Source organism: Puma concolor, chromosome A1, assembly GCF_028749965.1.
Source record: "Puma concolor isolate L17-30 chromosome A1, mPumCon1.1.hap2, whole genome shotgun sequence".
Classification (NCBI taxonomy): Eukaryota; Metazoa; Chordata; class Mammalia; order Carnivora; family Felidae; genus Puma; species Puma concolor.
This window is the reverse complement of record NC_141667.1, coordinates 42,527,374-42,646,311: the sequence shown is the minus strand read 5'-3', so window position 1 is coordinate 42,646,311 and position 118,938 is coordinate 42,527,374. Positions and strand designations below refer to the sequence as shown.

Below are 118,938 nucleotides of genomic sequence, written 5' to 3'. Positions count from 1 at the left end.
CTCTCTGCTCCTCTCCTGCTCACACTCTGTCTTTCTCTCAAAAAGAAATAAAGATTTTTAAAAAATTAAAAAAAAGACTCTTTTATATTTTGCCTCCCTTTCTATTTTTTCCCCGTCCCTTCCCCCATGGTCTTCTGTTAAGTTTCTCAAATTCCACATATGGGTGAAAAGATACATCTGTCTTTCTCTGGCTGACTTCTGTCACTTAGGATCATACCCTCCAGTTTCATCCACGTTACTGCAAATGGCAGGATTTCATTCATTCTCATTGCCAAGGAGTATTCCATTGTATACATAAGCCACATCTTCTTTATCCATTCATCAGTTGATGGGCATTTAGGCTCTTTCCATAATTTGGCTATTGTTGAAAGCGCTGCTGTAAACATTGGGGTGCAGGTGCCCCTATGCATCAGCACTCCTGTATCCCTTGGGTGAATTCCCAGCAGTGCTATTGTTGGCTCATAGGGTAGATCTATTTTTAATTTTTTGAGGAGGGGCGCCTGGGTGGCGCAGTCGGTTAAGCGTCCGACTTCAGCCAGGTCACGATCTCGCGGTCCGTGAGTTCGAGCCCCGCGTCAGGCTCTGGGCTGATGGCTCAGAGCCTGGAGCCTGTTTCCGATTCTGTGTCTCCCTCTCTCTCTGCCCCTCCCCCGTTCATGCTCTGTCTCTCTCTGTCCCAAAAATAAATAAACGTTGAAAAAAAAAATAATTTTTTGAGGAATCTCCACACTGTTTTCCAGAGCGGCCGCACCAGTTTGCATTCCCACCAGCAGTGCAAGAGGGTAATATGGTACGGGTTTAGATGTTACACACACCAACATATTTGAAGAGTTATGAAAGTATTTGAATCTGTATGAAAAGCCAATAACTGGTCCTTAGGCATCCATACTTTCACTGAGAGTGCTTAAAATAGAAATGTCAGGGATGAGTCCTTGAAAGAAACAGATCACGTAAATAGCAGTAAGTAAATAAAGAATCTGATGGAACTCAAGAAGGTTGTGTTTGAGTGACTGAAATTTGGGAAACACTTTTGGTCATGGGCATAGATGTCACCTTACTTTGTGACCTGATTCATCTGCACACATGGCCCTAATTTGCCCTGAGGACTAACTCTGAGTGTGTGTGTGTGTGTGTGTGTGTGCACGCGTGTGTGTGAGTGTGTGTGTGGCTGCAGGCCTTTGGTTTCTCTTGCCTGTGCTCCTGTGCCAATCACCTTGGACCAGCCCAGGTAAGGAGGCAAGGGGGCTCCTGGGTGGTAATGAGAGGCTGGCCCTCATCTTCACAGCTTCTGGATTTTATTTATTTAGTCTCACTCCAGGGCTTTTGAGTGGCTTGATAGCAGCTCATGGCTGTGTATATCAGCAGGTGTTTATCATTGTGTGGTCAAGACTTTTAGCAACTTGAAGTCTGATGCACAATGAAGCATTTAAAACCTAATTCCACACGGGGTATTACCGGAGCTGGCACAGTTATGGGATGTGAATTACTACGAATTTTAGCAGAGCTTTTCCCTCCTTGAATTTCAAGCCCTTCTCCTCCACGTTTGGCTCTGTTCAGCGGCCGGCTGCAGCCGCTGAACCTTCCACAGCCAGGCCCGTGTTTCTGTTCCAGGTGCCTGTGAAGGTGAGCTGGCTGCTTGTCCTGATCTGCTTAGATGCTCGGTGGGCCCGTTCCTGTGGCTGCAAAATGCGGCCATTGTATTGACTTTAACTCTCACGTTTTGCGATTTCTGTGCCCCCGCCCCCCCCCCCCGCCTTCCTTAAGTTCTGCTTTATTAATGTAAGGTTGCCCCCCAGTGTTCAAAAAGGTCATGTGCATGGGGAAAAGGTTTCCTTCTAGAACTTCAGAAAGTCTGGCACAAATGTGTTGCATTTGTCCATAAAACCCTCACCATGTGTGTGAATCACCTGGCAGTCTTACTCAAATACAGATGTGTATTGAGTAGGTCGAGGGTGCAGCCTGCCATTCTGCACTTCTCACATGCTCCCAAGGTGACTCTGGTGCTGGGGTTGGGGACCACACTCCAAGTAACAAGGCTTAGAGTGATTTTCCCTGCATCTCGTCAGTTAATAACCACAGTGCAAGCCACAGACAATCTCCACAAAGCCTGAATGAATGAGAGGCATCCTTTCTGTCTCCCTGTGTGTTCTCGCCCCTGCCTGCCTTCCCACCTCTTCTAAATTCATTCTCCCCTTCATTCATACCTCTCTGTCTTCACTGGAACACTTACTTCCTCAAATACACCAAACTCTCACCGACCACAGTGCCTTTGCTCATGCTATCCTCGGTGCTCGGGAACACTCCCACCTCTCTTTTTCCCTTGGCTCCTTCGTTTTCATCCTTCAGCGAGTCTGTGAAGTGAGTTCCTCTCTGCCTCTCTCTCCAGTACTCTACTTGTTGTGCAGTAGCTATCTCTGTGTGCCGTCTGTCTCTGTTACTTATGTACAGTCTGTCCCCTCCTCTAGACCGGAGCTATATGACAGTCCACACTGCCTTACACACTGGTGAGTCTTAAGTGCTCTTGCCTCCCAGCAGACGCTCAGTAAGCATTTGCTGGGCGTGTGTGTAGGCGGGGAGCAAAGGGGCATTCTTCAGCGTCCTTTTGCACATTTGAGCCACCTGTCTGAAGGGGCTGTGGTGGGCACGATACTTAGAAGAATCATAGGATGAGAGGTCAGGAAAGGAGATACTTTGAAGCCACAGCTCATCTTGAGAGATGTCAAACATGAAAGAAGTGTTTCCCTTAGGACAGGAATAGGAAATACAGTGGAAATAGCAGTGAGTCTAACATTTCTTAAACAGAGTTATGTCAAATTAGCTCATGACACGCTGGATTAAACAAAGGTAGTGCAGGGCTCTGAGGGACTTTTGGCAATGTGCCTTCTGAGTCCCTAAGGCGAGGGACAGTGGCTGTGGCAGGGACACCGGCTGTGGCAGGGACACCGTGATTCACTCGCCTAGAGGCCCTTCCTTTTCTCCCCCATCTCTCTTCTTTCTCAGCACAGCACCTGCCACCCACTATCGAGTCTCAAAAGGCCCAATACATGACTTCCCAGCCTTCTGTGCAGCAAGGCCATGGACCTGTTCCTTAGTCCTGCCAATGGGACCTGAGAAGTCTCCTGAGGACTCCTGGGATAGCTTTCTGATCAAAAGAGACACATAAAGAGAAATTTCTTTCCTGTTTTTTGATGTGGTCGTATGAAGACACGATGCCTGGAGCCACAGCAGCCTTTTGTAAACATGAGGGGTCACATCTGGGGACAAAAGCCACTGTACCGAGGATGGTGGAAAGGACAGGTGAAAAGAACCTGGGCCCCTGACGGCATCGTCAGACTGCTGAACTGATTTCCTGCCGTGCAGGGCAATATGCACTCTCATTAAGTCACTCTTCAGAAGGCGCTCCTTACTTGTGGCAGAAAACATCCTGACTGCTAAGCGCGGCTAAGCTGGTCTAAGCCCCAAAAGGCTGGACTTGGCTCCTGGCTCCATCACGGTAATCATGTGTCCTCTTGAAAGCTGCTTCCTCATCTGTGAGATGGAAATAATTATTATTTCCTCCCTCCTGGGTTGTTACAGAGGCTGACTGACATGACATGAGGCATATACGAGGCATCGAGACTGGCACACTGCTGGTACTTACTAACGAACTATTGTCATTATCGTTATTTTTTGGATCACGGACCTGTATTTGTTGGAACATCTTGTACCATTTTGCAGGATCCCACGTTCTGCAGGAAACAATCTGGGTGATGTCAAATTTTAATGTACAGAAGGAGAAACTGAGGCCAAGGGAGAGCTGCTCTCTAGACTCTTTTATTTTGGAACATGTGCACGATCGGTCTCTTCCCATATCACACATTTCCACTCACACTGGAAACAACAGAAGGACACAGGTCTGGGTTGAAATTATGTGCTTTTATGGGAAACAGAAAAACCCAACAACAATAACAAAAGCCCTTCAATCTCGCCAAGTTCTCAACCAGTGATAATGAGGCAGTTTCAATGATTGTGTCTGGCTGGGGACATTTCTAAAGGGTCAGGACAGTTGAAATACACTGGCCAAAAAGAGAATTGCAGAGAGGGTTGATGTTTTAAATGAGAGTACGTTAGACCTCTTTTTGGCCCCTCATCCCATCACCCTTTCAAGTCATAGTCTCTTCTCAGTTTACAAAGATCCTTCCTGAACTTTGTTCAAATGCGATCTCTTCCAGAAAGCGTTCCTTGGTCTCCACCAACTGCATCTACCTTTTCAGGAATGCTACAAACATGCTCTCGTGCCATCTCCCATCACTTCCCGCCTTACAACTGTCACGTTTGAGTTCATGCCTGACGACACCCATTGTTAGTAGGCATGCCCCCCACCCCGGCCCAGATCCCGTGTTGCTCATCTTGGTGTTCCCATCTCCTTCCCTTATTCCGTGCTCTGTATACAGCAGGTGCTCAGCATCAGCAGGTGCTCAGTGAGGGTTTGCTGGACTGAAGTCAGTTCTATATTTGCCACGTCACATCACCAGCCTCTTGACAGTGATAATGGTTATTCTCACTTCTTCGTCTTTCCTCCACGACCTCAGAGTGATCTAAATCAAGGCATCTCCAAGAAGGAACAGACCCACCAAACATCACCAACTTGGGGTCAAAGGTTTGGGGAAGGGAGGAGAGGAGTGAAGCTAAAGTTAAGCTTTTACTCTTGTTCAGGAAGGCAAGGGGGCAGGGAAGGCAGCCACTGGGGAAATCCAGGGTGATCGTGAGCAGTGTTGGCCAATGCTTCATTCTGGAATTCTATAAGCAGCCATTCTTCCAAAGGTTTCCCCAATGAGACATGGCCAACCTTGTAGTGGGAGCCGATGACTGGTGGGGGGCTGGTTTGGTTGCCCTTTTAGCCTAGGGACCAGCAGGGGTAGACCAGGAAGCTCTCTCTGGGACATGGCCTGTCCGATGTTTAGAGGGGTATTAGAGGTTGTCTGTCTAGTTGTACTGTTGGAGCTATGATGGGAACATTAGCCCTGTGGTGTGTTGAGTTGTCAGGCACATTGATTGTAGTAAGGCCAAAGAATACAGGCTGCAGTACTGGGCCTCTCTTCCAAAGGGGGGAAGGGTCAGGAGGCGCTGGGAACAGTGGGGGTGAGAGGAGGGTCCCAAGAGGTCCTGCAGCTCCACTTCTAACAGGTGCCCTGCTCTGGCTCCTGCTTCCAGCTCCCACGTCTTCCCTCGTCTCCGCGTCAGGGCCAGGCAAAGGGGCCAGTTGCAAGTGGCGGAGGGAAGGGAAGTGCCTTTTCTTCCCCTACCGTGAGACTTGGACAAGGGAGAGGTTAGGATCAAGGACAGAAGGAGGAGGACTGAGGAGCTGCAGAGAGGCCAAGGCCCTATCCACTTCTGTATGCTGCTGTATCGAGTAGATCCGAGGCCCACACTGCTAAGCGCATCACCCCCAGAGAGCACCGAACTCTTAATTGGAGAGGTGGAGAAAATTCTGCACGGGCTCTCAAAGGCGCTCAGGGACTTAGGGAGATCGCTGTGGCTCCTCCCATGGGAGGGCCCCTCTGGGGCCAATAAGGTGTGAAAACTCCATGGTCAGCATCCACCCTGGAGACTGGGGCAAGAGCCAAGAAGCAGAGAGAAGAGAGACTTCTTCAGGCACCTCCTTAGGAAAGAGAGTTGGACCTTGGGGGACTCAGGTTAGGGACAGATGTTTCAGTATAAAAAGGATCCCCAGCAAAAGGATGGGAGTCCCCTCAAATCCCTTCCCAAACCCCAGAGCACTTAGAAAAGAGAGAGTAAGGAGCATAAAAATATCTCGATGACGTGGGCTTGCCTGACAGTACAGAAAAGCAAGTCTCATGGCAGGCAGTGTGTCCCATTACACAAGAGAGGATTATACCGAGCTTCAGTATAGAGATTTTACATATATCTTTATATAAATGCATATATATTTATAGAGCCTCTGCCTAGAACAGCCGGGCTTGCTTCTTCAGTTCATTCCTCTTCCAGAGGGCCAGCCGGTCAAACTCAGAGATGGTCATGCCGAAGACCTGGTAGAACTCCTCCTGGGACAGGTGGCGCTGAAATAAGGTGGGAGGGGACAGAGAGGGAACGCTTGAGGATGTGAGGTGGAGGCTGGGGGCAGGTGCAGGCAGAAGCGGACCCTGTGTGTATCCTCTGGGCGTGCTGTGCTTGGCGCAGTGTGTGACCCACAGGGGTGTGGGCTGGGTAGATATCAAATGGCAGACCGTGTGCATGAATGCTTCCTCAGAGGGGCTTCTGTAGCTGGTCTGGAGAGGCCCCCCCCTGCCCAAGACTCAGTGGGGATTCTATACTTCACCTAAGTGCCTCCTCTCCACGCTTCGTGGCTGACCCCACCCGCCCGCATCCTGCTGCCTGCATTCTGTGCCCCAGGGGGTGTATGGATGAACGCTATTCCTCCTTCCTTTGGGAGTAAAAGGGGGGCATATCCAAGACTTTAGGGTGCACTTCCTCTTATTAATATTTTTACAGATGGTCCGGAAGGCTGTCCCTCAGGCCGGTCAATGAAAAAAAACTGCTGTTCCTATTTCCCCACCCACCGAATTGTCCTTTCGTATCTGTCTTATATGAAAAGAAATAGGTCACATAATGAAACATGGTTCTGCATTCCTTAGCCGGTTTCCCCCCCTCCTTTCTGCCTCCCCGACCTCTTGCCCTTCCAAGCAGCCTGGAAAGTCGATACGTTGTCAAAAGCTTTCAGAGTTAGAAATATATGGCACCTGAAATGTGGCAACATGTTAACAATTCCTGCATTTAGGTGAAAGGTAGAAGAAGGATGTTCATTTTACTCTTCTTGCAACTTTTCTGGAGGCCTGAACTTTTTCAAAATAAAATTTAACATTATGTTTGAAGAGAGAAATATCTGGCACATATCCTGCCTGAAAACTTACTGGAATCACTGAGATGCCCTGTCGGTCGCCATGATGTTAGCTAACTGAAGACTGAAGGAGATTCACCGAGAATTCTGTATACAGCCACGCAGTAATTAGCCAATTCCCCGCCTGTGTGAACTAATATTTTGGCCACATTTCCAGATCTTGAGGCAAAGGTAATTTTGATATTTTTGGTAGATAATATTGGTTGCTGGTGACTCTGAGCTGATGTTTCAATATGTAACAATATTTAACAACCCCAGCAACCCCTTGCATTGCATTTCTGTTATGCTCAATACGCATCACTGCATGATCGCCCCCATTTTTCTCACTGAATCCTTCCAACAACTCTGAAAAACAGAAATTATTTCTATCCAGTTGAAAGATGAGAAAACCAAAAGCCAAACAGTTAAAATGACTAACTCGGCCGAAAGAGAGGGAGGGCAGGTGGGAGGGAGGCCGGGGTAAGCAGCAGAGCGGAGACCGAAGGCTAGGCTTTCCGATTCCAAACACAGTGCACGATGTTGCCCCCTTGGGCAACCCCATCACAAATTCATAAGTAATCCTTTCTATTATGGAAAAGTTTCAAAAATACTCAAAAGGAGGGAAATCACAAAATGCGTACATCTATGCCCATCAGCCAGATTCAACAGTTATCAAGGGTTTGTTAGGTTTGTTTCATCTTTTTTTTTTTTTTTCTGAAGTATTTAAAGCACATCTTAGACACTGTATCAGTTCATTCCTATGTGCTGCAACACGTATCTCCCCTAGAGATCTCAAAACATCTCAAAGCCTACCGGACATCTTCTTTCCTAAAAACAGTTCACAGTACTTCCTCACAATCACCTAATACCTGTCCATAAGAATATGCCCCTAATTGTCTCAACAATGTCTTCTTGTTATAGTTTGTCTCTTTGAACAAAGGGGCCAACGGCATCCACAAATCACATGTGGTTCTTAGGTCCCTTCAGTCTCTGTGGGGCCAGACAGTGCTTTCTTTTGTCCATGCTGTTGACTTGTCCATAGTTGTCCCACCCACACTCAAGTCAGTGCTGAGAAATGATGTGGATGTGAGGGATTTCTCTTCTCAGTTCCTTCCACAGCAAACACTTAAGGGACCTGTAATTTAACCTCCATCTGTTTTGTTGTTGTTGTTGTTCTTGTGGAGGGTGATGGCTATGGTTGATTCCCTAGCTCATCTTCTCTGCTGTGCCCCCAAATCTTCTTTTATGAGTTTCCATGTAAAGGAATGGCAGACTCAACTTGAGAACATGCTGGAGGAGACTGAGGCTCTCCCGCTCCCCCTCTGTGAAGGACCAGCTGCTGCCCCCTTTCTTTTTTCTCTTCATGTGTCTGTCACATGGTGGGAGGGTCTGGTCCTCATTTCATTTGATTTCATTTCCGCCTCATCCTCTTCCCTGTGCTCATGTGACCCAGCCACACTCACCACCTGCTTTCCTCACCTGTGATAGGGCCTTGGCAGTGGCTGTTCCCTCTGCCAAGGATGCTCTTCCTCCTCATGTAAGTGTGGCTAACTAAATGGTTCACCTATCTCAGGTCTTTGTTCAGATGTCACATTTGCAGCGAGATCACTCTGACCACCCTATTTAACACTGCAACTTACCTCTCCCTCTAAACCCCAATTCTCCGCTGTCCTTTCATTTCTTCCCTCAGCCCGGTTAGTTTCCCATGTTCCAGATCATTTATTTATTATTTGTGTCATTTAGTGTCTGTCTCTTCATGCGAGAACGCCAGCTTCAAAGGGGCAGGGATCCCTGTTTTGTTCACTGGTATACTGAAAGCCCTGAGAACAGGACCTGGCCTATATAATAGACTTTCAGTAAGTATTTTTTGGGGGAATGACAATCTGCACTCTGAGCTCCTTGAGGAGCTCTTCAGTCCGGAGGGGACTCGGGCAGTGTTTGTAGCCCTGTGGTCTCAGCTCGGGCTCCATGTTAAACATCCCTGGAAGCCTCTCTGATGCCTGAGCTCCTTCCCCAGATTGCGATCGAATTGGTCTAGGCTGGGGCGTGGTATCATTGTTTTTAAGAAGCTCCCTGGCTGATTCTGATTCTTAGGGCAGGGTGAGCTTCCTTCATCAGAGCTTCTGGGTGTCCTGGAGGATGTACAAGGGCAATTGGTCCTCTAGGATGAACCAGGTTCCCGAACCTCATTTCTATCCCTGAATGCTGGCTCCACTGAGCTGCTGTGGGAGCTGTCCCCTTCAGCACCATCAGCCACTCACTGTTACAGTAAAGGAGGCCCTCGTAAAAGTGGGGATAATCACATTGCTAGGCTGCTAGCCCAGCACGCTGGAGTTGGAAGGACTCACAAAACTTCCTGGCCTACTCACATTCCCCTCCCTCTGTCCCAACCCTTTATTCTGGGCGAAACCTCGGCCGTCAGTTGAAGGGTGGTTGATATGCTCATCCCAAGGGCTGTTGAACCTCCTTTCTTAGAAGCATTCAATTCCACAAACATTTTCCAGTACTTCCCCTGGTCGGAGCCCCATGGTAGAGGACTGACTGCCTCTGTCAGGCAGAGGAAACAGATAGCTCGTTGCTCTGATACAAGAGAGGGGAAGAGCTGCTTGATCTGCACTCTGGACACAGGGCTGGGGGGGGGCTGGGGGAGGGGTGAGGGACACATCCTGGGAAGGTCTGGGGGGCTCTGGGACATGGGCATCACTACGGGGGACCCTGAGGAGTCAGGAGGCTGGCAAGATGGGAGGACATTCTAGGAGGGCGAGAGGCAGGGAGAGGCACAGTGGAAAAGGGCAGTGTGCTCCTGGATTGGGGCCCAGGGACTGGAACGCCAAGCCAGGTGGAGGAGACTGCTGGAAAGTCCGATGCCACATTCGGGCCTGCCTCTGTGCTTTGTTTATGCTGTTCCGCTGTTCATGATGCTCCCTCCCCCCTCTCCACCCATCCAACCTGCGCCTTCAAAGTCCGTCCGCCCAGGTCACTGCCAGACTCTGTGCCAAGGGCTCTGTGTATAGTGTCTCACTTACTTCCGTTGGCACCTTGCGGGGAGCACCATGATTGCCCCACTCCACAGAGGAGAAAACTAAGGTTTGGAGAGGTTGTCACTTGGCCAAGCTGTCTTGCTGAGGGATGATGGCAGGGTAAGGGCTGCACCCGGAGTCTGACGTGAGACCACCTTATGCTTTTGCCTTCTACACAGCGCTGACTCCCCCATGCTCCCCACCCAGAGCACCGGTTTTCTGTACCATCCTGCAGAAAACCAGTGCTGTGTTTCTTCTTAGCAACCAGTCAGCAGGCCCCTGAGAGCAGGGACCAAATCTAACTCTTGTCTTAAGTCGACAGAAGCATCAGCGGGAGACGTGCTGAAGTTCTGCACCACAGATGCTCATCGGATTGGGAAGGCAGCACAGAGCGTTTCAACCTGGGCTCAAGGAACCAGGCTGGCATCCCTGCGTTTTCAACAAGCTGTGCGACCTTAAAGCTTTTCATTTTCTGCCTGCCCTCTCGAGCTGGGTTAGATCAGGCAACTTCTGGAATCCCTTCAAACCCAAAGGCGCCTGCTCAGTTTTCTATACTTACCTCTAAACGCGTCCGGTCCACATCCTTGGGCAGTCGATTTCTTCCTCTTGTGGTCACCAGCAGAAGTTCATAAGGGTAGATCTAAGGAGAAAGGACAGGGTTGGGGGGGGGCGGTTCCAGGTCAGGTGAAGGTGGTAGGCTTATCCCTTCAGCCGCATGTTGTGTCTGGGCTCCCTCCTCTCCCCAGAAAGGGCCAGTGGTTAAAGTCTGGAGGAAGGGCTGGGTCTGTTCTTGGAGTTGCCTGACGGCCTCAAGGCACCTTCTCCCCAAAGGCAAAACCTGAATCCCCTAATACTGCTAAGAATAAGCTTGGTGGTGTTTGACATAAATGTGGCACAAGGCCTCCTAATTGTAAACGTCTCAGGTCTCGTGATTGGCAAGCCTCCAGAAAGTCTCCGAGGCCCACAAGGAACTGTCTGATTTCAGTGGGCAAAAGACATAGGGTAGGATTTGGGGAAAGCTGGCCAGGGAGGGACCGGATATGCCGGTTTCAAGAGGACCCTTGAGATTATTTATTGGGTGTTTCCTTCCCTGCATAGATAGTGTGGTCATCCTCCTGCTGGCCCCCAATGGAGCGGCTCCCAGGGTCCCAGAGACCCCCAGGGTCAACGTATCTCCTTTACCTTGTACTCTGTAGAGAGAAAAGAGACACACACAAAATGGAAATACATTGGTTTTTGCTTTGCACCACTACACTGGCCTCTGTCTGAGATACCCTGTCCTTGTTGAATTCAGCCCAAATCAAGGCTGGTATAAACGTAAAGGATGGCTAGAGATGGGGGTTGGGCTGATCCAGAGATAGGGTTTTCGACGAGAAGTGACTTTTGAGATAATTAGAACAGAAATAAGAGGAGATTGTGAAACACATGGGCAAGATCACCTATCTTCCAGAGGAATCCTCCCGGGTTTTGGTGCAGCCTCATCCACCTGCCTGAGCCCGCTTGTAGGAACTGCTGGCGGCTGGCGGGAGAGCACCGCTGGCAGAGAGCATGAAGCTCATGGAATGTTCGCTGGGAACAATGTGCATTTGGCTCCGAGAGTTTCCCTCCCCCCCGGGGCTGGCAGGCAAGTCTAGCCGAGCAGTACTGGGACGACGGCATTCTGCAATGGCTCTGGGAACCCAGATGGGACAGATGGCCTGGAGATCACCCAAGGCCAGGGACTTGAGAGGAGGCGGGAAGAGGAGGGGAAGAGGGAGGGAGTGGGAAGGGAAAGGGAGTGTGGGAACTCGGGGTTTGGACAGAGCCCAGCGTAGGGCCAGAATCTGTAGTGATCCTTTGCAGAAGGTGAAGACACAGTTACGAGCAGTGCGTCCAAAGCTGCTGTGGGCCCCAGGACGGAGTGGCACTCACCTCGCATGCCCCAGTTGACGGCATTCATGCTGTCATAGTGGAAGAGGTCTGCGCTGGGTGTCTGCACGGGAGATAGAGCGAGGGCTGGCCTGAGCGAGCTCACTGCTGCCTCCCTAGGGCCATTACCCACCTCCAGAAAATGGCCTGGGGCTGATGGGACATGGCCTCAGAGAAGCCCCAGTCTTAAGTCACGGTGACCCACCTCACTGGCACATCCCTGGTGCCTAGGCGCAGCACGTAGTTAGGCACCCTATAAATATTCATTTATTGGTGAACTACATTCCCTGCCTTCTCTCACTGCTCAAATACCGCTTTTCCTATGAAATCTGTCCTGGCAATTCTATTTAAAATTGCAAATTGCCACCCTCCCTCCCCAAGCTCCCAATCCCCCTCATCCTGCTCACTGTTTCCCTCCCCACCCTCCCCCGCCATAGCACTCACTACCTTCTACAGTCTATATAGTTTGACTTGCATACTATTTACTACTTGCTTTCTGTTTCTCTCTACAAAAATGTTAAGCTCCAACGAGCAGGGGTCACTGATGTATTCCAAGCACCCAGAGGAGTACCCGACGTATGTAAAAAGCTTTCCATAAATATCTGTTCCGTGACCCAATGTCTAGGCTCCGGAATTGTTAACATCTTGGGGGCAATGTCTCAGCACGGCCTCTCTTACCCTGTGTAGCCCATTTCTTCGGTAGGCAGGCAGAGAGGCAGATTTGGAGATGAGGGGGTCTGAAAAGAAACAGCCAAACAATTACCAGGAGTCCCAAGCCAGGGGTCCCTCTCCTTGAGGCTATCTGGCCTCTGCTAATGGCCAATACTGTCCCCCAACCCCGTGGGAAGCGGGAAGGAAAGGGGCCACCGGCTCCTCCCCCTGCTCTGCAGACTGGCAGCTGACTCAGGGATGCCTCCCCCGGCAGAATTCCAGGGTCACCTGAAGCACACATGCACAGTCTTCTGGCCTCACCCTGCACACACCTCCCACGTGTACGAACCTCCCGTGACGAACCCCTGCGTCCTGGCCACCGGTGGCTCTGGACGCAGGCCCTGGATTTGGAGTTGGGCTCAGAGCCCAGACAGGCAGGCTCTCGTGTGGGTAGAAGAGACACGTGCTCTTCCTTTCTCTCTGGGGGCTACTGGGCACGGCAACTTTGGTTCCAGAACCAAAAACTGAGGCCTACGTCTGACAAACACGGTGGGGTGGGCTATTTGAGTTCGGGATCGTGTTGGGACATCACAGCTCCGGGGGACCCGCCTCCAGCTCTGGCTCTCACAAGACACGACAGGCTGAAGGGAGGGCAGGCAGAACATACCGCTGTCAGCCAGGTAGTGGGACCGAAGGGCTGCAAGAAAGAAAAGCCAGAAAGCCGTGTTCGGGAGGGCAGACGGACACGGTGGAAGGTTCATGGGGACAAACAGACATGGCTCCCATTCCTGGGCCACCCTGGCTGGTGGGGAGGAGGGCCCTCCTTCGCCACCTCTCTTCCCACTGGTTAGTTTTCAGTCGCTACACCTGCCCCGCCTGCCCCCTCCCCTGCCCAGCACCCGGTGCAAAGCGGGTGCTCTGTGACATTTGCTGCACAGAGGCCACTGGAAGGAACTGCGTTTTGAGCGACTCTGGTGCACTGCACGGAACCCAGAGCCAGAGGCTGAAAACACTGCCCCTTGGTAGTCAAACAGGGAAACAGGCACATCGATTTATCCTGGCTCTGCCACTGGCCGATACCTAATTGCTGCAAGTTACTTAATCATGCTTTGGTTTTCTCATCTTAAAACGGGGAGAGGTAGTGTCTCCCGTCTGGGGGTTACTGTGAACAATAAATGATACACGATGATTCCATAAGGTTTTAGCCCGGTGCCTGTCACCATACAAAGCACCAAGCAAAACTGACTTTATCACCTTCACCACCACCGCCATCTCAATCTTGCCTAAAGTCGAGGTGCAGCAGGGAAAAGAGGGAACAGCTTATGGCCTTGGAGTCCCTCTGACTCGGGTCCGACCCCACTTGGCTCTGTCACTTACAGGCTTGTGAGTGGCCTGGGGCAAGCAGTAAGCTCAGGTCTCTCATCTATAAAGTGGGTGATAATAATCCCTCGACGTCGCCGGTCTTTGTGAGGACCGAGAGTGATAATGTATTTACGAGTGGTGGGCATAGGGGATTATCCATTAAGTATTGAGTGGAGATAGGATTTCCCAGCAAGACTGACTCCCACAGGGGTAAGGGAGGGAGGGAAGCATGTGTGTCCAGGAACAGGGAGGAATTTACAATGAGAGGATCTCTGGGCAAAGTGCCTGCTCCAAGGTTCTTCTTGTTTTCTTCCTGTGATGGGAGGCTTACTACCTCAAGAGGCAGTCACTTATATCGTTGAGCCATTCGGGCTATTAGGAGACATTTCTCTTTGCGCTGAGTCTGACCGAAAGTCACAGCTTCAGACGCCCCAGAGAAACAAGTGCCCGCTCAGGGCAGAGCATGGTCTTACTTAGTGCCCCAGACAGCACCTCACCAAGTGTGCATTCTAGACCCAGGCAAGGCCATAAGGAGTTTAAGATTCATTCAGGGAGTTGGAAGGAAGTGCCCCCACCCCCACAGACTTCCAGGGCGGTGCTTACAGCCATTGAGGGACATGTCATAGCCAGCTGTGTGCAGGGCCTCCCGGCTGCTGGTGGAGCTCCGGGGTGGGGTCCAGGGATCCGCGTAGGAGCTGGACCGGGCCTTCATCTCCTCCTTCAGAATCAGCCGGCCAATTCCGCTCTGGAGCTGGGTGTGGGGGAGGGGCGAGATGGAGTCAGAAGGAGGCAAAGAACACTGAGCCGGAGCAGGCTTGGGGAGAAGGGTGGGTGACTGGATTCTGGTGAACCTCTGTCATTTTTGCCTTCCCCAAACCCCGCAACCCCTCCTCGCAACCCCGCAGCTTCATTTGGGACTTCGTCCCTCTCCCACAAGCAGTGCCGTGGTCTGGGGATGGGGAGGAGTCTCCGGTGGAGGGCACTGGAAGTGGGCCTGGCCAACGGCACGTGGGCAGATGGCTCTAGCTGGGCCAGCGAGGGCCTTCCTTGGGACTCTTGTCACTGGCACCCGTGTCTTTTTAAAAAAAATTGCTATAGAGGTGACATTCACATAACACACAATTAACCACCTTTATCTAGTTCCGAACATTGTTTATCACCCCCCAAAAAGACCCTGTCCCTGCTTCCCTCTCCTCCTGGGCCCTGGTATTCACGAGTCTGCGTTCTGTCTCTGTGCATCGACCTGTTCTGGACATCTCCTAGAAACGGGATCATCCAACGTGTGGGCTTTTGTGACTGGCTTCTTTCACTAAACATACGGTTTTCGAGGTTCATCCACATGGTGGCCTGTATCATTATGTCATTCCTTTTTGGGTCTGAGTAACATCCCATTGGACGGGTACACCGCGTCTTGCTTATCCATTTGGGCAATGATGGACATGTGGGTGGCGTCCACCTTTTGGCTATCGTGCAAAGTGCGCCTAGGAGGATCCATACACGTGCGCTTGTTCGAGTCCCAGGTTCCCATTCTTCTGGGTAAATTACCCAGGAACGCAATTGCCAGCCTTTCCCTGGTGGCTGCACCCCTTTCCATTCCCACTGGCGGCGCGTGAGAATAACCTGCCTGAGCACCGGGGCAGCACAGACGTGAGCCAGCACAAGAGAAGGGAGAGACAACTTTCCTATGGCAATTAGTCGAGCGGCTGGATCTAGTCATACCGGAAACTCCCCCTACCGTTTGACTTTTTTGGTTACGCAAGGCTGTATGTCTCTTTTCTTTACCATAAGTGGGTTTGAATTCGGTTTCTGTCCCTGTCAAATGAAAAAATCCTCAGTAACATACCGCCTAGGCATCTCACCCAGGGGGTAGCCTGCTCACCTTGTGCATGCTGCGGTCAAAGTCGTCTTCCTCTCCTCCAGATGAGAACCTTCTGGCTCGGGGCACTGACAAAAGACAGCTAGGATCAGCTCCCGCGTGTGTTCCCCACTCAGCCTGCCCCCGGCAGAGGGCCCAGAGGGACACAGAGCCTCGACAGGTGAGGGGTTTCCTTTCAGTCCGCCACTTTCCAGCCGAGTGACCCCGATGGAGTGTGGGTCTCCTGTATGGGAAGGCCCAGCAGCCCTTCCCATTCTTGGCCATGAAGGGCAGGTGAAGCCAACTGCCCAAACACAGCCAATGAGCCTCAACATTGGGATTTTTCTTGCTGCTGGCGGGAGAGAGAAGCCCTCTTTCTGCCAAGGATAGGCCTGGGAGAGCCTAGACCTGCTGGAGTTCATCCTGCCATATGATAAGGGCAGACCCGGCCTGAGAACGGAGCCACCCCGGGGACAGGACCAGCCCCAATGACGGCCATTCACCTCTGGATCCAGCTCTGCCTCAAAAACTTTCACTCTCATGACCCAGAAAATCTGCTTTGGCTTAAGCCATTTGGAGTTTTTTTTCCCTCTTTTTGGGTTTATTCTTTTGTGGTTGCAATGGTCTAAGATCCCTCTGCCCACCCCCCCCCCCCACGCCTCCCCAAAACACGTAGCTCTCGAAGATCGCTGTCTGCTTTAGGATGTAGTTGCTTGTGTCTTATCTCCTTTCCCAAATGGAGAATTTTTTGAGGGCAAGGCAGGGCCCATCTCCGAGCTCCCATGAAGCTTTGCTCAGAATGGACATTCAGTCAGTAAAGGTATGCACTGAATCAAAATGGAGCTTGATGACAATGTGCCCCCATGCTTCATGGGTGGGGACCCATCTCTCCAGCTGGAGATGCCTGACCGGGTGGGATGGCGCTTTCAGGACCCCCTGCCAGGGTAAACTCCCTTTTCTATCTTCCGAACCATTTTCCAACCCACAGCCAAAGTGGTCTCTTAAACACACACATCTGATCCTGTCACTCTCAATGGTTTCTTACTGTTTAGGATAAAGACCCACATCCTTACCTCAATGCACAAGGCCCCATGGGATGTGGTCCCTCAGCCCGCACCTGCTTCCCTCCCTCTCTGGCTCCAGGTTAAGCTGACAGCCTTTCCTTTCCTCCAGTGGAACCCGCCCTCCCACCTGGGGTCTTTGCAGATGTCCTTCTATACCCTGCTGGCTTATGTCCTCCCCACTCTTCCTGTGGCAGCTGAGTATCTGCTTTGAGAAGGTTCCATCACGTTCTAGACTGGACTGCATGGCGCCTCCCACTAGCTCCTCTACCTCCGTGTATCACCTCCCGTACATCACTTCCCTCTCCAGCGGGGACCTATGTCTCCTCCATAAAGGCAAGAACCTGGTCTATTTTGCTCCCCGTTGACTCATTAGGGCCCAGGGCTGACCTTCAATACATACATACATTCATACATTTGCCGAATGAATAAATGAACAATTGTGTGAAGGAGTGGGCAACCGTCCTAGCCCTGCTGTGTCCCTGGCACAGATGACAGGGCTCTGGTCCAGGCTCCTCTGTGGGGCGCGTTACCTTTGGGGGACCCATGGTAGGTCCAGTACTCAGACTCTGCAGCATAGTAGGGGTCTGGTGAGTAGGCTGGACTGTACTTGGAGGCCTGGCTGATGTCTTCACTTGTTTTGCTTTTGGTTGCTGTTGACAAATCGCCTGCAAAGGACCCAAGGAGAGAGCTTCAGGGAGGCAGAGTGTCCTGGAACAGTGTACTACATACTCTCTTCCTGCCTCGGCCAGGCTCCAGCCTGGGGGAGGGAGGTCACTCTGACGCCAGGGTCTAGGACATGGAGCATCAGAGCTGGAAGAGCCCGCAGGCCAAGCCCCCTCATGTTATAGTTGGGAATCTGAACACCAAAGAGGGCAAGGGGCTTACTGAAGACCACACAGCAAGTAGACCAGAACGGGACCAGACGCCTGCCCAGGGCTCCTGCTACCACATTTCACAGACTCCCAGGGCTGCTCCCAAGAGAACACTAAGGCTGTGGCTCCTCCAAGTAAGATTAAGCAGGTCCCAGGTGATCCCATGTCCCTACCTTCCTCAGCCTCTAGAAACCTGCCTTGTTTTGTATTTGAGCCATACGTAGGGTGGGAATCACCAACCAGGGCCACGTGCTGCATATCAAATTTCCCCTCCCACTAAAATGCCACATCTTGCTTGGGGAGACTCTATGGCCCAGAGAAAGAGCACTGCACAGGGTTCAACGATGCTGGGTTCTGGCCCCAGCTCTGCCACTTAACTAAGCTGTAACACTGGGCACCTCTTGCCCCTCTCTGCCTCAGTTTCCTCATCTGTAAGTATCAGAATTGGTCTTGCTGGGTCAGGTGCCATCCGGCTTCAAGCTTCCACAACATGGACCATCAAACCTACTGCAGCCACAAAACCATCCAGGGCAGTGATTTTAGCACAGCCCAAAGCCTGGCAAGAGACCGACTAGGGCGGAGAGAGAACTGGAGACACAAGTGAGCCCCCATGATCATCTCAGGAAGAAGCGATAGGGACTATCCCACGCCCTGTGCAGTCAGAGCAGCAGAGCGTCCTGGGATCAGCCCCTTGCCAGCTCCAGCCTGTGCACCCTCCCCCAGCAGCACTTGCTTCCAAAGCTTGCAGATTCTCTTGAACTTGGGTCCTGGGCAGTCGCTCCCATCTCAACTGATGTCATTCAGCCTTTTCACGTGCCCTCTTATCCCTGCAATCTACCTCCACCCCAAACGCCTCCTGCGTCTGCTCTGGTGCTGAGCCCAGCTGGAACATCCCACAGTCCCGAGGCGTTTGAGACCCTGGGGGTCTGTTCTGGACAAACTGGCTTTGTCAGGGTTGGTACGTTTCTGTGGCCACTCGGGATGCACGGCTTGTCATCCACAGCCACACATAGATATGCACGTGCTCACAGAGTCACCTGGACCCCAGCCCAGCCCCCTCTGAAACTGAGGAAATTGTCAGGTCTCAGCCTAGAGCCGTGATTTATATTTGTATCGCTCCTCCACCAGCTCAGTGAGCTCAGATCCCAGTCCTGGGCCACCTCCACCTGTTTCCATCTTCCTCCAATTCTGTACCCCGCCCCCTCTGTTACCCCGGTAGCCTGTGGGCATGTGAGGGTGATACAGGGTACCAGTTGCCCCTGTGCATCCTCAATGCAAAGGGCGTGCTTCATCGGCTGAGGCTCAGTAAACGCGTTTGCAAGAAGGAACAGGTCTCAGCGATGCCTGACTTCTCCTACGGGAGTGCAGGTAGGAATCATGAATGGAACTCGTTATGGTGTGGATTCCTCGGTCACACTCTCAGTATTTCTAATAAGAAAGTCCAGAGCAAGGGAGGGACCAGGGCATCTGCTCGAGTATCCATGCCTTGGAGTGCATGCTCCCAGCGCATTTGAGAAGGGTTGCTCTGGCCATGGAATTTAGGACACCAGACAGCAGGGTGGTGGGGTTGGAAAGTAGGTGGTAAAACATTTAGGGGACACGAGAGCTTCCTTCCTCTTTTGAAATGACACCAAACTCCCCCCCCCCCCCAGTATCACCTCAAGTGATTGGGGGATAGCCAACAAGAAGGACAGAACTGCAGCCCTTCGTGCGTCCCTCCATGTGGCCCCAGCAGACCATCTGCACAGATGGTGAATGGCCCCGCCCCTTGCCTGGCCACGCCCTCTCCGCCCGACGGACCGTACCATGCTGTTTGTAGATCGGGGGTTTCCGGTAGATGTTACTTTCTCCAGCTGCCAGGCCGACCCAGAAGGGACCAATGGGGAGAGGAGAGACAGAGAAAGAGAGAAAGACGGAGAGCGGAGGAAAGGAGACAGCAGTTGGTCAGCTGATCTGAGAACGAAAGACAGTCAGCGTCTTTCCCAAGGGTGCACCACCTTTCCCCGGTGGACGTCCTCTTTCAAAACTTAGTTTCCAACCTCAACCCGGGAGGTTCTAAGAAAGGTGAGGGAGGGGAGAGGAATGGATGGATTCTAATGGTGCGGAAGAAGGGACGCGGCTCGAGTGGTGGGCATGCAGGCAGGAGGCGGCGCGTGCTCAGCCGGACCCCATGCAGGAAGGTGCCCCCTGCCTCCACCCTGCGGCCACGCCTCATTCCACGCACAAGTGCCCAGAATGCTTCAGCACGATCACCCTCCCACTCGCTCAAAAACAGACAGGATGGGACCTTTCCCGGGCAGTGGAGAAAGGTACAGATGAAACAGCAGGATGAGCTCCTGGGGAAAAGCGAGTGGGGAGTAAACACCTGAGCTCAGAGTTGGGAGACAGGGTTGAGGCCCGGCTCTGCTGAACTCTGGGCAAGACCCTAAGTCAGACCTACAAGGTCACCGAACCCCTGCCTTCCGCTTTATCTCCTATCACTCCCCTCGCCGCTCACCACTTCCAGGCACGCTGGCTTGCTGCCAGTTCAGTGTTTCAGGGCCTTTGCACTTGCCGTGCCCTCTGCGCGGGACTTTTTCCCTGAGATCTTCAATGGCTGGCTCCTTCTCATCTTTCCCCACCCCAGTCACTCTACCGCGGTGCCCTGTTTATTATGTTTACTGCACATATCATCTACCTGAAATTACCCTTTTACTAAATTTCTTTCCACATATAAACACCATGAAGGCAGGACCTGGGCTGGTTTGAGCACATTTGCAACCTCAGGGCCCAGAACAGTGCCTGGCTGTATAGAGAGAACAACAGAGGCTCAGGAAAGCTAAGTAACTGGCCCCAGCTCGCAGGCTTCTAAGTGGCGGAATCAGGATTCAATCCCAAGAGTTTTGATGCCAAAGCCCAGGACTTCCAGCATGGTTACTGCCGGGTTCCGGCACGGCCCTCAGACACTCGAGGCACTTCTCCGGCTGCTTCGTGGTGGTCTTGATCAAGGCTGGCTCTGTCAAGTGGGTGGCCCAAAGCCCATGGGCGAGTCGGGACTGCAGGGTGGGTTAGTGTGGGTAGCTGGTTAGGGAGGGTCCCCAGGAACCGGCTTCTCTTCGCTGCCGGTGCAGGGCGCCCGGCGTCCCCATGGAGCATGCACCCGTGCTGGGAATTCCGGGCTGGCATCCTACCTGGGATGTGAAAGTGCTTGGGAGCCTGGTAAGAGGTCGGAGTGGAGGACCTCACATCTAACTGGCTATGGTATGGAGAGCTCCGGCCACTCTCGGGCCCTGGAGCACGCAGGCAGTGGTCCCCAGAAAGAACAGAGGCACAGAGAAAACAGGCATTAACGCGGTGGCAGTTAAGGCAGCAGTGACGTGATGACAGCAGGGATGGCAGGGAGGGGCTGTGCTCTCATGCACCGTGTCTGCAGAAACAGGCTGGACCCTGTTTTCTTGCCTCACCCCGAAGTCAGATTTTGTAGGTTGTAAGAATCAACTCCACTGAGCATCAGCAAGGTGACTTTGCACCTCTTAGCTCCCCACCACCCCTCTTGATTACTTCTTTCCTTCGTCCAAGCACCTGCTTCACCCCTAACCTCAAGGTGGACGTGGATGGCCTGACCGGAGGGGGTAAGGCTGGGCCTGTTTCTGGTCCTCTGGCTCTACCCTCTGGATGGGGCAGGCCAAGGCCAATGGCAAAGGAGTCTTCTTCCAGCCAAGGCTGCTGGGATGCCTGTCACTTCTCTCCTGGCAGCTTACCACCCGCCTTCCTGTTGCTTCTCAGCCCCTTCTCTCCCCCTGCTAGGGGCATCTCAATATGGCCCAGCTGGTCACCTGGGTGTGGTCACAGACCCCCAGAGGGCCGTGCTGTGATGGAGATCTGGGGCAGGGGCCCTGGGCCGTCTCTGCAGCTGGCGACAGAGCCGGCCACTGCGTTGTCCCCCGGCTCTTCTTGTCCCTTTGGGGCTTCCCCCTTCCTTACCAGAGCGGTAGTAGTGGTGAGGCGAGTGGGAAAAGGTGGGAGACATGCCCTGCCGGCTGTAGGTGGGGGAGTCGATGTATCCTGGGCTGGAGGCCCTTCTCTGTCGGAGGTCCAGGCTCTCGTAGATGTCCTGGGGGAGGAAGTGGGCTGTGAGCAAGGCCGGCAATGCGGCAGGCCTGTGGCTCAAGGGTCTAGCAGGCAGATGGGGGAGGGACATGGAATCTAGGATTGTAGGGGATCCAAAATTCATGGTGCTGCCCTTCTGAATACAGAGGCCCCCTCCCTGGGTTACACACATGGCCTGAGACAAGTTTTTGGGGCCTTCACCCATCACTCTGTCCCTTGAACAGAACCCGTAGGTCACGTGCCTGGAATCCTGGCCAAGGATCAGAGGAGCATCAGGAAGGCCCTCTCTGGGTAGAAGGGGTGCACCCTCTACTGTTTATGCCGCAGCCACTTCCTCCAGATCATGCTTCTAAGTCTCCTGTCTGTGCTGTGGTTGGGGAGCCCCCCCAGGGGGCTGGGGAGGGGTGAAACCAGGGGTCGGCTTGGTCAGCATAAAGGGACACAATCATATAAAAGGTCTTCCTGAACCAGCTCGATTACCTGGGAGTAGGGAGATAGTGTTCCCAGCGACTTAGAAGCGAAGAGTTTGAAGGCCATGGTGGAAGGAGCAAAGGAAAAGAGAGGAGGGAGAGAGGAAGAGGGTTAAGTAGCACAGCAGAGGCCGGCCTGCAGCTGCTCCTGGGCCCCCTCCCCAGACAGCAGGTGCATTTAGCATAACGGGATACCAGCAGTGCCCACAGACAGCAGGAAACCCAGAGATGGTGCTCTCCTTTTACCAACGGGAAACCAAGGCCCAGAGAGGGCATGGGGTGGTTCCGGGCCTCTCGGGTACGACGTGGCAGGGTCTTCGCTTGGACCCAGGCTTCTCCACCACAAGCTCAGAGCCATTTCCTGACCCCTCCTTGTCCTTCTACCAGTTCACAACCCTCTGTGGTTCATGACAATAGTGCGCAGGGCGGGGGACCCAAATGTAAGGCCAACTGAAGGCCAGGCCGCTGCCATCAACGTGGGAGCTGGGTTGGAGGGTGGTATAGCAGCCTGGAGATGAGACATCCCATCCTGCAGAGGGCGCTGGTCGCTCAGCCCCTGGGACACCTGCTCAATGTGAACACAGCTCCTTAAGTTTCCAGGACAAGTCAGAAATGCAGGTTGTTATGTGAAATCTCTCCGTGTGTAAATATTGGCAACTGATTTGCATTTTCAAAAGATACTTTGTGAGTGAAATAAAACAGATCTGGAGTTGGCTTTGGCTCGTGGGGCCCAGGGAGCCGTTTCTGGCTTCAGGAGCATCAGCTTCTACCTGACACTTGGTCCCCTGTTCCCGGTTCGTATTAGAGGCCCAGAGAGTCTCGGCATTGGGCTGTCCAACCAAAGAACCCTAATCCCTTTAGAGAGGAAGGGGGCAGTGCTGGGGTGGGGACAAGAACATGGGTCCCTGCTCCCCAGGCCAGGCCTTCTTCTGCTTTAAACAATCTCAGTTCAGGGGCCATGGATGGGGCTAGAAGCTGCCTGAGATAGAGATTGCCAGGACCTTCGGGGTAACAGCCACGCTGCCTTCTCCAGAGAACACTTTCTCTTATCCAGCCACCACTGAATTATTTCGAAAGCCATCTGATGCTGAATTTTTAAAAAGTGGCTCTTGCTCTGAGCATAGGGACTTAAGACCAGGTGCAAAAACCAGAGAACCAACCTACCAGGGATTATAAACCTAAGGCCACTGAGCCTGTCAGGGGGTGACAGCCATGGGCTGCGTATAAGATTACTCCACTAGAAGAAGAACAATAGCTCAAGTGATACGTGGTCACAGGTTCTCTGCTTCCATGTTGGGGTTCTCAGGGGGTGGCGGAGACTTGGGAGAACTGGGGAGCCCATGTCCCGCCTATAGAAGGCGCTGCTCCCCCCCTCTCCAGATGGTGGAAATTCTGGTGTACTGTCACCTGCTCTGATTTTTCAAGAAAAGCCAGATTTCTGGGTGAAAGTTTGATTTTTAAATGTTGACTATAAATTCCAGTTTATAACAGTCCAGGGGCCAGCACTGTGGAAGCCGAAGTGTCTGTCTGTGATGGAGTGGCTGGGGACCCTGTGGGCCTCCTCTCCTTCGACAGCCCCCGAGAGAGGGGCGAGACGCCATACCTCTCCATAGCCACATCTCTCCAGCATCTCGTCGGACGTGTATCTGGAATGAGGCTCGTAGGAAATGAGGTCGGGGCGTTGTACCTCGTAGATGGACTTGACCTTGGGGAGAGCTGCCAGGTCTTTGTAATTAAGGATCTCATTATCCACTTTAGCCTGAGGAAGAGGAAAGGTATAGGAAAGAGGCAGAGAGATAAGAGGGAAAAGGGAGAGGACACAAAAACCAGGCACTGGGGCAACGAGCTTCTCCAGGTTCCGCTAGAGACAAGGTCTTAGGAAGATGAGGAGAGTGTTAGAATCAGGCAGGTCATAGAGGCCATCCATTCCAACAGGGCTAACACTGATCGAGCGCATTTTAGGTGGGAGGTCCTGTGCTTTGCAGGAATTGTCTCCTCTAAGTGTCCGGATGCCTCTGTGAAGTCAGTGTCAATGTTACTACTATTTTTCAGAGAAGGAAACTGAGGCTCAAAACGTTCTGCACTTTGCACCGTAAACTTTGCACCAGTAGGTTTGAATCCAGTCTGAACCACACAGCCTGGGTGGGGACTGCCTTTTGACCCCTCACCCCCACCCCCCGCCACAGGAAGGATATCCTCATTCATGGCTCCTTGAAGATGATGGAGATGATAAAGACAATTAACCATGGAGAGTGAAACACTAGCTAACACTGGGTGAGCACTCATCATGGGCCAGACTCTGTCCTAAGTCCCCGGTAGGAATGAACTCCGTTAACTCCTACAACTCACAACGCTACTAGTAGGCAATCCTATCATCTCGATTTTTTGAATGAGGAAACAGGCACAGAGAAATCAATGAACTTGCCCAAGGTCATACAACCAATAAGTAGCAAAATCAGAATTCAAACCCAGCCAGTTTAGCCTGGGAACTGGCCTTCTCCAGTAGCCTCTGCTAGCTTGGCAGGTGGAGAGGTGGAGAACTCTGCCGTTGGCTGAGTTCAGCCTTCTAGAACTGCATTGATCAAGAAGAGACAGCTTCCCCTTGCATGGGGCAGACCACCTCTCGTGGCTTCTGAAGCCATGTCCTCTCCACGTCTGCATCCTCCACCTGTTCCCCCTGTGACCCGCTTCTGCTGTGGTCATCAAGGATCTGTCGCCCCATAACTACTGTGGCTTGCAAGGTCCTGACATGAGATAAACTGTGAGGCCACTAGACAGAGACTCCAAAGAAACTGAATTATCCTCATGACATTCTTCTAGTGCCTTGGGGCCCAGGTGAGTCTCCAGCCAAAGCTACGGCAGAGAGGGCAACTTTCATAAAGACCTTATGAGCACTCCTGTTTGAAACACTTTCCAGGGTCCTTCCACCATTCTGTCCTGGTCCCAGCCCACCACTGTTTGAGCACTTTGTGTTCATTCTCCATTGCTTCTAGATCCACTGTCCACTCCTCCTTGCCCTGATTTGGGCTCTGAGACCCCATGGGCTACATCAAGACTCCCTGGATTTCAGTTGGGTTGGGTCAATGCGGGGGGGGGTCACCTGCAGACAGGGGTGATGGCGAGAGAGGCTGTGCACCTGTGTACCTGTCCCCTTGGCACCGCCCTTGCCCCACTGGCTGTGGTGGGCATCGATCCTATCCAGGGTTGCCTTTCACGGCGCCAGCTTTCGCCAGGCCATCTCTTCAGGCTTAGGGTAGTGACAGCTCCTGCTGCTGTAGACCCTGCATGCCACACTCTGTCTTGTGGGTCCTCTAACCCTGCCTACACCTCTGTAAATGGTCCCTTCGCAGAACCTTCTCAGCTAAACCCTTAGAGATGCACCGTGTCATCTCTGCCACAGCCTGCCCAGCTCAGGCACCGTATCTGTACCGATCTGGGGGTGGGTGGGTCAAGGGAACCTTGTGAGAAGGGTCCACCTGCCGAAGTAACTGCCGCCTTTTGTTGTGGGATGTTAGGTCTTGACCTTGAGAGCTCCTGGCATCTTGCAGACTTGTCTCGACCCATCAATATTCTTCTCAGTGCTTTAGTCCAAACCTCAGAAATACTAAATTTATATTTCTTCCTGTAGGCTTCTTGTTTATAGGGTTATAAATGAGCCTTAGGTTTGGAGGTGCAGTGATTGAACAGAGGCATCCCAACATAATTAGCCAGGAAGGAAGGCAGAGAACATGTGGGGCTGGTCGAAGACAAACCTCCTGAAGATGATTCTAGCAGTCAAGCGGGGGATGAGCAAAGCTGGAAAGAGCCTGCCCCCTCCAGGTCCAGTGATAACTCTATTTGAATACCAAACCTCAGTATTTATGAAAATTAAGCCAACACTCTTCTCTTTCTGCCTGTTATCGCATGTTCCCAAAGCGGTGGGATGGTTCCTTCCCTGAATTTGGAAGCCATGTTTGGAATGGTCTGATCGAAAACATGGCCCCCATGACGTGCAGTCACTCCCCAGAGCAGCTGAAGGTGAGCGTTCTAAAAAGTGAGAAAGGAGAGTACAGAAAGGGAGACACATGTCTACACTGGCACGTGCGGGGAACTGATCTCCACGGGCAAGCTCCCCTCCCCCCCCACCCCGGTGGACAGCTCAACGGCAGGTGTCCCCAGCTGCTTTTGTTCACTTGTATGGAGCTGTTTCTCAGAGGGGCGACACGACGCTCTTTCTCCAGGACTCCAGGGTGCGCATCACCAGGCCTAGTTTGTTTCACAAAGGTTAGCCAGGCTCCTCAGAAGCAGGGGAGACCAGCCAGGGATGAAAGGCACTAGAGCACTGCTATATGTATGTATTCCCCAAGTTCGTATATCCTGGCAACGCTCTGCGGGAGACGTGCTCACTTCTGTCAATAGCCTTCTCATGGTGTAGGCCCTGAAACTAAGCTCACGAATTCTGCGTGCGTCTGGCCCGGTTCATAGCACCGGGGGGACGACAGTCTCTCTTGTTCTGGACAGGATTCTTCAGTGAGTACGGCCTGTGATCGAAGCGCTGGTCTGCGGGAGCCGCAAGGCAGTATTGACCATACTGAAGTTGCTGTCCATGGTAACTTTTAGGTCTGATTTTCATTGAACAGAGGAAGAAAGGAAAGGAAACAGTCCCACTAAGGGGCGTTATCCAGGGATCAAGGAGGAAGCTGGATGTGGATCTGAGGTAAAATCGTGATGAAGCAATGGTGGTCAGGGCCCACTCAGGGCTGGCTAGTTTGGGGACCGTATCTAGAACTTCTTACCAGGAGTGGTTTTCCTGCTGTAGACCGCTCCCCTGCCCCACCTCTTCTTCTGGCCTTCGTGGCCCCTCAGACTTGGGGAAGGCTGGAACAGTCTGCAGTCAGATGGCTCCTCTTCTTTGCTCATCTCTGTCCTCTCTGGCTCTGCCTCCCCCACCTGCTTTAATTCACTTCTGTTTCTCTCTCAGGTCTGAGCTTAAGTGTTTCTTTCTCAGGATTCTTCCTCCAGTTGGTCCTAGACTGTCCGTCCCTCTGTCCATCTGCACCATCATCAGAGCACCCTGAACTTTTTATTCCTAGTAGCACTTATCAGAACTGTGAGCGATTACGCATGTAGTCAATGTCATGAGGACAGGCATCAAGTCAGGGCACTTCACCACCATTTTCCAGCACAGACCCAGCCCAGAGGAGACACTTAGCACACGTTTGTTGAATGAATGAATGAATGAATGAATGAATTACATATCCAAGGGACTTCTGAGCTCATCTGGCTCAACACTTGTCCCTTCTGCCATGTCCCTGCAAGTGATGAGTTTCTCTGTTTGAATGCTTCGGGGATGGCAGCTCAGGCACACACCTGCGGTCCTCTCCACCTTTGAACTTCTTAGGTCACCAGTAAGCTTTTCTTTACATTTGCAAATCCACATTCATACGTCTTCTTCTTCCTCTCTGCCTCCTTGTCACCCAACCCTATCTCCACACGGACCTCCCCCCCAGTCCCTACTCTGAATGCCACTCTGACCACAGATTTTGGTCTCACTCTTGTCTCAGTTAAACAATGGGGAAGGACGCACACTGCAGGGGTCTCAGAGCTCATCAAGGGCTCTTCTGTCTTTGCACTTTCTTGGGATCCTGCTGCACTTGATTATCCCCGTAACACTGTTTGATGTGGCTGTGTGCTCCGTGAGGGCAGCGTCTATGTCCTCCCTGTGCCCCACTGTGTCCTCAGGACCTGGCACAGAGTCTAGCACATGACAGGCATGCACAAGACATTAGCTGGATGAAAACCTCACAGCTATCTTTGGGGGTCCTTAGGAACTCTTTAGATCCCAGACCTGGGGCTAAGGAAGGCCTCTGGTGGCTGGAAAGTGATACATACGCAGATGACTCGGTTGGGTGACCCGATGCTGGAGCCAGGGGGTGAGATGGAAGTTTCGGACGTCCGCCTATGCTGTGGGAGAGAGGAGACAGAAGAGTGAGAAGGTGCACCTCGCTCTGGAGGGGAGGAGGGGCGGGGAGGAAGAAGGTGGCTGTGCAGGGGACAGCGACAACACTGTGAAATGCACTTGCTGGCCTTCTGTACTTTCTCTTTATTTTCTGCCTTTTAAATCCATGTCTGAGTGTGAATGGAATTGGAAATGCACAGGACTTTGGGCTGTTGGACAGAATTTGGATTTTTGTTCATTTGTTTGTTTTACATATTTGAGGTAAGCATTTATTCATAAAATTTTTCATTGGGGGTTATCCTGCCAATAATGTATTTACTTTAAATGAATAAAATTGGTTAGTACTTATTCCTTAGCAGTTTGTTGATATAAAACATACCAGCAGGTTAAACTTCATGCAATTGCATAATGTATTGATTCTTTACAGGGTATCCATTGCGAATTAACATCAGCATAAGTGATAAACTTAAAAAATCTTTCTCTGAACGGTGGCAATGATGTGTTAATGGCTCCCTCAGCCGAATGGCACTATGTCAACCTCAGTGCAGCCCTGAGAGTGGCAGCATGTAGTTGAAAAGCAAACAGACCGGGGACCAAGCATCACTGGTGAACTATGTGATTTTAGAGATCCCGGATTCCCCATCTGTAAAATGAAGGGGCTGGTCTTTGGGATTGCTAAATTTCTTGCCAGATTTCTCATGGCACAGCTTAGAATTAAAGCATTCTACTTGGGGCTCTGGAGCAGTGTTGCCCAAACTGTGGGTCATGAACTAGTGATCCTAGTTCATGGGAAGATGAATTTAGGGGGAGCATTTGATGATACCGAGTTGCAGAATGGGCGTGTAAAATGTAAAATTGTATTTCATTCCTCTTGGTTAGATCAAGGAGGAAGTCTTAATTTAGTGCTAATATATTTTAGCAACTTTCTTGACAGTTCCTTTTTTTTTTTAAACAATGCCATCTAGCTGGAATTTCTCAGATTTATTTATAAGAAACATTTCATTTGCATTGAATGTATTTTATGGTTGCCTTCTACTGTTAAAGCAAGTAATGCTGGTTTTCTTATTTTTTTGTAAATTTTTTTTTTCAACGTTTATTTATTTTGGGGACAGAGAGAGACAGAGCATGAACGGGGGAGGGGCAGAGAGAGAGGGAGACACAGAATCGGAAACAGGCTCCAGGCTCTGAGCCATCAGCCCAGAGCCTGACGCGGGGCTCGAACTCACGGACCGTGAGATCGTGACCTGGCTGAAGTCGGACGCTCAACCGACTGCGCCACCCAGGCGCCCCAGCTGGTTTTCTTATTTAAAATAAGTTCTGTTAAGTAAAGAACAGTGGGTTGACGTAAAGTAAAAATATTGATACAGGTGATTCACAGCCATGGCAAAAGCATCAGGGTTGTAGAAGGATAACTGGATTTGAGAAATGCCACCCAAAAGGTGGAAATTGGGGAAGAAAGGGCAATTAGGTCTTTTTACATCTTAAATGGGAGAGGACCTGGAAGAAACAGGGGGAAAAAGAACCTCACGGCTCAAACAAAATTATATGTCAACAGACCAGTTCTTTCACAAAGAGGCATTTTGGATATTATCCAGTGCCCGTCCCCAACACACACCCAGGTTTCTCCTCCACAGTATCGAGGACTCAGGAGCTGGGCTCCTCCCTGCAGTCCTTGGAACAGGAACCCAGATTCACAGGACTTCTTGGTACTAGTCAGAGCGGGTAATTGAAAGGGACGCGGGACCGCAGCTGGCCTAGCGTGTGCCTGGGGACACGGGCTGTGCTTCTGCTGGCAGCATTACTGTGGGCAAATCACCATCCTCTTTCGACTTTGAATTTCTCACAAGCCAAGGGAGGATAAAATTCCCTGTCCCATCTGATCCATGGGGTTAAAGAGATAAAATCAGAGAGTGGCTGATGCTTTGCAAACTGCCAATTCGTGTGTTAATAATCACTAATAAATGACCCCAGGCTCGGGAAAACCCCCCCGTGTGTGTGCTTCAGAGAGGCCGCATCTTTCGCTAAGGCGAAAGCCTTGCCCCAGGAATGCTAAAAACTCACATCAATACAGTGTTTCACGGTTCTCAAAGTGCTCTCGCATGCAATGTCTTTATCCCCGCAAAAGTCCCATGAGGCAGGTGTTACCATTAAGGAAACCTAAGGATACAGGTACACAGTTGGGAGCATGCGTACTAAGGAACAACTCCCTACTAAAACACAGAGCCCCCACCCGGTGGCAAAAAGTCTGGTCCGGCATCGCTACCGGCTTGCTTACCTTTAACTTCTTCTCTGCCCGGGCTGCCTGTTTGCAGATGGGGTGCCAAACCTCAGAACCTAAGGACACAGCAAAATAACAAAGGCTCGGACCTTTCATACCTACTAGTTTTCTTGCCATCCTCACCTCAGTGTAGTCCCTCAGCAGCACAAGTGCCCTACACAGGGGCCAGGAGCACCCCCAGGTGTCCCAGGCTCTTTGCTGTGACATCAGTTCAACCCCCCCCCACCTTCTACCTGTCCACATCCTACCCATTCCTCAAGGTCCAGGTTCCACACGGCATCTTCCTGCAAACTTTCTTACCTGGCAGCTGGGAGAGACTTCTCTCTTCTCTGTGATCCATCTTTCTTTGTATCTTTCTTAACACGACCTCACATCACAGTAGCTTGTGGATTCATTGCCCTAACCAAATTAGAAGCTCTTCTGGGCAGGGGCTGAGCTTTATTCATTGCTGGATCTCCCGAGGCATCCAGAATGGGATTTTGCTCTCAGCAGAGGCCCCGTTTTGCAGGGTGAACAGATGAGCGGATGATTGGCAGTGAGTGACAAGTAGCAGGTGGTCAATAAATATTTGTTGAATGAATGAATGACAGTGGAGGTGAAATAAAGTGACAGGCCATGGTGAACGCCAACCTCCTTTCTCTTCAGAGACTTATGACAGTCTACTAGATCTATCAACCGAAGGGGAGGTGGGGTCATGGTGTATATTCTGCTTGAGCGCACTGTCTTGACCTGCTAATTCCTAAGAGGCTCCAGACTCTTCAAATATAGTATATCGCAAATGCCCGCATTTTATTGTGGGCACCGAAGTCTAGAGGCCATCTTGGGAAGGCATGAACAACAGGTGGTTGGTCACATGTTGGGAAGAAGCCCCAAATATTACACATTCCCCAAAGAAGAGACAGGTGTCCTGGATTAGAAGGAAAAATAGGAACATATTATCCCTCTGGTGCCACTCCTCTTATTACCAGCCCTAAAAGGAAAGGAGCCAGCAAATGGCTGGATTCCTGAGCACCCAGATGGCATTTGTTTGTCTGACTTTGTTTTTAGGATATACTTTCCATTATGGTTTGTTGCCTGGAACCCCCAGGCCTGGGATGCGGGCCAAGCGACAAGGGGGTGGCGTAAAGTTGAAAAATTAGCCCCAAAAACGTGATACAGAGAGGATAGGCCTGAAGGTAAGGAGCCTGGAGTCTGGTTTCTGGAACCTGGATTCTTGCCTCCTCTCGGCCCCAGGCACACCCTCTCCCTGGGTTCCGGTTTCTGCGTCTAAATAACAACGAGGTGGAGTTTGGATGGTCTCAGAGGTTATTTTCATCTCCAAAATTTTAATTCTAGGCCCGGTTGGTCATTTATGAGCTAGGGACCTTTCAGTTTTGTTTGCTGAGTTTCTTGTGAGTTCCTAATAATTCAACACGAGTTTAATTCCTGCTCACGTAAAGTGCAATGGCTCTCGGAGCCCAGTAGAGGGACTCTGGGTCTGCGGGCTGGAGCCTGCCAGTCGCAGGGTGTGTCTGCGACCAAGTGATGGGTGGGGATCCTTGCTTTGGGGAGTTAGTCGAGAGAGCATTTCCGGGTCTGAGAAGCTGCTGAATCCACCAGGAGTTGTTTACCCCTGTGGCTCTGGCAGGAAGCACATGTTACAGGTCACGGTAGGAAATGGATGAGGGGGATACAGATGTCTAAGAAGGTCGTGAGATGAAGCGAAAGAGGCATCTGAGGGGAAAGAGGCAGGCAGAAGTTCTCATGGGGGGAAATGATGTGTAAAGAGTGGAGGTCAGACTAGATGGTCAGGTCCCGCCACGGACACAGTCTGTTCTGAAATAAAGCTGGGCTGCCAATGGCTTCAGCCCTCAGCATACGGGAAAGCAGGTTTATAGAAGTGGTGGGGGTGGGGGGCTGGGGGTGGGGGGAGAATCAAAGGCGAGAAAGAAAATATAATTAGAAAGGAAAAGAAATCAGAAGTTTGGGAGCTGGCAGGATAGCCTCTAAATTAAACAGGGAAGGAACTTGCTGGCTGTGAGTGATAGACGAGGTGAGTTAAAGTAAGAAGAGGTAATCTGTTCACGAAGACCCTTACGAGATGATGGCCGGCTGAGCTTCTGCCACCAGCCACTAGCTCAACCGCGACACTGACAGAAAGACAGCATCCGGAAGGCCATTATTCTCTTCTACGGGCTTCTCCTCAGAGTTTAAAACAGTTTCTGGCTCATGTGTGTTTAATAAAGACATAAATGAATGGCTGGTTGGATTCCCACCTCTGTATTTTTATTTATTTATTTTTTTTATAATTAATTAATTATTTTTAAAATGTTTATTCATTTTTTGAGAGAGAGAGAGAGAGACACGGAGCGAGCACGAGTGGGGGAGGGGCACAGAGAGAGGGAGACACAGACTCTGAAGCAGCTCCAGGCTCTGAGGTGTCAGCACAGAGCCCGGTGAGGGGCTCCAACTCATGAACCGTGAGATCATGACCTGAGCTGAAGTTGGAAGCTTAACCAACTGAGGCACCTAGGCACTCCCCCCACCTCTGTATTTTAAAATGAGACACAGGATGAAAGGTACCCAGAGGATGATGGTAACCAGGGCGGAGAGGGGACCCAAAATTAAGCCATAAAGTAGGGTTTTCACTGTGGAGAAGAGAATACTTAGCAGAATGGTGAAAAAGGTTTTTGATATCTTAATGACTCTCTGTGGGAAGAGCAATGAACTTGTTCTGCGTGTCTTGTAATAAGGACCGGGGCAGAAGTTTCAGGGAATGAAAATTCAATGTCTGAGGACTGAACGGTCCCCTTTGAGAGTGAGCTCCCTGTCCCTGGAAGCATGTAAGTACACACTGGGTAGAAACATGCTCAGCAGGGATATTGTAGAGGAGACATACAATGAAGTAGTTACACTGATGCACGTAACTCCCTACCCTTGGAGATCCTGTGCTTTATCTTCACAGATTTCTCTGTATAGAAAGAATGAATTATTTGCCCCTATCCAATGATCCCGCTCCTTCTGTAAGTTTTATAAGGAGTGGGACTCATATCTGTCTTATCTGCAGATACAGCTGCAGGGACTGTAGATTCTCAATAAATACTCATTGAGTGAATGAATAAAACGAAAGACACGCGATATTCTGTTGTAGGCCAGTTGAATCCCTTAAGCTGGGCTCAGAGATTTGGACAAGTGGTACAATCTAGACTCTGATTCAACAGCTACAATTCCAGAGAGAGTGTCTATCAGAGAGTCACTAGACTGGGGTTTGTTTAAGTGGGGTTTGGGGACCAGCTGTCCAGAATCCCGGTAAGATGCCCCCACAAAGTCCCTGAAGTCAACTCCTGGAGGCGGGGCCTGAGAATGTGTGATGTTAACAAGCTCCCCGGATAACTTATGACTCCAAATTGAAAAACCACAGGGCTGGATACCAGTTAATACTCCAAATTTGTTCCTTTGGAATGTGATGGGATAAAGAAAACCAATTTTATAAGACGTAAGAACGCTTTAACTTCTTGAAAGAAGTCAACACTTTTTGCTTGTTAGACTCCTGGTTTCATGAGTCATACCCTCGTCCTCTGAGACCATCACTGACAGTTCCAGGTCCTGCAGTTAAAACCTCCTGTAAACGTTATGGAAGTGAAGGGTTAGCTATTCTGTGTAAGCTGATTCAGAGGCTGAGATCTGAATCTCCAAAGCTGTCCCTCAGCTGGGTGGTAAGCCTCTTCTTTTTTTTTTTTTTTTTTTTGGATCATTGGAAATTTTAATGCCAGATCAGTCCTGGTGCCACAGTCTTGCAGACCGCCCGGCCAGCGTTACAAACATAGCAGTGACCGAAACCGGCCCACCCAAAGGTTCTATCTGGTCAGCACGGTGTTTTTACATGAATGCTTTTAGACCCTGCAGGTGGCCAGTGACCCCTCCCTGCTGTCTGCCTCTCAGCCCTTCTTGTTCATTTAAGCAGGCATTTAGGTTTTTAAACCCGGCTCCCGGCCAGGGTGTTCTCTTACAGCAGGCTTCTTCTCCGGATTTCTCTCGACCACAGCAGGGTGAGGCTTCTCTGCTTTGTGGCAGCACTAGCCTTGGTAACCTAGGCTTGCTAGGATCTTGGATTGGCCCTTTGGCTCCTTGAAAATCCCTGCCTGGGCAAACAAATGTGCTGTGTCCACACACTGGGATATCATTCAGCCATAAAAAGGAATGGAGCACTGATACATGTTATAACATGGATGAATCTAGAAAACATTATGCTAATGCTAAGTGAAAGAAACCAGACACAAAAGCCCACATTTTGCAGGATTCCGTCTCTATGAAATTTCCCCAATAGGTAAATCTATACAGGCAAATGGCAGATTAGTAGTTGCTAGGGTCTAGGGGAAGGCAGTGGGAAGTGTCTAATGGGACACGCCAGCATATTCATGGAAGCAAACATCGTCTTCAGACAATCCTGCGCACTGGTAAATTTTCGCCGCATATCAGGCAATCCATACATTACTGAGTATACTATTCCTAAGGGGTCTGAATGCCACTTACACCTCGCTTCCTAGCTGCATCCTCCAGAGCAAGTCAGTTAGCTCTCTGTGCCTCAGTCTCCCCGCTGATAAAATGGGGGATGGGAACAGTACCTGCCTCGGAGCTTGTTGTGAGTGAGCATCAGTGAGTTACCATTCACAGAGCCCGCAGAACAAGGTCCGCCTAGAGTGGGTACCGTGACAGTGTTAGTGGTTGGGATTATTATTATCTTCCCTGCCCTACCTAAACAAAAATCTGTTTGCCCAGGACGGCGGCGGAGCCCAGGTGCGCGGGAGTTCACAGGCAATAGCAACGGCTGATAGCAACAGCCAGGACGGTAATTAAAATGCGTGAGTGCTTTCTGTGTGTCGTGCATTCTTGTTATTCTTATTGTCATCATTATAACTAATATTTAGAGAGTGCCTAAGCCAGGCCTTATGCCATCTACTTTATAATTGTAGTACTTAGGTAGAAACTAACCGTGATGACTAGCATTTATTGCCCACGTAGGCTAAGCCCTATGCTAAGCGCTATTAATAGCAATGGTAACATTGACAACAGCCAGCATTTTTTAGTGCATGGCATCATAGGGAATGGCCACTCCACCTTACTGGATGTTTATATCAGCTCAGACTGGCAGAGCCGGGGGTCCCCGGCTGGGTGCTACAAGCCTTCATCATGCATTCGCTCATTTAACACAATAGCCTGGCGAAGTGGGCCTAAGGCTACCCCCTGTTTGCAGATGGGGAAATTGGGGTTTAGGAAGCTTAGATGTCTTGCCCGCCCGTCCAACACTGTCTCCTCGCCCTGGCCTGGGTGTGCGTATATGACCAAGTTGGGCTCCTCCCAGTCTCTTTGGGCTTTCCGTGCTTAAACTGGCGGGGAACGCTGCCTCTCTGTGCCCTCGGAGCCCTCCTTCCCCAACACAGATGCAGCCAGGGCAGGGCGGGAGAGCAGGAGGCCACACAGAGAAAGAAGCTTAGAGCACAACCACCTGCTGAGCCCTGTGCGCCCTTCAACCCAGCCCTGCTGTTTCTAGGTGCTTCTCAGTTCTGTGAGATGATCAATGCCCTTTTACCTAAAGTCGTTTCTGCCGCCTAAAAAGTCCAGACTAATAAAACATCTCATTGAGCTAAAACCCGAGTATCTGACAAGTTCTTGACTTGCCCAGCGGGCAATTTTGTTTCCCAGAAAATAGAGGAAGCAGCCAGGGAAATTGCTACTCTGGACCTAATTCTGACCAACGTGGACAAATTGGCTGGTGAAGTAGATGTGACATGTAACCAGCGAGAAAATGGCCACATCGTCTTGAGTTTGAGGTGACCCGAGAGAAGAAGCAAGTTGGAAACAGACTTTAAATCACCAACTTTAAACTACTATGCTATAATATTTTCTATAGGATTCAAGATGTTTGGTAACCCTAAAAGTCTAAAAAAAATATTGCAGTTCATCCAAAATGAAAATGTATTCTATTTAAAGTGAAATATGCTTAGTAGTTTCAGACTTGAGGAGATATCAATTTAGTACGGTAACGGGATATGTTTGAAGAGTCTAAAATTATGTAGCAGGATTGGGGAAACATGAGATTTAAAGTTTTTAAGCATTACTCCTACAAACTAAGCTGTCAGTGGAGAGATCCAATTTAAAATAACAATGCTAAACTACCAGATTATAGCAACCAATAATAGGACGTTAGTGCCTTTTAAAGTGTGGTTTGATGAGACGCGTCGATTATGACTGAGGGCTGGTGTTCTGCAATCCGAAGGGCGGAAGGCACCTGTCTTGAACATCTGCTTCCTCCATGCACCTCTTTTCAGGTGCTTGTCAGAGGAAAGAGAAACCTCCGCCATATATCAATGGCATCCCTGGCCGTGCCAGAAATACATACCTCCTGGTGCCAGGACCTTATATCGCCCCAACTAAAAAAACAAAAACAAAACCCAAAAAGCAAAACAAAACAAAAACAACGTGATCTGAAATAGAAGAGAAGGTTTTGGTGTAGTTATCAAAGCAAGCTTTCAGGGCTCCGGTCTGGATTTGCATTAACACAGAACCAAGGCTCCTTACTTTATTTTGGGCCGTGGACACCTCTGAAAATTTGATAAAAGCTACAGACCCTCTCCTTAGAGAAATATACCTACGTGTGAACTTTGGTAAGCAACTTCGGGGGATTCATTGGATTCAGAAGGGCAACTACAAACCGCAGGTTAAGAATTCTGAAACTAAATGGAAGAAAGTGCCCTAAACAAAGCCTAGGAAGATAGGCCAGCCTAACCTTGGCCCAGGGACATAAACTTTCTAAACTTTGTTGTTCTCTAAAACGGGGAGGTTAATGGCGCTTTTAGCTCATAGGGCTGTTGTGGGGAAAAAATGAGATTCTGCATTTAAAGCTCTCAGAACCGTGCCTGGCACATAGTAAGTGCTTCATGAATTATCAGCTGATGGAGTAGGACCTACAATTTGTTACAATACTTTCCTTAGCAGAGTAAGGTTTGTCAGGCTTTCATAACAGATTTCCTGCCTGTTGGTTTTAGTTAAATACATGAGTGATGACAGAGACCTGCTTAGAACTGTGCAGCTGAGCTCCTGGGCTCCCAGTGATCCCCCCCCCCCCAGGTCCTTGGAATCGGGGTGTATTTAGTGTAAGAAAGAAGGACAGGAGCAAAGTCTGTCTTTCCTTTTTCCTGGGCATAGGCATTTTTAGAATGAGACCAAAATCTATCTCATGAATCACATTTGGGGCTTAGAAAACTCCCACCGATCCAGCAGCTGTAACCTTGTGATTTCAGTATGTTTTGCCCGAACCTGCGGCATTTTGGCGCTTATTTTGCTGCACAGATTCAATGACCTAATTTCCTGGTGAAGCTCAAATGACGGGTTTGGACAACAAACAGATTAGAAATCTGGCATCTTTACAGAAACAGTTAAAAGGCTGAATGAACAGCAGAACTTAAAACAAACAAAAGAAAACTTGCTTGTCTCCCGGGGTCCAGGAAGTTCTCATCCAGACAGACGTCAGCCTTCTCCCAATTAGAGCTCATCAGAAAGCCATCATGCAGTGATTAAAACACAAACAAACTGACCAAAAGAAGCTCCCGAGGCTGGCTGCCAGTGCCTTGCCGTGTCCCGCTAGAGAACTGACCAGACTGGGATTTTAGGGGGCGCCTGGGTGGCTCAGTCGGTTAAGCGACCGACTCTTGATTTCGGCTCAGGTCGTGATCTCACGGTCCATGAGTTCGAGCCCCGCATCGGACTCTGTGCTGACAGTGTGGAGCTTGCTTGGGATTCTCTGTCTCCTCTCTCTGCCCCTCCTGTGCTCATGCTCTCTCTCTCTCTCTCTCTCAAAATAAATAAATAAACATTAAAAAAAAAAAAAAAAGGCCGGGTTTTTAAACTTTGCAGCCTTCCTAATGCTCTCTCTCATTTATGTTGCTTCATGGGGCACCTAGCACCTTCACATTCATTCCCTCCCATATTCATGAGGACCTTGTGGAGCACACCTGCTCTCTGTGGGTGAGGTGTGTGGGCCTGCCTCAGTTTCTCCACCGTGTAATGCTTCCGCCCACCGCAGGCCTTTGCACCTGCTGTTCCCAACGCCTCCACCATCTTTCCTCCCCTCTTCACCCTCCCGCCTCCTACTCATTTCCAAACTCTTGGCTTGAAATCCCCCTCCTTCAGCAGAGCCTCCCCTGACCCCCCAGACAAGATCAGGAGGCCAAAACATTCCCAAACCTTCCCTTCTCTGCACTTAATCACAGCTTGTCATTGTGTTTACACTTCTATTTAAGTCGGTCTCCCGTCCTGACCAGTACACTTCACCCACGAAGCAAGCTCTCGTGCCTCATTCACGTCCAAGCACCCAGCACGTCACAGAGAGCCTGGCACATAGAAGGGCCCCAGTTTGAATGCATGAATGAGAGACAGAGTAATTTTCCCCGTCTTATAGGTGAAGGAAGAGACCCAGAGAAGAAAGGTACTTCTCAAGGTCACTGCCCATCAGCAGAAGTACTGGTGCCTGAACCCAGGAGTCCAGGCTCTCAGCGGGCTCTCCCTACTTCTGTGCTGCCTACGAGGAGAGTTTTCTACCCCCACCCAGGGAGGGTGTCCAAGGCAATCTCAGTGGGAGCAGAAGCGCCTGGTGGCTGCCTCCCCCACGACACCCACAGCCGGAGTCAGCATGACTCCAGCACGGGATGGCCTGGTCCCCCTCATTGTAGAATCACTCAGCATCCCTTGAGGCAGGTCCTTGAGCGCCCTGCAATTACTCCCACTCTCCCAGGAGCCAGGAGGGTCGGAAGGAGATAATTAAGGAGGAGGGTGACAGGCCCTTCCTTCATCACCAAAAATATCTCCCACCTCCCGCAGGCATCTCTGTCGTAGGTTTGATTGTGCATTCTCTCGAATGATCACAAAGCTGTTCACCTCATCACTTAACTCTTTCAGCATTCTATGAAGTTCTGGCCAGAAGCAGGGCTTAGAAGATTCTGGTACATAAGGATGTGAGCTCTGTGAGGGCAGTCAACTTGTTGGACCTCGCTGCTATATCTCCAGTAGTTAAGGCAGCACTGGGAACACAGGTGAAGGCTCAATAGGTATTTGTTGGATGAATGAATGAACTAAAAGCTTTCCATGTGTCAGGAATTTGCTATGCCGTGTGGGGACCGTTACTAGCCTATTTTACAGGCTAGGTAACTGAGGTTCAGGGTTAAGAGGCTGGCCCAGGGTCAAGAACTCAGGAAGCAGTGGAGCCAGGGTTCAAGGCATCCAATAGGGCAAGGTTAGGATTGAGAATTCAGGCAGGGAGATAAAGATGTTGATTGTTCTAGTGATGTGAACGAGAGAACGGTTTCAACACTAGGATATGTGTTCGCCAGGAAAGGGGGAGAGGAATACCATGCAAAAAATTTCCAGACTAAGTGCAAAGTCCGGATTGCCATGGACGCAGGGCTCATGAAGACATCATGCAGTTTGCTGAGACTCAGGGGGAATGTCCTAGCACATAACCCAGGGTCCTGCTGCAGCACGCACTCAGGGACCCAGGCACCTACAGATCAGTACTGATGGAAGGAGGAGGTCCAGTCCTCACAGGGACCTAAGTAACAGGCAGAGCCTGGGTCCCGGAGGTGAGATTGAAAGAGCCCTGGGGTGGGAGTCATAAGACCAGTCTGGCCCTACGTTCTCTACCTGTCTCTGGGCCTCACATTTCCCATCTATACCATGAGGTTGTTACGTTACAGTCTAGGGTGACCTGTGGGATCCTTCCATCTCCAGTACTTGTATGACTGTACATGCAAGCAAGTATTCGTAAATTCACAGCATCTTAGGAATGGTCACCTAGTTCAATCCAACATAGGAATTCCTGCTCCGGCAGTCCCAGTAGATAGTACGAGATTCTGTTGACTCTCTCTAGGCCAGTGGTTCTCAACAGAGAACTATTCTGCCCCCCAGGGAACATCTGGCAATGTCTGGCATCTTTTTGGTTGTCCCAATGGGAAGGAGTACGTTACTCGCACCCAGTGGGTAGAGGCCAGGGATGCTACTAAACACCGTGCGATGCATAGGACAGTCCCCACACCAAAGACTTCTCTGGCCCCAAATGTCAGTAGTGCTAAGGTTGCGAAGTCCTACTCTGGGCAAAGGCACTCACTGCAAGTGGAGGGAACTTGTGGCCGTGGGCATTCGTGGTAGAACAAGCCTGATAGGAAGACACGCTCTCTGTAACTGTGTCCCCGGCCTTAGTTCTGCCTTGTGGGGAAATCTGGAGGAAGAGCCCTCCTGGGGCTATTCAAACATCTGGGGATGACTAATCGGCCAGCTATCCAACTAATCAGCCAACAGTGACCACCTGTACAGTGAGTACTTGTGGGATCAATGTCAGGATCAAAAGGTCTCAGGGAGAAGGCCAAGGACTCTGCTGCAAGCTGGAGAAGCCTGGGAAGAAGCCTGTGGGCGGGGTGGGGGCACCTGAGGGGGTTACAGAGTCGGCAGTGACTAACCTGGGCCAGGAATGGCAGGATTTCCAAACGGGGGCATGGAAGACTAGAATGTTCCAGGAGGCAGGCAGCAGGGCATGTGTTCACTGTCCACCCCTGCCCACCTCCCAGCCTCGTTTCTCCCCTCCGTCTCCTCCTGGTCTCCCACGCCTGTCATTTCTTTACCCGCCTCTATCCCCTCAGAGGGCATATCCCAGCCCTCCCCTGTTTGTCCAGTTAACGCCCACCCATCCTTTGGATCCCCGCTCCTGGCCCTTCCTCAGGGGGCCTTCCCTGACGTGCACCCCACCCATCGAGTGCTTTCAGCGTCCCAAGCCTCCCCCCTTCATAAAGCTTATCACTATTGACAGTTATCTGTGGGATTACTGACTGCACCCCCCCACCCCCCCGTCGGGCCGTAGGGCAGTGGGGCTCGGGCTGGAGCTGGAGCTCACTGACGACCCCAGGGCAGAGCTCACCCATGGTAGGGTCTCAAAAAATAGTTGTGGAATGGACGGAGAAGCAACTGGAAACTGGCTTTGGCAGCTGAGATGTAGGGCTTGTCCAGGGCCAGAAAGAGAAAGGCAGCTTGAGACCTCAGTGAGAGGGTCCTAACGCAAGGCTGAAGTGTTGGTACCTGAGACGGTGGGTGGGGAGGGGCCCTGAAGACCTCCGGACAGGGCTCAGGGCTCTGCCAAGGACACGACGATGCCCCGGGAGGCTGGACGATGGAGCAGACGATGGAGGACAGAGCAGAGCCTGAGGACTAATGAGAAGGCTTGCAAGGATCCTGGGGCCTGACGGCTGGGCCCTCTGAAGTGGCGGAGGGAAACCCGTCCCTCTTTGCTTCCAATCCTCTCGGTGGATCCTGAGCGTCCCTGGGAGGACCCAGCCTGCCGTGGCGCTCGGAGATGTGGGGGGAGGGGGGGGAGGCGGGGGCAGAGGCTGTGGTGCTGCCTGCCACACAGGCATCTCTCTGAGGTCCTCTGTCCCCTTGGCCTGCTTCAGCTCAACCTCCCGCCCCCAGGCAGAGCCAGGGGAGTCTGCTCAGAGCGCTGCCAGGGAAGCAGGCCAGCTAAGCAGCGGGCGGAGGCGCACAGGGACGGAAGGCAGATTACATGTCACTTCATATTAGCCACACCGGCAACTTTGCCAAACCACCCGGAGAGGGGCGAGTTAATTGCAATTTTGAGAAGAAGCCAAAGCAAAGATAACACTGAAATGAAGGAGACCGTGTCTCCTTTATAGACATGGGTGGACAGGACTGCCTTCCACGAGGCCGCATCTGCCTACCTGTGAGGTACATCTCCTCTCCTTCGGTGAACATCTGGTGGCAACGTACGCATCTGGCACAGGTTGGGTGGTAGTGCTTCCCTCCCGCCTGTGGAAGGAAAAGAAGAAATAAAGAGGTCAGAGCTGGGGCTGCCGTCCAGGGGGCAGGTTGGGCCTGAACATCTCCTGGGCGCATCAAGGGTGTTGGTACTTTCGTGAACCACTGAAAAGCCCACCCAGGAAGCTTGGTGATTCCACACCACGGGTCCCTGAAGGCAGGTCAGGGGGCTTCTCTGGACACCTGCACTTCTATTCCGGCAGTGCAAGGGCCCCTTAACAGCCTTGACAGCCACTGGTCCATCATTTCCAGAAGAGGAAATAATCTTGCTTTGAAGATATCCCAACAGTTCCCCAGGAATGGGGCCCTTGTCACTAGTGGCACCCAAGTGACTTTGAATGTACCTGGACCTGCGATTTAATAACGTTGGATCAAGGCGGGGGGGCGGGGGGGAGGCCTCCTTTCCAATCCTCTGTCAATTTTTCGTTTTCTTTTTTTTTTTTTTCAACGTTTATTTATTTTTGGGACAGAGAGAGACAGAGCATGAACGGGGGAGGGGCAGAGAGAGAGGGAGACACAGAATCCGAAGCAGGCTCCAGGCTCCGAGCCGTCAGCACACAGCCCGATGCGGGGCTCGAACCCACAGACCGTGAGATCATGACCTGAGCCGAAGTTGGACACTCAGCCTACTGAGCCCCCCGGGTGCCCCACTAACCTACCTTTTTAAGAATGAGAACAGATTTGAGGCTTGGAGCCTCCAACAAACAGTAGAATTTAGCAAGAGCTGTGGGTTATGTTGTTGTTGTTGTTGTTGTTGTGTGTGTGTGTGTTTTTTTTTTTTTGGTTACTGGCAGTATAGCAAGTGATCCTGGTTTTTCCTGTTACATGTTTTTTGTCTTTTTTTTTTTTTTTTAATTATTTGTAAGTGAGCCAGCTTTTGGTGGATCCCCAGTGCCCCTGGGAGGACCCAGCCTGCTGTGGCACTCGGAGTTGGGGTGGGGGGGCGGGGAGGTGGGGTAGAGGCTGTGATGCTGTCTGCCACACAGGCATATACAAGGTCCGTAGACGTGGCAAAACTTGGCTTTTGGGGCTCCGTGGACAAACAATGGGCCCCACAAAGGCAGGACCTGTTGGGGACCTTCCGACCCCGATGCTCCGGGCCTGTGATTGCTGCACCTGAGTGCCTCCGTCCCAACCCCAGCTCAGCCCAGTCTGGTTTCGGTAAGCCGCCTTGACGATTCCTACTTTCCTTCCTTACAACTATTTCAAGTAAAAATGTAAATGATTTGCAAGTGCAAATTCTTCTGTGGGGCAAGACACAGCCTCAGAGAAGGCGACGCCTCTAGGTTTCGCCAGAAGCAGTAGAAGCTGGAATCGTGAGGGCTTGTCACCCGTGCGGCACTCCCTCCCGCGCTGACGGCTGTGACACTACAATCCCAGCCAAGAGGGTGTGATACATAAGATGCCCTTCAGGGGCATCTCCAGACTCTCTATATGGAGGAGGTTGGCTCAACACTGGGGTTGGAAGCGGGGGGACTTGTTTTGAAGGTGCACTTGACCTTGAACAACACTGCTTTGAACTGTGGTTTGAACTTACCACGTACAGGTGGGTCGTTTTTCTGACAAATGCGATACGGCACCGTAAATGTATTTTCTTTTCCTTATGATTTTCTTAACAACATTTTCTTCTCCTTAGCTTACTTGATTGTAAGAATACTGTATATAGATAGGGCGCCTGGGTGGCTCAGTCGGTTAAGCGTCCGACTTCGGCTCAGGTCATGATCTCACGGTCCGTGGGCTCGAGCCACGCATCAGGCTCTGTGCTGCCAGCACAGAGCCCGCTACAGATCCTCTGGCCCTCTCTCTCTTTGCTTCTCCCCCATTCATGTTTCTCTCTCTCTCTCAAACATAAATAAATAAACTTAAAAAAAAGAATACCATATATAATACACATATCTCACAAAATACGCGTTAATCTATGTTTATGTTATTGGTAAGGCTTCCAGTCAACAGTAGGCTGTTAGGTAAGGTCTAGGGGAGCCAAAACGATACACGGATTTTCAACTCTGTGGGGGTCGGTGCCCTTAACCCTCGTGTTGTTCAAGAGTCAAGAGTCAACTGCAAAATATGCATGCGAGGGCAGGATTAGTTTGGGGGGATGGGTCTGAGTGAAATTGATGGGTACTGGGGGATTATTAAAGGCCCCCCCCCCCCCAAGCCATCATTTGGGTGGATGGTAATGGTTCCTTACAATTCAAAAATTATAATTGAATAATTCTAAAAAATATATAATTGAGTAATTCTCAAGGCTTATGTCTGAATCTTTTTGGGGGGTGGTGGGGTGGGGCATGGGCCTGCCTATTCTGGAGATACTTGATTTATTCTAAAAACTTAGCAAGAATGAAGAACGGGGCAGATTTTTCAAAATGAAGACTTTCAAAAAAAGTCTCCAATGTTCCTGTTTCACTCTCGTTTGTGGGGCTTCCCACCGGTGATAAAACGCCCTTCTCATCATCGAAGCAAACTGTGTTCAGACTTTGGAAGGAGCCTGCTATTTTCCCAAGCTGAGATGTGGGACTGATTTTCTCCTACCATGACAAGGATAATCGGTTTAATTAGTAACTTCTTCCTACTTTGTGTCTCTTTATCATTTCAATTATAGACCTGTTTTCCAGGGAGGCAACAGCGCCTTGGTGCAACTGAAGCCTGGCGTCTTCCTAAATGTCACGCCCCGTCACCCTGCCCCGGCTGGGAGAGGGTGCACAACATCTCAGCAACAGCTTGGAAGCGAGGTGGGGAGGGAGGCTGCCAGAGCAGCCAGCACCAGCATAAGGGAATCCAAGTCAGCGAGGGAATACGGGACATTCTGTCTGTCAACACACCGGAATCGAGAAAATGGTGGACAAAAATGGGGCAAATTGGTCAGGACCGAGAACCACAAGGTTAGGAAAGGCAGTACCGGGATACCACGTTTGTCGTTCTCTTTGGAGAGGACAGAGACTAGGAAGGAAAGGGGCTGCGGAGTGGCCTAGGGAGGGCATGGGAAAGGGGGGGATGGGATTTAATTCAGTGCCTATCGTGTACCAGCAAATGCACTGGGCCCTGTGGTGGGCAACTGTTATTTTTGCCTGGCCATTGTCCTTCCCCCTTCTTCCAGAAACAGCTTGGGGGTCATGCGACTAGGCCTTTCCTGAGTGGGACTACTCATTGTCCACATCAGTCCATGTGGTTAAGTAGGGCAGACCCCACCAACAAGTGTATTCCCACTCTGTGGTCCTAGTGATTGGTTTGGAGATGGGCCTGAGATTGTCCAGTGAGAGCCAGTCCCGGGCTGAGCTATGAAAGAGAGAATCTCTCCTCCTCCTGGGCAGGCTGTCTGATAGGATATAAGCCTGGGGCCAATGGTGTCCAACTTCCCCATCATGAAGGAGAGCCTTCCTGAGAATAAGGCCCACACAAGGTACAGCGGAGCCAAGATGGTAAGATGCTCCAAATGCATTTGTTTAAGCCCTGGATCCAGCTGTGCCTGAAGCAAGACCTACTCCTGGGCTTTTTATTATGGGAGCTGATAAATTTCCTTTTTGGTCTGAGCTATTTGACTATGGTTTCTGCGCTTGCAACCAAAAAAGTCCTCGCTAACTGTAAAGACACTTCTGTGCGTGTCCTTTACTCTCACACGACTACCACACTCGTAAGACGTCTGACATTAGATGTGTGTGTGTGTGTGGTGGGGGCGGGGGGGGGGGTTCCACTGCAAGCAATTCTCTGAGACGCCAGCTGGATGTCCTATAGCTTAACCGGTTCTGACACTATTTACCTAGAAAGACTATCAGACCCCACAGGTTAAGGGCTCAGTCCTACATGGCTGCCCCTCCCCCACTTCAGATGCCAATCTCAAGTCCCAGGTTGTCACTTGTGCTTCTGACCGACTGGCTATAAATTGGGGTTCCCATGACCCCCCAACTTGGGCTCAATAATTCACTAGCGTAGCTTACAGAACTCAGGGGAACACTTATGTTTACTGGTTTATTATACAAGGGGATGACAAAGGGGAGAGATGAACATCCAGGTGGAAGGGGTTCGTAGGACAAGGGGTGCGGGAGGAGGCGTGGAGCTTCCACGGCCCCTCCCAGTGCACCAGTCTCCCAGAACCTCCACGTGTTCAGCAACCCGGAGGCTCTCCAAACCCCACCCTTTGGGGGTTTTTATGGAGGCTCCATCACAGAGGCACGATCCGTCATCACCTCAGTTTCCAGACCCTCTCTCTCCCCCTTCTGGGGGATGCGAGGTGGCCCTGAAAGTTCCAAGCTTCTATTCATGGCTAGATCTTTCTGGTGTCCAGCCCCCACCCTGAAGCTCTCCAGGAGCCCACCGGCAGTCACCTCATTAGAACAAAAGCCACTCCTATCACCCAGATTTAGGAAGAGATTTAGGAACTCTGTGTCAGGAACCAGGGTCAAGGGCAAATACTAATATTTATGCTATTAATGTATATAAAATCAATACAAAAGATGCTCCTGGTGTTCTTAACACTTACGGAGGTTGCAAGTTTTAGGAGCCCTGTGCTGGGAACCAGGGACAGAGAGAAGTTCATTATATTTTCTATTATTTCACGCTAACATATCCATCAGGAGTTAAATAACAGTAGTATTTGCCATGATAGATAAAGACTCTAAGTCTCAGAGAAAGTGACTTGGTGTCAGGTTTCATGGCCGGAAGCGGTAACATTGGAATCCAAGTCTGTTTCGCTCCAACCATGTATCTCATGACATCACATGACCTCAAAGACCACTGAGTGGCAGAGAGCTGTGGCCACGTGTGTGGGATATAGGAGTCTGGAGTCCTAGATTTTAGCTCCGGCTCTACCAGAAACACTGCGTATGACCTTGGGATTGCACCACACGTCTTGGGGCTCCCTTTTCTCATCTGTAAAACGAGGAGGGCTAACTAGTTGATAGCTAAAAGTCTCTTCGAGCTTTAAGAAAAAAAATCAATACGTCCACGATGCTAATGGAGCCTCATACAAATGGAATCAATCGAAACCCGGTTACACCAGCAGCCCGAGAGGAGGCTCCCGGGATGCTCAAGTGCTCAACGCAGCAGCACAAGGGAGAAGACAGCCGCCGCAGACAGTGTCAGAGTGGCTTGGAAATGCTGGGATGAGTTCCCGTCTGCAGCCCTGTGGGTGATCCAAGTGTCTTCCTTCTCGAACGAAAAAGTCTGCTTTTATGACCGCCCATCCCACTGACCCTTTACCCCACTACAATGCAGACGCTTCTCTCCTATAATCCAGCTGACCTCAGACTGTTCTGAAGGTCACCTTTCCCCACACTCCACAGCTTCTTCTCAGCGCGCATAGTCCTCAACTGCTCCGCAGAATCTGACCAACACTGGCCGACCTCGCCATCCCTTCTGAAGCTCCTTATTCTTGTGGTCCAGGTCCCTTTCTCCCCCCACGTCCCTGACTGCTCTTCCTCTTTCTCTGACACCTCACTCCCCTTGTGCACCTGTAAGCGGCCACTCCCCCAGGCTGCCTTCAGCCCCTTCCTCCTTCTTCCTCCTTTCTTCCCTCCCTCCCTCTCTCCCCCTCGCTCTCTTCCTCTCTCTTGCTCTCCCTCCCTCCTTCTCTCCATCCCAATGACTCCCCTGGCGCTGACTATTATTCAAATCCTAGCCTTCTTGAGATTATTCCCTCCACGCTGCGAAGCCTGATGGAGCTTTGTTCCTGAGTTCTGCTCCACATTTCTGACCGCTTTCTTGAAACCTTCTCGGAATTTCAATCACAACCTGTCCCAAATGGAACTCGCTGTGTTTCTGCCTTGACCAGCTGCTTTCCCTGCCACCCCTCATTCCGCAGATGACAGCAGCAGACGTCCTCTCATCCAGGCTTGACACTTTGGTACAACCTTTGGCCTCTTTTCCCTCAACCCTCCTGTCTACAAGTTGCCCCGCAGCAAAGAGATGGGAATTTCACTTCCGTCATGCTGGAGGTAGGTGGTGCTCCTGTTTGCCGCTGTAGGTCTTGAATCCTTCCCATGACGTCATGGCCTCCCCGCTGGTCTCCCACTTCTATTTCTTTCCTCCCAATGGAGCCCGTGTCCGTTATGCCCTCTCTAAGGAGCAGCTCTAAGTGGGTCACTCAGGCTCAGTCTTTGCATAAGCCCTATTGCCCAGTGAATCCCACACAAACGCCTCACCCTGGTATTGGGCCCTCAGAAATCCAGGCCAACACCCCAGCTGTGCTCCTGTGTCTTGCTTTGTCTTCCACATCGCACTCCTACTGCTCCCTGGAAAGGTTTAATGGTTGGTCAGCTCTGTGCCTTTAGCTTATTCTCTCTGACTCCCTACAATCTTTTAGAAACATAATCTTATCATGTTGCTTCTTGGTTTAAAACCTGGGGTGCCTGGGTGGCTAAGACGCATAAACGTCCGACTTCAGCTCAGGTCATGATCTCGCAGTTTGTGAGTTCGAGCCCCATGTCGGGCTCTGTGCTGACAGCTCAGAGCCTGGAGCCTGCTTCGGATTCTGGGTCTCCCTCTCTCTTTGCTTCTCCCCCGCTCACACTCTGTCTCTCTCTTAAAAATAAATAAAAACATTAAAAAAAAAAAATGAAAAACTCTCCACTACCTTGCCATTGCACTTACTCTAAAATCCAAACTCCTAAATGGCTACAAAGCCCTATACGATATGTCCTGTGTGATAGACTCCATCCTTCCTAGCCCCAATTTATATAATTCAGCCGCACTGGCCTTTTCCTCTGTTCTTTGAATGGGGCAAGCTCTATTCTCCCCTAGCTGGTCACGAGACAGCCTCCTTCTTATCCTTGGGGCTCAGCTTCAATGCATCTCTGTGGATCCTGCTTTCCTGGTTACTACACTCTTTCCTGCACAGACTGGACACGGCTGCAGAATCCTTCTCAACACAAGCGCTGACTTCAGGTAACGCTGACCAAGTGACCGGCGTTCTCAGAATTCGCGATTCTGCCTGGAAGAGCAGTCTGCCATCCCCCAGCCACTGTCAGAAGGGAAAACTGAGGCCTAGAGAGGCAAAGAGACTCACCCCAAATCTGAGCATGAGGGAGCAGTTGAGTCAATATCAGAACCCACTTGTTTCTAGTCTTACGCCATTGTTTTTCCTTCGCACCAAACTCTTTCCTGTTTTGAATTCCTCGAGGTGGGTGGTCCCAAACCATAGGAAGACAGTTTTCTGGGCTCACAGGGTGTGGGAAGGCAGGCCAGGAAGGCCAGCAGATAGGAGCTCGGGCAGGGGTGCAGGTTGCCTGTTACTGGCAGAGCTGAGGCTGTGCATCAGAGGCAGGGGAGAGCTGTTGCCATGGTGATGGACCAGCCAAAGCAGGGCTCAGGGAGCAAGCCAGTAGACAAGCTCGTTCTTAAATCGGCACATTACCAAATGCTTAAAAAATTAAAACTGGCTTCCATCCTTTAGCAGGTTGGGAAGAAACCCGTAATTGTCTCTCCCCAGTAATCTATCTGGGTCTGAGTCCAGAGAAGCCACCGATATTCCCAGCACGGCGTTTTCTGAACCAGGAATAATTTTGTCTGGCTTCTCACTTTGGGAGGGCCCAGAGAGGCAAAGTTACTTGCTCAAGTCGTGCAGCAAGCTCAGCCGGGGTAGAGGCAGTGGGGGCCGGGGGGGGGGGCGGAGGAGGCTAGGGAAGAAGGGGGCCTCAGTGATGACTTTTTGGAGTCACGGGCCATCCTACGCAAACACCTTCACAGTTCCTTGAACCCCACTCACCTCTAAGACCCTGCCGCTGATGTATCGGTCACAGGTCTCGCATTTGATGCCAAACTGGGAGTGGTAGTCAGATTCGCAGTACGGAACACCATCCCTGCAAGAGGAAATCCACACAGGGAGAGGAAGTTGGGGGCGTGGCGATCCGCGGGGGAGCCGCGTGGAGGTTCCAGGACCCGCAGCCAGTGGTGACTGGGCCAAGATTAGAAACACTTGGGGAGCTTGTCAAAAATGCAGACTCCCCAGCCAACCCCCCGAGATCTCTGGAATCAGAGAACCCCTGGAAGGGGGCCTGGGAATCTGCATCTCGGCAGGCTTCCCGAGCGCACCTGGGAACCACTGGTCTGGGCTGCTGGCCGTGGGCGCCCCTCTTCTGTCCTCCTTCCGCCCCTCCTCCCCGCAAGCTCTCCAGACCCACTTTCTTCTCTTTATCCCTAAGGGCTGTGAGAAAAAAGTATTGTCAAAATGCATTAAGTTTTATTGTACTTAGAATAGGTGATAGTTGCACTTGGCACATTATAAAGGTATAAAGGGGAATGCCTTCACCCTCCTCCTAGCCCTTTCCAGGAGGGAATCGATGTGGTCAATTTTTGTGGATAGCCTTAAGGGCTCCTCTTCTAATAAGAGATTTTACCTGCAGTGAAAGAGTCATCTGACTGTCCTCCCGGGTCAGTAGATAACAGGAAACTACCTTAAGCACTTCCTATGTGTTTCGTTTTCACCCGGTGCTTAACACTTATCAGGCATTAATAGGATTTTTGTTAATGATTCTTATACTACCTCCTACTACTAACAGCCACTGACATTTATTTCGTGGGGTGTGCCGGGCCCTCCAAAGGTGTTTCACATAGATTATTTCGTTTAATCCTTCCGGCCGCCCTATGAAGTCAGAACTATCAGTCTCCCTATTGTGTGGATGAGGCAACTCAGCAACTCAACGCAGATGCTCTAAAGCTGGGTCCAAAGCCGGGCGGTCTGGTTTCTCACCCAGGTCGTCATGAGGACTGAAAGACGGCTCCAGCGTGTAGGGCTCAGCTGTGCCGGCCTGTAGGGAGGACTTCGTGTGCGGAGAGGGGACTTCAACAGGACACTGCATCTAAGGACCAGACCTGATGACACAGCTGTGTAGTGCTAATGAACCCAGGACCAGAGAGGGCCATTTCCCCCACCTCTGGGCATAAGAGAACCGGCTCACACAGAGAGGCCTGAAGGACAGGCACGTCACTGTTTTGTCTCCAAGTTGTTGCCATGCTGGGACTGCTGTGACCCCACCCTGGGCGGCAGGGAGGCTGTGTTCCCCTGAAGGAGAGGCAGCAATGAGGACTCAGGCCCAGAAAAGCCCAGAGGTCAGACTGCTGTTCGTGGGCCCAGGAGACAAGCCTCCTCCCACCCCTGCCAACCTTTCCGCACGCCGTGGGTGTGGGAGGTGACCCTGCAGGGGGGATAAAGTCATGTGTCAGCAGAGGGGTAAAATGAGCCAGCAAACTTTGGGCATAAATGCCAACCCCGCCTCATTTGGACCCACGGGTCGGGAGGCCTTAGGGAATTTGAAATATGCGTGATTCTAAAGAGAGGCAGAGGGTAAAATTAATATTTACTAGACACTTATTACGTACGAAGCACTGATACCTGAGCCTTTGCGTGACCCAGTGAGGTAGGTCTTCTTATCTGTTTTGATAAGTGAGGAAACTGGGACTGGGAGAAGTGAAGTCTCTCGCCAAGGTCATGCAGGCTGGGCTTCTAACCAGGGCATCGATGCCACAGCCAGTGCCTCTAAGCACCTGCCACTCTGCCAGCAGACAAATGAAGAGCCCAGGGCAGGCTTCAGAGGCCCAAGGTGCAACGGGCAGTCAGGGCTGGGCCTCCTTGAGAGGAGCTCTGGGCAAACCCTGCGCCTCTAAAGAATTCTCACTCGGGCGCACAGACCCAAGGCCTCCTGACTGGTGACTCACTTAAGGGCACTTCTTACTTGGCAAGCACAGAGCGAGATGCCAAACTCCTACTACCATGGCGCTCAAAGCTCTCGGTGACCTGACCTCCGCTCACCTCTGCAGCCTCGGACCTTGCTTCACGTGTGCACGCGTCTGAGCTCCGGCCAACAAGATGGACGTGTCAGGCACCACCCTGCCCTCGCCCAGGCCGGGCATTCTGCCTCCCAGCTTTCCTTCTTTGCATTTTCCATTCTTACCCCTGTTTCCAAGGTCTGGCTCAAATAGCACTATCCTCCATGAAGCTCTCACGGACTCCAGATTTCACTCCCTGCTCCTTCGAAGTGATCCCTTCTTTCTCTGAATATTCACAGCCCTGTTCTTGGGCCTTCGGCAGACAGGGCTCTCTGGTAGCATCCGTGCTCCCTTTTGCCCAGAACCTCGCCTGGGGTTTCCTTTGGGGGCCACCCCTTGCCCCTCACAGTCACTGTGGGTCACGGAGGGCTGGTCTCTGGCTCTAGGGTTCACATCCTCCTGGCCAGCGATTGCTCAGGAATGGGTATGTGACCTAAGGGTGGCCAAATCAGGGGCAACCATGGGACTTCCGCTGGAATCCTTGGGAAGGAGGCCTCTTTCTCTCTGCCGGCCCGGCTAAGCTGGGAGAAGGAAAGCCTGGAGTGGCTGGTGATTACCTTTGCTACCCTTTGGGGAGCGCCTGTTTGAGAATAAATCCAACACGGAAGAAGCTGGAGTTGGGAGAGGGGTGGGGGAGAGAGAGGTGGGGGAGAGGGGCACTTCTAAAGAGCCAACGACATCTTTAAGTCCCTGGATTCGGCCACGCCGAAGTCAGTATGCCTCTGGCTTTCCCATTTCTGAGTCAATAAACTCTCATTTTTGCTTTAAATGAGTTCGAATTGGGTTTTCTGTCACTTATGATCTGAAGGGTCTTCAACAACAAAACTCTTGAGTTCCCTATCACATAACTGCTGATGTCATAATTCTTTATGTATGTAGTTTATCTCCCTTATTGGATTATCACTCTCTTGACAGCAAAAACCATACGTGCTACAACTTTACGTGCTCACTATGTCCTAGCAGTGGGTCACAATGGCACCTCAGAAGGGTCTGGGTCACAGAGCATCAAAGCAGTCAGGGCCTGCGGCCACGATTTCTTGTAGGTACTTGAGTATGTAAACGCTGTCGCTAAGGTCTAGTGGCCAGGGGACTGGTGCCACACGGCGCAGGCACTGGGGGTCGGGCCCTCTTTCCTGATAGCTTCGTGTGTCCGTTGTATCTCATCTCATGGATTAAATTCATTCAACAACTGTATCATTGGCCGGGGGGGTCGGGCACTGTGCTAAAAAGGCAGCCGTGGCTGAAACAAAGTCCCTGCCTTGGTGAGGACAGACATTCAATTTAATCATGGAGCAAGTTACTTGCTTCCCCAAGCCTCAGTTTTCACAGCTTTGAAAATGGGGCTGGACGCCTCATGGGGGTAGTTGTGGGATTTAATGTGATAACCCGTACACAGCCATTAGTGTATTCTTGGGACACGATAAAAGCTCCATACGTGGTAGCTGATATTAGTATCATTATTAAAGAGTTGACATGGATAAATGGATAACTGCAGACCGTGTTAGCCCGTGTGAAGGACACAAACAGGGCACGGAGGGCATGAGACCACCTCTGAAGAGACAGTGTGGGACGCAAGACCAGCGGGAGGGGAGGCGCAAGCACGTCAGGGAGGGAGGAGAGCATCGCGGGCGGAGGAAACACCACGGAAGGGCCCAAGGGTCGGGGAGATGCTGTTTGCGGCTGTGGCCGTGTGGTGGCTGGATGCAAGCGGAGGGAGGGGCTACTGGAGACCCGGGCAAAGGCCGCAGGGGGCAGGCTGGAAGGATGGGGGGGGCGCGGAAGCTGGGGTGGGGAGGGGGGAGACACCCACTTGCTGATGTACTCCCCCGTGAGGATGACGCTGCAGGTCTGGCATTTGAAGCAGCTGACGTGCCACTGCTTGTCCAGCGCCAGGAGCGACTGGCCGTGCTTGATCTCCTCCTTGCACCCGGCACAGTCTGCAAAGACAAGAGGACGCCACTGAGCAAAACATCCCGGCCCTCCTCTGCAGCCAGGTGAAGGAGAACCACCCCCCCCCCCCCCCCCCCCCGCCAAAGCCGGTTTTCTCTCCGCAGTGGACACCCTGGTCCTGGCACCTGTCCAGGGGTCTCCCAGGTAAAAAAGCAAAGGCCGCTGGGGCCCTGGTCTCTGGACAAGAGGTCTCGGCGCGAGGGAGAAAGACATCCTAGGATTCCTTCCGAAAGTTCTCTGTCATCCTGCCCACTGTGCATCCAAAATCAGACGGAGTCTGCCCTGCTTCCCGCCTGCCCTCAAGCAAGTAACTACACAGGCTGCTCTCCGTGACCTGGGGGACCCGCGGCATCAGCATCACCTGGGAGCTTACAGGTGTGCACCATCTCAGACCCACCCAGACCTACTGAATTTGACCTAGATCTCCAAGCAGAGTAACATCTGAGACACACTGCTCCAGGGATAAGCTTAGTGGCTAATTTTCCCCACCCTGAGGCTGTGTGCTCAAGGGCAAGGACCCCGTCTCTGTTTTGTGGTTAAATCTATTCTCTTGCCTAGTGCTGTGCTGGGCACATAGTAGGCACTCAAATCATATTTGCTGAACACGCACGAAGGAGCGGACCTCACACGGTACCCAAGAAAAGGACAGAATTTCCCATGACTGGCCCTGCTCCAACATACTTATATGCCAAACATTTTCCGCTCCAAGGATTAAAGAACGTGATAGGACTGTCCCAAACCGGAGCGGTGCCCTCACTCTCTATCCTGATTCCCCTGGAATGGGCATCAGGACCACAGAATGTGGGGGCCAGGCATCTGCCTGTTGCTCCATCGGTGTCTGGGGAGGGGCAGGAAATGGAGCCAGCGTCCGAGGTACTTGGGAGATGCTGGGAAATCAGCCTACCCGACCGGATGTCCCATTCTGGAGGAGGAAAGGGTCATGGGGCAAAGTTTACCAGAGGACAAGCCTCCCTACTGGCGCCACAAGACAGATGCATACTTTGGAGCCGTGGGGAGGAGAGAAGCTGCACATCAAGTTGGGAGAGGCTGGCTGGAAACCCTCAAGTCCAGCTGGGAGCGGGTCCTGGGAGAGAAGATGATGTGTCTGCCTGTCTAGGAAGGGGGTGCGTCCGGCTAACTGTGGGGAGGGACTGGGCCCTGATGACATGCCTGTAGGAGGCAGCCCCCACAGTTCTGAGCTCTTGGCTACCTAGAGCCTTTCCGACATCCCTAGCACGGACTAGGGGCAGGAGGGTCTCTGACTGCAAACTGCTTCTGGGGACTGGGAGAGTGGTTTTGAGATCTCTTTTCCTGCCTTTACGCCTGGAATAAGTCTACCCACTTGTATCCCAATAATTATAGATGTTGGAATGTAATCATCTAGAGATGACTTCATACAAGTGACTTGCCCATGCTCAGCCCAGAAGAACCTGGGGGCTCAGGGGTCAAATACCGAACTCGCGTCTCTGTGGGCCTCCATGATAGGGTTACATAATTCCACAGGGGCTCAGAATTCACAGAGCAGTTGGTCACAGTCCCACCTAACGCAGGAATCTACAGCATTCTTGACAGGTGGGTACCGTCCTCTGCTTAGTTGCCTCCAGCGATGGGAAGCTCACCCCCTCTGCGGAAGCCCACTTTGCCTTTGGACAGGCAAAACTGTCAGGCCTGCTTTCTTTATTTTTCCGGTTTTGATTTTTAAAAATGCGTATCACGTAAAGGTTTATTCGTGTTTTCTTTTGTTACTTCCCTTTTTATTTCGTATCTGATTTTTTTTCTACGGAAGTATCACTGGCACACGATGTTACATTAGCCTCAGGTATACAACACAGCGATTCACCAACTCCCTACCTGGTGCTATGAGACCACAAGCGTAGCCGCTTTCCGTCACCGTACAACGCTGTTACAACGCCATTCACTACATTCCCTATGCTGTGCCTTTTATCCCCAGGACTCACTCATTCCATAAGTGGAAGCCAGTAACCCCTACTCCTGGTCACCCATGTTTGCCCATCCCCCCTTCCCCGCCCCTCCGTCAACCATCAGCTTGTTCTCTGTATTTATGGGTCTGTTTCTGCTTTTTTGCTTGTTTATTCATTTGTTTTGGTTTTTAGACCCTAGGTATAAGTGAAATCATCCAGTATTTGTCCTTCTCTGACTTATTTCACGTAGCATAATGCCCTCTAGGTCCATCCATGTTGTTGCAAACGGCAACATTCCATTCCTTTTTTGTGGCTGAGTAACACTCCACGGTATATATATGCCACATCTTCTTTATCCATTCATTGGTTGATGGGCACTTGGGTTGCTTCCATATCTTGGCCATTGTAAATAATGCTGCAATACACATCGGGGTGCGTGTATCTTTTTAAATTAGTAATTTTGTTTCCTTTGGGAAAATACCCAGCAGGGGAATTACTGGATCCTAGGGAAGTTCCATATTTAATTAAAAAAAATTTTTTTTAAGTTTATTTATTTTGAGAGAGAGAGAGAGAGAGAGAGCAAGCAGGGGAGGGGCAGAGGGAGGGAATCAGCAAATCCCAAGCAGACTCCACACTGTCAGCACAGAGGTCAATGTGGTGCTCGAACTCACGAACCGTGAGATCCTGACCTGAGCTGAGACTAAAAGTCAGACGCTTAACCAACTGAGCCACCCAGGTGCCCCAATTTTTAATTTTTTGAGGAACCTCTGTGCTGTTTTCCACAGGGATTGCATCAGTCCACATTCTCACCTACAGTGCACAGGGGTCCCTTTTTCTCCACACTCTCGTCGACACTTGTCATTTCTCGTCACGACTGCCTTCTTTTTATGGAGACTGAGACTGGACTCCTTGTGAAGCCCCTTATTTTATGCAGTAAGAATAACCTACCTCTTTTGCCACCTGACATTTCCTTTAAATATATATATATAAACATATATACGTTTATTTATATATATACATTTATTTATATATATATTTATTTTTTATGTAACATATAAATAATTTATTTATTTATTTATTTATTTAAATATATAAATATATTTATTTAAAGTTTATTTATTTTGAGAGAGAGAGGGAAGGAGAGCAAGCAGGGAAGGGGCAGAGAGAAGAGAAGAGAGAAAATCCCCATCAGGCTCCACACTGTCATTGCAGAGCCCGATGCCGGGTTCAAACTCATGAACTGTGAGATCATGACCTGAGCCAAAACCAAGAGCTGGATGCTTAACCAACTGAGCCACCCAGGTGCCCCTCCTTTAAATATTTCAAGACAATTACAGTTTCCCTCCTCTCCTTCACTCCTCTCGCTTCACTTTTCCTTGCTGGATGTGGTCATCCACCGATCAGATTCCCCTGTGGACTCCATGGAGCGAAGTCTATTGTGGCCAATCACACAATTCCCGACCTCTCTGATACGTCTTGTCTGAATAGCTGCATCCTCTCGTGGCCACATTCTAGCAATGAGTCCTATCTCCTTAAGTTGCAATGGCACACCTGGGATAGAATTAGCACCCTGAGTTAAAATTCAGGACTTGGTACAGTGTAGTGGTTAGAGGCTGGGCCGGGAGGACAGAGTGAATGGTGAGACGCTGGCCGAGGGCAGGATCCCAGCTCCCTCACTTACCAGTTGTGCGACCGCTAAGCCCCTGCTTCTTTACCTGAATATCTTCCTTACAACACTAGTGTGGGGATGCACCATAATCAGGCCTGGGAGGACACAACACGTGTGCTCAATAAATGGTCACTGTCATTCTTGTTTCACGTTCTTGTGTTTCTAGCCCATGTTCCGGGCACTATCCAGTCTCTGATCTGAGGCCAGAAGAACATTCCTCTTGCAGGGAAGGCCTGTTGACTCCGCCTGGCGATTCTGAGATGCCTTCTCCATGTGGATTTTCTTTCTGTGTGATCCTGCTGGTCCTTTATTGTACTGGCCTCAGGTTGATCGGGAGCTTTTTCTCTCTCTTCTTCCTCCTTTCACCCTTGACCGCTGATGGAGCCTCAGGCATCCACCCAGGAGCCCATGAGTCTCGTATAATAAGCAGGGTCAGGAAAACTACACCCTGCCCTGAGTTGGTTGCTGCACAGCCAGCTGTCCACTCCTCATCTGTTCCCCTCTTTTCCAAAATTACAGCCTTCAGCTGGCAGAAAGGATGATGCCACCACCTGTTCCCCCAAATCCTTTAGTTTGTGGAGGTGTCTAAAGACTCCAGACAGCCATTTTTAGTTTTTCTTGACTGTGTCATACATTCCATTTAGATCAGCAAAAATGAGTGGGTTTTGTGAGTCCCTTCCTTGTCGTAGACAACTAATCCAGGAAGACAGGACCTTTCCCAACTAGCAAGTCATGTCTCTAGTATAGGGTGTGAAGGGAATAGGCCCCAGGGCCAGACCGCCTGGGCACATTCCAGTTTCATTAGTTACTATTTGTGTGACTTTGGGCAAGTCATTTATGCTCTTTACGCTCTGTGGGTCTCAGTGTTCTCATCTGTAAAAAATTATTCTCTCCCTTGTAGAGCTATAATGATTAAATGACATATTATGTATAGAAAACTTAGTGCATTGCCTGACAATAATAACAGCCAATCAATGTTATCCGTGGTTTAGCAGTGGTGACGGTGGTGGTGGTGGTATTGGTAGTGATAGTGGTGGTGGTGATGGCGGCGGTGGTGATAGCGGTGGTGGTATTGGTGGTATTGGTGTTGGTGGTGATGGTGTTGGTGGTGGTGTTGGTGGTGATGGTGATGGTGGTGTTGGTGTTGTTGTTGGTGGCAATGGTGTTGTTGTTGGTGGTGGTGGTAGTGGTGTTGGTGGTATTGGTGGTGTTGGTAGTGATGGTGGTGGTGGTGATGGTGTTGGTGGTGGTGGTGGTGATGGTGGTGTTGGTGTTGGTGTTGGTGGTGGCAATGGTGTTGGTGGTGGTGTTGGTAGTGATGGTGGTGGTGGTGATGGTGGCGGTGGTGATAGCGGTGGTGGTATTGGTGGTATTGGTGTTGGTGGTGATGGTGGTGTTGGTGTTGGTGGTAGTGGCAATGGTGTTGGTGGTGGTGGTGGTGGTGGTGGTAGTGGTGTTGGTGGTATTGGTGGTGTTGGTAGTGATGGTGGTGGTGGTGATGGTGGTGTTGGTGTTGGTGTTGGTGGTGATGTTGTTGTTGGTGGTGGTGGTGGTGGTGTTGGTGGTGATGGTGGTGTTGGTAATGGTGGTGTTGGTAGTGATGGTGGTGGTGGCGATGGTGGTGGTGGCGATGGTGGTGGTGGTGGTAGTGGTGTTGGTGGTATTGGTGGTGTTGGTAGTGATGGTGGTGGTGGTGATGGTGGTGATCTGGTGTTGGTAGTGATGGTGGTGGTGGCAATGGTGGTGGTGGCGATGGTGGTGGTGGTGGTAGTGGTGTTGGTGGTATTGGTGGTGTTGGTAGTGATGGTGGTGGTGGTGATGGTGGTGATCTGGTGTTGGTGGTGGTGGTGCTGGTGCTGGTGGTATTGGTGGTGGTACTGGTGTTGTTGTTGTTGGTGGTGGTGGTGGTATTTGTGGTGTTGGTAGTGATGATGGTGATGGCAGTGGTGGTGATGGTGGTGTTGGTGGTGAAGGTGGTGGTGGTGGTGATGGTGTTGACAGTGATGGTGGTGACAGCTGTGATGGTGATAGTGAAGTTGCAACTACTGCCAATTCCTCTCAGTGAAGATGACGAGGAAAAACTTCCTCTTAAAATTTTTTTGTTTCAACGTTTATTTATTTTTGGGACAGAGAGAGACAGAGCATGAACGGGGGAGGGGCAGAGAGAGAGGGAGACACAGAATCGGAAACAGGCTCCAGGCTCTGAGCCATCAGCCCAGAGCCCGACGCGGGGCTCGAACTCACGGACCGCGAGATCGTGACCTGGCTGAAGTCGGACGCTCAACCGACTGCGCCACCCAGGCGCCCCGAAAAACTTCCTCTTGTAAAAAGTAATATACTTCTTTTATCTTGATAGTTCCTGAGTATTTTTGATCTCTTTTGAGTAGACATTATTCTTGCTTTTGCAGAATGTCTTTATTCACCTTCCAGGGATAAATGTCACACTCCTGCAGATCGAAAATACACCACGTACTTCCTCATTCTTTTTCCTTTTCTATGATAGGCTCTTCATCTTAGCCCTCTCTTGAATCTGGTTTTGGTTTCCTCTATCCTTCGGGAACTCAGCAGATCTTCCAACATCCCCTCTGGTTACGTGCGGCATGGAGAGTGACCACCTTTGGGGAGAAAACACTTCTGTGGAACATATGCCCTGTAGATCCACACACTGATGTCTTTACTTCGTGAGCAACCAGACCAGCCAGGATCCTGCGTGCTCCCCCTGGAGAGGCTCGTGTGCTCACCTGCTTCCCATTATTTACTCTTCTTCGCCCCCCTCTGCCTTTGGACTTGGAGAATTATGGTGGAGACATTTAGCAGCCTCTCCTCAAGGACACGCTCACATACAGGATTCCCACACGCAGCCAAGGAAGTCTCCCACCTCTTCGAGGTCCCTGATGCACGCAGAAATGCATAATGCAGCACAAGCCACGAGAAATAACACACCCAGGGATCATATTCTCTCTTCGGCATGCTTTCCAGATTAAATCTCCAAGTCGGCAGCATCCCTCACTTTATATTTAGAGAGCATTTTACACACTATGATGTATGTTAGTCTGCCTCCTGGATACTAATATATCTGCTTTCCATAAAGCTGGGGAAACAGAGCCCCAGCAAGGCTGCGTATCTGTTGTGCTTCACACAGAGGGTTGGCAGCTGCTGGCTCCAGCCTGCCTCTCTCTACAGCCTGACACGTGGTCTGCTGGTCTCTGGGCGCCTCTGCAGCATCCGTCACAGGGCCGTGGTCCTGCACCCCAGCGTTCCCAGCCTTGCTGTCATTCTTCACGATGCTTTCAAGGAATTATAAAAGACAGCAGCATGTGTGCTCAGCCACCTTGAGACGGAAACCTGCTCAGACCAGCGAACTGTTCATGAACGTCACCGGGGACGCTGAAGGAAGTGCTCTCTGCATAGTCTGTGAGCAGATCCGATTAGGTCTAGGGGAAGGAAGGGCGAGGGAGGGAGCCTTCCCATCTTCTTTCTCCCCAGCACACGGCACCGGGCAATCTCTCATGGAACCCCTAGGGGCTGAGGCCTGCCGACTCGGTGGTTTCGTGCTCACCCCCGCAGGGGGACGAAGCCCCGTCATGCTGACTCTGTCATTGCCCGCACCCACACGGTGATGCCACACAGGAGGCTAATGGGTTTTCATTGATTCTGCTGGGGAGGCCAGGGGGAGCGTCATGTAACGTAAGAACACCGGAGCCTAGCGTGGCTTACCGTAGACCCTGGGGCCAGGCCCGCGTGTGTGTGGGCACCTGCCATCAGCAGCCTGACAAGGGCGTGTGGGAACCGTGATTCAGACATCTTACCGCTAGACATACTTGGGTGGGATGGATGCTCCACACATCTGAATGAGTGTTCCAAGGTACACTCTTGAACCTCAGTTTCCCCCCAGATCTATGGTTTGGGGACGAGACACGACATTTGCTCTGTTGTGGCCGATGCTCCTCATCTCGAACGGTGGTTCTCGGTCTTAGGAGCAGCAGCAAGCGCCTCGCCCAGGAAGCTTATGAAGGCTGCGGATTTCTGGGTTCCCTTCTTAGAAGCCCGAAGCGGGCCTAAAAATCTGCATGTTTACTAGTCACGCAGTGAAGCTGACGCACTGGTCCCCTGGACACTCCCTAAGAGACACTAGCACAGCCCTGGTGGTTCGCTCCCGTATCTCTCCCGTAGAGTTTGTGAAAATTGAGAACCCCTGGTAGCTTCATCAGCCCTGTTAAGGTACCCCCGGGGAATGTGGGTCCAGAGGAGGGAGGAGATCAGGAGCCCGGCTCATCCCAGAAGAGCCCCACCCAAGTGGCCAAACATGATACAGGCTGTCATGGTTTAGCATCAGCAGCCTGTTTTCCCTGCATTTCTGCTTAAGGAAGCTTGTGAGTCCGGGCAGGGTGCCAACTGGGTCACGCTTCAGGAGTCCTCCAGGGTGGAAACCTCCCCCACTTCCCTCCGGGACCGCAGGAGCCGGTGACGGAGCCGGGACAGGGAGCCCTAGGATTCACGGCCGGCGGACAGGGAGGTGCCCCGGGGGAGGACTCACGGCTCGGTCCGCGGATCTTGATGGGCCTACTGCTGGTCATGGACTGGGAGCATGTCTGACACACGCATTCCTTCCCGCTGAAGGTCACCTTGTCTCCAATGGGGAAAGGCTTCCTGCAAGGGACATGAAAGAGCAATTCAACCCCTCTCCTCTGGAGGGATTCCACGTCTATTGGTGAGCTGACAGCGCATGGGCTCACAGCTCGGTACCGCACACAGCCTGCCTTACGTTATACCAGGTAAATTCAAGGGCTGTTCGCAGCACCAGGCTGACTGAACCGCTCAGTTGGGGCCAGGACCGGAACTGGAGGCCCACTGGGGCCATTTACATGACTTTAACACTGGGCAAATCATGACACTTAGTTGAGCTTACACTTCTCATCTGCAAACGAACTGGCTAACAATTCCTCCTCGAGTTGCCCCTTCTTCCTGGAAGGACTTTTTCCACCCCAACCTCACCTATCCCCCTACGTCAAGAAGAAGCCATCCAACTCCTCGATTCACCCAGATCTCTTCCTTTCACTACCCGGGAGGTTGAGAAGCACCCAGATGCCCTCTTCCTCTCCTCCGCGTTTGTGCTGTTTGGGTTCAAGGGTTCAAAGGTCTCCAACTTGTACACGTCCTGCCTCCCTAACCAAATATAAACTGTGCACAGAGTCCCTGGCAGCATTAACCCCATTGTTCAGCTGCGCTTGCGCACAGAGTCTGGGACACAGGCTCTGGGCATAGCCCCGGACACAGGCTTCCAGTGGCTCCACCGCTCTCGCGTGAGCAACGTGGGACAACGGAAGGAGCGCCGGGGTGACGTGGGGGAGCTGTGTTCTCATCTTGGCCCAGGCACTGACTTGTGGCAAAGGACGAGGCACTATATCCGTATGGGGCCCGACAGAAACTTCACTTTATACCATACGGACCCTACTGTGCTAACCTCCAATGGGGCTGGGAGTCTGGGCCCCAGAGCCCAGGTTTTAAGACACGGACGACTGAATGAATGAATTCCGCTGGGTGATTTTATTTGCTTATACGCTGTGTCATTAGTCTCAGCTGGGAACTCTAGCTGGTAACCAACAGGTAGTTATTTCATGAGGAGAATAATTAATCTATAAATTCCCTTCCTGATTAAAAAATGCATATATTTCTTCCAAACCCTGTTTCTACTTATGACTTAATCAGAGCAGTCCATTAAATTTTAATGTATTTGTGGGCAGGGCTGAGGTTTCCTTTAGGTTTCTCATCTCCTTAATGTGGTGCTTGGCATACAATGGACCCTTAATGTACATCTGCTAAGTTAACAAGTGACTGGGGATTCAGGGCATGGGGGGGGGGGGAGGTTTCCATCATCTACCAGGTAGCCTGAGAGGCTAGGTGCTTATTATACGATGATGACAAGGATAGCAAAAGGAGACCCAATTATGTCCTGAGCTGTGGTCTCTGCAAGCACCAACTCATTTATATCTTCAGGAAAACCCACTGAGGTTGGGGTGGTTTTGAGGCCCATTTTACTGATGAAGAAGCTGAGGCTCACAGAGGTCGGATCACTTTCCAGGGTCACAGAGGAAGGCTACAAATGGGTATCTCTGAACCACATGTGGCTGAAGGTGTGGGAGCTGGCCCAGGTGCCTGGTTTCCAAAATGGGTTGTGGAGAGGCCAGGGTAGTCAGCGGCTCCTTTGAGGACTTCTGATGGGAAGTGGGAGGCTGAGTGTGGAGGCCTGGATCCTTACTCTTGTCTTGACCACCGGACATCTAGTGTTTTGTACTAGATCATATTTGACAGATTGGATTCAGCTGCTAAAAGGTTTGCAAACTAGGGGCACCTGGGTGGCTCAGTCGGTTGCGCGTCCGACCTCGGCTCAGGTCATGATCTCACGGTCCATGAGTTCGAGCCCCGCATCGGGCTCTGCGCTGACAGCTCGGAGCCCGGAGCCTGCTTCAGATTCTGTGTCTCCCTCTCTCTCTGCCCCTCCCCTGCTCATGCTCTGTCTCTCTCTGTCTCAAAAATAAATAAGCATTAAAAAAAAAAACTGAAAAAAAAAGGGGGTTTGCAAACCACTGGCCTGTCAGATCGTTCCACCCGTGAGATCTTAAAAATCCGAGTGTTCGGCATACAGCCCTGGGAGCCCCAGAACTGCCAGGGCACTCGGGCAGAGGGTCCTGCCCTCTGCTGGCCACCTGCTCACCTGCACAAGCTGCACACGAAGCACTTGGGGTGGTAGGTGCGGCCCAGGGCAGAGATGACCTCCCCGGTGATGAAGTCCCGGCAGCTGTCGCAGCGGGTGCCGTAGAGTTGCTGGTAGTCCTGAGTGCAGATGTACTCTTGGTTCTTGAAGAAGAAGCCCGACTGGGCCAGGCCGCAGCCACACACTGGGGGCAATAAACAGAGAGACAAGGGCAGGCTGAGTCCAGGAAGGTCTGCAAGCGTGAGGTTCTCACTGGGGACAAGGCTGGTGTCTGACGTGGTCATGTGGCCAGAAAATGGTGGCAGATTGGACCTCACGGGGCTAGCGTTTCTGAAAGTATATCCCGAAGACCACTTGCGTCAGAATCGGGAGCCCGGCCGGCTCCTTTAGGTGCAGACGCCTGGGCCTGAATCGGGCTCGCTGGGGCTAAGGTCCAGGAGTTTGAGTGTTAGCATTCTCCCCGGCTGCTTCTGATGCGCCCTGACTGAGCCCACTGATGGACAGCCCTCTCAATACACGGATGAAAGTTTAGGGCTGCCGTGGCTCACGCAATGCCATACCGGTGGTATTATGAATTTGAGAAGAATCATTCAGTTAAAGTTCCTCTGGGCGCTTTCTACGGGCTGGAGTCTGTGCTAGGTGTAGACAACTTAGAATGGCAATGGGACGGATGATTTGAAGTTTATAACCTGCTCTCACCACACACATAACGAGTTGGTCTGTTCCCCGGGCAGGAATGATAAAACACGATCCCCGAACTGTACTAATGAGCTACTAATGTATGCCAAAAGACGACCTTATGGAACACACGTCACGGGCGATAGGCCATGGGCTGGTGCAGGCAGCAAGTGCTGTTAGTGGGGAGGAAAAGGGAACAATGTCATTGGGGAGGGATCATGGTAGGCTTCTTGGAGGAGGCGGCAGCTGGGCTGAACTCTGAAGGCAGGATGAGCCACAGCACATAAGTAGAAGTTGCAAGTGATATTCGTGTGGTGGTGGGGCGGGGGTTGGGATAGTGTTTTTAGGGAACGGAGAATAGTAATAAAGGAAAATATTGACGGTTGGAAGAGGGCCTGAGTCTAGCTTAAGAAGTTTAGGCTTTGGGGGATATTGAGAAGCCACGGATAGTTTTTTAAAAACATTAAAAAAATTATTTTGAAACTCTCCACCATATACAAAAGACGAGAGAAGGTTATAATGATGTCCCATCACCTATTTGCAAAAGTGACCAATTGCACTGATAGCTTTTGAATAGACAGGCAATATGATTTCATAAGGTCTTGTGGGATTTCCTTGCGGACAATATGAAGATGTGTAGGACCGATAATAGATAGAGCAGGTGGATATAATTATAGGTGCTCGAACGACTCAACCCATGTGGGACTCCCTTCCCCCGAGGGACTTAGAAACGTGGGAAATGAGATTTCCCCCTGAGGGTTGAGTTATGAAATCAACACCTAATGAGAAGAGCAGAAAGAGGCAAAGCCTCTTCCAGGAGATCGAATGGCTCTCAGGGCCACCAGAACTGCCGAGTGTATTGATCCAGCTATAAAGCAAGGGTGGCCAGCCAGGAAGGGGCTGGCCAGCAATCAAAGGAAGGCCATTAGGGAGTCCATTCGCACCCTACGACCACCCCCCTTGCTCTGAGTGTTCAGAGTGATCGTCTGCGAGTTTGGCTTTCTATGCAGTTGGCCTTTGGGAGAGACGCAGCTGGTCAGGGGAATGAGAACTAGTACAACGGAGAATCGCAGCTCTTGTTTCCATTAATAAACAGGCACTCTGATTTTATACAGAGGTTTCCTGTGGACTTGGTTACCACGAATGAGCTTTCTCAAGCACGGTCAGCGGTGTGGAAACCAAGGAGACGGAATTCTGAGCCTGTAATCGTGAGGACCTGGCCTGGTGTGGGTGATACTACCCCAGCAAACACGACCTCCTCGTTAACAGGGGAAGTTGCATTGCAAGAGAAGCCAGGTTAAAGATAGGAGGGACTTCCGGGCGCGTGGCAGAACTATTTCGCAAGTGTTCGTTCACCTTGCAGGCTTCCAGGGCCAGGATGAGTGAGGAGGAGGACAGCCCCAGATGTCCCAGCATTAGGGCGACAGAGCAGCACAGCGGGAGATGTAGTTGGTCTGGGAGCTGGACCATCTGGGCTCTGGTTTTGTCACCGCCACTAACTCTGTGGGTGACCATGAACTTGGTCTCTGTTCACATGGATGCAAAATGAAGAAGCCGGATTAAAAAGGGACCCGAGCTTTTCTTCTGACACTGACTGACAGGCTGTGAGTCTAGAAGGAGAACTTCCTTAAGGGCTCACCAGGTGCCAAAACATTTTAAACTCAGTGAGAGGTAGAGCCTCTGGAGACCACGCCTGCAGAGAGGCTGGAGGGAGTGGTGGGGGTTGGTGGGGGGAGGGTTCACCTGCCACTGGGGCTTGGTGAAAATTCATCACATCAAACAATGCCTCGAGGGCAGGCGAGGCCGGAGTACAGGCCGTTCTGGGGTGTGCAGGTGGTGGATCAATTGACTTCATGGCTGTGGAATTAGTTAGTTCATGGCCTAGGACCTCATGGGAATCAGTTCCTGTTTTTTCCTTCTTTTCTCTCCTTTGTTTCCCCAGCCAGCTCCACCCTCACAGCCACCTCTCCCAGTGGACAAAACCAGGAGGCCATCAGAAAACTTGGAACAATCAGTTCCTCTATTTCCCCCAAGGAGCTGAAGGAGGAAGTTTTTGGTAGAAAGGACATAAAGGTTGATAAGGATCTCAGGGGGGTTCCTGGAAATCCAGTGGGGAACGCGGGGACGGAAGACAAGTTGGACAGCACCGACAGATGCATCTGAGGTTGAACAGAGCCCAACATTCAAATAACAAGAAAGGCCTTGGAGAGGGTCTGCAGTATGGAACTGATGTGGAATGAACACACCTGGGGCAGTCGTTATTCTGTGAATCAAAAAAATCAAAAAGTCTACGATTTAAAAAAAAAAAAAGCAGATCATTTGGTTTGACAGTGGGACAGGATATGAAAACTTGGCACTGCTTTGAGAAAATCCGGAACGAACGTCCACTATAAATATAATGCCTAGAAAGAGGCCTGGCATACAGTCACAGCACGTTTGTACTGCTCTGTGGGTCACTGGACCTTCGTCCGTATTTCTGTTCTACCGTTCAGGAGCTGTGTGGCTTTGAAAAAGTTACCCCACCTCTCTGGGTTCCGTTGCTTCATTTGTGAAATGAAGGGGCTATGCGGTAACTGAGAACACACCCCAGATCCGAGAGCCCAGGATTCTGTCATATGATTCCACTGATTTTCAACTTTTCAAATGAGACTGAGTTTTACGGAATTTCAAAACCAAAGTGTTATTAGCAGGGCCACCGAGGGCTATCTATTTAACATTTAAATATTTAAATTGTGAAATATATCATATATACAGAAGACAGTCAATATCCACGTACAGTTTATTTTTTTAATTATTATTATTTTGCTAGTGTTTATTTATTTTTGACAGAGAGAGAGAGAGAGAGAGAGAGAGAGAGACAGAGCATGAGAGGGGGAGGGGCAGAGAGAGAGGGAGACACAGAATGCAAAGCAGGCTCCAGGCTCCAACCTGTCATCACAGAGCCCGACACTGGGCTCGAACTCACGGACCGTGAGATCATGACCTGAGCCCAAGTCGGACGCTCAACTGACTGAGCCGCCCAGGCGCCCCAACGTACGGTGTAAAGGAGAAGAATAAAATACACTCCCAGGTAGCCGCTACCACGTTATGAAATAGAACACTACCAGTGCGTTGGAAGACCGTTGGCACCTCCTAGAAGCATCCCCTTCCCATGTGGTCCCTAATTTGTGCGTTTGTCCTCCCCTTGCTTTTCTTCCCACTTTTACCACCTCTGATGTATCCACAAATAACGCGTTATTTAGTTCTGCCTTTTTGGAACTTTATATTGATGGAACCATACGGCATTTATTCTTCTGTACTTGCGTCATACTTGGAGGATTATGTTTTTGAGATTCATCCACATCCATGCACGTAACTGCAGTTTTCATTCTCACGGCTGTGCTGTATCCCATTGTCCACATCATAATTGATCTACTTTACTGTTGAAGGACAGTTGAGCTCCTTGCAGTTTTGTTTTGTTTTGAAATGTTGCTTTGAAAATTCCTGTATTTGCAAGGTGATGCCTTACTGTTTTCCAAAGAGTTTTTCCCATTTACATTCCCACCAGCAGTTTCCACTGATGGATATTGTCACTGAAAGCTGATAATGGGTAGTCAACATGGTAGCTACAAAATGACATCTTATTGTGATTTTAAATTTCCTCTCCCTGATTATTAACCAAACTGGGAATCTTATGCTTTTTTAAAAAATTTTATGTATTTATTTAGAGAGAGACAGAATGAGTGACAGGGGGAGGGGCAGAGAGGGAGGGGAGAGAGAAAATCCAGAGCAGGCTCCTCCCTGTCAGCGCAGAGTCCGATGCAGGGCTCGAACTCATGAACCGTGAGGTTATGACCTGAGCTGAAATCAAGGGTCAGACGCTTGACTGACTGAGTCACCCAGGTGCCCCAAGAATCTTATTACATGTTTCTGGGCCATCTGTGTTTTCAAGGTTCATCCACGTAGGAGTATGTATCAGTATTTCATTCCTTCGTATTGTTGAATGATATTGCACTACGTTTTATTTACCCATTCATTGGTTGCTGGATATTTGAATTGTTTCCAATTTTTGACTTTGTGAATAATACTGCTATGAACTTTCATGCACAAGTCTTTGTGTGGGCATATATTTCTCTCTAGCATATATCTTCTGAATTTGGCCTTGTTAAGTCATATGGTAACTCTACATTAAACCCCTAGAGAAACCGCAAGACTTTTCCACAGCAGCTACACATTTTGCGTTCCCACCAGCAATGGATGAGGGTTCTGATTTCTCCGCATTCTTGCCAACGCTTGTATTATCTGTCTTTTTGAATATGGCCATCCTAGTGGGTGTGATGTGTGTCTCCTTGTGATTTGATGTGCATTTCTCAGATGACTAATGACATTGAGAATTTTCCCATGAGTTTATTGGACGTTTATAGAACTTCTTTGGAGAAACCTGTATTCGGATCCTTCGCCCATCTTGAACTTAGATTATTTGTCTTTTTCTTAGTAAGTTGTAAGAATCCCTTATATAGTTTAGATACAAGTCCTTTACCAGATGTAAGATTCACAAATTTCCTCTCCCACTTAGCGGGCGGGCTGACTTTTTACATGGTTGATGGTATATTTTGAAGCACAAAAGTGTTTAATTTTGATGACCTCTAACTGATCCATTTTGATGACATCGAACTCATCATCACAGCCAAGAAGTCTTTGCCTAACTCAGGGTTGCAAAGACTTACTCTTATATTTTCTCCTAAGGGTTTTATAGTCTTAGCTCTTACCTATAGGTTTTTGACTTATTTTGGGCTAATTTTTGGGTATGGTGTGAGGAGGGGGGGGTCTATCTTCACTTTTTTTTTTTTTTTTGCATATGTGTATCTTGTTTTCCTACCATCATTTGTTGCAGACTGTTCTTTCCCTATAGAATTTTCCTGATAGCCTTGTTGAAAATCAATTGACCTTAAATCTAACGGCTTATTTCTGCTCTCTCAGTTCTATTGATCTATATGTCTATCCACAATGTCTTGTTTTTTGTTGCTTTGTAGTAAGTTTTACAAGTGGGAAGTTTGAGTCGTCCAGCTTTGTTCTTCTTTTTTAGGCTTGCTTTGGCTATTCTACATCCCCTACGGTTCCATATTAATTTTACAATCAGCTTGTCAATTTCTTTAAAGAAGCCAGCTGGGATTTCTATGGGGACCGCATTTGCTATGAATTGAATAGTGTCCTCCCCCAAATTTATCTGTTGAAGCCCTAACTCCCAGTGGGTAGCGGGTATTGATGAGATAATTAGGTTTAGGTGAGATCATGAGGGTGGGACCCTCATTATGAGATTAGTGTTGTTATTAGAAGAGACACCAGCAAGCTTTCCTTCTCTTTTTCCGACATGTGAGGACACAGTAAGAAGATGGCTGTCTGCAGTCCAAGAAGGGAGCTCTGACCACAACCCAACATGTTGGCACCTTGATATTGGACTTCCAGCCTCTGGAAGTGTGAGACAACAAACTTGTGTTGGTTAAGCCACTCAATCTATGGTATTTTGTTGGGGATAAATACTAAGTAAGCTAAGATAGCATCAAATCTATAGATCAATCTGAAGAACACTGCCATCTTAACAATATCAAGACCTCAGATCCATGAACACGAGATTTCATTTATTTAGATCTTTTAAAATATTTTGTAACTGTCAGAGTATAAATTGTGTACTTTTGTTAAATTTGTTCCTACATATTTTATTTTTGATACGATTGTCACTGGCCTTGCTTTCTCAATTTCATTTTCAGACTGTCCATTGCAAGTGTATAGACAAAGAATTGATTTTGGTATACTGATCTTTCACCCTGCAACCTTGCTGAACTTATTTATTTCCAATAGTTTTTTGGTGCATATATTAAGATCATGCCACGTGCGTAGAGAAATAATCTTACCTTTTCTTTTTCAATCTGGATGTCTTTCATTTCACTTTCTTGTATAACTGACCCAATATGAACCTAGAGTACAATGCTGAATGGCAGTAGTGAGAGCAAACATCCTGTTCCTACTTTTGATTTTACAGGCAGGCAAGCAGTCTTTCACCATTAAGTATGACGTTGGTTATGGGTTTGCCTTTGTTCTTGAAAGATACTTTGGCTGAATACCTAATTCTACATTTATAGTTATTTCTTTCAGTACAGACAGGTATTATTTCACTGTTCTCTGGTTTCCTTGTTGCTAACATGCCAGCTGTCAGTCTGCTTACCATTCATGTGCAGATGATCTATTTCTTCTCTTGGATGTTTTTAAGATCGTCTTCTGCCTTTGGTAATCTGCAGTTCATTCTGATGATGTAAGTATTTTCTGTTTTTCTAGCGGGATTTCTTAAGTTTCTGGATCCAAGGATTTGTATCTTTGAACAGTTCTAGAAACTTCAGAGCTGTCATGTCTCCAAATACTGTCTTCCCACTCATGTGTTCTGTTACATACCTCTAGAGCTCTGATTGGATGTATGTCAAACCTCTTCACTATTTTCTCCGTGTATGAACTTCTCTTTTATTTTTACCACCTTCTTATATTTCTGGGCTATATGGATATACCTTTTTCTTGGCTAAATCTTACAGCTTATTAAATTCTCTCCAGCAACACCTAACCTGCTATATAATCCATACATTGACTTTCTAATTTCAAATATTACATATTTTTATTTTGAAGTTTTGTGTCTTTTTTTAAATATGTTGTGCTATTTGTTACAATGTGTTTCTTCTTGCTCATTTTTTATGGCCCTTCTCCCCTACTTAAATGTATTTGAATCTAGTCAATATAATGTCAGAAAATACCAATTTATGAAGTCTTTAAGGTCCTGATTCTTCTTTACATTGCTTTTGCTGGTAGTTATGCCATTATGATTGGAATGAGTTACTCATTTTGCTAATAATGTTATCTGAGGGAGTTTTTTGAGGTCTGGAGTAAAGCTGAGTTCCTCCAAAGAGGACTATCATTTGCTTCTGCCATTTACCAAATGTAGGATCACTTTCTTTTAAATTCTGGGGGTGCCTGGGTGGCTCAGTCGGTTAAGCCTTTGACTTCAGCTCAGGTCATGATCTTGTTGTTCCTGAGTTCAAGCTCCGCATCAGGCTCTGTGCTGACAGCTCGGAGCCTGGAGCCAGTTTCAGATTCTGTGTCTTCCTCTCTCTCTCTCTCTTTCTCTCTGCCCTTCCCATGCGTGTCTCTCTCAAAAACAAACATTAAAAAAATTAAAAGAGAATTTAACTGACGTTACACTTTTTAAAAATTTATGCCAAATATATAGCATGAATATAGAACATGAATTCATGTTAAAGGTGGATTATGGACAGACATTTTGATAAAAGCTTTATTCTCTACCCAGTGCCAAAGTTGGTACAGACAAGTTTTGTTGCTGTCTCCTTCTCCACTTTATTTCTCATCCATCCATACAATGAGAGTAAGATTTTCATAGGGGAAAATCTCAGCTTTACTCAGAGGTCTCCTGTTAGATTTCTACCCAGACCAGGCTCTAACCTCTACCTGTCCATGATCCATATAGCCATCAAGGCAAGAGCTCAAGGTCTCCGAGGTTTAGGGGATTAAATATGGCTTTGGAAGTCACACCAGGACTTCTGCTTTTATTTTTGTTTTTCACCTCTGCAGGTTCTTTCCTTTCATGTCAGCACAGTAGGGCACGGTAAAAGAGTTGTAAGAAAAATTCATAGAGATTTTAACTTTTTCAAATGAGGCTATTTAGGGTAACTAGTCTCTATAACTGGTTACTGCTGGAAACAAAAATCCTCTCATTTGTTTCACTTCTAAGCAAGCTGACATTGAAAACAGTCAGAAAAGTAAATCTATTTTTTTCTTTAAAATCTCCATGAAAGGAGATTCCATAACCGCCCTGTGGTGGATTGTCAAAATGGCCAAATTCTTCCTTTCTCTGCCTTCATGCTCTTGACATCTGCAAATCCTCCCACAAAAGGCAAAGCTTATCTCCCTACAATCTTGAATCTGGGTTGGCCATTTGGCTCGCTTTGGCCAATGGGACATTAGCAAGCAGGACGCATGCCGAGGCTCAAACGGGTCTCGCTTATTGAAGCTTGCTCTCCTGTCCTTGGAACTCTGAGATCACCATGCAGAGGAGTCCAGGCCAGGCTGCTGGAGGACGAGAAGCCATATGCAGGCACCCAGCTCAACAGCCTGGCAACCACTGCCAGCTGACCCACCGATATCATGAGGCGAGCGGAGATACGGAGGGCCAGCGCAGACTGGAAGAACGGCCCCGCCAACCCAGCGAATCACGAGCTAAATAAAAAATTATTTTACACTGGTAAATTTTGGTGTAAGCAAAAGGTAACTAATATACTTGCTTAAGAATACAATTGCACCGTGCTACCTCAAACCTCCCGAGAACAATTTTATTGTCTGCATCCTCTGTCCTGCCTCGGTTTCTAGGGGATGTAACAACGGTCACTCACCAAGACACTTTTGCAGGTCAGCTTGCACTAAAGGGACTTGCCAATTCACACTATAGAATTTAAACCATGTCAATTAAAATATACTCCATGTATGCTTCCGTACAAAAAATTAGGGCATGTGAGTATGTTTATTCGCTGAGTTTATTTGCTCAGTGCGGTGTGTAGTTAGATCCTGAGGAAGAGATCCAGAGTTTTTCTCGACGGCAGGGGAAGTCAATCTCAGACACATGAGACTGAGGTTAGAAGCAGTTACTAAAACGAAAAGATCCGAGGTTTCGTTTGGCCTCAAAGTCAGTCTATGTCAATGGTGTGAAGTGGCTCCTCAGGAGGTCAATTCGACATCAGTCATATTCACAGAAATGTTGCCCTTGCTGTAGCTGGTGGACCTTGAGAGCCTTGGTCTGTTCTGGGCGCTATGTTTTCAGAATGATACTGACAAACCGGAATGGACCAAGGAGGAAGACTCCACGATGATGATACAAGTTGGAATTTAAGGGTCCATAGGATCAATTTAAGGATCTATAATCAGGCACGGGGAGCCCTAGCTGCTACAAGCATGTGAATAGCAGTCACGGTTGTAAGGCAAACACGAAGCGCTCATCGGACTTCATAAGGGCAGATCTAGAACCAACAGGTGCCACGTTAACTCTTTGGGGCCGAACATTTTATAACCCACAGGGCCGTCCAACCTCAGATTGGCTGCGCTGTGGAACAGGAAGCCTGGATGAGGGGTTCAAGAAGTGGAGGCTGGGGAGGCATCTGTCAGGGATGATGGGGAAGGGAGTGTTGCCCTGCTTGGGCCAGATGCGTCTCTGGGCTCTGTCAGCAGAGTTTTTCTTCCTTCCTGCTGCTGGTTATCCTGCTTCTTTAGGAACTGATGGCTCCTAAGGGTTCAGAGGTAACCCAACATCCATCTGCCCCCAAACTACAGACCTTAGTGAAGTCATAATGGACCTTCTCCTCTGTTAAACTTAACCTTTGAGGATTGCCACATTGTTACAGAACAGGTGCTCGACTCAGCGCCATGCTGACTTTCAGCCAGGACTGCTTACTCTTTCATTCACTCTCAGATTGATTTATAGGCACAAGACAGGATTCTTTCCAGATCTGTAAGTTAAGCTTGCAGGATTGCGTTTTTCCTTCCGGGTCAGCGCTACCACTCTGAGGTCACCAGCTTCCCTCTCTCCCCAACGTCCCGACTCTTCTGTCTCCTCTTCACTCCACGCTGCCTATGGGAGAGTTCTCATAACAGGCGCAAGGAAAGTTTCTTTGGGCCCGTATAGGTATCTCAGCAGCCTGTGTTCGCTCTGCCCGCCCCTGTGGCATGTCCTGGGGGTGACACCAGGGCCTGCAATCTGACAAGGGGGTTGGGAGTCTGGGTCTCCTACCTTGACAGGTGAAGCATCTGATGTGGAAGTGGTTATTGTGGACACGAACCACTTCCCCTTTGCAGGTGTCTCCACATCGGTAGCACTGGATGACATTGGAGCTGCCTCGGGGATTGTAAGGATTCTGCTGATAAGGAACTGTAGAAAGAAACAAAGAGATCACCATCCAGAAGGCCCTTGCTCTTTAAAAACTCTGCTAGAAGACACTGTCCTAATCCTAACTGGGAGAAAAAAGCAGAAAGGGAAGTAATTAGCTGAGTACCTTCAATACATCATCAGGGCTGCACCTGCCAAGCTCGGGCATCATGAGAAGGTGAGTGGCATTGAGACGTGAGTCCATAAATCTCCTTAAGCAGGCAGAGACTTAAGAGTGAGCATCACCTTTCCTCGCAATAATAGTGGCCAAATTCGTGGAAAAAAACAAAAAGTAAAAGACGAAGTAGAGTACTTCAAGAAATACCATTTCTTTGGCGATTTCTGGATCAAAACCAGGCCCCGAACTTCTCAAAGCGAATTTGGGTCCTGCAATTGACACGGGTCTCAAAGAAATGGGTGACTGACCCTGCCTCCAATCGGCCTTTGAGTTAAGCAAGTGACACCCTCTCACTGGGCCTCTTGTTTTGACATCTGTGAAATGAGAGTAGGCAGTGGTAGCACAGACTTTGTGTAACAAAGAGGCATAAAGGGGAGGCACTGTAGTTGGGAAGGAGGTTGATGAGGGGACGCCTCTTAAGGCTGCCTTTGAGAGCAGTTTCCGTAACATTGAGAAAACATCAGAAGTATCTAATGAAGAAAAAGGATCTGGCAGAGAGGACGAAGGGGCTGAAGTCCCTGGAGGCTGGGCATTTAACAATACTGCAGAGCTCTGCTAGCCTCTGGGTCTATTGTTCTCTTGCTCAGACGTTCTCATGGCCACTTTTCTAGATCTCCCGTCCCTGAGATATACTTTGCTTAACCATTCTAAAATCTGGTCATCTGATTAGAATAATTTTGTTTGTTTGTTTATTCTAAGCACCTGCTTCATTCAGGCTTGGAAGGGATATTGACAGTTCTCTGGTCCACTCATTATGTATACGCTGTTGACATAGCTTTGCCAATGAGGAGTCAAATCTCTCTTGTAGAAAGCCCCTAGGGGGACTGGGAGAGAATTCCTCGATTCTCAAACTTGAAGCAACAGTCTAAACTCTTTTGCTCATATCCTATTAGGAGGAGGCTCACTCTTGTCCTGGCTATGAAGATGACCACCTGATTGGAGGGGAATTGATGTCTATCATTGAGACATATCGATTTATTGCCTACAATTTGAACAATCGTATTATAAGTCACGCAAACCTTGCACTGAAAAGGGACTTAGAGATCACTTGATTCAGGGCTTCCTGACCTAGGGCTGTAGTTGTTAATGGCTGTTGGCTGAAATTTGAATCTTTTATTCTAGGCACATGAAGGGTGGCCCGTGCTGTCTTGCTTGGCAATGAAATGTGAATGGGAAGTGTGTGTGTCACTTTCAATTGGAAGCCCTATGAGCCAGTTGGTGCCTTTTCCATAGCCCAGCAACCAGTGAAACCCCAGATGGTGTGCAGGATGCATCAGCTTGGGTTCCTGACTGGGGAGTCATGGAGCAGAGCTCCAAGGCTAACCCAGGATGAACATCTATTGTGAGCAAGGAGGAATTTTGTTGTCATTGCCTTGTTACTGCAGCATACCCTGACGGAGGCACCTGGGGTCTAGTATTTCTAATTAAATATAAAATTTGGTGTTAGGTACATTATCCCACAGCTTTCTCCAGATTCTCAAAGATGATCTTTGTAACTGATCTCATCTGCTTCCTCCTTTTGAAGATAAGAAACAGGAAAGTGGGACTTTCAATTATCGTTCACTTACAGGTACCCTGAACTCCCGGTGCACCTTAGGGCAAAAAGCTGGTTGCTGAGCCCTGAAAGTGTTGCCTCGGACAGGTTTGCCATCTGAGGCAGGAGAATATCCTTTTCCCAATCTTTTTCTCAAGTTCATGCTCCTTATCCAACTTGTTTCCCGTCTTAAACTTAAGACAAAAGTTAAGTGAGTTAGTTAACTAAATCATTAATTAACTCATTAAACCGGTTAATACATGTAAAGCATTTCAAAAAGCACATGAAGTGCTCCACAAATGTTCACCGGTACCATGATCATCACATCCTCCCCACAGCTCAGAGCAATCAATCCTTTCCCACCCCCAGAATGTCCATATGCATTCATCCTGTTTCCTTTTCTTCTTTCTCTGATTCTTGTTCACCATCCCTGGAAAATATCCCACTCTCCCCTCTCCCCCCAATCTGTGGGGGAAAAAAGCCACGTAGATTCTATTTACTTGAGCACTGAAGTGATCCACCATTGTTGAGGGAAACAAATCTATGAGTCTGAAAATCAAGTAAGTACCAACAGGATAATCATCACCAATAGGGATGAGAGGTCTCAAAAGTATCCCAAAGTCCCTCCAGATGCTCTGTACTGATTTTCATCTACCTCTTCTTTTCAACGTTTATTTATTTTTGGGACAGAGAGAGACAGAGCATGAACGGGGGAGGGGCAGAGAGAGAGGGAGACACAGAATCGGAAACAGGCTCCAGGCTCTGAGCCATCAGCCCAGAGCCCAACGCGGGGCTCGAATTCACGGACCGCGAGATCGTGACCTGGCTGAAGTCGGACGCTTAACCGACTGCGCCACCCAGGCGCCCCTCATCTACCTCTTCTAATTTAACCTGCCTTCCTGCTCAAGAACCAACTTCCAAGATCAATTAGATTTTCCCCGATTTGATTTTCTAGGGAAATTTATTTGTGATCATGGTCGTCAGTCAAAACTCAGTCTTTGAGCCACTCAGATAAAAAGGCGTAAAATCAGAGTGAGGGGACGGATTGAGAAAATGGGTTTTCTGGGGGGGGGGGCAGAGTTACTGATGGGCTCCCCCCGCCCTAACCCTGCTGCTTCCCTCAGGATGAGGGTGCCGCTTTGGTGAGGCTGACAGGCTGGAAACCTACAACTGTCTGATGTTTGTAAATAATCCCATAAATAGAAATGCAGGCATCGCGGGTGTGAGTTCTTCCAGATTGCTGATGTAAATAAACTGTGATTATAAAAGGGCAGCGGTGTAAGCAAGATTTGATCTTCGAGATGTGTGAAGATCTTTCCTTATCTAGATAGTGCCAACAGGAACTCTAGGGGTCAAGGAGGCTATGCTGACATATGCCATATCTGCTCCTGCCCGGAAAGCATCCTCGGGTGATTACATCCACAACGTAATCTAACCTGATTCTGTGCACGTAGGTGTGTATGGAGGGGTCATTTCTTCCCACCAATCTACACCCCTCCAAAAAAAAAAAACAAAAAACACATTAAAATTTTATTGTTGATTTTCTGCTGGGTATCATTTCCACTAATTTTCATCTCAGAAAGTACTACAAAATCAGTCATGTGACTTAAAACATTTGTCTTATGGGCAAATGTCCCTTGAATTCCAAATTGACTTTTACCTGAATTTTTGAACTGCCTATCCCTGGGAGCAACATTTTACAGCGACCATGAGCCTCAAAGGACATTAACTCTGCTCACTGGTGGAATAATCCATGAAGTTACCGGTTTAGACATATGGATCATGTGATTTGTTTCTCAAATGCGCGCAGGGAATCTCTGGCTTCTGTTTAATGTTATTTGGCCAATAAAGGGCACCTAGGAGAGGCATTCTCCCTTCCTAGTCCGTAAGCAGTGTTGTCCAGTAGATTTCTGGGTATGGAACTGTTCTGCATTTACATCGTCCAATGTAATAACTACTAGCCATATGTGGCTGTTGGGCACTTGAAATGTGGCTACCATGACGGAGGTTTTGAATTTTTAATTTTATTTCTTTTTAATTAATACAAATTTACATTTAAATAGCCACATGTGGCTAGCGGCACCATTATTGGACATTACAGCTTTATAGATCCACAAACGGACACCAGGCAATGAGGATGGGGTGGGGGAGGGGGGTCGGAAAGAAATTAAATCTAGTTGAATCTTATTTATATAAAAATAACACGTACCAATTAGTTCAGGAATACCGCCTCAGACTTAAATTATTCCTTTTCACCCTTGAAGAGTTTTAAAGTTGTACTTAAAAGCAGTTTGCAACAGGAGCCAATGACACACACACATTCACCCATCCTGAATTTGATCTGGAAACAAAATCTTCTGAGCAATGAAATAAATACTTTTTTTTTTTAAGTCACAATGTTTTAGGCACCGCGAGACTGAACAATCTTAATTTTTCCAAGAACAAGGGCAAAAAAAGTCAACTGGCAAAAGGCTGTCAGAGTGATTTTTTAAGACAGAAAATCAGCTGGTCAATGCCTTCGAGATGAAAATTGAAGGTTCTGAAAAATGAAGTCGTCTTTCACATCCATAGCAAATCTTTAAGTGCGATGGGGAAATACAACTTAATTCCGCGATGAAGTTTGCACGTGAAGCTCTCCCCAAATGTGACAAAGATAATTTAAAAGTGTTGGAGCACAACAGCACCTCGGGAGGGGAGGGGTGGCCGGCCTCCTGGCAAGTTTAAAGGAGACAGTGAGTTGAACTGAGCAGGAAACAAGCTGAGCATCCAATTAGTTCATCAGGCTTTCCCTCCCTCCCTCTGGCCATCCTTTTTTTTTTTTTTTTTTTAAATCTTAGGTGCTTCTCTCTCATAGATAGTGTGTGGATGGCCTGGGTTCCAATTCCCTCCCTGTTCTTACCTGGTTCTACCATCTTGGACAAATCCTCCCTCTGCAATCAATGAGGGGCTTGGACAAAATGATCTGCAAGATTCCCTCCAATTAAAAGCTGGGTCTGGCTCAGTGTGTCCTTTTCTGTGCTTCCTTCTCCCTCCCCCCCCCCTCCACCCCCCTTCTCTCCCTGAACTGGTCTCGACTTTTAAACTAGACCGCGTTGTCTGTCATTAGATGAGTCTCTTTCAAAAGCAGATGATGGCGTGATTGCCCTCTCCCAAACACCGAGACCTAAGTTATGTTCTCCTTACTGATGCGGTACCTGCACAATTTGCCTTCCTCCCCTGAGGGTTGCCTGACCTTGTAGATAACAACGTTCCTACATTTTAATTGAGTCGTCTTTAAAATAGTCTTTAAAAGGCAGGAGCACCTATGCTATCCTGGGGCATAATGAAAAGAGCGACGAAACTGACTTGGAGACAGTACAACTGTGAATCACTGGCTGGAAGTGTAATAAAAACAGTGGAGCTTCTGGGTGAATGGTGCAACATCGAGCAGGGAATCAACCGGTTCAGAAATGAGCTTGCAACCGCCCTGGGCCCAGGAAAATAACCGGTGGCAGGAGCTGTCACAAGTCTGCTCCCCACAGCCTCATTAGGGCCCAGAGTACCCGGGGTGTGTTCACAGGTATTTCCTAAATACGGAGGAGGAGCTCTGACTGTGGATCCAGGCATTTCACGGGTAGAAAGCAGTTGCCTGAAAGCTTAGGGTGGGGTCTGTATAGAAGAGTATCTGGCACTTTACAACAGGATCCTTGAATTTGATTTGGGGGTTGAATCAGGGCCTGCAGCCCTGATCCCGTTTCCTGGGGTAAGGCCACAGAGACGTAGGATCCTTGCATTGAGGCACAGAGGTTAAGGGTGTGGACCCTGGAGTCAGGAAGGCTGAGTTTCTATTCTAGCCCTGCTGCCTGCCGGCTGTGTGACCTTGAACAAGTTAAGGGCGTGACACCTGTCTCAGTTTGCTCATCTCTAGAGTGGGAATAATTCAGGTCATCGGTGAGTATTATATCACTTAAATTATATAGAAGTGCTTAGTACACAGCTTGCATGTAACTCGGGCGTGGTAAATACAAGCAATGATTAATATTAAAAGATCTCTGGGGGGCACCTGGGTGGCTCAGTGGGTTGAGCGTCTGACTTCGGCCCAGGTGATGATCTCAGGGTTCGAGAGTTCAAGCCCCGGGTCAGGCTCTGTGCTGACAGCTCGGAGTCTGAAGCCTGCTTCGGATTCTGTGTCTCCTTCTCTCTCTGCCCCTTCCCAGCTTATGCTCTCTTTCTCTCTCCGTCAAAAATAAATAAACTTAAAAAAATTTAAAAGACCTCTGAAGCCACACGCTCCCATCTCCAACTCAGTATAGGAACTTTTTCTGAATGGCTCCTGTCACTTGCTACCGAGTTGGGTTCAGACACTGTCAAATCCATTTTTGGACCAGTCCAACTTGGGCAAAGGTCTTCTGGATTTTTCCCTCCCTCCTGTCAGGAAGAGTGGCGCCCTGGCTGCCGCCTGTTCCCCACCTTAGAGGCTCCTCCTCTTTCTCCCCCCATCTCCGAGCTGTCTGTGTACGGGTTTCCGTGGGCTGTAGAGGTGGGTGGTTGACACGCTTTTGATGTACCCTGAAGAGGAATGTGTGACTTGGGTGTTTCCTGTGGTGGGAACAGAGGCTATGATCTGCGCTTTCCTGGGGCGGTGTATTTTGGGCACATCTGCTGTTCCCTGGGGGACGCGTTGGCACGTCGGTTGTGTGTGCATACTGAGAATCGGTGAATGATTTGTTTTCTGGAAACTGTAGGGAGACCGCGAGGGCTGCTTTCCCGTAGCGCAGAAGGGCCACGCGTGTGCCCCCTCATGGCGTCATTACACCTGTGTTCATCATGTGACTCCCTGGGGCCGGTCAGAGCGGAAGAGGACTGGGAGGTGACCTCATACACTAGACTGTGAGCTGCATGAGGGCAGGGACCACGGGTGTCTTGTTGGCCACTGTACTATTGTGTGCCACGTACGTGAGTGCTCAAAAGTATTTGGTGGATAAATTAAAGAGCGAATAAAGTGAGTCCCTTGGTTTCATTTAACAAATGAGAAGGCTGAGGCCCGGAGGGAGGGGAGAGAACTTAGGCTTGCTTGCGTCAGTGTCTGAGGGTGTGTGTTCTAGAATAACAGGATAAGAGAGGCAACCCGGAGAGTGGCCCCAGGGTCACCAAAAGGTGGGGGAGGGAGTTCACAGACACAGAAGAATACATTTCCATAAATCTGGAGTCGTGCTGAGGCTTAGCATTAGCCCAGGTGGGCCGATGGGGGTTGGGGGTGGGGTGGGGTCAGTGGTCTAAGATGCAGAAGCATAAGGGGAGAGCTCGGAAAGAAGCTGAACAAAACAGCATGGCTGAATGCCCAAGGAAAGGCCTGGAAGGATAAGGGATAGCAGTGAGAGAGTGGTTACTCTGTCAGAAACTGTGCTCAGCCATATGCATACGCCATCTCTCTGAGTTTTCGAGTTCAGGAGGGGGACCTTATTAATATCCCTCTTTTACAGATGCGGAAACTGAGGCCCAAAGAGCTGAGGTCACTCGCCCAAGGTTAGTATGGCAGCAGGACCTGAACCTAGGCAGTTCTCACCACGATGCTTTACTGCCTGCCATGCACCAGTGCCAACACGGCTCCCTCTGGGGAGGGAGTGGGCTTGGGGGAGGCTACAAAGGGCATCTAATTACTCCCCAGACAGTAATCATCCATCCCTTGTCTAGCCGATTTCCAACGTGCACATACATTTCACACAGATTTAAGAATAACATTTGGAGGGTACAGCCCAGGAAACTGGGCACAGTCATGCAGCATCTGTGGCCAAGGATGAAGACGCCATGATGGTTGCCCCCTCCCCCTCCCCCCCCCCCCCCCCCCCCAACGAGCGGATGGCAGCCTTGAGCCACTTCCCCGGCAGGAGAGGGGCAGCCCGACAGGTGTGGGTGTTGGGTCCCTCAGAGAGGCAGGCTCTGCAGGTGCTGGCAGCTGTCACAGAGCAGAGGCAGGGGCACTCTGGGAAACCCCCAGTCCCTGCACAGATGGCCCGGCCTGGCCCCACTGTCCCGTGTCAGCAGGTCGGTAACACGGTCTGTCACCCCAAGACGACATTGTAAAAGCCTTGCTGCAACAGAAACTCTTCCTCAGCCTCTCTCTGCCAGGCTCATCAGTGTGTTCCGTGGTCATGGCGGGGAGCTGGCAACATGGCCGCGCCACCTTCTTCAGAAGTATGTTGTCAGGACATGTGTCAGAACGGCACGCTCTTGGCCAGACAGGCTGCTCTTGCCTGACAGCCAGCTGCCACGCTCCAGCTCCAGCAGCAAGAGTCTGTCTAGACTCAAATGGCTCTTTACCTCAGCGAGGTCCCAGGCGAGGACCCTGGACCTCAAGTCCACGACTGGAGTGATGTATTCTTCACTTGTTGGTCAAGTCACTTGATAAAATGAGAATTGTGGATTTTTATTGAGTTGCTAAATTCGGAAAGCTGGTCCCGAAACAATATCATAGAATTAACTTTCTACTCATTTCTATGTTAATCTTATGATAAGAAAGAAAGAAAGAAAGAAAGAAAGAAAGAAAAGAAAGGAGGGAGGAAAGAAAGAAAGGAGGAAAGAAAGAAAGAAAGGAGGGAAGAAAGAAAGAAAGAAACAAAGAAAGAAAGAAAAGAAAGGAGGGAGGAAAGAAAGAAAGGAGGAAAGAAAGAAAGAAAGAAAGAAAGAAAGAAAGAAAGAAAGAAAGGAGGAAAGAAAGAAAGAAAGAAAAGAAAAGAGGGAGGAAAGAAAGAAAGAAAGAAAGGAGGGAAGAAAGAAAGAAAGAAAAGGAGGGAGGAAAGAAAGAAAGGAGGAAAGAAAGAAAGAAAGGAGGGAAGAAAGAAAGAAAGAAAGAAAGAAAGAAAGAAAGAAAGAAAACCCATATACTTCTGACTGAATTCAATAAAACACTTCAAGATTAAAAAACAGCAATAAAAGCCCTCAATTCTTTCTTTCAAGTCAGCTTGGTTCCTATTTCAGCATAAGCAGAAACTCAACATAAGCAGATGGCCAGCATGTACCCCCATCCTGCTCTTCACTGGGGTTGCGTTGGGGGGCTCAGCCCAGAGGGGCAGCACCGGGCCTCTTTCTAAGGACTCAAATGGATCTGTGTTCTCATTTCTTTCCCGCAGATTCTCCTCCCCACCTCTGGGCCAGGGAATCATTTTGTTAGCTGGGGGTAAAGGAGTCCTTTTTGCTCTCTCTAATTTACACTTTCTCTAGAATGTTTAGCTTTGTAGTGGATCCTTCCTGTTCTAAGGGCACAAACTTTTGAAATTCAAAAGCCAGGAAGTGACCTCTTTTGTCTCTGCCTCCTGCTGCCCATCCTGGCCCTGAGGCCTCCTTCACTGAATAGAGGGAAGGAGCAGGAGGGCTGGGTGAAGGAAGTACCAGTTAATATTTCAAGACTATCATCTTGCTGCACTTGGGCACGGGGTTCTAAAAATACGATCTATAGAGCTGGGTCTGAATGGCTGAGAAATAGTTGAGACTTGCTGCAGGAGGGGGAAATCCCTAGGGTGTTTGGCATTTTTCCCCCGCTTGGAGGTGGCTCCTGTCAATCAACACCACGTCTCTTGTCATTGCTGACTCTGTCCCTCATATCTTTACCAAGCCCCCAATCAGGGACACTGAAGGGCTGTGAAAAGAGCTAAACACTAACATGAACTGGGCAATTACTAGGTGCCAGGCCCTGTGCCAAGTTCTTCAGACCTAGCATCTCACTGAATTCTCAAGCCCCACGAGACAGATACCCTAGGATCCCTCTTCTATCCAAGGGCAATCTGAGGCACAGAGAGGTTAATTAATTGGCCTGAATTCACACCACATGCAGACATTGGAGCTAGGATTCACGCAGGCATTGGAGGTCTAGAAGAGGCTTGATTTTGCCTCCTAGTGTATCCTGAGGGAAAGAAGGGGACCTGGCCAGCCAGGCAATCCCAACAAGCATAATGGCTGTCTTGCCCTGGGGCCTCGAGGCACCCTTTCCAGCATCTCTACAGCTTATCTGAGAACACTATTTGGGTTGCTTCTGAGGCCCTGGAAACCATGTCAGAAATAGAGGAACTCCAGGAAGCTACCAATTGTCTTTGTGCTATGAGTGACTCAGTCCCTTGGCCTCCGAGCCAGAGGTTTTAATACTTATACAATGTTTGCTTCCTGAGACTGGCAGGCCATCAGGCTCTGACAGACTGTTGGGAAATGCAAGGAACATCAGCTGTCACCCGGGCTCCCCTCGACTTATGGGTTTTCAGCATCAGAAGGGAAGGCATATAGAAAATATCTCGTCTAGAGCTTTCCTTTTTTTTTTTTTTTTTTTTTTAAAGCTTCAAACCCTTCCTTGAAATGATGAAATGGCCTCTAGGTTGTCCGGATTCATTGCAAACCATGCCTGGAATGCAAACACACGGTGACCTGGGAGTTATTCAGGGAAATCCCCTAGACCAGGGGGTGCTTGCGTTGGATGGGGCTCCCAAACACGCTTTATTTGTGCGGCGCGGTGTTTGTTTTTAAATCCTTCCACATCACCATGGCTCCCACCTCTTCCTTTTGCCTCACCCCTGGCCAGCTTCTCTCCCACACTGCCAGGCACTTGAAGGCACTGGCGTTGTGATCACCGCCCAGGGCCCACACAGCTGCTGTGACTGAAGTGATGTAGGGTCTGACGCGCCACCTACTTGTGACCCCCTCTCTCTCCAAGCTAGCCCTCAGGACGGACACCTTCCTTAGGCTCCTTCTCCTCCACATTTTACAGATGCAGCATGCAGCCCTGAGGCTCCGTGAGGGGAGGAGCTCGCTCAGGGTCTCTGCCACCCTGGCCACATCAGATGTTCTCCAGCAGGGAGATGTTCTCCCTTCTGATCAGGGACCGTTTGCCCAAGAACAGGCCAAAGTCAGGTACAAGTGACACCAAAGCCATCCCAAGCAGCTTCGGTGCTCAGGGGGCAGAGGTCCCCCAAAGCCCCCTCTCTGGTGTCCAGAGTGCTTGCCTCACTGCTCCAAGTTCGACAGGGCTCTCCTGGATGACCTTGGCCATCATCCATTCACCTGCAGGCGCGCTTACTACACAATAGCACCCCCCCACCCCCCCAATCTGGGCTGTCAGGCCTTCCTTTCCCCAGGCTGGGAGGATGGCTCATCATGGTTCTTCTGTGTCTCATCTGCTCCCTCCCTCCCTCTTTCTTTCTTTATCTCTCAGTCCCTCTCTCCTTCTGCCTTTCTTCCCCCTCCCCACCTTCCCCCTGTCTTCCTTCCTCCTCTGTCTTACCAAGATTTCTGTTAATAGCTGGTTCTTCCCTGGGAGACGGAACCAGTTATTTTTTGTGAGGCCTCAGGCAGGACACGCCCCATTCCTGGGTTACTGTTTTCCCATCTATAAAGGAAAAGGTTTGCATTCTTGGATCTCTCAGTTTCCTTTCGGAGCCAATATGCTATGCATATTAAACACAAGTGCAACGCAAAATGCCTTCAGGGGCCAGGCAGGTAATGTCAGTGCAAAATCAATCCAAGGGGATCAAACTGACAAGACTGGCTCACCTAATGGAGAAGAAGCTGCTAGGCCCCAGGGGATTATTGTCCTGCGAAAACATGTTAAGGTCCCAAAAAGGCGTATCTGTGGCGGGATATATTCTGCCTGTGGGCCACCAGTTTGGGATCCCTGCATCCAGGCAGATAGATGACCACAAAGTCACTTCCAATTACCATCTGAGAAGTCACATGCTCACCATATGCCTGTAGGATCTGGAAGAGTAGAATATTCCTAAAATGAGGTCTTGCAGAGCCCCAGGCTGGATAAGGGAGCACCATATAAGCATGTCAATCTCAAGGTCCTGGCTACATTACTTCCTCAGGGACAGGCATGGGTTTTCAATTTTTCTGACCATGAACCACTAGAAGAAATTACTTTTGCAAAATGACCCAATACACAAATACGTGAAACAAAATTTTCGCAAACGAGACTTACTTTTAGTACACATGATACGTACTGATCTTTTCTTTCTCTATTCCATTCCATTTGAATACTTCCTGCTATTTCATTAAAAAATGTTGCTTGCCACCCGGTAATATGTATAAGTTCAGAGATGAAAAGAACGATGAAGATCATTCTAGGTTTGCACTGTCCCACAGGCTAATCACTCTTTAAATGTGGCCAAATTAACATCAGTTAAGTAAAATTAAAAATCCGGTTTCCCAGTCACACTAGCCGTATTTTAAGTACTCATGTGGCCACATATGGCAAGTGGCAATTGTATTGGACAGCAGAAATAGAACATCGTCATTAGTGCAGAAAGTTCTATTAGGTGTCTTTACAACAAGCCTCGCGGTTCTGCCAAGAAAAGAGACCAAGGCCCGTGGCCCTTCAGAGAGAGAGATTTGAAATTGCGGACGTATGGGTTGGGGACAAATGGAGGTAGCCTCAAAGATGTCTGCCAGGGTCACACGAGGAATCAGGGTGAAGAGTGGGCCCTTGCAGGTTTATCTTCACTATGGGACCCGCAACTCGAAGGCCACATCTGCAGTCCACAGGGGAGGTGGTTGGATTAGACTCTTAACCTTCACAGAAAAACCGAAGCAAATTTTCATGGCTCTAGGTGGTATTTATGGAGTAGTTTCTGTGAGCTGGAGCAAAAACGGGCTATGGAGCCTGTCAGATCTGGGTTCAAATCCAGCCTTTTCCTCCCGCAAGCTGTATGAGATCGAGCAAAGTGCTATGCCACTGAGCCTCAGTTTCCTGATCTGTAAACTGGGAATGGTATATTTGCCTTTCAGAATTTTTGAATGGAGCAGAGGTGGCGTAAATGGCTCCTTTCTTCCTGGAAGTGCTTTGTGCCATATCATCTGGTATATTGCAAGTGCTAAGCCAAAGCTTGCTGTAATGATAACGATAACAGCAATAATCATAGCAAAGCTAAATATTGTGGAGATGTAAAGATAAAGTAAATACATCTCCTACTCTATAGGAAATTCCACGATGGAGTAGGGAAGTTTTTTTTTATTGCATCTTTTTAAAGATATGTTTTTAACGTTTTATTTATTTTTAAGAGAGAGAGAGAGAGCACAAGCAGGAGCAGGCGAGGGACAGAGAGAGAGAGAGGGGAACAGAAGATCCGAAGCGGACTCTGTGCTGACAGCAGCAAACCCGGTATGGGGCTGGAACTCATAAACTGCGAGATCATGACCTGAGCTGAAGTCTGAGGCTCAACCATCTGAGCCACCCAGATGCCCCTAAATTTATTAAAATTAAGTTTATTTATTTTGAGAGAGTGAGTGGGGGAGAGGCAGAGAGAGAGAGAGAGAGAGAGACAGAGAGAGAGGGAATCCTAAGCAGACTCTGAGTGGCAGCATGGAGCCTGACGCCAGGCTTGAACTCATGAGATCATGAGCCAGCTGAAACCAAGAGTGGGTGGCTTAACTGACTGAGCCACCCAGGCACCCCTTTTATTACTGCGTCTTTAATGCCAAACCCAGTCCCTGGGGACTAGTAGGCACTCAATTCATACTTGCCAAATAACAAATAATGAAAATATGTCCCTAAATGCTACAGCCTAGAATTTCTTAAAAGAATCAGAGAGGTCTAAAAATGGGGTGCTGACAATCTTACCAATTATTTCTGATTGAAAAGGGGAGGGGAAAGAAAGACAACAACGGAGGACGGGGCATTTTGTACTTTAAAGTAGGTTGTTGCCACATGGTCATCTGGGATGAAGAAGTCAAGACAAGGGAAGTAACCAAGAAAGAGAATAAAACGACTAAAAGATAATTAGGGGGAAAGATGAATACATTTCCTTCCGAGAGAAAAGGTTTTATAAAAACAAAGATCCTCTCCCTGCCCCCCCCCCCCTTCCCCAAATCAATGGGCAAAAGTTGCTTTTTTTATCTTCAGGAAACAAAGCATTGTTCAGAGTTTAAAGTTGAATCTGTTTATCCAGGGGGATGCGGGGGCAATGTTTACTTTCTGTGCGTATCAGCAAGTAGTTCTCAATTACGGTTTGGCCCGTGCAGAGTGCCCTGCAAACAGCTTTTCCCGGCCGCAAATGTAGCGGACATCTGTTGTTTTGCTCGCTCAGCATCTGCTCGGCTTCTTCTGGCAACACAACCTCGTTTTCCCGTGGGGAACCCGCTCCGTGGGGTTTGGGTGGGCTGACCCTCTTCCAACGCAGGGTCGGGAAGGAGCCCGGGCCGGCCAGTCCAGAGAACCCCAATTCTCTCCCACGTGACTGGCAGGCACGTGACCACGTCATCTCCGGGGAATTCTACAGGAGCTCTCCCAGAAGCCATCTGGGTTGCTAAGCTGGGGGAAGGCGGTCCGGGGCTCCCGATGCCATCTCGCCCCCCACGTTGGGACAGCCTAGTGGATAGGGATGGAAGGAGAGGATGAACAGATCCCTGAATCTGTCACCTGAGTCTGTGGATCCAGATGGGCCCGAAGCCAGCGGCACATCTGAGCTTCCCGATCATACGCACCAATATAGCACAGTCTTTTTCTAAAATAATTATGAGTGAGCTTGAGTTGTGGTTTCGTCACATGCAGCCGACTACTTTATGTCTTAATTAATCACAGTTTTCCCTCTAAATCATAATCTGCCATCGATTTAAGTTAAACACATTCCAGGACCATTTCATGCCAGACCTCATGTATGTGACGTGATCCCGGCATCTCGCTGAGGGCACAAGGACGGATGAGGTGGACACGGTCCCCTGTCCTCGTGTGACTCACACTCCAGCAGGGAAAATAGTGGGCAAAGTGCTCCAAGAGAGGAAGAGGAGTCCGTAGCAGGCACCGCTGTTGTGGTCTCAACAGCCATTCGTCTCTTCATCTGCTAACAGAACCTCCCTCTCCTGCAAGAAACCCGTTTTTGTTTATCCTTCCCTGAGCAGCCATGTCTTTCTGTCTTTCCTAGACCTGGGGAGGGAGTCCTTATTGGTGAAACTGGCTCTCATAACCTCATTCCTTTGCCAGCTGATTGACCCAGGCAGAGGCATGTGACGGACTCCTGGCCGAAGAGACAGGAGGGGAGGTTGGGTGGAAGCCCAAGGTTTTCCTTGCCCTTCTCAGCCTCTGGACATTTTTGTCTGCCTTGGACGCTGGAACTGCAGCCCTGCCTCCCGCAACGGATCCTGAGGGGAGCCACCTACATTGTAAAGAATCTGGGTGCTTGAGGAGGCTGCTGAGCCTTTAAATCGACCTGCGTGGATCTGCGATCACCCCTCCCCTCCTCTGGCCTTTCTCTTCTATGAAACAGACATGGCTAGATTCTTGAAGCTACTTTTAGTTGGGGGCTGTCCCTTATGGCTGCAGGCACTCTACGGAACCAAGGGTGCTATGCTAAGGAGCCTCTGAGAAGTTGAGGAAGGTTTCTGGAGGCACTCTGGGGATGAAAAAGTTAGCCAAGCAGAGGTGAGGTGAGACAAGGTGGGTGTGGAAGTCAGTGGTGGAAGTGAAACTGGAACGATGTCTTCATGGCGGTGCTTTTTGCTGGATGTTTCTCAAAGTGATCAGCCAACCGCCTGCTTCAGAATCACCTGGGGAGGGGGTATGGATTATCAAAATACAGATTCCTGGGCTTTACCCCATACCTACTGAATCAGACTTTAAGTTTTAAACAAGCTCCTCTGGAGAGTCTTTTCTTAAAAGACCGAGAGCCCTTGGGTTAGTGACTAGAAGACTCACCCACTCTTTGGCACCGCGATGAGAATGTTAGAAATCTTGATATCTGATACTAGTGCACATCAAAAGTGTTGTCACAGATAGATTTATGCCAATATCCTTCTGAGTATTACAAAGTGTATTTTCTCTGATGTGTTTGCCAATCTTCACAGATGTTTAAAAGTCAGCTGGCAATGAAATGATGTCCTAATACAAATAGATTAGCCTCCTCTTAATTCATTAAACCCTTTTCTTTTCTAAAGTTGTCATTTCTCTTAGGAAGAGCTGTTTCTGGTCTGTTATTAGAGCTATCACCCCCCCGCCCCCCCCCCCCCCCATCAGGCAGAGATGAACAGTGGTGGCTGCGTGGGCAGAGAGATGAGCAAAGGTGTTTCCTCTCTCTCTAGTGTATTCTGAGGAATGCGCTTTGAGGTCTCAGAACCAGCTTGTCACGTGGTCACTTGTCCAAACCAGAGTCAGTTCTTGGGACACGATGAACCCTGAAACTCGTGGGTTCATGGAAACTCTTACAGTCTACCCATTACCAAGACATATAGATGGATCCTTTACCGAGCTTCCCAGTTCAGCCTTTTCCCTCCATCTCTACCAGTCCTGTCCCAGCCACAAGCATCTCTCCCCTGGCTTCCATCGCTTTCCTACCACACATCTTTCCTAGATCAGTGGCTCTCAACAAGGGGTAATTCCCTGATCCCCCTGACCCTACACACTGGCGGGGGGGGGGGTCATTTCAGTGTCTTGACTGAATTTTAGCTCGTGTTTTTGGATTCAACAGCAGAGTCAGGACTAGAATCCAGGACTTCTGATGCCAAGTCTAATGTTCATGCCATGGCCGCAGGATCCACGGTACCAGAAAAAAGACCTGAACTTAGGAGAGTGGATGGGATGGGATGAAATGGAAATGGGCGGTGCAGGCAGAAGAGTCAAGCAGACGGCACGAGCAGGGAGGGGGCTTGGTAGCTGGAGGTACAATACACTTGGCTAGAATAGCATACACAGAGAGCACAGTGCGTTTAGATCTCAAGAGCAGCTGCTCAAAAGTCCAGGAGCCCACAGAATCCGGTTTAACGTGAGTTAATTTGAACTAAGAGCTCCTGCAAATACAGTCTTAAGGAGGGGGTTAAAATTCTGTACCATTGTAGCTCAAAAGCAGCCATAGACAACAAGAAAATGAATGAGCATGGCTGCATTCCAATAAAACTTTATTTACGAAGATAGGCAGTGGGCCGGAATTAACCTTTGAGCCACAGCTTGCCCACCCCTGCTACAGATTCATTCAGTGGGCTAGCAGAAGTGTGTGTGTCTATGCTCAGCATCCTGATGCCACCCATGTTTCAAAGCCAGCTCAGAGGTTGTCTGGCTGGGTATTAGACTAGATGATTTTAAAGCTCCCTAGCCGCTATGAGATTCAAGGATGCTTTGGCCTGATTTTACCTCAAGGATAGAGAGGTAGAATCTCCACCTCCAATTCAAGCTATGTTTGGAATGGAAACTATCCGCCAACAAAATGCCTCCAATTGTAATTGCCAGTTCTATAACTGAGCATATGTTGGTGGAAGCTTCAATTCATAGTGAGCCAGTTAAAATGCAAGGAAGGGACAGCTAGCAGATCTTTCGAGTTAGGAGTCCAGGCTGTTAATTACTTCTGTAAAAGAAATACATAAACATGCAGATGGCAACTGTAGTAAATATGATCATCTACATATAAATATCAAAATCCAACCCACTCCTCAAGGCCTATCTCATATGCAACATACTTCTAGAAATTCTTCCAGATTCTCCCCTCACTTTCCTCTAAATATGAGCTCTCTTCTTTAAAAACTCATGGCATATACTCCTTATGACTAAGCAGTGGTTCTCAAACTTGAGCAGGCATCACAATCCCTAAATGTCTTGTGAAAAGACAGATTGCTGGGCCCCAATGCCCCGGTTTTCCATTGAATAGGTCTGGCGTGAGGCTGAGAATTTGCATTTCTAATGAGTTCCCTGGTGATGCTCCTGCTGCTGGTCAGGGGACCACCACTGACCTAGAACATTTTCTAGCCTATAATGGCGTTACTTGTGCTTGCTTTATTTCCCTTAGCAGATTTTAAATTGCTTGAGGAGAAATGCTACAGCCTAGAGGATTCTTGCGGGTCCTCGCCAAACATTTAGACACGCCCGTGGGATGAGGTGAGGAGTTAAGTTTCTGGTCAGGATGAACTTGACAGCTGTTTCCTACAACAGGTATTTCTTGAGCCCACAAAGAAGGCAAATGCAACAGACATGTTCCCAAGAAGTAACTAGGAGCCAGTACAGGAAATTTCTGTGGCTAAACCACGCTGTAATAGAAATCACAACATGGTCAAGTTCAACATTCTGGTGGAAGACCAAAACCCAAATGAAATCCATCAAATGGTTATGTAACTTTTCCTATACACAATGTGGTTACTGGGTAGGGGTGGGTGTGTGTGTGGAGGGGGGGGACGCACAATGACAAATACCAGAAACACTAAAGCTCAGCTCAATACCCTTTGTAAGGAATCAAAAAATAAAAGCACGTTGGGGATCAAAATGTGGCTTTATTTGGAGTCAGGGTCTTTAAGGAGGTGATTAGGTTAAAATGAAGCCATTAGGGTAGGCTCTAACCTAATAGACTGATGTCCTTATAAGAAGAGGAGATCAGGGCAGAAGCATGCACGCGGCGATGTGAAGGCACAGGAAGAAGACAGCCGTCCACAAGCCAAGGAGAGAGGCCTCGGGAGAAACCAACCCTGATGACCCCTCGATCTCAGACTTTGAGCCTCCAGAGCTATCGTAAGATAGATTTCTGTTGTTTAAGCCACCCACGTGGGGTATTTTGTTAGGGTAGCCCAAGCAAACTTATATAGGCTCCACAGCAGTATTTTAAATAATACAAAGGGTATAAAAGCTGCCAGGGAATCAAGATTATGCAATGCCCCTAGAGTACAATATGCCCTGCACCACCTCAGCCCTAACATCTCTTGCCTGGAGGATCCCAGCAGGTCCACACCGGACCTTCTCCTCACCCACTCTCCACACAGTAGCCACAGAGATGCTTTCAAAATGCAAATCTGATGACGCTTCACCTTGACTCCCACCACCGCCAATGGCATTTAACACCATTCAGTGGCTTCACTTGACCTTTGGCATAGAGCCAGACTGCCTGCCATGGTCTGCAAGGCCCTGCGTGGCCAGGTCCCTGCCAGCTTCCCCCATCTCTTCCCAGACCCTTTTCCCCTCTGGCAGTGCATGATAGCCACACTGGCTTTCTTCCTTTTTCCTCAAATGCATCCTGATCTTTCTCAACACCAGAGACTCCCAGTCTGAAACAGACACGCCAGAGGGGCTTCTGCATTCGGACGGGTGACATTTCCTGGAAAACGCATCTTGAGGCAGATGGCTTCCAGCAGGAAGAAGTCCTGACTGCTCTTGCCCCACTGCCTTTGTCAGGCTAGTCACCAGCAGAAGTCATCCAAAGAGCAGCTGACAAGTGTCAGAGCTTTGAGGAAGGGGCACAGTAAAAGGTGAGGCCTACTGAGATGGACGCAGGATGTCCTTCCCGAGCTGGACACAGGTGTCACCAGGTACCACTCACCTGGGAATTGTAAAAGGAGCTGAGGGGTGAAATTCTGGGCCTGTTGGCCAAAACAAATCACCTGCTCTGACGAGAGTGATGAAAGGGTTCTTTCTTTATGGTCTGGCTTGTCCACTGCCCTTCCAGACACAAAGAGAAGCGCAAAGCCTCTATCCTGCGCTTGCTGTCCTGTGTCTCTTTTTATTATCACTTAATTGTAGAGACCACGCTTTCTGAATGAGAGACTGAAATGCATGGTTGGACGCATGGCCTAACAATGGGATGAAATATTTAAAATGAGGACAACTGAACATAAGGACACTAAACCCGCAATGAACTGACTCTTTTTACCTTGCCCTATTTACCTATAACCCAAATAAAGCTGGAGTTGCCTTTGCTCAACTGCTGTGCAGAATTGTATTAAATTTTAATGATTAAAAGACACATAGCCAGCAACCAAAAGTAATAAAAAAAAAAGCCAAATATATGCTGGCTTCTCTTTCAAAGAATAGCCAAGGGAAAAAGGCATCTACTTAATAACTAGCAAAACAGAGGCTACCCCAAAGGCTTTCTCATTCACTGCCTCATTTGACTTTCACCAGACATGGGAGTCAGGAGAGGTGACGGTCATGTTGCCCGTTTTATGGATGAAAAAACTGAGGCTCAGGGAGCTGGAGAGCTGTGGCCAGACTCCTACATATGCCTTCTGACCCTAGTTCAGTGAACTTTCTTTTCTACACTTTTGCGCACACACACACACACACACACACACACACACACACACACACTCACACACTCACAGAGACCACTAGGCTCCCTTTCCACTATTCTGCATCCTAAAATATTGTTTTTTGTTTTTTATTTCCTGGCACTGATGTCAGAAAAAATGATTATTGCCAATATAGGTTCAAGAAATCCCAAGAGATTCATCAACATTTGATTCCCAAACCCCAGTTAAACGTGTTGCTCAGAAAAGAAGGAGCAAATGTCAATGAAACATACAAGCATTTTTGCTCTCTCAGCCTCTCTAAGCTAGATTAATGCTTCAAGAAAAAAAAAAAATCCTACCAGAATACCTCTTTTCTAGCCAAAAAGGCATTCTGTCCCCAGTCGACTCCAGAAACCCGGTACAATAATTAACATGTGGGCCACAGGCCCAAACTCATTGGCATAGGACAGATTCTCAGATGAGAAACAGAGAAGCCCCAAATCCCACTCACATAAAGGGCTTATTGACATTATCTATTGAAAAGAATACAGATTTCAAGGGATACAGGCAGAGAGAAACAGAATTTTGGCTACAGAGGAAGTAGGTGGGGGGCAGGGGGAAACTTCTCCCCTAGTTCAAAGCCCCTACATTTTCACCAGAGCATTCTCTAAGTTCATACAGTCAAATGGACTTTGCCACTGGCTAAGGAGCATTTCCCCATAGCACTGATGTCACAGAAGCCAAAATAATCCAGGCCAGCAAACACATTCCAGTTATAAAACAGAAGGTTTCAGAGAGCTCCCACAGGCAGATTAGCTATGTGTGACGCTCAGGTGTCCTGGACGTGGGGGCAGCCACTCAACCTGGGGCTAATACCAAAAAGAGAAATGACCTCAGTAAGGGCAATGGCATTCAGATCCAGAAAACCCAAGAGAAGACAGTGGTTCGATTATTAGAGGGAGGGGGACAGAGGAGATTAGGGCTAAAAGTCTCCATGAGAAGCCAGAAGTCTGAAAAGTGCCAAGCAAGAGGACGGACACAGGCATTCATACCATTTGCTTCCGGTCTCTGTGCCGGGTACGGGACGCAGAGGGCTCTGGAGCTGGAGGACAATTCTTGCCTGTTAGATAGTTAGCCTATTTGTGCTTCAGATTCTTCTCAACCTGGAGGTACAGTCAGAACGCCAGGTGGTGAGCCAACAGAGGGACCATAAAGAATAGCTATGAATACAGAGTGTCTCAGACTTCCTAAGGACAAGGTGTCCTAAGGTCTTCTTGAGTCCTTTGACCCCCAAAGCTTTTCCCAAGTGAGCACGCTACAATGACACTAGCATTACCCTGGTGTCCCTTTTCTGGTACCCACCAAGTCCAGGGAAGACCAGTCAGCACAAGCAGATTTTAAAGACCATGCCCTGAAGCTCATGCGTGTTGGTGTAGTCATTTATTTGGCAATAAACTTGGGTAATTTCTTGCAGACTGGGTAACTGCTATGTGTTAAGGACTAGGGATACACTGGTGAATAAAACCAGCATGCTTCCTATTCTTTGGGCGTTCACAATTCCATGGGGGAAGATACACAGTAAGTCAATAAACAAATAAATAACTACAAAGTAGGACTAGTCGAAAGAAGGAAATGAGTAAGGGGTGGGGACAGGTAATCTGAAGATAAAGCATGTCGGCTGACACTGCAAGAATTTGAAGCCAGCCATGGCAGACCAGGGAGAAGAAGAATGTGGGTGGAGGAACAGCATGAGCAAGGGCCCTGAGGCTGGGAAGCACATGGCGAGTTCAAGGGGGCCAGTATAGCTAGAACATCTGGGTCAGGGAGAGAGCTACACAAAGTAACTTGCAGAAGAGACACTTAAAATATACAGTTGAAAGTTTCCCAAGCACTTTTCCAGGTGTTATTACAGTGGAAACAGACCTTTGAGGTAAGCGAGGCTGAGAGATCTATTAGGTTGACGAGGATCCTAGCAGATATCACAGAGTTCATAGGAGAGTTGAGATTTGGAGTCAGTTCTTCTGTTTCTAAGCTTAGGAATGTTTTAAAAGGTCTCTCTCTCTCTTTATATATATATTTTTATACATATAATGTATATTTATATAATTGTTATATATTTATATATGATATATATTTATGTACCTATATATTTATATATCTATACCTAGTATATATTTACATACCTATATATTATTTATATGTAAAATTTAGAGTATAAAAGTTTATACATAACTATATATACATATATATTTATATATACACATATGTATATGTATATATACACATATATACACATATATATGTAAATGTGTGTACGTATGTTTATATACATATTATATATATACATAATACTTATAATATATATATATACACACACACACACACACATAAGTTGGGTATAAATTATAAATGAAATATGTAGGGGCACCTGGGTGGCCCAGTTGGTTCAGCATCTGACTTTGGCTCAGGTCATGATCTCACAGTTCGTGATTTTGAGCCCCGTGTTGGGCTCCCTGCTGACAGCTTGGAGCCTGGAGCCTGCTTCAGATGCTGTGTCTCCCTCTCTCTCTGCCCCTCCCCTGCTTGCGCTCTCTCTCCTTCTCAAAAATAAATAAGCACTGAAAAGGTTTTAAAAAATCATGAAATACGTAGATCTTAAAAACAATGCTTTGACAAATGCATAAACCCATGTAAACAACATCTACAGTCAAGATTGGGTAGTTTCCACCACTCCAGATAACTTGCTGCAAGCTGTTGCAATCAATCACTCCTTCCCCAACCGGAGGCAAACTATTATAATTTCCACCCCCATAGATTAGTTTTGCCTGTTCTCGAACTTCGTATAATGGAATCATACAGTATGTGATCTTTTACATCTGGTTCCCTTTACTTGGCATGCTTGTGAGATTTCATTTATGCTATGGCATGTATCAATAGTTGGCTATTTATTTATTTATTTATTCATTCTGGTGAGTAGCAATCCACTGTGCAAAATGTAACACAATTTGTTTATTTTTTTGTCTGTAGATGAACATTTGGGTTGTTTTCAGCTTTGGGATGTTATGAGTCAAGCTGCCAGGAACATTCCTGCACAAATCTTTTTTTGCAGATACATGTTTTCATCTCTCATGGGTAAATACCTAGGGGTGGGGGTGCTGGATCATAGGTAGGCGTGCGTTCAGTTTTTAGGAAACTCACGGGCTCCCAAAGTTGTACCATTTTACATTCCCACCAACAATGTGTGAGGAATTTTAGCCATTTTGGTGGGTTTAAATTGGTCGTTTTAAGTTGCATCTCCCTGATGAGTAATGATGTTGTACATGTTTTGTGTGCTGATTGACCATTCGTATATGTTACTTTGTGAAGTGTCTGTTAGAATTTCTTGCCTATTTTTTTTTTTTTTTTTTTTTTTTTTTTTTTTTTTTTGCTGCTTTTAGGGTTCTAAGGAGTCATTGCCTACCTCAGGGGCATAAACTATTCTCTTATATTTTCTTCTAGTATCTGTATAGTTTTAGCTTTCAGTTTATTTAGGTCTCTGATGCATTTCAAATTAATTTTTTGTGTATTGACTAGTGATGGACAGATTTGTCAACTATGAGGACTCCTGTATTTTTATTTCAGTTTTGACTTTGAATGGCGGCATAACTTGCCTAAAGTGCACACATCTTAAGTGTAAAACTCAAAAGGTTTCCACATATGTGTACATCCATGTAATAACACTCAGATCACTTGAGGACTTGTTTTGAATGCCCCAAGTATTTGCTAGCCTCTCTATATTAGTATTACGTTTAAGTAATAGTTATGGTAGCTTTTGGCCATACTGAATTTTCTCCAGCACGTGGATTTGACAGAATATTATGCATTTGAGGCTTAGTGCACGCATGGATTTATAAGCTCCAGCAGTAACTCTCCGGCTCCCTCCTGGTCTGTAGCATGAAGTTGGGGAGGAACTCTACCCTATGGACATCTGACTTATGGCTCCTCTCCTCAAGGAGCTTATACGCTAAGAAGAGTGCTAGGAAATGCGCATGAAGAAACCACGTTGATCTCCAGCAAATGACCTGTGACCATAAGAATGTTTTAAATCAAGGGCCAGGGACTTGAGAAGAAGGAATGAAATCACTTCAGGGGTGGATGAGAGGAGGCTGGACTGGAAGAGTCTTTTAGCTTACAGATGACTAGGATTTTGATAAATGGGAATAATTATAGGAGATAGTTGCCAAAGGGAAGAATGGTTAAAAAAGAAGTGCCCTAGTTAGGATCCTTTCTGTTGTAATTTACAGAAACCCCTCTGAAGTGTAGTTTAAGCAAAAAGTGAATTTGTTGGTCCTTCCAACTGGGAGGTCTGGGGGCTGGGGAGTGGTAGGTAGCCTCTGACTTCAGGTCTGGCTAGATTCGGGGGCCTTACTGTATGGTCAGAGCTATGACTTACTTTATTTTTCAGACAGCTTCTTCCTCCCACATACTGGATAAGAATGGCCACTGGAATCCCTGGGCCCTCCCAGAATCTCCTCAGCTCAGCAACCTCAACGAAATGAATATTTCTCCTTCCCAATGGCTCCCTGCTCAACTTCCAGGAATACTCTGGTTGGCTTTTCTTGGGTCTCATGTCCACTGATGAGCAATCTTTGCGGCCAAGGTAGATGGGAAACTCTGATTGGCCAGTCTAGGTCACATGTCGTCACCTGGGGGAGCCGCAGAACACTACAGCTGACAGCCATTACATGCCCCAGCATGGAATTGGTGGGAAAGAATCAGAGGGAGGGATGGTAACTGAACAGACACCTGGCTACGGTATTTCCTTACAAGGGAATGGGGGCTTTGAGTAGGAAGTGTGAACGGGGAGCAAAGCGGGAGGAGACTCCGTTCTGGACAGGAAGCAGGGGTGTGGAGTACCACCCTGCGTGTCTTTTCCCAGTATCGTTCTCTATAGCCCAAGAGCCGGCTACTGAACAGATCCCAGGGAAGCCTGGGCAGCCTGGCATTAAGCGGTCCCTTGGGGAGAGTGTGAATTATGGGGTGTGCTGAAGATGACGATGGCACAAAGACTGGAGACAACTTTGTATAGGCCTTTCTGTGTCAATCTTTCCAGTGCGTCTTGTGTATCATATTCGAAGTAAATTCCCCTTGTAGTTACAATGACGAGCTAAGGACTAGGCATTTCGGTGTCACTGTTGCAGTGTAATGTCAACGCTGGAAGAGATGGTGGAGATTATGTAGCATCAGGGTCAGCCAACTCTGGCTCGGGGGTTAAGTCGCTCTCCACTTTCATTCTGGTAAATACTTAAAAAATTTTTTTTTAATGTTTATTTATTTTTGAGAGAGAGAGAGAGACGCAGAGTGCGAGCAGGGGAGGGGCAGAGAGAGAGGGAGACACAGAATCTGGAGGAGGCTCCGGGCTCTGAGCTGTCAGCACAGAGCGCGACGCGGGGCTTGAACTCATGGACCGTGAGATCTTGACCTGAGCCGAAGTCGGCTGCTTAACCGACTGAGCCACCCGGGCGCCTCTAGTTTTGTAAATAAATTCTGATTGGACGGAAGCCTCACCCATTTGATTACGCATTGTCTGGGGGCTGCTTCGTGCCACGGAGACTGTATGGCCTACAGAATCCAAAATATTTACTACCCAGCCCATTACAGAAAAAGGCGTCAACCCCTGGTCTAGTACGACATGCTCCCTACTCAATTAGTATTATCCTCTACAGCACTAATTTTATTTCTGACTCAAGCCTAGGATCAAAAGAGACCATTTGAGGAAAGTTTAGAATGTAGTCGGACGTATAATAAAGCATTCCTTAAATGTCAGCCAAACAGAGCCCTGGGTTATCAATCCATACCTTTGCTCCCCTTTAGCGATGGGATGACGAAGAGGCGAACTGCATCGTAACGACACTATGTGTCGATTAATTTGTGTGTTTATTGATTTGTTTGTTTATTTATGAGAGAGAATGAGTGGGAGGGGCAGAAGGGGGGGGCAGAGGATCTGAACAAGGCTCTATACTGACAGTAGAGAGCCCGATGGGGGTCTCGAACCCATGAACCATGAGATCATGACCTGAGCCAAAGTCAGACGCTTGGCCAACTGAGCCACCCAGGCGCCCCAATTACTTTGTGTATTTAAAAGAGGTTTCCCCCACACATTCAAATGGATTTCATCCCTTTACCACTATTAATCATTACCGGGCGTTTTCGTGTGCCGGGCACTGTGTTAAGCATCACACCTCCATTCCCTCGCTAAGCATTACCCCAAAATTCCCATCTTGAGACAAAACTGCAACTTTGGGGACAAAGCAAGGCACCGAAGCCTGCATGGCTAGCGAGTGGCTGAGCTGGAATGTGAACCCAGGTAGTCTGACTCCGCAGCTCAGGTGTTTATCAAATACACTATCTAGGTGGCTGGATTTGGTTAGTAACCTAGTTTTCAAAGTATCAGTTCCCAGTCCCAGAAATCAGAATCAGATAACAGGTCTACCTGTGGGCGTCAGAGCAGTAATGCACAGCGGGCTCTCTGTACCTCGCACCTCCCCTGCCATCCACTCACCCGGCACCACTGAGCTTAGCCTGCCTCTCACTGCCCGTAGGCTCTCCCGTCCATCAGGTATGTGTTGCCGAGGGGATAGTTCTAAATAATGCACAGCTCTGGTCAGGTCACTGCTTGGCTCAGAACCTCCCACAGCTCCTCATTGGCCATAGACTGTAACAAACACCCTCTAGACTGGCATTTAAAACTCGCAAAAATCTGATCCTCACCAACTGCCCAGGCTTATTCCCTCTCTGGCCACCTAGTCATACTCTACAGAGTACAGACCAACTGGACTTTCCTGACATTTCCTGGAACACTCTGCATCTATTTATTTCGTCCCCACCCCAGCCAAGGGCCCAGGACACAGACATTGTGCAACACGGACTGTGGAATTCATACTGGAGAAGGATTGCGGAAGCCCATCTGGAATGCCCCAACTTTCCCTTATACTCTACCCAACAAAAGTGTATTAACTTTCCAAGGTCTTCTCGACAAAGGATGTCCCAAGTCTTCCAAAGGAATCTGGCCTGTCTTCTCCTTCACTCTTTCCTTCTCTCTCAACACCCATGATGGCTTCTCTAGTATTTCAGTCACATACTTGTGTCCACCCTACGGTGACACTGGAAGGAGGCGATCCGAGGTCATGCTCTCTGTCCTGTGCATCTCCCACACCACAAGGCCTGGCATGCTGCTCTACCCAGAGCAGGGATTTGTGTCATTGCCCCAGTGAATGGGACAGCAGGGCTGGGCATCCAACAGGAGACTGACTGTAGGATCAGCGACCCCAACCCACACCTTCCCCCTGTGATGCTCGTTAGTGTAAAATGGGGAAAGATGGTGAAAAGGAGGAAGCAGGAAGGAGGGAAAGGAGATCAGGGTCAGATGGACATGGTTCTAGGCACCTGCCCTATAGCTCCTAGCTCACGTGAGGGTGGCCAGGTGTCTTCACGTTGAACCTCATTTCCCTTTCATGAAAAAGGGGAGAATTAAATATTCCTTGTTCAATTCATCCATTTGCATATTCGCTCAAGGTTTCATTACTTATGATTATTTTCTTATTAGAGTCGACACACAATGTCGTATCGGTTTCAGGTGTACAACATAGTGATTCAACTTCTCTATAGATTATGCTGTGCTCACCCCAAGTGTAGCTAATGCTATCACAATATCACTGACTATATTCCCCCTGCTGTGCCTTTCATTCCTGTGACTTACTCATTCCGTAACTGGAAGCCTGTGTCTCCCACTCCCCTTCACTCATTTTGCCCCTACCCGCTTCCTGTTCCCTCTGTCAACCACCTGTATATTCTTTGTATTTATGGGACTGTTTCTGCTTTTTTAATGCTTGTTTTGGTTTTTTTTAGCTTCCACCCTATGAGTGAAATCATATAGTATTTGTCTTTCTCTGTCTTACTTATTTCACTTAGCATGATACCTTCTAGGTCCATCTCTGCTGTTGCAAATGACAAGATCACATTCTTTTTTGAGGTTGAGTAATAGTCCATTGTGCATATATATATCTCATACCTTTTTTATCCACTCATCTAACAGGGGACACTTAGGCTGCTTCCATATCTTGGCCATTGTAAATAACGCTGCCATAAACACAGGGGTGCATGTATCTTTTCAAATTAGTGTTTTCATTTTCGTTGGGTAAATACCCAGAAGTGGAATTGCTGGATCAAATGGTAGTTCTATTTTTAATTTCTGAGAAACCTCCACCCTGTTTTCCATAGTGGCTGCACCAATCCACTTTCCCACCACTGGTGCGCAAGGGTTCTTGTTCCTCCACATCCTCACCAACACTTGTTATTCCTTGTCTTTTTGATACAAGCCATTCTGACAGGTGTGAGGTGTTCTCTCATTGTGTGTTTTAAAAAATTTTTTTAAATGTTTATTTTTGAGAGAGAGAGCGTGCGTGCGCATTGGGGAGGGGCAGAGAGAGAGGGAGACACAGAACCCGAAGTAGGCTCCAGGCTCTGAGCTGTCAGCACAGAACCCGATGCGGGGCTCGAACCCACAGACCCTGAGATCATGACCTGAGCTGAAGTCGGATGCCTAACCGACTGAGCCACCCAGGCGTCCTCTCATTGTGGTTTTGGTTTGCATTTCCCTAATGATTAGTGATGTTGAGCATTTTTTCATCATTGCTTATTAAATGTGAGATTTGGGGCCAATGACTCGGTCCTTGGGCTCTAATTCCCTCCTCTGGAAAATGAGGGCACTATTACTACCTATTTCCTACAACTTTCAATCAAGTTGTAAAGTGAGTTTCTGTCTGTGAAGAGTTTAGTTAGCACAGTGCCTGGTCCACAGTAAATGCTCACGTTAGCTATCGTCACTCTGGGTCAAGCACTGTGATGAGTCTGGAGCACCCGGCAAGTGAACAAAACAGACAGGCCTGTCATCATGTGGTTTACAGTCCAAAGACAGTAAGAGACAGAAACAAAGTACACATGCGAATGGATGAAACTGTTACCGACTGCGGTGAGTTCTGTGAAGGATGGGGAGAGCCAACATAACACAGGGAGTGTTTTAGGTTTACGATACAGAGAAGACCCACGTAGGATTGCTGCAAGGATTAAATAACTCGTATACGTAAAACATTTGCACTCAGTCTCTAGTTGGAAAAGAATGTCTCTTGATTAGGAGGAGGAGAAAAACGTGGTGGGGGCCTAAGAGATCTCTGATGGGGGTTGGGCTTCTCTTTGTTCCTGAAATGCTGCCTCCCAGGTCTCTCCTCTCTACATGCGAAGGGCACAGGCTCTGTGTCTGTCCCTCGAAAGATGGATTTTTGTTCACTTGAGATTCCTGCCCCATATAATCCTAGCATCACAGGCATTTCTGCTTCCAGAATAACTCATGCTGACCGTAAAAATATCTAATTTTACGGTTGCCTTAGATCGTCTTTGGACGGGCAGGGTCCGGATCCCTGGGCTGTTTCCCCAGATCTCAAAAAGCAGGAACAGACCTCAGGCTGCCTCTGCTCCAGCATGCTGAGAGCAGCTTGCTGAGAGAAGATTGGCAGCAGTGGGGTGTGCTTCAGGTGCTTAAAATAGATCAACTGTGTCATTAGACAGACTATTGCAAAGCAGTCGCTCCATTGCCCCTGCTGGTGCTGGTGAGGGCAAGAGATAACAGCTCATGGAGAAAGACCTGCGCTCTGCACAAAATTAAGCAGATGCGAGGAAGAAGGTTTGGAAAGGATACAGGCAGCAGAGAGTGGAATTCTGCCAAGAGAGGGTGTGGGGGCTGTTGCAGGAGCACACGGCCGTAACCACGGCACTGGGAGCGATGGGACAGCAAAGCATAGCCTGTCTGGACCCCTCGTCTGGCTGGTGATAAACTTAGTAAAGAGGCTAGGGACTTCTGGGTTGCAGGGCACATCCCCGTAGCACTGTGTGAAATCATCAAGGAGTCATTCATCCTCTCCAAGGGACACAAAGCAGATGTGTGGGGCTGACTCTGACACCTCCCCACTGCCCCTTCAATGCTCTCTCTCTACCCTTCCGGCCACCCTTTCCTGGGCACGCTCTGGTTGATCACTGTCTGCCTGAATGCCATGCCAGACACAGCCTCATCGGGGTTCTGCAGAGCGATGCTACGATCTCCTCCTGTCCATGCAGCCTGGAATCGTGTCATCCGGCAGCCCACATTGCCCCACTGCCTCCTACTGAACTTGAGATCCCCTCCTCCCCTCCTCCAACCTTTTACTCCAGTGGCTGCCATACTTCGTGTCGTAAACAGAGGGAAGTGATGGTGGCTGAGGAATGGAAGAGGTCCAGCCAGGCTTGGGAGGTAGGAGTGACCAGACGTGGACACAGACTGAACACGGGAGTGTGAGGAGAGGGAAATGCGGAACCCGAAGGAGGCTCCGGGCTGTCAGAGCAGAGACGGATGCAGGGCTCGAACTTGTGTGCTGTGGGATCATCATTTGAGCCAAAGTAGGACATTCAACTGAGTCACCCAGGTGCCCCAACGAGGACTACTTTTTAATGACTCACTTAGGTGACTCTTCTAGCGATCAACTATTTTCTAGAGTTGAAGTAGTTTTTCTCTACTTTTTCTTTTAAAGAGAATAAATTTATTAAATTTTAGGCTGAGTTTGAAGTGCCTGGGAACGTCCAAGTGGGCAACTTAGCAGACGGTCCAAAAGATGAACCCAGAACTTAGTAGAGAGCTCTTTATCATCAAGAAAAAAGAGCAGGCTTTTCATTAATAAATGAATTCATCAAATATCTTTGGAGCACCTACAATGTGTTAGACATTGTGCTTTGCTTTCTATGAATTATTTGCTACCTTATTCCTTCTAGAAGAATGAAGAAAAATTTGCTCTCCACTGAAGAAATTATGTTGGCATTATCCACTTACTCACCTTTGTTTCTCAAGCAGGAGAACCTTGTAATGACAGAGGAGAAGTCTTGAGTAGCCATATGGGATGAATGCTACATGAGGTCAAGTTCAGCGATCACCTTCTGGCAATCACTCCTTAGCTGGGTGGGTATATAAACTGACCTTACTGACACAGAACTCATGCTGTTGACCAGATCTCCTCAAAAGGATCAGGCTGGTCCCATATGTCAGAAGAATCTCTGGAATAGTTCAGCCTTTCACGGTACCTTCCTTTGGTTTGGAAAAAGGATCCAGAGCTGGGATGGGTTATCCAGAATTGCCTTCCTTCGGTCTGTGCCCTACCCCCTACTATTAGGTTCCCCTGGAAACAAAAGTGACCTCTAGGAGATGGGGGCAGGACATGTTTGCCCAACTGTATCGGACAGGATATGATATCACCCTTCTGGGAATGGGTCAGCTGAGGAAATCCTTATTTGTGCGACAGGAGTTTGCTCATTCCAAGGGGACTTTAACAGCATGGCGGTGTTAATCAGTTGCTAACTCTAGATCAAGCTTTCTCCGGGAAAAATTAGTGGATATGTTGCCGTCTTGGCATCTCTGTGTGAAGAGACACTTCTCTGTGTTTAATGTTGTATTGATCATCTACTAGACTGGGGTTTAAAAATTAAAATGTGCACAGGGGCAAGGGAGCATAAAAGTACAAGGCTGTCCTTGTGCAGTTTGAGACGAAGCAGTGGCAACTGGGCTCTGCCCTAGAGACCCGTACCTGCCCCACTAAAAGCAGGCGATCCTACTGACTAGTGTCATGTAGGAAAATAGGGGCAGGGATGGAGACCTTCCCCCCTCTGGCTTTTTTCAAGAGGAGCTAGGAATCCCAGATTTGATATCTCGATTTCCCAGTTTCCCAACGTTGGCAAAGAATTCAAGTTCATTGAAAACCTGAGGAAGGGCAAATAAAACATGTCCCATCACGCTGGCCACCAGATGGCCCATTTTTCAGATGGCCTGCATGACCCACGAAGGCAGGAGCCATGGCTGTTATATTTACTACTGTGTCCCCCTGCATCATGCCTGGTGCAGGGTTGGTGGTCAGTAAATATCTGTTGAGTGAACAAACGAGCAATCCAATTCTTATTCCCCATGTTGGACATTCCCAGGAACTAGGCAGATTGAAAACCAATATCGTGACTATAAATTCTGTTACACCACTGAGATGCTACACTTTTGCATAACGACCCAAAGAGAGGATGGAGTGGGGAGTGTGTTTTCTTCAGACAGACTGAGTGTGGAATACTAGGCCTCCACAGTCCTCTCTTCTGGGGACCTCCTACCCTTCAAGTGCTCAGGGAGAGGCTCTATCCCTGCTGGTCAGAGGTCAGCATCTTCCACTAGCGCGGGGGTGGGGGGGGTAGGGGGTAGCTGATATTCAGGGGAAACCAACCCACAGAAAAGCCTTCTCCTGGAGGGGGTCATTTTTGTAACAAATACTGTGTTACCGATTGAATTCCTATGTTGTAGAGTCCTAACCCTCTCTTCCCAGAATGTGACCTTATCTGGAGATATGATCTTTACAAAGGGACCCAGGTTAAAATGAGGTCATTAGAATGGGCCCCCGTCCAATATGACTTGTGTCCTTATCAAAAGGGGAAATCTGGAGACACACAGAGGAAAGATGATGTCAAGGGACACAGGTAGAAGACGGCCATTCACCACCAAGGACAGAGGCTGGAACAGATTGTTTCCACGGCCCTCAGAGGGACTCAATCTTGCCGACGCCCTGATTTTGGATTTCTAGCCTCTAGAACTGTCAGACAATAAACTCCTGTTGTTTAAGCCACCCGGTCTGTGGTGCTTTGTTGTGGCAAGTCTAGCAAACGAATATCCACTGGTTTTATTCATTTTATAAACACTTGCAGTGTTTCAAGCAATTCACAACGATTAACTTACATGTTCTTTACAATAACGCTATGAGAGAGGCACGATTTTTAGGTCTCGTGTGGTCAGATGAGGAAGTGAGTGAGGTACAGAGAAGGTAAGCGACTTGCTCAAGAACACACAGCAAGTAGGGGGCAATTTCCAGTCTGTGCCCTTAGGGACTAAAGGGGAACAACTTAACTGGTGAAATATTCAAAAAGTCAGAGGTGCTCCCACACTTCCGGTTGTTTTCTGTTCTCTTACAATGGAATCTGGCTACCGTTGGAGCTCAGCCAGCTGTGGACCGTTCACCACAGCAGATGATATCTCAGCAAGTTAAAGCCTTTGCCAGATAGGAAAACTGGAGCTCAGAACTGATATCACTTCCTTTAGGCAACACAACATACTCTTGAAATCACATTGCGATTTACAGAGGTGTGTTATACTCATTTCGGATGGTTTTTAAACGTTATTCCCCCAGCGCCCCCGCCCAGCCTCAAGTAATCATTTGTTGACAACTGCTTCATTCACTTGGGAGGCATGGTTTAAAGAAAAAAAAAAAAATCTCCACCTTTATGAAGTATAGAGCCATTTCTACTTTATCTAAATTTGGCGAATTTAAGATCTCTCTAGAGGGTGTCCCGCCAAGTTTGCGTTTGTAATGGAGACTGTTCCTAAAGAATTCCTGGAGCTCTTGACCTGGCAGAGCTTGCGTCTTTCGCTGGATGTCTTCAATTTTGAGCTCCCAGGCCTCTCCACATCCACTCTGCTGCCTTCTCTCCTCAGCACTGCGCCCTGCGAGGCTGAATATTATGGGCCCGTCAACCGCCTTCCTTGCCCTCTGGCCCCTGGTTGGATTGGGCCAATGGGGAGCGTAGTAGGAGATGGAGGCAGGGAGGAGAGAGAGGTCAGGCAGTTACCAGCCTTCTAGAACTTGGCCGTCCTGGCTCCTTGTTCGCTTCTCTGCATGCTTCTCACACACTTGCAAAGGCTCCTTCTATTTCGCTCCCTTCAACCTGCCCATCTGTTCCCTGCCAGGACCCTAACTGATAGTTTCCTCCCCTTCGTTTTTACCCTATAATCCAACAGGTGCTAGGCCATGTAGATTTTCTTTTCTAAAAGACCTTTTCCCTTGCAGCCCCCAAACTCCTGGCCCTCAGACCTTTTCTGAACCAGGGTAGTTGTCTCTCAGCTAGGATCCCAACCTCCTGTCTTGAATTTTCAACCCATGCCATATACAACACTGGGTTAATAATCTTTCCGAAGCCTTCCTTCAGGAAGCTATGGCTTTCCTATGAACAGAACCTAATGCTAGCTACAACAGCGGCACAGCATGCTCATTTCCAACCAGAGGGTTGGGTTCTTATGATACTGTCATTTTAGAACCTGGCTCTGCTCAATGGCCAATTCAACTTCAGATTCAACTCCATCCCCTGGGACCCGATGCCAGTGAGTTTCTCACGTGATTTCACTTAATCCTCACCACAACCCTGCACTTTGGTGTGATCGCTCACGTTCCATACGTGATAAAATTTAGGCTCAGAGACGTGAGCTCTCCAGTTCAAGATCACAGACACAGTGCACCACAGATCTTGCACCTGAACTCAGGGACCCATACCCCAAAGTTCAGGTTCTTATAGCCCCAGGATGGTGTCTGCTTACCTCCTGGTACGTTTGTGGGGGTGATATAACCCCTCAATGGTCTCTTTAGCAAAACAGTCTACTCCAAAACAGCGACTCCAATCCATGATGCAGACCAAGGCAAGGGTCAGAGGACAGGAAAAGCCGATGAGGCGAAGGAGGGTGGTTCTCGGCCCGACCGTACATGGTGTGCATGACGCTCCCCAACCTGGAGGATGGGCCGGTGCTGAGTTTTATGCCGACGGCAAGCCATAGTTTTCAGGAGCTGTGGGGGTTCTGACCCACGTGAGGAGAACGGCATTTTGTGGCACCCAGAATCGACTCTGGAGCTCAGGGCCTCTGGCACCTGCGGTAAACTCAGTTTCCCCTGGCTTTGGACCAAGGGGCTTGGGAGCTCCTGGGGCCGACATGGGAATGGGCAACACTGACAGGGAATAACCAAAGATTTCCTGTTGCCTAACAACATGCAGATTAGATGGGGGTGCCTCCATGGCTCCGTGTGAAAGTGATGGGGCTGGGGTCAGCGCCTTCCTTGCTCTGTGGGTTCAGAAAAGTGGCCAGTGGTCATGTGGACGAGTGTGGGATGACGGACAAGGCTCTGACGGAACAGAGTGAAGGCGCACGGACAGCATGCATCAGCAGGAGGTTCCGTTGGCATTCCACCCACGTCTGTACCACCACCTCACTCCATCACCTCCAAAATTACCCCCTTGTCTCAAATTCCTGCTCTGTGGGGTACTAACGCTCAGCTGGCTCTTGGAGGAAAGCGTTGTGATGAGACTAGAAGCGTCCTGAGAGGTCGCTGATGGAGCGCTCCCCTGGTGTAGCCATCTGAGCCACGGGGGTCTCACGAATACAAAAATTGCATGTGTGTTTACAAAGCATTGTCTCGTGATCGCGCTCAATCCACAAAACCACACTTCTGGCATCCTCGATTTATGACAACGGTGTGACATCTGAGAGGCTGAGTGACCCGCCTGCTAATGACACAGAGCCCACAGCGACAACGGCCACAATGACCACCGTGGTGACAAGGACAGCGCCGTCACCGACATGAGGCCAGCTACGGCCCCGGCACCACCCTCTGCATTTTACACGCCGTGTTAATATTTATCTCCATTCCACGCAAGGTGGGTCCCAACATCCCCAGTTTGCGGCGACAACCATGCTGAAGACCGCGCGGCTGAGGAGTGGAAGAGGAGGACCAGAACCCCGGGACCAGCAGATTCCAGAGCCCGAGCTCTGTCAGCTCTTACATGCTCTCCCAAGACCTCCGCCCCACACTCCTCCTGCCCAGATAACAACTTCATAATAATCTCATGCTTTGCCCCACTTCAACCGTGACATCTGAACCACTGAGCAGGCATGATGCACCCTGTCAAAACGCAATGCATCCAAATACCTTTCATAATCCAACAACTAACTGCACGGCTTGAAGAGTTAGTGAACATCAGCCACGAGGCGTCACTGGTAAAACCGGAGTAAACACACCCATCTCACGGGCTGGGGGTGAGAGCTGGGGAGACCATGCAGGTGAGAGGCTTAGCACACCGACTGGTGGAGAGTGAGGACCCAGTACGTGGAAGTGAAAGAAAAACTGAGTAAGACTTTCTCTTAGGTTCAATTTCAGGCACGAGGATTACGTAAGAATTTCACATCCCAAAGGGGAGAGCATTTTTGCTTAGATCGGGCCACCTCAACGACCTTCCGCCAACGCCCCGTCCCTATAACCTGGTGACCCTGTCCACTCCTTCACTTCCGTGAGGTTTGACTTCTGTTCTCTCCATTTGCGGCCTCTCAGCCTTGCAAGGAGCCTCGGTGATGATGGACCCCAGCCCCCGAGCCCTGAGATGAGTGGCCACAGTGTTCCCCCAGGTAGCCCTTAGAGAAACACTTCTTCTTATGGGGAGGGACCTTAGGGATCCCCACGGCTCCCCACGTCACTGTACTCTGTTTATTTTCTACTACGCCTGGAAGATGAACGCACTCTCCCTACTTAGAGAGGCTGGAATAGCATTTTTGTTAGTTTTCGTCTTCTGCAGTATTCAACTCTATTGGTTGTTATTTTGTTTTTTTTTTTTTTTTTTTTTTTTAAAGTAAAACCTGTTTCCTTCTTTTAGGAATATTCGGTGTTGCTGCTGGGACAAGAGACAAGGGCAGGGCCAGCTGCTTGTGAACTTATTTCTCAGTTTCTTGAAAAATAGATGAGCCATCTTTCTCTTCTATCATTTAGTGAGAAAGGACTCCCATAAATCCGTTTCCCCCCCTAGAGATAGTGACAAGTGACGGGCCGTTCACATCTTGGCTGAAAGGACGCAGATGCAAACGTGTGGCCCACTCAGGTGAGCAGGTCTACAGAATTTTGCTCTTTTCCTGAGCCCGGGGTAAAGCCAAAAAGCACCAGTCCAGACTGTGAAAATCAAGAGGCAAAATTCTTTGGCTGGAAGAGGCAGAGGGAGTTCAGCCACACTCGCTTGCTTAGCAGAGCTATGTAATACACAAAGAAAGACAGCAGAGAGATGAGTCATGCAAATAGATAGTAAATAAATATATTTCATTTCCATCTCACTGGCTGTTGCTTTGTTTTCCTCCCCTCCACGCCACCAGCCCTGAAATGGAGGGAGGGTGGGGAAATCGTGCGTTTGGTCTGGACACAGCCTCCGAAGGTACTGAGTTTTCTAGCCTTGCTGTTCAGCTCTAGCGTCTTCAGAGGAAACTTACAGATTTGGATCCAACCCTTCTCGTTTTACTGAGCAATCTGGGATCCAGAGAGGAGACGGATGGGAAAGTCAGAGACCAGGGAACTGAAGGCTGCTAGGGGTCTTCTGATTCAACAATCCCACCTACCACTGGAAGGACAAGCTAAGCTGATGAGGAGACAGGAGGGAGAGGATTTGAACCCCGACCTCCTCTCCAGGGTGGTGGTCATCTGGGTGCCCACGGTCAAAGGGACTACACTCAGAGAAACCGACTGGGCCTCCTTGCATTTCTGCCTGCGTGTCTCAGCAGCCGAGGCCCAGCCCAGCAGCAAAATGTCTGGTCCTGTCTCTGCAAAGCAGTCCTTGCCTCTAGCATGTTAGAGACCTCGGCCGAAGGGCTCGCCCCTTTCCTCTCTTCTCAGGATGGCCACACAGCTTGTAGGTGTGTGCAGCCATCAGCCCCCGGCCCGTGGGGCTGCAGGCTCAGAAGCAGGATATTTCACAATCTCTAGACCCAGAGGTGGCTTCCTGATGATTTGTTTATCAAACTGCTCGCTCCCAGCCCACTGCCTGCCCACATCCACCCAGCACCAGCCCCAGCGCCAGCCTCCCTGCTCCTCCCAGCTTCAGGACAAGCCAGGTCCTCCGTGGCTTTCCAGCTGTGTGCAGGGAGGTCTCCTCAGAAGCCCCACAGTCAGACAATGGCCACGTTCGTTAGTGCTTCCTAGGCCTTCCCAGGCATTGCTAGAAGGAGAGAGGCAGCCTTCCCCGCAGAGGCAAGTGTTGCTGCCAGTAAAACATTAGCAAAATGACCATGAAAAGCCAGATCCAGATCCCTCTTCCCGGGGGGAGCACAGGAAGGACCACGAAGGAGTCTGGGGGCCATGTGTCCACCACGATGGCAGGCTTCCTTCCTCCTTCCAGGCAGCCCCAGCGCAGGCTCCTGCACCTCCCGCCCCCACCCTGTTCCCATGGCAAAGGAGAGGAGGACCCACTTACTGCTCGTGTTCATGGTGATGCCTTTGCACTGGGTCTTTCATTCAATACGGAGGACCCGGTTGCTTTTTAAATCTTGCGATCTTCCGACCTCACTCATCACCTGGGGGGTGAAAAGGCAGTCCAGTGCCCGCTCTGTATCCTCAGGTGCTCTCTCTCCCTCTGCGGTCCGACCCTCGCGGACTGGGCTGCAGCCACTGGCCTTGAAGGCTAGTGGGCTAACGGGCGCAGGTGAGAGCAGGGAGGAGGAGCCGGCGGGAGGGCACGCGCGCCGCGTCCTGCGGCCCCTCGGACCCCAGTGCCGGGCTGAGCGGGGCTGCCAGCGCCGGCCCGCGCGCACCCCCGACTACTCCGTCCCCGCGGCTCCGGAGCCCAAAGGGGGTGTGGACCACGGGGAGGCAGGGCGGGGGCAGCGCGTCCCCGCCCGGCCTCGGGAGCAGCCACCGCCCCGGGACCCACCTCTCGGCCAGCGTCGGGAGCCAGAGGCCCCTGCCTGGGCCCCTGCGACCGGCTCATGAATCCTGGTCCTCGTCTGGAGTCTCGAATTCCAAGGCGAGCAAAGCGAAATAGGAGAGCTCGACATCCATGATGCGGGCTCGCGGGGTGGCAGCGCGGGGGGCGCGGCCGCTCGCTGCCGCCACCTGCTGGACGCGCCGGCGCGTGGCCAGGCCCCGCCCCGCCGGGCTTCTCGCTGGGTCTTGGGGTGTGATGGGGGGGGGGGGGGGGGATGCAGGGGACCCTTGTACCCTGGGGCCAGCCGAGGGGTGCTTGAACGCTTCTTTCCCCTCCCTCAGTGCCGGGGTCTATGCGGAGACAGTGTTAGGGAAATAAAGCAGTCACTGGGAGGGGCTGTGAAGAAAGGATGGGTTTTGTAGGAAGACAGTTTTCACTTCCAACTCTGCTTCTTAAATTTTTCAAAAATGTCTATTTAGTTTTAAGACACAGAGCGCGATCAGGGGAGGGGCAGAGAGAGAGGGAGACATAGAATCCGAAGCAGGCTCCAGCCTCTGAGCTGGTCAGCACAGAGCCAGCCGTGGGGCTCGAACCCACGAACGGTGAGCTCATCATGACCTGAGCTGAAGTGGGTCGCTTAACCGACTGAACCACCCAGGCGTCTCCTAACTCCACTCCTAACCTGCTCCGTGGACTCTGGTCTTGAGCAGGTCACTGCTGTTTCTGCCTCATTTTCCTCACGTGTGTAAGGTGGCGGTTGGACCGAGTGGGTGGACATGATGGGTTCCACCAGCCTCCTCACATGTGTTCCTCCCTCCCCCTTTATGAGATTCATTTGGGACAATTGTTTATCATCTCCCTTCCCCACTAGAATCTTAACTCGTTGAGAGTATGGCCCTCGTCAGGTGGGTTCACCATAGGGCCCCCCATCCCCAGAATATTGCCTGGCACATAGGAGGTCTCAGTAAACATTTGTTGACAGAATGCCCCAGGTCTTTTCTGGATCTACTATTGTACAGCCCTCAGAGCAGAAGGTCTGGGAATCGCCACCCTGAGGTCGTTCCCCATCTGTGGCAAAGGCAGGTATGTGGCCTCCCGGCTCAACCTCACTGGTTCCCCCAGTTTTTGTATGGCCAACTGACTCTTGCCCAAAGTATTATTATTATTACCTTTGTAATTAGTTCTTGCGGGTGTGGATTACAGAAACCTATATTCTGATTTTTTGGTCGTGAGTAATGCCGTGGGGTGGGGTTCCTCACAGTCCCCTGACTCCTTCTGTCACCTTCTGAACTTAATTCATGGTCACAGAAGCATGACTTTTGAGTACAGAAAAACAAGATTGGGAGACTCCCTGATCCCTGTCTATAGAAGGACTCTGGTTTGAGCATGTGTAGAATCAAAACGTGGGGAACACTCACACCCCAGGCTTATGGACGTGCAAACAGTCGGTCACCGAGGCTGAGCCACCTGCCCTTGGACACGCAGCATCTCACGGCGGAATTGGACCAGTTCCCCTCGCTCCTGGCTTGGTTCCGTGTGAGAGTGAATCAGTACACAGGAGTCCGGGATGTCAGGGCAACGGTAGGTGACCACCTGCTCAAAACTAGGGAAAGAGTATCTTGCAGATAAATACAACATTTCCTGCCTTATACAGGACTAAAAAAATTGATATGGCTCACGATCCCAAGACGCCACAGTCCTTAAGGAATCATCAGATAAATCAAAGGGTCAGCAGTTTTTGAAACGCATTTTGGTAGCTTGTTAGGGTTTTCTTCCAACGGGCAGAGAATAACCTTAACTTCCTCACAGCAGGCGTCAAAGTTCTGTTTATGTCAGACCAACTGAGATGGTCGCAAAATGCAGATTCCCAGTTTCCTGGTTTTCTTGCTCTGCATTTGAAATGAGTATCCCAGGTGGTTCATAGACCACCTTTGCTACTGAAAAAGCCAGAGGCCTGGAACAGCTTTGAAAACATAGAAAGTGATCACTAAATACACGATTCCAAAAGATCTCTTTAAATTTGCATGTACTTTCTCTTTAAATTTTCAGATTAGAATTCCTTATTCAATTCCTAAGTTTCATGTAACTTGCTAGGTTCTAATGCTTGGAAAAGTTTTGTCCCCCCCGCCCCGGGAGCAGGGTCAGGTAAGTTAAATAGGTAAAATTAATAGGACTGTTCAATAAACATATTTAGTTATCACCCAAAGCCTCAATGTTCAGAAATTTTCAGATAACAGGATATCGTCAAATAAAACCATAGCATTCATTCATTAATTCATTCACTCAGTACGCATTTATTGAGTGTCTACTTTGTGCTAGGCCCCATGCTGGCTGCTGGGGATACAACAGGACAGACAAGGACCTGCTCTCCTGGAGCATAACTCCTACTTGGAAGAGGGGTGGTAGACAATAATTAAGTTAGCAAAGCATGAATTAGGCAAACCCAATGGTGGCTTGGTTAAGAGTCTGGGAGCCATTTCCAGACTGGCTGATTTTCAGTCCTACCTCCGTCATTTAGTATCTATGTGACTTTGGGTGAGATACTCTATGAGCCTCAAATTCTTCATCTGTAGAATAGACATTAATATGGTATCCACCTCATGGATTATTGTGTGTATTAAAATACTCAGTGTAATGCTTAGCAAATGAACACGACGTGTGCTGAGTTTTAGTATATCCCTCACTTATACCTGCCCTCAGAGACATTCTTGTCATTTTCTACTTATGCAAACCTGTTGGGCTTTTCCATGGAGTGATGGCCATAAAAATATGTCTCAGAATTTTCCAACTACAGGGAGCTTGACTGATTGGTTCTTCTTGTCTAGGGTTCTTTTTAATAATATATGCTGATGAATCCAGCTCTTTGGAGAGAACTTTGGTCCACTCTACCAGCCCCAAATTGCTGTTGGGAAAACAATCTTATTTTTCCTGCATCATTATAAAGATAGGAAGAAAAGAGTTAAAAGAAGCTAAAAAAAAAAAAAAAAAAAAACCTATACCCGTGAGGATGTCCACAACAATCGGAGGCAGCCAGGAAAGACGCAGAAGGAAGCTGGGGGTGGGATTCCCGGTGGAATTGGCTGTGAAAGTCATCAGGAAAGCAGAATCTTGGCTCTGTCCTTGCAAGAGAATGAAGCCGAAAACTGCAGAGCGGAGGGTCCCTTTGTTTGGAAGTTTGTTTTGAACTTTGAGACTCCAGAATGGAGATAAACACGTCTCACTCGGAAACAGGCAAATGCTCCTGGGTGTTGGAAAGCCAGGTGGGAAAACCACTGGGAGACAGATTGTCCACCTTCTTCGTGGGATGGAAGGACTTCCCCCATTATGCTTCTCTTCTGCTCCAAGAGCCCCTCTGTCTTTCGACTTCCGGTCCCCGACTGGGGTGGTTTCTAGCTTTCTTCCCCATATTCTGACCCTCTCAAGGCTCTCCCTGACGAACCCAGCCCTAGGCTCCCCAACTTTTCTTCCTAGTTGCCCTTCTTTCACTCTCATCCGGCTGCACCCCACATCTCTCTCCTGCCCGGGAGCCTGTGCCTCTCACCGCACTGCTGTGTGCTCCTGTCCATTCACGAATACCCCCTCACTCACCCTTATCTGGACACCACATCCTTCTGGCCTGGGAGATGTGGCAATGGTGGGAAGAGGTGCTTATGATCCAGTGATTTCTACTTGCCATTCTTAGACTATTTGAGTATCCCACCAAGAGTGAGTACTTTAATTTTTATTTTTCGAAAATAATATGTAGTTGTTAGCGAGAAGAGGCAGATTATATGTGGTAGTGGGGGAGAACGTTCAGGGTATGTGGTTAAATAAGCAAATTGCAGAAAAAATATACTCTGTACTTTTTTTCTAGGGTGATGTATATTGGTGGACCTATGTGTTATGTAATCTATAGAACATGTAGAATATACATATCATATAACATAGTTAAATCATTTTTCCATAAATGGGATCCCATATAGGTACCACATGTACCTATCTCTATATGACGTAGAAAAAGACATGGGAATACACACTCATAATTATCAGGCTCTTGGATCAAAGTAACTTTTTGGGTTATGTAGTCTTTTTGATATTTAATTTTTTTTTAACGCTTTTATTTATTTTTGAGACAGAGAGGAACAGAGCATGAACGGGGGAGGGGCAGAGAGAGAGGGAGACACAGAATCGGAAGCAGGCTCCAGGCTCTGAGCCATCAGCCCAGAGCCCGACGCGGGGCTCGAACTCACGGACCGTGAGATGGTGACCTGAGCTGAAGTCGGACGCTTAACCGACTGAGCCACCCAGGCGCCCCCTGGATTATGTAGTCTTAACAAAATCACTTGGACAAGGGTAAGCTTCTGTGCAGGCACTTACTCGAAGAAGAACTAAGGTATTCTTTCGTTTTCTGGTTCATTCATTCGGTTGTTCCTTCACTTTACACCTTCTAATTGTCTATCCGCGCCAGGAACTGTGCCTGCCAGAAACATAGGGGAGGAGCCAATACACACACAAACACGCAGACTTATAATTGCAGTCTGTAAAGTACGTGAAGAGGGGCTGGGAGTAGACATTAAAGACGGGTGTCTCTCTCAACAGGTGACATTCGAGCTGAGCTGAAGAAGCAGGAATAGCCATCCTGGTTTGGCGGAGGGTTGTGGGGAAGGAGCGGGTGCAGCACTAAAAAAAGAACGTCACAGGTCCAGGCGGAGGCAGGACCGGATGCAGGTGGGGAGTCTAGAGGCTTCTTTGTGGAAGAGCTGAGCCCAATGCACATGGTCAAGACCACGTTCGGCGTTAGTGAACCTGGGTTGGAAATGCCCTACGAGGCTGGGAGGTCAGAGATCCTGCTTACAGTCCTGATGCAGCGGGCTGTGAGGAGGCCTGGGGCCGTGGGGTAAAGTGGTCTGGACTGGAGTCCTGACTACTCTTCCTTGCTGTGTGACCTTGGGCAAGTGACTTAACCTCTTTAGGCTAGGTAGGTTCTTCGTGGTTGAAGCAGGGGTCATAACACTACTTCACTGTTAGCGTCTGCAGCGATGACAGGCATCACGACTTAGCACTGTGTCAGGCATCATTAGATGCTCATACACTTTGCTGTTGTTTACCTCGGAAGAACCTGGCTGATTTGGAGGTGGCTCTCGGGGCCTGAGTTTTATAAGTGGAGGATTGGACCAGATGAGTCCTGAGGTACCTTTTACTCTAGTGTTCTTGGCTCTAAGTATCCGAGTGACCTATGGTTGGAGTTTGGCAGAAGATCTGACCATGTTCCAGGCTGGTGCAGAGACCTTTGATCCCCCAGGGGCACCGCTAATTTGTGCTAAGCCTTAGGCCCTGAGCAAAGAGTCGACTTCCCACCAGGAAATGGTGCTTTGCGTGGTGCTCCCGGACCTGACTCCCTGTGCGCGCCCCTTTCCTCCCTGGGGGGGGAGCTCCCAAACTGCAATGGAATTGGCAGGACACGGGCCTATTTTTCTGGCCAAAACAGTTTGGTGATGGAGCCATGCTTTTCCCCTGGTTCCTTACATTGTTTTGTGCAAAAATGTTTAAAAAATATCAAAGGTGTCCCCCAGGTCTTTGGGAAGCTTCTGGGGGGGGGTGGGAACAAAGGAATTGGCTTTGAGATCAGAGTATTGGGGGCTGCAGTGCTAGCTACGGGGGAGCTCTGGCCAGACGGTTCCACCGCAGGGTTCTGCTGAGGCCTTCTACTCACATCCGACCACAGCCCGGGCCTCCTTCCTGACAGTGGCCCTGCCAGCAGAAGAGGCTGGGGTGGAGCCAGCTCCGGATGGGAGGGTGGGAATTTGGTAGATCTGGGAGCTGGACTGAGCCCTGCCATTCCCTTGGCCAGGCTTCACTGG

The 118,938-nt window shown here is 49.3% G+C and overlaps 1 protein-coding gene across 3 annotated transcripts; it reads right to left on the bottom strand.

Annotated features, from left to right (window-relative positions):
- Positions 1-3,896: 3,896 nt before the first annotated feature.
- ABLIM3 (actin binding LIM protein family member 3) lies at positions 3,897-113,275 on the bottom strand. Of its 3 annotated transcripts, XM_086679038.1 has the most exons (24): positions 113,105-113,275; positions 112,649-112,748; positions 74,745-74,882; positions 64,253-64,436; positions 62,075-62,187; positions 53,807-53,933; positions 49,937-50,030; positions 42,141-42,228; positions 30,382-30,440; positions 28,040-28,111; positions 23,772-23,927; positions 22,179-22,208; positions 21,573-21,702; positions 20,780-20,878; positions 19,415-19,462; positions 17,268-17,402; positions 15,698-15,762; positions 14,422-14,569; positions 13,124-13,153; positions 12,484-12,542; positions 11,809-11,869; positions 11,080-11,087; positions 10,457-10,537; positions 3,897-6,059 (listed from the first exon to the last, which is right to left on the bottom strand). In XM_086679038.1, the coding sequence occupies exons 2-24, from the start codon at positions 112,659-112,661 to the stop codon at positions 5,946-5,948; spliced, it is 2,052 nt and encodes a 683-aa protein (XP_086535164.1). In that variant the 5' UTR covers positions 112,662-112,748; positions 113,105-113,275; the 3' UTR covers positions 3,897-5,945. The 3 variants fall into 3 exon arrangements, 1 of the variants encoding a protein (XP_086535164.1); XR_015241327.1 differs by lacking the exon at positions 22,179-22,208 and having other exon boundaries at positions 10,457-11,087; positions 113,105-113,274; XR_015241328.1 differs by lacking the exons at positions 22,179-22,208; positions 23,772-23,927 and having other exon boundaries at positions 10,457-11,087; positions 113,105-113,272.
- Positions 113,276-118,938: the final 5,663 nt, after the last annotated feature.

Excerpts from the sequence above, each read along its gene's own strand:
- ABLIM3 (XM_086679038.1), bottom strand. Across the intron at positions 30,441-42,140 it reads AGAGGAGATGTACCTCACAG|GTTCTGAGGTTTGGCACCCC; the intron begins GTAGGCAGATGC and ends CTGTGTCCTTAG. Across the intron at positions 22,209-23,771 it reads AGAGATGTGGCTATGGAGAG|TCGCTGGGAACACTATCTCC; the intron begins GTATGGCGTCTC and ends TTCGCTTCTAAG.